This window comes from Helicoverpa armigera, chromosome 16, assembly GCF_030705265.1.
Source record: "Helicoverpa armigera isolate CAAS_96S chromosome 16, ASM3070526v1, whole genome shotgun sequence".
Taxonomy (NCBI): domain Eukaryota; kingdom Metazoa; phylum Arthropoda; class Insecta; order Lepidoptera; family Noctuidae; genus Helicoverpa; species Helicoverpa armigera.
Window position 1 is genome coordinate 1,580,729 of NC_087135.1, and position 137,386 is coordinate 1,718,114.

The 137,386-nt window shown below is 34.8% G+C and overlaps 3 protein-coding genes across 3 annotated transcripts; 2 read left to right on the forward strand and 1 right to left on the reverse strand.

The window, feature by feature from the left end:
- Positions 1-2,921: 2,921 nt before the first annotated feature.
- Positions 2,922-81,944, forward strand: LOC110369836 (connectin). The gene is made up of 4 exons (XM_021325404.3): positions 2,922-2,963; positions 51,192-51,225; positions 78,977-80,039; positions 80,392-81,944. Exons 3-4 carry the CDS (start codon positions 78,977-78,979, stop codon positions 80,913-80,915), a joined length of 1,587 nt encoding a protein of 528 aa, XP_021181079.3. The 5' UTR covers positions 2,922-2,963; positions 51,192-51,225; the 3' UTR covers positions 80,916-81,944.
- On the forward strand, positions 74,814-75,943 carry LOC135117964 (uncharacterized). The gene has a single exon (XM_064038643.1). It carries the CDS (start codon positions 75,044-75,046, stop codon positions 75,941-75,943), a length of 900 nt encoding a protein of 299 aa, XP_063894713.1. The 5' UTR covers positions 74,814-75,043.
- Positions 81,945-103,073: 21,129 nt separating the features above from the next.
- On the reverse strand, positions 103,074-105,429 carry LOC110369870 (ecdysone oxidase). The gene is made up of 3 exons (XM_064038583.1): positions 105,280-105,429; positions 104,820-104,953; positions 103,074-104,686 (listed from the first exon to the last, which is right to left on the reverse strand). The coding sequence occupies exons 1-3, from the start codon at positions 105,410-105,412 to the stop codon at positions 103,202-103,204; spliced, it is 1,752 nt and encodes a 583-aa protein (XP_063894653.1). The 5' UTR covers positions 105,413-105,429; the 3' UTR covers positions 103,074-103,201.
- Positions 105,430-137,386: the final 31,957 nt, after the last annotated feature.

Consider the following 137,386-nt stretch of genomic DNA (forward strand, 5'->3'; position numbering starts at 1 on the left):
TGAGATTTTTTTGTAAAAAAAATTCTTATGACTGTCTATATTTTGATTTCAATAATGAAGGGGAAATGTGGCAGACTACCTAAATCGGTAAATAAATAATGATGAGTTATGCAAAATAGATCAGATATGAAAAAACTGCTTTTTGACACATAACATAAAACGCATTTAAAAAGCGCACATAACATAGTTTTTGGAGATGGATAATCTTAGACTACGATTAACTGACGAGCGTTCACCCATGGTTACTCTCTACTTCTCATACTCAGGTAAAAAGTAACTTATAATGATGATGATCTATAAATTACCGTGAAGTTTTTGGCAATACCCGTTTATTACCTTTTTCGTTTACTTCTTACCAAAGAGTAACAAATATTGTGTGATTTTTGTTATTTGTGGAATAGTGACGATTAAGTTTATAAAGTTACGTAGGAAAATATTATTTCTACGTAAATATTAGTGTTACCAGCCCTAGCTTCGCGATATGCGATCATCGTAGTAAACCGCGGTATGTATAAAACGATGGCTGACATTTGGCGTAGTGCGTGAACGCCTCGCGATGAATACCAATATCCAGCAGCTGGTTATCTGTCATATTGTTACACTATTTGCTGGGTTTTTTTGGTTGGGAACTGAGTGTTATATGGTAGGTAAAGTTTTTATAGGCTTTTATAACTGTAGGAGTTCTAGGAGCTTTTCATTGTTAAACTTTGGAAATAAGTAGAACACACAGTAATTGAGATGCATAGTTTTGTTCAACATACACGCTTAGAAAATAGATATACCTACTGGTATAAATTTTATTAAATAAAATAATGGTGAATTTAGCTTTATAGACACTTAAACAAAGCCTCTTTCTATAGAAACTCAAAATAAAAATGATTATTTTTAACAATCTATGCAGAAGTTAAATATGATGCTGTCTTTTTTTGTTTTAATTATGATCGTACGTAATTGAGCTACACGTCAGAAAAGATGGTTCACATTTCGTTAATATATAGCCATATATTGTGCAACGTATCATACAATCGTTTTCAGAATTTAATGTATAAAAAATATTAATATCTAAAAAATTAGACCGGTCATATGCAGCAATCAGTGATTTTGCCCTTACAAATAATAATGGTATATTAAAAATGTACAAATACAATATGAAACCTAAAATTATTTGACTGTAAAACCTAAAACCGACCTTTACGTTGTTCAGCAAACAGAAAATTTCGAGAGCTCTTCAATACTCTGCGTTGTACGAAGAAAAAACAAATACGTTTGTCCGTGTGTTTGTTCGTTTGTTTTTAGAGATACCGTTGTTTGTAATAAAGTGTAGGTTGTGTAAATATGACTTTGTTCCCCATGGACGTAGTTAGAGGTAGTCGTGTGTTAAAAAAATTTTTTTTCTACCATTTACCTTTGGTAGGAAAATACTGAAATAGACAAACAGTTTCTGTGAAAAAATATATTGAAGCTGGAACAGTTTAGAAAAACTGACCTAACTTATTTTTTATTTTGGATTGTCATACTACCACCACACACATATGGGGCACCAACAAGGTGGACAGACGATCTTATAAAGGTCGCCGGACGACGCTGGATGCAGGTCGCCTCCAACAGGTATCTGTGGAGATCTAAGGGGGAGGCCTATGTTCAGAAGTGGACGTACTATGACTGAGATGATGATGATGATTAGATAATTCATTAATACCAAGTACACCATCATCATCTGAACAGGCAAAACAACGTTAAAACTAATACAACTTAAAGTCAAAAATCGAAACCATATAGGCACGGACTCACTTTGAGCTCAAGTGTACAACGTCGCATTTAACACGTAGGTACAGTCACACACAGTAGGTATAACGCGAATGTGGTAAATAAATACAGGTGACCACTCTGGTAATCCTTTAGTCGCCTTAGTAGAGGCTTTTGCCAACCACGTCGGATAGCGAGAAAACGAAAAATTCATACTAATATTATAAAATGCGAAAGTTGGTCTGTATTTTACGCTTTGACACTATCACTGCTCAACTGATTGAGATCTAGTTTCGAATACAGACAGATTTAGGGGGGCATTTTAGTTATGGTATTAGTTTCTGTCCGGTTACGAAAAGAATTCCTCTCAAAACTCGATTAAAATCGTGTGAAATATCTAGTAGAACATTAAGTTTCACCCAAAACCCATTTTATAAAATACACTATTATGTAGTTACTTACTTTTTTCTCATTCGCAATTACACATACCTAAGTAAGAAACTTTTAAATGTATTTTTTTACTTTGAACATGTTTATCACGCGAGAACACCACTTAATCTGCCATTACGACAGATGATGAGGGTAAAGTGTGCAGGGTCGGACTCTGGGCTTTGATTGAAAGGATTAAATGTATCGATGTGACTTTTTAACTAAATGCTTTGTGAGGTTCGTCGAGGATTAAGTTATTTAAGGAAGAATGTTTTGATGACATGATTTTAATTATCATTGAATTGATAACTGAAGATTATCATCATCATTATTGAATATCAGAAAATGATAGACAGTTAGCAACGTTTTTTTTTTTTTAATAATCAATTGTTCATAATGAATCATAGTTTGTTAATTAAGAGCAAAATTTTAAGTCTTTCAAAAAGGAGATTCTCGATTCGAAAATCGATTTTAAATAAATTGAACATAATCATGTACCTTAAGATTCGGTAACTAAGTTAAAATATATGCATGAATCTGACTAGATTCTGTTTCTAATGATAAAAAGAAAAGACAAAATAACTACAAAAGTTTATGCCAAGTCTGTGTACTCAAAGTAACACAGTAAAAATGTATAATGAGCACAAAAATAATCCTTAGTTTGTGTCTCAAAGGAAATGCACGATGTTTTATTCCGTTCGATTCCGAATATAATTTTAATAATTAAAGCTATTTCTTTTCTTACAGGGGCCGCTACACTCGAAGCTCAAAGGCAGCACCAATTAGCAGTAAGTCTTGAATCCTATTCAATAGAAGTAGCAATATTCAGTTATTTGCTTGTATTCAAAACCGCATTATAAACAATACAGGTCTCATTGTTGTTGTTTTTGATATCATATTTCTAAATACATTGAGGTGTATTATTCCACACTAATATTCATGTAGAATCCCACCACCTATTGTATGTGTACCACAGTAAAAGCGATGCAATTCCAGTAAAACACGTCAAAAACCACCTTTTACCATTTTTTTAATGTCTTATTGCTCTGACTAGAAAGAAAAAACGTTGTGGAACAACCTACCCAAGAATACCGCTGTTATTTAGTACAACAATGTTTATATATGCAGTCACAATCATGGTTCCTCCTAATATGAAATGCACTTTAATATGACAACGCTAATCAAATTCCAATTTCAAACACACAAAAAAACAAACGAACGCACAAAACAAAACACAACACAACACATTCTAAAACGGGATTAACACAAGCAGAAAACAAGCAACCATTTCATTGCAGCATCTTGGCAAGCTCGATAACTACAAGATTAACAGCTTATCTCGTTCACGAAGGTGTAGGTATTGTGCCCGACAGAGGTAAGGATAAGCCAATTATTGCAGTGCACAGTCCAATTTCCTGGAAGCACGGTACACTATCTTACGAGACGTATAAATGCAGATGGTTCTGGTGTTATGTGAAAGAAATACTGTTTGGATTGTGTTTTGTTTGGCAGATTCTAATTAGATGTGAACACATTTTGTGTGTGTTTGTTTTTAAAGAGAAATAATATTTTTTTTTAAACTGCATTTTTTTTTCATATCTTTCTGTGATGGGGATAGTAACAGTTGTGATTACATCGCCATTTGATATATTCTTGGAATTTTCAAAAATTTAATTTCAGCATTTATTACACAGGCTTTGGATTATTTTACCAATTTTACCCCTTTCATTTTTCACTATCTTTCACAGAAATCATTCGCACTATCCAAGTCCGTCCCTGCCCAGTTGTGCATTTAGTTCGCAAGTGTATAAAAGCAAACATACATCACGCGGCTAACTGAGCCTGACAAGCTCGAGGTGACTTGCTACAACTTGTTTATTTTCCTTCCATTTACGTTTGGACATGTCGGTACATGTCCAGTGAGAGTCTTTTTTTTAGGGTTCAGTGCCTGGAGGGACTCAAGGAGTCAAAGGTCTCCAGTCTCTGTTGAGGTGATTGCCTGTCAGTAGGTTGTTCGTAAACACTTGTAACTAAACTAACTTTAGGACCAATCTTTTTTGGGTGAGTGTGCAATTGTGCATCTTCTACAATTCCATTATGACACTCTTTATAATTAAAAAAAAAAAAAAAACAATTCAAATTCAATGTTGATTGTGATTACGCTGTGTCATTGTGCTATACACCAACGTACTGTACAGAATAGATACACAGATGAGTCATCATCAAAATGACTTTTTCTATCCCGAATGTTATGTAACCTACTTAGAGTTTCTCTTACATCTTTCAATAACCCCTTATACTTACTACAAGAGCCAACTTTGATAAGATAGCACAGAACCACCCCATAACATTTTGGATCACACTTCACCAGTATTTTTGGAAGCAAATGTCATTCGTACTATCCGAATACACACGTTCACAAAAGATATGGTGTTTGTGAAGGCCTATGCATAGTTATGGGGTACATTTGAATGGGAAACGTTTGCGTGTCCAAGAGATGGTAAAAGCTTCGTTTTGAATGAGGAGGAAAAAGTAACTTGACCTTTGTGATTATTGTTTATATGAATAAGAAGACTAGAATGGCCAAACAGCTTCTATAAATAGTCCTTATTAATAACGGTTGATAAACAAAAAAAAACTATAGGTAGCAATCATAATGTTTTCCAAATTGACACCATAATATGCACCTTAGATGCAGTAGATAGAAAACTGTTTTAAAATTATTGTCTGACTTAATAAACTTCTAATTGTACAGTACAAAGCAAGCTTGTTATTTTCATATTATATGTATCGGAAATGCAATGATAACTTATTAAAATCTAGAATTAGATTAAAACATAGCAATTTCATCTACACATTAGCTACCCCAAAATTCAAAATTTCCCCCATACTTAGAAGCCAACCCCATATTTCCTATCCGCCCCCTAGCTAGCAATTTTAAGGTATGGCAGTTTTAGCACTGCGTTAATCTTTAAATCTAATCTAAAGTTATTAATATAGCCCGAAGCTCATTTCCTTAATGGGTTATTATGGCACTGGTTAAGATTATATCTGGTGAAGTTAATTACAACTGCATTGTACTGTGTTTTCATAGTACCAGTTTTTGTTTAAGGGTGTGATCTATTTTGTGATAGATGTATGTTAGGTCTTTGAAGGTTAACAAGGGTATATTTTATCCTGCAATCAAATTGATCATGATATTAATCAGCTTGGTCCCTTTTGGATTTCAATAACCTAACAATCTGTTGATTGACTTACCAGTGGGGCCAATATCGAATATTGAAATGACCGTTTGTTCACATGCCCGCAATATGCGCGGACTTTCTCAAAAAATATAAGATACTGTATTCATAGGAACGACAATCATCAGTCCATATTTAAAGCAGTTGCCATGAATTCGAAAACTCGTAGTGTCTATGCACTTGATGGATTCTGACGGTTTTCTATCAAAATTAGTAGTTGCAGTAAAACGCGTTAATCTCTAAATACTGCACGGATTTCTATGTAGGATTCACCATTAGATAGAGTGATTCATGGAAGGGTTAGTTGCCTCGGAACCAACTTAGTAATAATGTTATTTGAAAACTACAAAATAATCTTGCCGTACCTATGTATACGCTCTTACTCAAGGACTATTCAAAGCTACGCAGCGTTATACCTATTGGCATTTCTTCCTTCACGTATTTCCTAGTATCAATTTCAGTTTATATTAGTGGTATTGGCAGGTATATGTTTCCTTGGAAATCCTTGAGGATAAGCCATGTTTTACATAGAATGCACTATAATGGTTAGGCTGTGCTTTCGAGTTGAATTGATTGAAATTAATCTTTGAATGAACATAAGTGGTATTGACTTTTATTCAAGTTGATGATGTAGTTATCTTGTATAAACTGGCAGCACATAGTTGCGTTATGCCCAGACAGACAGGTGAAAATGTAAACATCCGAATTCAGAACCTACTCTTTTTGGGAATGAAAAGAGGTCATATCATTTTTCATTTACCGAGAAAGAGAGACCCTTCTTTTTTTGGGAAGTCGGTGGGAGGTCATATTAATTTTCACTTACAAAGAGAGAGACCCTTTCCCTGAAACTTCGATATCGATGTAAGGTACCACAAACTGATCCTATATCATCGTGGGTTTTCTGCGAAGTTCAAACCAGGTCGAAAGTTGATTGGATATCCCCCGGTTTGCAACAACTGATGGACTGCCGTCCATCAGGCAAATAGTCTCGTCAGCGGTAGATAGCTCTGACTTGTAGATTGACAGGATCCTAACTGAATATTGTATGCCAAATACTTTCCTAGAATTCTCGTGTGGTATTCAATATTCTAGGTAGTTCCATTAGATTTTTGGAGCAAGTGAAAGAAAAAGTATTGTTTTCAGCAGTTGCAACAAGTATAATGCTTCCTAGTTATGGTTAAACATGTCAGTAATGATATATTGATGGGACGATGATGAGAGACGATTTTCCACGTCTTCAATCATTCCTAAAAGTTCCACAGTTGAGATGAATTCTCCACTATTATCTCAAGCTTTTCTATCATGAGAGTATCGGAAAAAAAATAGATTAAATGGCAAAAGCACTTTCAATTCCTGTTAGTTAAAACTAAGTTGTATGTACCAAAGCTATTTTACAAGATTGAAATCAGCATCTTATAAATTCTTTAAACTAAGTTTAGCATAGTAAAACCAGCCCAACGAAGCAAGGAAGAGTTTAAATATCTTCCAGTGCTATTACAAACTGGGTCAGTTAAGTTGTTAATTACCAAGCGTAGACGAATGTATTAGTTTAAAATTAACATGAATAACTAGGTGGACGTTTGGTATTAAAATTACAAGGTTTTTTGTATGTCTTCGTTAGGTATTTTAATAAGTTTAACACGATTTGATGCTTGATGTTGATGTTAATTTAACATCAGCAATATTATTTCTAATGAAGTTACCAGTCCTTAAAATATAATATTTTTGTTCTATGATCCTGACATAATATGACCTACTAAGTTTTTTTTTTGCAAAAACTTCGCCTATGGTATAAAAATCGTATATCAAAAATAATAAATGATAGAGGTATTCACTATCCACAAGACAACTCATGCACTCGAAATAAAAACATCATTTAAGGCGCCAATATTTAAAAACCTTATAAAAAGTTCATTATTAAGCACTACTATAAATGTTAACGCTACCCAGTTAATTTTTCATTAAAATCTTTGACAGTAATCAGATTAAAAACTGAATAAACTGCAGTAACAACAGCTTATTAACGTTAAACCGTAGTACAAAATGTGTATATAATATGAAATTATTTTGTGAAGCCCGATCAAGCTGAATTATTTATACTTTGAGTGTTACCTGCGGTAGTGGTACGCTTTTTGTGAGGAAACTAGTTACTGCACGTGGTTTTCGCCAAAATTATAATGGATCGCACCCGTATATACCCAATAGTTGCCGCGCAGCTATGGAAACGTTGATACCTGAAAATAGTTTCTGCGCAGTCCCACGCACAGCATTCAAACGTCTACATATTTGGTAATTTTTCCACACCCGAATGAAAAGTAGTCTAAGTCCTTTCTCATCACTCGACTATCTGTATACTTACTTCGATTTAAATAAGCTCAATAGGTTTCTACACAATAATAATATTAGTTGGAATATACATATCAGTCCCAATTCCAGAGAATTTGTAAATCGACAATATTTCAGCAGATAGGTACCTACATCACATATACACTATACATATATCTTACTTTACATGATCAAGATGTTTACCAAACAAATAAAGATAAGCAATGAATCAGGCGCAGTAATTACGACGAACATATAAAAACAGGATAAATACGAGGGAAAGCGCGCGTCACTACCTGAGTATTTGTTTTAGGTGATAGGCACAGTGAGAGAAGACATTTATTTGTAGTAAGCTGCTGTTTTACGCAAATAAAGTAACAATTAGAAACATTTAATGTTACTTGTGAGATGGCGGTAAATCGAAGAGGATGGTTGAAAAAAATAGGCTGAGCAGATCTCAAACAAAATTGGGATAACAACAGGAGGACGATGATTTATTTATTTAAAAACACCTTAAACTATCTTTACAGGATCTCTTATCCTAATACGACAGCTAAGAACTAAAAACTAAGTATTTAAAAACTAAATTATTTACAATCACAGTAATCCACTAAAGTTAAAATTATATTATACTAGGTATTGTGTTTCTAACAAAAATTAAATTATAAATTTAAAAAAACCCCCGACCCAAAAAAAGTACGCTATCATTATGACAAAAGTTTAAAAACGCTAAACCCTATAAAAAGCAAAAAATAACTTTTAACACTACGTAAACTAAATTTTGTCGTGTCGGGGGACCGCTCTAATTCATTACTTTAGATAAGTGTTTTTTTTTTTAAACGAATGTTGTAATTAGGTAGGTATCATTTGATTTATGTAAGTATTTATGAAGGTAAAAAGCGGTCCCCCGACACGTCAAAATTTAGTTTACGTAGTGTTAAAAGTTATTTTTTGCTTTTTATAGGGTTTAGCGTTTTTAAACTTTTGTCATAATGATAGCGTACTTTTTTTGGGTCGGGGGTTTTTTTAAATTTATAATTTAATTTTATTTCATGCTTTTTAAAGGAGCTCCTTAATTTTTCCTTCTTTCATTTAATTTATTTTATCTTAAGATGGGGTCGCTATTTGCGATCTCGGTCAAAGGAAGCTGTTTAACAATCCTCATGACAAACTGGCTCTGGGAGAATTGCACAGATTGAGAAACAATAAAGATTCACCTTTGGACATTCTAGATTTTCAGCAAAAATATAAATCGGTTTATCCGTTTAATTCCGGCATTCCAGGGTTTCATCCGCCACATCCCATTTCCAGCATCAGGTTCTCGTCAATCAGAAACATGAAGAGAACTCGTCAAGACAAATTCAACGAGCCCAAACTCGCTGGGTTTACTAAAAGGCAGTTCAGGGTTACGTCTCCTACCTTCGTGCCCTAACAGAAGACCAGCTCAGTGGTTCCAAAAGACATTAGTATTTCAAATTTCAGATCCCACATATACGTGCAAGTAAACTGAGCGTGTAACATTCCTATCACATCTAGCAAACGAGCTGATGACCTTGAAGACCTGAACCGATTTCCACCAAACATAGCTAAGAACACTCCCGACTGACATACCTTTTAAACAAAAAAAACCGCATTACAATCGGATCATCCGTTTGGGAGCTACGATGCCACATACACACACACACACACACACACACACACATACACACACACACAGACACGTCAAACTTATAACACCCCGTCGTTTTTGCGTCGGGGGTTAATAAAATAAATAATAATTCCTTGCGAATTCACCAAAACAACATGTAAAAAAAAACCCCCGACCCAAAAAAGTACGCAATTATTATGACAAAAGGTTAAAAACGCTAAACCCTATAAAAAGCAAAAAATAACTTTTAACACTACGTAAGTACCAACTAAAGCATGTCAGACTAAATTAAATTTTGTCGTGTCGGGGGACCGCTCTAATTATCTAAGATTCGTGTTTTTTTATATACGAATGTTGTAATTAGGTAGGTACTTACCTATCATTTGATTTATGTAAGTATTTTTGAAGGTAAAAAGCGGTCCCCCGACCCGTCAAAATTTAATTTAGTCTGACATGCTTTAGTTGGTACTTACGTAGTGTTAAAAGTTATTTTTTGCTTTTTATAGGGTTTAGCGTTTTTAACCTTTTGTCATAATAATTGCGTACTTTTTTGGGTCGGGGGTTTTTTTAAATTTATAATTTAATTTTATTTCATGCTTTTTGAAGGAGCTACTTAATTTTTCCTTCATTTAATTTATTTTATTTTAAGATGGGGTAGCTATATGCGATCTCGGCCAAAGGATGCTGTTTAACAATCCTCATGACAAACTGGCTCTGGGAGAATTGCACAGATTGAGAAACAATAAAGATTAACCTTTAGTGATCCAGGGTTATATACCATTGAAGGGTTTCATCCGCCACATCCCATTTCCAGCATCAGGTTCTCGTCAATTAGAAACATGAAGAGAACCAGTCAAGACAAATTCAACGAGCCCAAACTCGATGGGTTTACTAAAAGGCAGTTCAGGGTTACGTCTCCTATCTTCGTGTCCTAACAGCAGACCAGCTCAGTGGTTTCAGAAGACATTAGTATTTCAAATTTCAGATCCCACATATGCTTGCAAGTAAACTGAGCGTGTAACATTCCTATCACACCTAACAAACGAGCTGATGACCTTGAAGACCTGAACCGATTTCCACCAAACATAGCTAAGAACACTCCCGAATGACATTCCTTTCAAACAAAAAAAACCGCATTACAATCGGATCATCCGTTTGGGAGCTACGATGCCACATACACACACACACACACACACACACACACATACACACACACACAGACACGTCAAACTTATAACACCCCGTCGTTTTTGCGTCGGGGGTTAAAAACATCAATGCTGCTATGTAGATCGTTTGATGAGTAACAAGTAACACGGGATGTTAGTTGAGTTGCCTATGACCTACCGTTCACGTTGTAATATACCATGCAGATTTTGTATGTGTGCTTGATAGTGCCTCTGTCATTTTATATAGGTAGGTACCTACTGCTCCGATTTGTATTTCTTTTTCAGTACATGATAGCCCATTAACTAAAGAAGGCTGTACGCTAGTGTACGGATTAGTTCTCACAAAACGCTTGACAGTTTAGACTCTAAGCAGACTCGATGCAATACCTGTGACCAATTTCACCTCCAAACAATTCGTGAACTAAATAACGCTTCAGAAACTGAACTATTTGATATTACAAGCGTCACGATAAACGAACACCGCCATCGTCCTACAAAGGAGATATTCCATTAAATAAACGTTTGGTATTGACAAAGTTCAGTGACCCGAATGTAATCATATTTCTTCGAAACCCCACTTAGAGGTGCGTCATTCTTTGTGTTCATTGTATTTAGATTAGGCGTTATCTAAAGAAGAATATAGATACTTTATGTAGTGAGAAGAAATACATATAAATGTAGAAATAACAAAATATTTTGTTCCAAATAAATTAAACATTACACCTAAAGTACATTCAGTTGATAGTGGCCCACTTGACCAAATAAAACAAAAAGAAATTTCTAAATTTGATATTCCAATTTTTTACGTAAAATCAATTATTGTGAACCACATTAGATACTAGTTTAACGACGAATACTAACATACAAAATCGCGCAAGAAAGTCAATACAAAACAAATGAAAGCTTAACACTGAACTCTTCAATACAATCGTCTTCATTTTCTTTACGCTACAGAAAAAAGGGGTCATCCTTTAAATTACTAAGTTGGCAAAGTTTAGTTTATCGGAAGAAGTTTTTCAACTTTTAAATAAAAAGAAAGGAAGTCTTTCTAGTTAATATTGTTGCTTGCACTATCGAGGGCATAAGTTTGTTACTGAAGAGGCAGCTAAAGGAGAAACAAAGTCCATGTACTTGCTTGCTTTGGTTCAATTGACTGCGTTGGTAATGCATAGTATTTGTTTGTAACATAATGATTTTGATAAAGATTTTTTTAAATTAAAAAACATATACCTACTCTTTTGGTTAATTTATGGCTTTTAAAATGCGAAATATACTGTAATAATGTACTTACAAATTCTATTAAGGATTTTCATAAAAAAATTGTACTTCAATATGTACCGTATTCACAAAAATAATATATTAATCCCTGTCTCGCAAAAACTTTTATATTACAGCACATATTTATTTCCCGTCTATACAACCCGTCACGCGTAAACACGGAGTAATCCCACCATTTTGTCATCCCTGACCAAAAAAAAAAGGCATTATTCAACGAATTCACCATCCTTTGTTTTCACAACTAACAAATGCAAAGCCACATGTAAATTTCACTCGTGCATCTAAAGCAAGGAATTCTCTCAGTGTGAACCAGCCCGAATCTGCGTTTGTGCAAACTCATCGTGGGAACAAATGGGACCTTTAGACCCGACCGAGAGAGACACTCGTTGCAAATGAGACTTCTTTCATACCTTTGTTGGGAAGCTTATTTACTTAACGTGTCTTGGTGTTGTGGAGTCATTTTGTGGATTAACTACCTAGGACTCCTTGGGAGTTGTTTGGTTTGCTTGCTCTTAAGAAATGTTTAGGTTTTGGCAAGTGAGGTGGGAATGTTTTCATGTTTTGAGTTGCTGTGCATTTTTTTTTGTTTTAACAGTGAAAATGTGATTATACGTTTATTATTATTTAGATAAAAAATATTTTGACAACTTAATCATGGGCAGCAAGCAGAAGCTAAAAATATCCTACACCAAAACGCATGCCCAGAGCGGCGAGTATGGGCCAATCCCCCCAAATCGGGAAGGCAGCACAGCACATTTTTAAGCTGCGACAATGATTACGATGACATCGACTGACTCGTATAAATATAATCGAACATACAATTACTTAATCTACTCTATTGAATTTCACATCAAACCTTGTAATAGAATTTCAAATATTAATTATCTATTTCTAAAGGTAGTTTGCTAAAACTATTATTTAATCACCAATTAAGTTTGCCTAGTCTAATGATTACGGCCTTTTGGGTTCATTTATTAGTATTTGTCAGTGTAGGATAACGCAGACCCAACGCTATTGGAAAAATACGTCACGCTAGATATTTTAAGGGTTGTGAAGCTGTTCTTTATTCCACTAGCTGTTTTCATTGGCTTTGACTGCATTTTTGGAAAGGATTTTCGTGCGTGGATAGAATGACTAAACATTTACTTTCATCGTCACCAGTTTGGAATAGAACCCACACTCTCGTACTTGAAAGGTTTAAACAACTAGGCCATAATCACTTTTCGTGATTTCTTTTTTTCTTTCATTGGTTTTAATTAGCTTTATACGCTTTATATGCAAATCGGTTAAGCTGATATAGTATTCCGGAATGAAGTTTCTTGTTCAAAATATTTGTATTTTCCATATAACTACTGAAAATTTAAAATATCCGATTTTTTTATTTTTTTTGTTGTAAATTTCATAAAAGCGATCTTCAAAAAAAAAAATTATAAAGGCGTTCGGATATGATACAAAAATAAAATTTTAAAGTAAATCCAAAAAATATATACACGTTACTTTTTCATTTGCTTTTCATCACAAAGAGAATAATAAAGTACAATTAGTGTCTGAAAGTGTATTTCTTTTTGCAATTAATTTGATTATTTGTTTATTTTATCGACTGTTTCTGCGAAAGTAACACGTTTCATTTCTTTGTTACTCTGATTGAGTTTCAAAAGCCTTAGTGCTTAATGTGTTAACCAGTAAATGTACATTGTAAAAAGTAAAGTCACGAGCATTAAAATAAACACGCTTTAAATCCGAATTCATCTATTTTCGTTCATTATGTATATCATAGCATTATTTTCTTTACATTATAAATTAACTTTGTGTCCTATACCAAAAGGCACAGTTTTATAGAAATAAAATTTCTCACATAATGTACTAGGTACTACATCTATAGTATACCTATACTGAAATGTATGTTTGTACACATACTCACGTGACTGTACACAATAGTAATTACCAAAGTTATTGAAATGTACGGCTTCGAAAAGTACATTTAATGTATGGCAGACGTAAAGTGCGTGCTCATTATAAAATGAATACACTGCCGACCAGCGGTGCTTCACTTCAATTAATGGTTTTCTGCGAAATTGCTATTTATTTAGTTTGGTATACACTGGTATTTCGCGTATTATCAGTCAAAATTTCCCGGGAATGGACTGAAGAATTTTGATTGCACATAATGTTATTTTTTAGGTATTTTGAGTTACTAAAATTCAGTGCATAGATTTAAGTGCCTGGGGAGTTTATTTATTTGCTTAATCTTAGAAACTTATGGTCCAATTTGACAAAATGTCGGTGGTAGATACCCCCATTTATCAAGAAAGAGACTCTTACTGTCAAGGTTAAACACTTACTATGGCTAGTATGAAAATGTTACTAAATTCAGACCCCAACAATGACAAAGAAATTACAAAAACAATTGTCCATCCTCATCTTCCGTTCACCATATCTCGAAATAACAAATGTTCTCGACCCTAATTTCTTCTAATAGTATGTGCGAGAAACTTGTGGCCATCAGTCCGCGAATAGAACGCGACATTAATCCTCTACTTCGCCATAAAAACGGGGAAAACAGGGGGAAATAATATGTTACTTTATATGAAGAGTGAGGGCTGTTTTTTGTGTCAAATGTTTGGTGGTATATGAGTTGTTAGACTGTTGAAGATAAATTAGAGTAATCTGTAGGCAAAATTAATAAAATACTGAGTTATTTATTTGTCAAAAAAAATCCGATGAATTGAGAACTTTCTCCATTTTGGCTCGGTTAAAAATGGATGTCCATACTATGTTCATATCCTAAAGTTATGTTTGATTCTACTAGAAATATATCCCGTAACGCAATCCCTTTCTTTTTACTTAGTTTCGATTCATTGCAGAATTGCCACTATCCATTTTTCTCCAATAAAACGAACATAACTCAAACCTCACACCAGCACACAGCAGTTTCCTAGATCATCACAACACGACCATTCTAAACATGACGTTTGAACGTAAATTTATTCGCTAGCAATTTCCGCGCCGTCACCAACTGAAACTGAACGCGAACACTGAGTTGTGCGTCTCGTTACCGTATCGAATATCGATACATGGAGAACAAAATGACTAGCAGAGGTGACATAACGGAAAATAACACTTGACACATACAATGCTTACCTAGTGGCATTCACCGATGTCATTTGACTCACGCCCCGAATAAGTTTAATTAGGAATAGAAATTCCGTACACAAAACCCTGTAGTATCGATACATTGAGAACAAAATAACTAGCAGAGGTGCCATTATGGAAAATCTTCTAAGAAACTAGCTCGCCAAAATACGGGTGAGCAGAGGACGAAGAGCGTTAATGTTTTCGCCCTTATACGCCTTCTTTGGAACCGATAATTTTTTGTAATACCATATCTTAAAGAACCCGAACGCTTCGTCAGTTCAATTGTGATTGATCGTTTTGGTTATGCCCGCTGTATGAATTTGACCCAGAAGGGGCCTGACCTACCTGCAATATAACTCCTCTGCTCATCTTTCCTTACTCCGTGAATCGGTACCATTCGATTCTAGGAATCGAATTGAAACGATGAATCGTTTTGAGTGAGCAGTAAATGTGGCTATTTGGGAAGTGTTAAATGATTTACGGTATTCGGTATGGAGATTGAGATGTCCTTGTTTTGATATAGGAATTCGTAATATTCTGCGGGGTCGTTTTGCGGTTAATTGGGCTGTGGTTTCTACGTATACGGATCGTTTGTGGTTAGTAAATAGCTGTTGTCTTAAAATATCAACGAATGCTGTCTAAGTCTTGTGTTGAAAGTGTAGGTGCAAAATTCAAAAGAATACCATCGAAAAAAATACTCAAATTGTTAAAACAGTGTTTTGTCTCTTGACGATGTTTAAAAATAATTGAAAACATTCCTAGTTATTTACAGTGACAAGCTTACCAAACCCCAAACTCATAATAAACACAAAACTTAAAGTTTCTTTTTTAATTTGTTGCTGTTTCCTGCCAGTGGACGACAACAATTCATTTTACATAAAATGACTTTACCCGACCCAAGCAAATAGCTTGTTAGAAAAAATAAACACAAAATACCCTCGGCTTTTATTCCGGATCAGTAGTAATTAAGAGAAGGGAACCTCAAAACAAGCATACTGTCAAAACAAAAACATAAAATAAGCTTAAGGCCAATTCAAGGTCAATGTTTTATATAATAAAAATTGTGACAAACTGTCCGTCTGTGACCACGTAACTTTTTTTACAACTAGCTCGTACCAACAGATGTTGGACTCAACTTTGTTTCAAACCAAAAAACATTTTTTTCCATTTTTCATATCGTTTTTGGGTAGTTTTCCATTTGTTACGTTTTCTAGAAAAATTGTTGGAAATATCGAAAATAAAATTGATAATTTTGAATGTTTGCTCTGAAGTAACAGGTGCACCAAAACATTACATTCCATATTCTACTACGAAAATTTACAATATTTTAAAGATCCAATATTGAGGATTTGATCCTGTTAGTCGCTTTTAAATCTTCCGGAAATATTGAATTGGTAAATCTGAAATTCAAAAAAAGTAAAACACCTTTATTATCGAGTCAATTGACAACTATAATCATATTCCAGTCTCAACAACGTTGACATGTACGTAACATTTTACATCGAATCGCATCATATGCAACAAACGCTCAGTTTCAACTGCACTTGTACTTGAAACCATTAGCGTTGCAATGCAAACATCGGCGCCCCACAAACCCGCTGCAGCAAATTGAGGACAAAGTCGCGGCGAAACACTAGTATTGTTCATAAACTCGAACAACAGTAGACCAGTACTTATATACCATGGAGAATAAAATGACTAGAGGAGGTGCCATAACGGAAAATCTCCTAAGAAAGTAGCGAGCCAAAATACGGGTGAGCGGAGGACGAGGAACGTTACTGTCTTCGCCATTATACGCTGTCTTAGGACCCGATCTTTTTCTGTAATACCAAAAATCGTTGACAGATGCTTCAAAGTACCCGAACACCTCGTTAGTTCAGTCCTAATTGATCGTTTTGGTCATGCTCACCGTACAAATTTGACCTAGGAGAAGGCGACTGACCTACCTGCATTATGGCATCTCCACTCATTGTTCCCTATTCCGTGACCACTGCCTACATACGTTTACCAATGGTGACCTTTTTACCACCTTTTTATGGCATATTACGAATCTACTTGGGATGAAACGAAATGGATATTACTTTGAGTTTTAGTACGGTTAGATACTGGAAATACTTTTTTCTTTTTATTAATATTTTCTTTCGGTTTTTAGGTTTATGAAGCTTTTGATTATTTGGGACCATGTGCTGTTGAGTGATATGAGTTATTGACGGGACAGTATTCAGAAAGAGGTCAGTAAGAGCCGTGAAAGGGCATAGATTGACTGGTATTATTATCAAAGCTTTTTCACAAATATGATGGGGTCGGCTTGCAGTTTAGGATATGAGTATCAGAATTTTACCATGGAGCGACTACCTATCTAACCACTACAAATACGAGACATCCGATAGCTTGCTAAGATTGGTTGTCAGACTTTCCGGTTTCTGACTACCCGTAGCGGCTACCAAAGATGTACAAACGGCAGTCGTTACCCACAAATTTAACATGCCTTTCAAAACACGAACCGACCGCTCCAAGCGTTGCTTAACCTTATGATGGATATCCCAGGGTGGCTGTAACTTATTTATTTATTTTCTTAATACTTTATGCACATTTTGTGCATTGGCGGACTTGACGCCTCAGGCGTTATAACCCAGTCTACCAGTATAAACAAGCTCCTTCTTTATTTTCCACAAAAACAAAGTTCCCTAAATAGACATACAACCAGAGGTGTTATCAAGCAATAAATCTTCAATAAACCGATTAACATATTTGTCCATTCAATGCTATTCTCAGCTCAAAGTTAACATAGGCAGGGTGCCCGACAAGATCTCGCAAGCGTCACTGGTTACAAATTACGTGATAGTTACTTGGCTCTCCAATCAGGTCTATTGCCTGCCTTTGTGGGGTGTAGGGGGGATATGCGGTGAAGTTTGTGAGGGATTTCCTGTTGCTACTTTGAAGTAGTGCTGGTTTTTTATTGATGTATATTTTTAAAACGTTAATGATTACGATATGTTTGCAAAAAGCTTTCCTTTGCTTTCCTGTTTGCAAAAAGCTATTGTGTTATTAATACTTTTGTGTAATTTTCGTTGAAAATTACCTACAGTTTACGTCGGGAAAATAGTAGTATTTTAAGTTGTGAAAACCCATTTTTAATCGAACAATTATTGATAAATAGATTTACCTTTCCCTAATCATGTTAATAGCTACTAAAGACAACTGGAACAATTTTTTCCAGTGACATCAAAGTGCAGGAAAAGCTGTCCTCAAGTACCTAAAACCTGGTCACACTTCTCACAACACGCCGTTTAGGAACTAGGAAGCCGTTTAAACCCAATATCCAGATTGAGGCCCAACCTTTCAATAGCGATAGTCTGGAATTAGAGGCTTTGTTCACACGTTAATATAGACACCAATAGGCTCTTAACTGTGACATAGACTGTTGACCACATATGCGGTACGTTTGAGTAAGCAATTTTATGACTTGTTTCATACTAGCTGATTTTTTGTACGGTTTGTTTTTAAGTACGGGCAGACCGTAAATAATAGACAATTCCCGGGGAAAAACTGACGTTTAAAGAGCGACAGAGTTTTGCCGCCCGTAATGGAAAAAAATAGCCAGTGTGAAAGTGCTGTTAATGTCTTTACATACTTATTAATTTTTGCAGTATCTACTGATAAACAATTGAACAGTTTCACTTTTAAAGCTTTAATAAAAAATGACAAGATCCAACCAAAAACAATCAAAGTATTCGCTGAAATTGCATTTTGTCACATCCATACCAAGCAAAAGTTTGGCTTTGCCCTCTAATCATATTTTTTTCTCAGAATTTTTAAAATGAGGAATAGTAAGTGCGTAACAATCTTCTTATTAAAATCTAGCTTGCTTCAGTAATAACCTGCTTACTACATTTGCCTCAATACCTTCATAATACAGCCTTCCTCATAGCTAGACGCTAACCGATTCAAGCAAACAAGACATAGCCATAACAAGGAAGACTCCACAATGTCCGTGTAATGTGTTGAGCGTGTCAGTGACGTGTTAATCAGTTGTTAGATAGTTAGGGCGTGTTTACAGCGAGGTACATGTGTACTTTGTCATATGTGATGATTGGTCACGTAGGTGTGTAATAGAGTTACTTGGATTACTCGTAAGTATTTCGAATGGTGTAAGTGTCCTACGAATTATATTATGGCAAGTGGAATCTAAAATAGAAACAAATGTCGAATTATGAATCTCCGCCGTTTTGGGAAGTTGGTTGACTAAAATCAAAATAAAAAAAAACATTTATTCAAACTTGGCTGCAAGACAGCACTTTTTGAACGCCAGGAAACGACCTAGTGAATGTCCACATTTTTATAGCTAAAGAATGGAATGGAACAATAACATCAAACAGGGTCAGGATCAGACAGGGTCAGATACAAAGCGCGTATAAAATTGATAGTATATATGCTCCTAACTGTGTCTCCATAATAGAAAATACAGGCATTTTATTAATATAGCTAAATTCATACTTACCTGCAATACTCATTCTAATACAACATTACAGCGTGAACTCCCAACAATTTTATTCCCACCTAAATTCAGCTCCCCTAACTAGAATCAATTCACTTGTTTAGGTCATCACTTGCTCGGCCATCAAATTCCCGGGTATACCCGACCGCACGACGAATTATCTAGCCGGGTAGAAAGCGAGCGGTGACGTCACAGCCCGGTTCTATTGGCATTTTAGCTTTTGTTGGTACGGTACAATGTCTCGAGGTGTTTTTGTATAGACAGGTTTTTGACCTGTTACAGGGAAAAAATATTGTAAGTTTCCGCATAAAAAACCTATCAATATTCTTTTATGTAGTGTTATCGTAATTTTGATTCAATTCAATAGTCGTTTAGAATTCCGAAGTCCACTTTAATAAAATCTAAAATTAAAGTTTACAATAGATAAGCCAAAATAAAAGTATTTTATATATATCTTTCACCAGTTATTATTATACTTTGGTTTTATATTATATTTGTGTCTAAATGATTTCAGTCGCGCCAATAATTTACATCAAACATCAAACAAAATTCCGATAATGTCGACAGATCCAAGTATCACAGAAAAACGACACTTCTGCACAATGGACATTCATGCTACATTATTCTGAATCACAAGGCAGGAGTGCTCAACCAAAGCCTTTCTGAATACAAAAGCGTAATTCAATCAAAACCAATATACCAGAGGGTATGAATAGGATCAGCCTAAAAGCATACCCCTGAAAATCAGCGCTCAGTGGCGACGAACCAATATAGTTCGCTTTGTACTCAAAGGTAATCCTATCCAGTATCGGAAGAGACAATTAGATAATTTGTACCTCAATGTACAATGTTACAATTTGGCAGATGTGTTTTTGTGATGTCAACTTTATTTCTGCTCGAATAAGATGTTTTTTTAATCGTCAAAAAACAATTTAATTGTGTCTTCAATTGATAACTATGGCATCAAATGTTGCTAAGAACAATGACCGCTCATTTTCAATGAACAATTTCAAACTCTTTGTTTTCATCAACATTTGAAACGATAGATTTAAGTAATAGACAGTAATTTAGCAATAAGTAGAGTATAAGCCCTCACATTTTGCAACGCCTGCAAAAGGCCGCTAAGCTGAACCTAAACCTGTATAAGTACTGTACAACCTTGACATGCAAATAAATATTTTGAGTTTGAGTTTGATATCGACTAAATTCTGTGTATAAGAAAAGTTTCAATATGACACAAATATTAATTTCCACATTTTCTAATGGATATACTATTTACCCGATACTGTCAAAATTCCCAACAGTAAGTGACGTAAGCGCCACAGGCCGTCACATAAAGCATACCGATTCAAGTGGCACTAGCACTTCCGACATTTCAATTTAGTCGCAGGTTGACGGCACATCAGCATAATAGAGCCCTTTCATGCAACATTTTACGGCATAACCTGTGGTTACCGCATCCATTAAGGTTTCGGGAGTTGTGTATCAGGTAAAATTGTTGACGCTCATAAGGGAACGTAGATCGGGTAGAATTTGATCTGATTTGTTCTAGATTATTAAACTGTCTTAAATTGATAAAATTGTGCTGGTTTTATGGATTTTTAGGAACTAATCCCATTACGATTAAGCTTGTACATACTTTTGACACTTTTTGCAAATCTCACCTTTATAAAAGTTGATTAGTTGCAATAATTCTGAATAATAGTCTTTTCAGAAGTATTTTCTTTGTTATAAAGAAAAATTATGTTATGTTCCAGTTCTAAAGTTAAGTGCGTTATAGGGTCCTGGAAACACACGAGATAACATTTCAATCTTTGTGAATATTCCACTTTTGTTCACGTTTGGCTAGTATTATTAAGTTTATATTGCACTATAACATCAAGTGAAGCTGATATTTATATTTTTTTCCAGGAAATAAAAAACACAGCACACATTTAAAATATGTACGTATAAAGTGCACGTTGAGTGATCTCCATTCAAGATGCAAAATAACAAACAATATTATGCTTTGTCGAGAGTTTCAATAAAGTTACAATGCACCCAGTGAAGGTCTATGTTGTATGGGCACACAGAATGGCGCTTAAGCCCTTTTCATATATACGGGATGGCAGATGATATATTGTGAGATGAGGTGAAAGGAAGTGGTTGGACAGGGTAATTTTGCTTCGCAGGAAAGTGTATGGTTTGTAAATTATTTTTCAATGTTTTTTATTTTATTTAAATACTTAGTGTTAGTTCATCACTTACTTCTTCTTTAGCCTAATTAATCTTGATGGTTGTTTCGTGAGAACCTCAATATGTTTTTTCTAAGAAGATTTGTAAAGAAATAAGAATGTAACGTTGAGTGAATCAATTTCATTCAGCGGTTACGCTTTACATTCATTCAACAGTCAACACGTACAAAAACACAAATGAGAAGAGAGAATAGCATCTAACAAGTTGCAGCACCCTTACACCAGCGGTTCCCGAATTCTTTTGGCTTCGGAACCCTTTTTGTATCACCATTTTTCGGCGGAACCCTAGCTTAAGTATGAAGTAAACTAAAGACGTAAATACGTAATACACACACCAAATGGTATATGGTTAGTAGAGACATACTCAGTATAGGTACTCAGGAGTAGCATGGCTATCTGCCGCACGGGCCAGAAAACAATTTAACCGCCCTTGACTTTGTATTATGTAAATAGTTTTCGGTTTGAAAACTGACAAAGTAAATGCAAAAAGAAATAGTTTGGGAATTGTACAGGTGCGAGGCGAGCGAGCGCGATTTTTTTTTAGCTAAAAAAAGAAGTTCCAAGCACCCGCTAGTATTGAAAGACCTACAGCGGTAGCCGGTATCGCGAGCGAAGCGAGCGCGAATTTTTTTTTATTTTAAGTACCTACACGAAATAAATAAAACCACTGTAAATTAATAAGGTCTCAAAAAGTACAACATTCACTCAAAAAAGCAAATGCAAATGAATAAGAAGCAGCTAGCGAAGAAAGCGCTCTTGCTTTTTCTGAACCAGAGGAATAAAAAATAAACATATCAAAGGAAAAATTAATAAGAAACCTCGAAGGAAGAGCAATTAAACGAACATAAAAGCACCACGGAACATGGAGTCGCGAGCGAAGCGAGCGCGAAAATTTTCTTCGTTTGGAGGTGCAAAAATTGGAAATAATGTCACACATTGATTCATGGTCAAAATAGCCACTAGATATACTCGTATGCCGTGTTATGTCACGTCCTATCAAATGTATGAAAACGTATAATCGTGGCGATGAAATAAGCCTAAAAAATGCGGTAATTTTTGGCCGACTGGCTACCTTCTTTTACCCATTGCCGAAGACCTGGAGGTATTGAGTTAATCTACAATTTGCAAAAAGCGGAATTAAATTATCTGCTGCCGTGGCCTTCCCCAGCCACTTGTCGCAAACTTGTACTTACCTTCGCGAGTGGTACCCACCTACATGGTGCCTAAATGGAATTTTTGAATGCAATATTTTAAAACAATTTAATTGAAAATTTATAATAATTTAAAATTGTCCAAAGTGAAATGATTTTCTTATGGAAATCTTGAATTTTCCGCGGAACCCCTGAGGGCCTGTCACGGAACCTCAGGGTTCCGCGGAACACCATTTGGGAACGGCTGCCTTACACATTAATCTCGAAATCGATTTAACAAACATTAATTAAATCGCCAATGCAATCCCTTTTCTTTCAATGAAAGAACCGGTACAATGGATGCAAAAAAAACAATTTAGCAACGTCCAACAAACAGCAATGAATATTGCCGCGATAATTCAAAGTACCGTAATTTCCGTGCCGTCAGTTTCATGCGACTAGATCTAGGTCCGAACGTATACCAGTCACTAACCGAACGGATTGGAAACGAGGGAGACAGCTGGTTGTGGAAAACAGTACGGAAGAGCGAGACAGACGTATTTTTGTTGTTGCGTTTCAGCGGTAGTGGGATGACATCGAGCCATTGAGCCCCGGACAAGACTGAATTTGACGGTTTGTGGTTTCAATCGAACGGGACGGGATGTTTTAATGAGTAGAGGTGCGTTGCTTTTTTTAATGCGGGAAAGTGCCTGTTTACTTTCAGGATTAAAGCTTACCTTAGCTTAGCTTAGCAGGGAAATACTGGTGAAAAACATTTAATGATATGAAATTCATTATCTTGCACGACAAATGAAAAAAAAAAAACTTTTTATTTGTTTAAAAAAGTAAAGATTTTTAAGTGGCTCATTTAGTGGAAGTATCTAAAATTGTTCGGACCTTCTTTGTTCATAATATAAAATACACAAAAAGTTTCTGACAAAAATAATAAAACCACGAAAAATAAAATTCTAAATTAACACGAAAGCAATAATAATCGCAAGAAAAAATAAAAGCAAGAAATATTTTCTAAAACAGTTATACCTCACCTTCATTAAGCTATATTCCGAATTTTCCCTCGGGTTCATAATGACATAAAAATAAAAAAGAAAAAGTAGGGTTCCGCTAGGTTTATTAGGGCCCGAGATTTAAAGGCCAGTTAGGGCCCTTGTTACGCGGGACCTCTTTCATAGTTCAGATTTGACCGGCTCCTTGACAGTGATGTGTTTGGGGAACAATTTGCCCTAAAGGAAGGTAAAGGTTCGTAATTGGGACATTCACGTTTTGTACTTTTTTATTTTTGAACAACCTTGAAAATAAGTTTGAGGTCATAAAAATAAATAGACCATTTTCAACTTGCTATTTCAAGCACAGTCATCAATCAAGGATTTTCGCATAATTTTAAACAGTAAATCGAATATTCATAACCTCAACAATTTATTATCAGGACTGAATAAACATCACGTTATTATTCATGCCTAAATAAGATAATTTTAGAATGATTTGATGTTCCAAATAAAATTGACCAAATTGAATCTTAATTCTTAATGCAAACTTAAGATTCTGAACTGGCCACAAAAAGCGACTTATAGAGATTCAAAGAAAGCTATGGGAGAGGGCTTTGCTCACTAAATAAAAGATTCTGGATGCTAATAACATAAATCTATTGCGTCGCTTTGCTGGGTCCATTGACGCATTCCAAGGCTTTACAAAACAAAGACAAATTGGGCGATATTTTTAAACGTAAGATCATAATTTACTAAACAAAAAAACTTTAACAAATAGCAACTAAAAAGTTTTAAATGTCAATAAACTTCACAAATCTCAATTTGGGAACGATATTCTCAAACAGTACACAGTACCATTTTGAGAGTACTTCTAGTAGTTACTGAATAGATAAATTGGGTTCTAGAAAGTTCTACAGCTAACTTTTCAATGTATAGGAGTTTGTTGAAAGCTATTTGTTAGGTAGTGAACATTTCTGAAAGCTATTGTTTACTGAAATCGAGTAAGTCAAGGTTCAGTTAATTATTCTTGTTGTTGCTTGCTGTGGGCGGTTGGTAGGGTCTAGGTAGGGCTTATTGTACATGTTGTTATAATGCTATAAAATTATTGATATCATAAAAGTGAAAGTAATTTTGTGTCGTTGTTGTTGGATCTGGCAGTCTTTGCCGCCAAAACTACTCAACCTATTTTAATGCAACTCAGTTAGTGGTAGGAACACAAATAGCCTAAAGGCCGAGAAAAAACTTACACTACTTTCTATCCGAGTGCGGAAAATGGTTCTTCTGTGACGTGGGTGAAAATGAGTGAAGCAACTCGTAATTGATAGCGTATCTTACCATCCAGGTCAATGAACCCTACGTTATCATGAAGATCACCTCCTATTAGCCAAACGAAAAACTTTCAACGATACTACACTCTACATCATAGTTAAGCGCGTCATAAAATATAGTCTATTCAGCTATATTAGCACTTTTAGAAGGAATTTTCAACCAAGGATTTCCCGAAACTAGGAAAACGAGGGTCTTGTGTTTACGACTATTTCTTTTAAGAGGTTTTGTTAGTGTTATCTCTAAGTATTGTGGCGTTTGAGGTCTTAGTTAGTGGTGTGGTTTAGATAAATATAAGCATCCGCATTAAGTTTAATGTCTTAAAACACAGAGAGGAAAAATACAGCAAAGTGAAACGGATCGCAGTAGTGCACTTTTTATTAGTGATAACTTTTTAATATTCGTTTGTTTAATTAACACGTCAATTTAGTTCACAGGTCCTCTAAACATAGATTTATAACAATAGACAAAACATAGAGAACTTTAGAAAGCATTCTTTACAGACATAATAAACAAGAAAATCTGAATACAAAGATGTTCAGATGTACTATTTATCAAACAGAATAACTTAGCTATTCTAGAACAATAACTTACTCATAGGTCAGTGTTACACCAGTTTGAATATCCCACATAGATATGAAAACCTGTATCTATAATACTAAATCCATTAACCTCCTTTATTTCTCTCCAACAAAAAAACCAGATCATTGTCCGTCTTTCATCTGGCCATTCGCTTTTGTTTTATATTTGTGAGTGAACCGCTCTTCATACGAAAACAACCAATAAACTGGCTCGCAGAATTTTCCTTGAAGGGCGTTATGTCAAAAGTTTTTGCCTATGTTTTTGTCGAAACCACCGAACCACGAGAGATATATACCACTTTTATCATTCCCCTACCTGAAGATGACCAAGAAAGTAAAAAGACCTTATTTTGGTCGGAATTAAGTTCCCAAACTTAGACGGTGAAGTTCGCCGTACCTTATTAGGAGACCAGAACGTATGACGCACATATTTATTCAATGTTATTTAATAACTTTGGAAACTTTCTAACATAACATATTCTTGGAAAGAATATTATTATCTTTTTCTTTGGAAAATAATATTTTTCGTCTCCTCGAGTCGTTTAATATGTTCTAGAGTTAGATTACGTTATGAGGGATCAGTAAGTGCTTTCGTGAAATTCTTTGACGAATTTAATTTTGTTTAGATCTTTTGATGGAAATTCTTTTAAAATATACTGTGCGTACTAAACTAAATAGTTATTATTAAACGTTAGTGTAGCAATTTTAGATATTTTAATAGCTCTTTTAGTTATTTAAACGTAGGCTTAAGTAAATTATGTTTTAACAAAAAATAATTATTAGTTAGAAGATTGAGTCAATTGTAGGCCTTAATATTTTAATATTCTTAATATAAGAACGATATTTGCCAGAGAAATTAGTTAAATGTGCCACATCTTCTTTTAAAACAACAATAAAGAAAAGCAAAAAATAGCTACCTATTATAGGAGCAATTCTCAAGACTTTTCCTCATTTGTCTGGTATAAAAGTTTTATTAATGCAACTGATTTTAAGTATACCTTTTTCCGAGCCAAAATCATTGCTATAAAACAGTACCGCATAGCATTATCCTTGAAGTGTACAACAATCCAAAAAGAGTTTTGCTTTGGTAATATATTGAAAAACTTTTCGATTATTTTTATTGAAGTTTGTGATTCTAGTGAGTAGATTCCACCTTGAGAGGCGGATTTTATTGTCCTTTTAATGAATTGGTTCACCTTACGACAACCAACAAACATCTATAGATACCCATTGATTTTATTTGACTATCTAAGATAGAAATAAATAACTTTGGGAAATTGAAACCATAAATGACACACCAAATTAAAGAAACCTGACCAAAAATCCTCCAGTAAGTAAATTACTTTAACAACTGTGAAGCTGTATTTACCCGACTGTACCAGAAGGTGGCTTAGTGTTTTTAATTACTACATAACTTTTTTATACCATTCCTTTTTTATTATCTTTAATTACACGCATATATAATAATACTAAATGAAAGAACAACGTAACAAAATAATCACCCTAGCAACCAATTACTCGAATTCCAACCAACCCTAAGTTACTTATATATACTATATAATCACTCTTCCCTACTTTCGTGTCTTTAGAATTCTCTTCTGATACCTATATAGCGGTTCTAATTCGGACTGCCTTTATCTAGACATAAATATATCTGCCCAAAATTTTCTATGAAAGGCGCTTATGGTTTTTAAGTTGTACATCACTTTTTTATTTTTTTTTCTTAGTCATCGTTAATTACATTCCATTATAACACAAGAAAACAAACTTATAAAATAATCACCCTAGCAACCAATTACTCGAATACCAATCAACCCTAAGTTACTTATAATCACTCTTCCCTACTTTCGTGTCTTTAGAATTCTCTTCTGATATATAGCGGTTCTAATTCGGACTGCCTTTATCTTAACATAAATAAATCTGCCCAAAATTGTCTAAAACAGCCACTTATGGTATTTGAGTTCTACACCGCTTTTTATATTATTTTTTTCTTAGTCATCTTTAATTACAATCTATTCACGCATACCTACTAATACAACACAAGAAAACAAACTTATAAAATAATCACCCAATTACTCGAATACCAACCAACCCTAAGTTACTTATAATCACTCTTCCCTACTTTCGTGTCTTTAGAATTCTCTTCTGATATATAGCGGTTCTAATTCGGACTGTTGGCAAGACTCCAGCCAGTATACCTACGTTTAACGTACCACCGCAAACTTTAATATTTGTCACTGGAAGATATATTGAAGTTTATGGCCGGATATATTAAGCTGGAGTTTGAATGGTTCTTGTTTTTGTATTGTTTTGCTTCATTTTGGAGTAAACTGGGCCTTGAGATAAGGGTGGATTGCGGTTGAAAGATTGTGAGAAAGTGGTAAAGATTGCACAAACATAAGACCCGTCGCGGGATTTAAGGAAATGCGTCTTGGACTCCAATATCAATAAAAATCAACCTTAATTCGACAACCTCTGTGGCGCAATGGTCACCAAGCCGGACTGCCGAATCTGAGGTCCCGGGTTCGATTCCCGGTTCGGTCAACATTTGTGTGATGAGCATGCTTGTTGGTCCTGGTCTGGGTGTTACAATACGTATTTATAAATATGTATATGTGTAGCTATATGTAGTTTATCAGTTATGTTAGCACCCATAACACAAGTTAATTAATAACTTAATTACCATGGGGCTAACCAACCGTGTGTGAAAAGGTGTCCCGACATAATTTTTTTAATATTAAGAAATTCTATTCCGAGTTACATTTCCTCTCTTGCTGTGGAAGTCTGACTTTTACTGACTAAAATACGCTTTGTTTCTAATGGATACCTTGATGGTTTCCAGAGCCCTTATGCTTAGCCTCATCACACCAACTATTTAACTAGCAATCCTATTCAAAATTGGACCTTATCGATATTGTCAAGATCTAATAATAGAAAACCTAACCATTTCCAAGGTCACCTCATCCAAGATATTGTTTGACTTTCCGAACATTCTGAAAAATGTCCCACCATCACACTAAATTCTTCAGTTATTTCCCATACAATAAAAGCGAAGGTTTCTCCTGATGTCATTTGGAGTAAACTGGGCCTTGAGATAAGGGTGGATGTTAAGATTGCGGTTATAAGATTGTGAGAAAGTGGTAAAGATTGCACAAACATAATACCCGTTGCAAGATTTAACGCAATGCCTCTTGGACTCTATTGTCAGTCAAACAAAATTGAGCTATAAAAATAAAAGAGTAGTTAACACTTCCATAAACAAACATTTAACTTTTTTGAGATAGAAATCATTTGATGACCCTTCCCGCTGTGTCCTTTACTGAATAAAACCAATCTTTTTCTGACTCTGTCGAACCATTTAGCACTAATCCTATTAAGACTTAAAAAAGATATTACTTGCGAACAAGAACTAACAACAGAAAACTAAAGCTTCCAAGGTCACTTTATCCAAGATATTGTTTGACTTTCCAAACTTTCTCAAAAACCATGAGAAATTACCCCCATCAAACGAAATTCTTCAGTTATTTCCCATACAATAAAAGCGAAGGTTTCTCCTGATGTCCTACTGGCACGAAGCTATAGATCTTCGCAGCTAAGCTCGTCTTGGCAACTATCCGAGTGATCATGCCCATAACGAAGATAAAGGGAACACTGTGTACAGTATGCGACCTTTATTTATTAGGGCTATTGGTGATCTGTAGTTTTTGAGTGCTGTAATATTTTTGAAGCCAAGTATTTATATACCTTTGGTCGACTTTCAATGACAAAGTTTTAAATAAAGTTTCATTGCAATGTAGCATCAAAAGGTATTTTTAAAGAGTGTAACGCCGGCCATACACGCTACGGTACCGAAGTATTAGGTCCACTTGCGCAGGTATGACTGACCTCTCCAGTAGACCGTAGCGTGAATGGCCTGCATTAAAGGTTGGAACAATAATATTTATGTTCTCCATACATAGGAAAACTATGTAATATGCTCTACAACTTAAATCTTCTCTAATTCATTACTATTTCTTGAAGCATCTAAAACGTGATAAAATAAAAACTTCAACATTCACTTCAATTTAAGTCTGCCAAAAAAAACTCACTAAATACAATTACGTTTTTTCTCGTACCGCACAATAAAGTTAAGACAAAAAACAGCCTATATTCAGTTAGAAATATTTTATTCGCCAAGTATGTCCCCCGAGAGTGGCCATTGTTGAATCTGTGACAAATCGTACGTGTTATTTCGTCCGCACCGATGTCTGGGCAAAAAACGTGAGAAATATTCGACACTATTCATAATAGTGAGAAACTATTATACTTATGCTTTGAAGTAATAATCTTGAACTTAATACCCGTAAATTTAAGTAAAATATATTGAAGGATAATTAAAAAAAAAAGCTTTTTTAGTTTTCATTGGTGTCAAGTGAACCGCTTATTTCATAAATATAAGATTTGTAGTAATTCGATTTCTAAAAATATATGAATCTATCACGATAGTGTCCCAGGCGATAATTTAAGAAGATTTTTTTACTTTTCAAAAAGAGAAAGTAAAACACAGATTTATAACTCAGTCCTAATCCTTCTCCTAGTAGGTACATTAGTGTAAAAATATGTCTGTAATTTTTTTCTGTTATTTATTAATGCGCACTTAGCACTTTCATACCCAGCCAGAGCTACAAAAAAATGTAGCAAAGGATTTAGATTAACAATCTCACTAAAAGGAACTCTTAAATCCATTAAATGCAACCTTTTAATCATCAAGACGTATTACACGTAAAAAGATTTTAATCCAAAAGCCATTAGGGTGAGGCCAGACAAGCGTAACTCGGAACAATTTGTGGCGCAATATGTGTGGAGGAATTTTCGTTTAAACTTTGTATTATTATTACTTCGGTTGGCGTCACTGGGGAGGCAAATAGCTATTATAGTATGCAAGCTGGGTCGTGAGCCTGGATAGCTTGTTGATTGAAAGTCGGTAAGCTCGTAACGGTTCTTCCTGGTGAACATACTTTGTATAGCAAGAATTATAATACCGTTTTAAAACATAGATGATACAATACAGGATTTAATAGAATGTGAATACCTTGTAAACAGCTTTGGTTAAAGTTATGTTTTACTCGAAAGTTAATCCAGGTAAGAAATAATGTCACTTTGAATTATATAACCTTAAAAACAGCCAGTCGTGCTTATCTTGAAATTACTAATATTATCCGTTTCTCTCATACAAAGGTGTAATAAAATTTACTTAAGTAGATATCCAGCCACACTCTAATTAGATTGGTAACCAACCCACTTTACTACTTAGCTACTTTACCTAAGTACAGGTATAAACCCGACTGTAACATTAATTACGTAACGTCAACTACTCGGAAAGTAACAAAATTTCGCTTGTCCGCCCTCCGCCTTACCCGTATTTTAAGAGCGACACAGATCCCCTAAGAAGATTTTATGCCTCAACGGTCAAGTTAGGGGAATAAGAGCATTAGATAGAAATATTCTATGTGTGATTCGTTTGGTAAGACGGCTTAGAATCTTACGTTCACTAATGTATTATTGGTGAGTAGGTATACCTACTGTTTTTATTTTTTATGTTGCGTAAGGTCTGTAGAAGTTAAGGCCCTTACAAACTATGATTGTACCAATACATGAATATTTGTCAATTTTTGTAACTTACAAAGTAAAGTTTTTTTTAAATAAATTCTATTAATAGAGAAATCCAACATATAATTTTAATTATATTTTGTTAGGTACCTACATCCCATGTGACTTTTTGATTTCATCGCCGTTATTTATTGCTCATTTCTATCCATTCTCATCTACTACAAACCTTACACACGATCCTACTTTTATCCGTTCACGTGAAGATATTTTATAATTTACACACAAAAAAACCTAATCTAACCGAGAATATCAAACACAAACATTCTTCCCTGAAAAGCTTACATGACAACCAAAACGTTGCTACAAACTTGAGTCAACTTGTCACTGTCATGTCTCAAGCGCCCTCACAAAGGGTAAGTGAGCGAGCTTCTTCTCTCACTCGTGTGGGAAAAATTCTCCCACTTATGCGGGAGAAATTCTCCCACTTGTTAATTTGTCGGCTTTTGTTTTGCGCGGTCTTTAATTGTTGGTGTTATTGTTTTTGTGGATATTTACTGCATGTTGCAGTTTGTGTAATATTTATTTTTATGAATTTTCGAACAAATTCAAAACGCCTGATTCTCATCATCTCTCATTCTTTTACTCAGATTTTTTGGGTTGTAAAACACATGCAACATAAAAACATGATACACATAAAAACATAATACACATGCATTTTTACCATCCAGAAATGAGTATTTTGAGCATCTTAAAACCGTTTTCAAGAATTTTATACTGCAGACCACTTTGAGTCACATTTCGAGATTATTTTATTCTGCCGAGTAACATGTCTTCTAACCAAAGGTTACTTTATCTTTTCTGCATGTCAATTTTATTTTCATTGAAATACTTTATCCACTATTCAAAATAGCTTCTCTATGTTACTTTACTTTACCTATCTACATGTAGACGTTACGTTTCTATTGCTATCAAAGGAAATCAACTACTTACATCTTGTCGTCCACTCTCTTTACTTAGTCTTGGATCTGTTTACATTTATAATATGCATATATCTCTTCACTTAGTTTAATATCTAAGTAGATGTCGTATCTCTCAACTTATATACATACCTGTGTACTTCAAGCTTAGAGACTTTAACCAACGGGAAACGCCATTGTCGTTTCGTCCCCTTTAACAAAATTTCATAATTGTAAGTTTATACTTGTGTTTGTCAATTTTGTCGTGTGTGTGCGTAACGATATGATCGAAAGTGCATGAGTAATCTATCACTGTTTGATGCGTTACCTCGTTCTAGACGCTCTAATTGGCAGACTTTTTAACATATAGATGTGTTCATGGTGATTCCAGTTTTATTTTTTTAAATGGTTTAAATTGTCTAAGATTTTAAGTCTTATAGCAAAATACCGGCCCGATGTAGAATTAGAAACGGTAGTATGGTCAACATGTAAGGACGCGTGTAACAAATCTCTTGAAGGGTAAGATATGACCTATATCTTGTTACAGCGGTACTCGGAAACTATATATATAGTATTATGTACAAGCTAAATACTGTAAAGGAACATTTGGTTTGAGACAGGACATAATTACAAAGTTTGTTAGGAACAAAAAATTGTGTAGATCTTAGAAAAGTAAATATAGAAATTTGTATCAGCCAAATGGGTACTGAACCTTTTTAAGGCTGAATATACCCGCATGAATTCAATTCAAAATCAGGCCAGGATTTTATTCAAGTACTAATGTAACTTTTTGGAAGTCCTTAAAAGTTTATCTCGATACGTTTAGATTCAGTTACTGAATACGTGTAGCCTTGAGCTAGAGTGAAGAACAACACCTACTTTTACTTTGTGTTTATCAATGGACTTCGTAAAGAAATAGAAAATAATAACAATGATTATTATTTGCAACGTGATAAAGTGAAAGAGGTCATATAGGCAGGCGCTTCTTGTAAAGCACTGGTACTCAGCTGAATCCGGTTAGACTGGAAGCCGACCCCAACATGATTGGGAAAAAGGCTTGGAATGTGATGATGATTTACAACGTGATAACTTGAAAAAAATAAGAGAGTCTAAAATGGTCAATCCGCCTTGAGCAAGCGTGGTGATTAACACTAAATCCTACTCTGTTTGAGAAGAAACCTGTGCCCTGCAGTGTGACAGCGAGTGATTAGGTAATGAAACATGTTTAATATAAATTATCTGCTACCTGTTACTATAATTTAGCTCATTAGAGGTAATTCAACATTATTAGTGTAAGGACATCTGATAGTGTCAACGTCGACGATATTAATTACATACTGATAGTTAGTCAGCATTATTATGAAGTTGCATTTAGGTACAAATTCTGTTTAGTACCTATGCCTTACAGATATATGAATTGACTGATTTAGACAAATACATAGATGAAAAAGGGGTGGAAAACTTAAGATGGTCTTTCACAGCATAAAAAACTTCATCTACGCTAATATAGTGAAGAGGAAACATTTTTTGTTTATTCGTTTGTACCATAAAGGCTCCGAAAATAGTGAACCGATTTGAAAAATTCTTTCACTGTTACAAATCTACACCCTCCCCAGCAATACAGCTAGGCTATTTTATATCCCGGTACGGGCGGTAGTTCTCACAGGACGCCGGTGAAACCGTGTTAAAATGGCTAGTGCTATACGATATACAAAAACCATCATATTGCGAATATAAAGCTCAGCAAACTAATAAAGTACAAAGTCATGAAGTTTTACGTTCACAAGTTTATTGATATATTAATTTCTTTATGGCGTTGTAAAAAATATATGTCAAGTAAATAGCCTGGATAGTCCTGGCTTTATGTAGGAACAACAAAATTATGCAAAGTATGTTGTTACTAGGACATCGAACAATTTCATCTGTGTCGCTCTTAAAAACATTGAGCTATATGTACCGTTTATAACTATAAAAGTTTGATGAAGCTATATAATTTTCTTTATAGTAATTTTTTGATGTGGATTCGAGTCTTAAAAGAGGTTTTCCGATTAGTTATAATGAAAGGTGCAGAAAACATAAGTTTCAGAATGCAGTTGTTTCCAAAAATATTTTTAGAAAATCTGTACAATTTCAGAAAATAAATAAAGACCAAGAAATTGTGCCAATTGTGTCGCCTTCTAATTTGGAACTCACTGCTTATAAATGAGTGTCCCACTTATAAGCCCACGACAACAAATAACAGTACTGAAATACCAAAAAGTCTAGACAACTTATTCTTCACCAAATTTGCCCAAAAACCAAATGTGCCATTATTTTAAGCCTAGACACCTATCTGCTATAATTTCACTTCAGTCTTAGAACAATAAATGAGAAAATGTTATCTTTCAAGTTAAGGTGCGTTTAACCTAAAATGCTCATTCTGCCTCGGACCTATCAAATTATTTTTGAGACACAAATACCTATACACATTCTTTTGTCTTTCTCTGTCTTCTTAAAAATTTATCTTTAAAAAATTTATATTTTAAATATTCTAGAAAATTCGCTTGCTTGATCCCTAGAACATGATTGCTCCAGTACCTAGAACGTGTGAGCAGTTGCTAAGAGAATTCTTTTGTGTTTACTGCCAACGACAAAATTGAATGGACAATGATAGGTAGCTAGGTGTATTAATATGTATTTATAACTATGTTTATGTAAGTATATTGAATATAATAACAAGTGTTAGCACTCATAACACAAGCTAAAAATCAAACAAGATATACTAAGACCTAGGTTCTAATATTTGACCTGCTTACCAAAGCAATTTTTGCCTCATCCCCTTCAATATAGGTTTAGGTCAAAGCATATTGTATTCGGCACGCAGCTTGCTTACCCAACGTTGTATAAAGTGGCTGTCAAGTGGGTGTTGGACATTTAAGTGAAGGTTCTGTTGTCAGGATTTTTTTTTTCAAGGTTTTGTAGACTTTTGTTTTTTTTTAGGTTTTATTTTTTTGCCTTTAGCTGCTAAGAATGAAGTGCTAACAAACGGGAATAAAATTATTTTAAGTCATCGTATCGTCTGGTATTACAGGGTCACTAGTTGAAATCAGCTAGCATGAACTCCTTCAACTTTTGGATTTTTGGAAGGTACGTTAAATTGGTGGGTCCCAGCTCATTATAACTCATTTAAACATTTTTGGAAATCTTTACGGGTATTCAGTAACCAGAAATTTGACAGTCTACCTGAATATCGGGTTGCCCAGGCAACTATATCGAAGAGTACTTAGTTGAGAGAGAAAGATGACTCAAATATAGTTTGGAAAAGCACTGGGCAGACAGGTGAGGTTCTACCGAGATTATCTTAAAATATTATTGAAAGGACAAAACACCTATTTTTCAACACCCAAAAAAATCATAAAATAATCCTAACCTGCAAGCATTTAAAAGACATTCAGCACAACAAAACTGAAAGGTCCAAATCCGAGGGAACGCAAAAAACAGGGGTAAATATGACATGAGGGGATGATAAACTGCCTTGTATCATTTGCGCCCCGATGATTTCTGTATAAAACTGGCTTGAGCCCTCGACAGCGTTAAAAGAACGTGACACGATGCTTTTGAATAAAAAAATAGATGTCCCTGTAGAATATTTTATAATAATACTAGCTGGTGCCCGCGACTTCGTCTGCGCAGGTTTAGCATTTCGAACAATATGTTTACAAATTGTAGCCTATGTGTTATTCTGATGTATAAGCTATTGTTATTGTAAAGTTTCATTAAAATCCATTCAGTAGTTTTTGCGTGAAAGAGTAACAAACATCCATACATACAAACTTTCGCGTTTATAATATTAGTAGGATTATATTGTAATATTATGTGACAGTGATATTTTTTGTCATTTTTATTTATGTTACAAATTATAGACATTAAAACCTACATTTGCTTTTGATAAATAAAATAAGCACTATTTCAACTTTTCCTTACTAACAGATACCAGATAACAGTTACCCTATTGCACTCGCCCGTTAAGGAAATCTTTCTACTTAGTACTCTCTAGCTCACAATTTATATTTATTCCAAACAATGAACAAGAAAATATACCTACATACATATAACTATAAAGATTTTTGTATTTGCTCATCTTTAAAATAGTAGTAGTAGTAAAGAAGAATCATTAAAAAAAATCCTTCTTCATTGTACCCCAAAATCTATTCAAATGACTTAAAAAATTGATCACCGTTAGAAAGCTACACTATTCTCAGTTGACAAAGACTGTATTTTATCTCAGTCCGCCTAAAACCGCGTGAAACAGCTAGTAATAAATAAGAGCTTTGCAAACTATGACCATCAAAGCGCTTTCCAAAATACAAAACGTTTTCAATCCGTGAAGCGAGCCCAGGTGTTGTTTAGCTCATATGAATATGAAAATACTTTTATTTCTAAGAAAATATATCCGAAAGGTCTTAAAGGTTGAATGTACTTGACATGTGACAAGACGGTTCGTCGCGTTCTAGTTATATTCCGAATTCTGCTTCAGTCAACTTGGCGTAGTGAAATGTTTACTAAAAAAGCAAGGCGAATTTGCCGTCTTTTGTTTTCTTTTATTTCTAAACCAACATTTCTCTGGAATAGAATTTGAATCGGGTTACTGTTAATTCCGAAAATTATGGATAAACTTAAGATATACATCATTTTCAGCCTTTCTATTGTGTTAAGCTTTCCTCAAAATATTTTCTTCACCTTAAAAATCAGTCATTGGGTGTCTAATTCTGCTCAGAAAATTTTGGTGATTTTGGTGAAATTTTGGTGACACGTGAATTTATATGTTTATTGCAGCAAGCGCCGATGTCGCGCGCGCTGCGCACGCTCAACGCGATCGCTGAGCATGTTGATTTGTTTTCCTGTTCGTTGAACGACTTCACAAGGATTGCATATAGGGTAGTATGTTACGAACTAGAACTTTAATTGTTAATTATATATATTTTTAGGGTTACGTTTCAATTTAGTTGATATGTTTAGAATTTTTATTTACTTCTCTATCGCATTAGGTTAAGATCCTGTAAAGATAGATGTAAGTGTGGAAATATATAAATAAATAAAAAAAAAAAAAAAAAATAAGACGTGAAATAATATGTCTTACCACTTAAAACTGTTAAAATATGTTGTGTTTGTTTTTTTTGTTCAGGATCATTTAATCCTAATCTAACGTATACTTAGTTTTTGCAGCTGTTCAAGATTTGGTAATCATACTTTTTGGTAGTTATATATTCTGAAACATACCAAATCTACATTATCAACAATCTTTAACAGCTCCAAAGGCCAAAAAACACACCATAATCTGTAGCCACTCTTGACCATGACCACTATCTGTGGTACAATTTTTCCCTAAGCCTGAGAGCCGGAGTGGGCAAAAAATATCGCTAGCAAGGTATGAGATAGCAAGGTCCGGGTTCTTGCTTGCCAGCTAGCGTTTACTATCTTGTTTTTATACCGTGGTTTGTGCAATGCAAGTGGAAATATTTTGCTTTGCTTGGAAGGAAACAAAAAATGGGTACCAACAATGAGAGAGGGTTTTTTGTGAGTCCTTTTGCAGTAAAAAATAATTCCTCTCTCAATTTTTTAAAGAATAATTCCTCTTATTCATATACAAAATAAACGTAAAGTAAAAATATAATTCATAGAAATCAATATTTTATGATTTTGAGACATTTAGAAACCAGATATACTTACTTATATATTTGAATACTAAAAAGGATTTGAAGAAAAAAAAAAAACAAAAAGCAATAACGCTCACCAAGACCTTTTTTTCGCGAACAGGGAGCTCTTTAAATACTGATACAAAATCACTGAAGCCTCGTTCAAACAGCTTCCTACTAGCACAAACTGCAACAACGTCCACATAATTATATGCCCCTCGTCAAGCATTTAATTGTTGATGGAGTGCGTCCCAATCAGCAAGAGAGCAGTTGATTGGGGCTTTAAGCCTGAACAAATTACTCGGTAAAACATTACTCGATAGTTAAACTTGATTCGAATTAAAACCGGTTAAAGATATGGGACGTTGACTTTAATTGAATTGAACTGTGAGTTTTTGTCAGTAAGGAAAATTCACGGAAAATTACTAATTATCTGATTTATTCTTTAATGTAATCTGTTTGGTGAATATTTATCAAGCCAATTATCAAAAGCCAAGATTATTGAATTGTTTCTTCTAACTTGTAAAATAATGTTGGAAAAAAATATTATTAGGAAGAATTCTTGTACTATAGGTAACGTACCACTGAACCGATCGGGTTAAGGGTTAAGGTGTCCCGTCTACATGCCTTATAAACATTGTGACTAAACTATCATACTCGCTATTAATATCCCAAAACCATGCCAAGCAAATAAAGATTAACCCAGCTCATAATCATAAAAGGAAATTATCCCAATTTAACGTCCAGCTGAACGCTTCCAAATCAATTTTCTATTACCCGATGGCCGATCAACATCAAACAATGCGAAACTCACACATCCCGTTTTGCCGATGCTCAGATAAACCGATTTCACGCATTCGAGTTCCTCACTATTCGGCTGAAAATATCGATAGTAAAGGTAGTGTTATAGTGAGAGGAAATATTACCCAGATAGGTTTGAAATGTATCTTTTACTTTGTGATTAAAATAATAATTCTTCGTGAATCACACTATGCATAACATGCATGAAGCGTAATAATCTGTATAGTATTATTAATTTTGACACATGCAGCATAGGATTTTGTCAGCTGCATTGTTGAAATGGTTATATGACCATATTTTAAACCTTGTCCTCCGAGCCCTTTTCCCAACTATGTTGGGGTCGGCTTCCAGTATAACCGCATGTAGCTGAGTACCATATTTTTAAACGCCAGCTAAAAACAAAAACACTAGTATGAAAATTCCATTAAAAAAACGTATATTTTGAATATAAGACCTCGTACCCAGATAAATGTTAATAGATTACCCCACATAACCTCCCCTAAAATCCCCAACACTGAATTATAAAGCCGCCCAAATCATCCCTCACATTATACCGTATAATGCTAAGTAGATAATAGTTTACGACAATCTGGAGGCACCCTAAGGCCTTTGAGGATAATCCTATGGAGCTAAGATTTCTTTGAAGTTGAAGAGTCCCCCTTGCGTAGTGCCAATGATGTTGGAAAGATATGTGGTGTGGAGTCTTAAGACGTAGGGTGAGTACTTGCGCCTATAGTAATTTTGGGAATAAGGTTTGAATTAATCTTCTCTTATTTTGTATGGGTTGTAATATTTTTTTTAAAAAGAATTAGGGAACTAAATGGCTAGCAAACTGATATGTTGTGAATTTGCTTTTAATTTTTTTTATTGTAATTCAAAATCATTTATTTTTACATTTATTCATGTAAGTACATTCAAAGTATAGCATAAAACCTGTTCCTACAATAATAAAGTATACCTACATCTGAATAATATCTATACCGCTTTCACAGCTGAAAAGATCGTGCTAGGAATACGAACTAAATTATCTAACTTTCCGATTTGTCAAGATTATTCAGGACTATCCTTCCTTGGTTTTCATATCTTGTATATCCCATTTTTTAGGAATGTATAGATTTTTTAGTCCATGTAGACAAAGTCAGAAACTAGAACATATACGTAAATTATGTACATACAGATATAATAATCCACAAAGACCAACTTCAAATGGACGATACTGTCTCCTACTTATTTCTACTCTCTTCACACGTATAGCGTTGTCACTGTTTAACTGTGACATTAGATTAATGATCACACCGATTCGCATTAACAAGACTATTCTAGACAATGTCTTTTGGCGAATATAGTTGGTCAAGGATAAGGAAGATATAATAATACTGTCTTTACTCGTTTTTGTGTGCCAGTAAAGAAACTATAAAAGTTAATGTTAGGTAATTGATAATTATTTATTAGCCAAGATTGATAATTGATTAGTTACCAAAATTCATTATGAAAACATTTTTATATGCAGTGAGATTTAAACACAGGTTGACCTTAAAAGTAAATTCAAGAAAAAAAAGGATCCAATTATTTGATCCAAGAAAGTCAGCACGACTCTATTTCAGCAAATATTTACAGTTCATACAAAAAAAAATGTGCTTTGCCTTGACCAACTTTTTCAGTATAGAACATAGACCGTTTAAACTTAATCTCCGAAAATATAACCAAAACTATTAACTATACCACATCTACAGCTTAATAACTCTACACAGATTCATCTCACAAGTCGCCCTAATACATTGCGGGTTCCGTACAACTAACTATCTACGACTATAAATATAGCTATATTACCATTGCGTAACATGTTCCCAGTGGTTTTTACACATGGCTTGCCGATATACCTTTGAAAGTTCGTAATTAAGTGAGTTCCTATGTATTTAGTCACATGTCCCTTGAAAGATTTGTTTTAGAGACTTGTTTGATTATATAGATGCTAATTTCTACCCGCATCCCAAAGGAAGTACTTCGCCACACATGGATAAAAATATTGTTTTGATATAAAGCTATGTTACTGTTAAGTTTTACCAAAATCCGTTTCGTCGTTTTTGCCTGAAAGATGGACAAATATCCAAACATAAAACTTACTATATAAGTTGGATTATAGAACTTTAAACCTGCGATTTGTGGTTACGCCGCAAAAATTTTAATCTTCCTCAGTAAATCTAGTAGTACAATATCCCTGGTGGATCAAAAATCCATTAATACACAGGAACTAGCCGTACATTAAGACTTATGTAATAAATAATTATGATATAGCTACATTTATATGGAAGATTTATCACCCTCTTTTCCTTAAGGGTAAGTAACTTAGAATGTAAGAACATGGACTCGGGCAGAACTTTTAAAGAAAGGGTAGGTGTCATGGAGAACAAAATGACTAGTGGAGATGCCATAACGGACAATCTCCTAAGAAAGTAGCACGCCAAAATGCGTATGCTCAGGGTATGAAGCACGTTACTGTCTTCGACCTGCCGCGCCCTCTTTGGAACCTTTTTTTTTTGTAATACTAAAATCGTTGACAGGTGTATCAAGGAACCCAAACGCTTCGGTAGTTCTCTCGTAACTGATCGGTTTGGTCATGCCAACCTTACGTATTTGACCTAGAAGAAGGCGCCTGACCTACCTACATTATATCATCTTTGCTCATCGTTCCTTACTCCGTGGGTAGGTGTATAGAGAATAGTGTTAATAAGGGCGATATTTCCTTAGTTCTGAAATGTAAGACAGTTTCAGAGACCCATTTTCGGATTATAGTTATGTAGGTATCATTATGGTTTGTGGTTTCTATAGATGTCAGAATTTATATAATACTAATATTATAAAAAGGTAAAGTTTGTCAGTATGTAGGGTTGTATTTTTTAGGGAGTAATTTCTGGACCTGCTGAGCAAATTTTCGAAATATTAAGGGTGAGCTACGTTATTTACGGTGACTTATGAAGTCGTGTAAATCAAACAAATAAATAAATTATATGATACTCCATGATACTACAATATAATAATACTCTGTAGCATTTTACTTTCTACGTAACTGCGTGTATCTCGGTATTACAATAATTCTCTTCCCGGTACCATTGGACCGCGATATTTTTCCGAATTTCTATTGAATACGCGTATCACTCCCATGCAGTATATTCCTTTTGTAAACCTTTCCGTCCGCTACAGTTCTACCAATTTCCATGCAATAAAAATCCCATTCTTATCCTAAAGAGAAAATATATATTTTTACGAATAAAACGTTGTTACACTAAAAAAGAAATTTCGCTATCATAAACCAAACAGTGGGGGTTGGTAACCGATCTAGTTACTCGACCATTATCTGAAGACACATAACACATGTTAGAATTAAGTTTGCAATAAAGGAATGTGGAGGTCAAGGTATGTTGGTTGTTCCTTTTTTTGGTAGCTTGGATACCACATATTTTACTACGGTAATTACTCCGTTATTTACTGATAAAGGCCAAAAGGCTATTGAGAGGTAGGTAAGAAAGGTAGTTTTACGTAAAATTATTGGCCATACAGGTATAATGAAGGCCGGGTAAGAATAGGCATGGTTTTAGGATTCAGTGGTCAACAAGACCGGTATTCTTAAACGGGTTCCTCCTAACTAACGGCCAGTTTCTTCATCAAAAGTAAAAGTCAAAGTAATATCTAAAGTAAAAGTAACGGTCAAATTCGTTTTTTCAAGGCTAAAGTGATAGCAAAACTAATAGAAAAAATGAATTTGACCGTTACTTTTACTTTAGACATTACTTTGACTTTTACTTTGGCTTTTACTTTTGATGAAGAAACTGGCTGTAAACATAAATTTTCATTTCAATCGACTTTCTAAATACCTAATGATTTATGAAAAAAAACACGCAATAATGTGCAGTAACAAATGGGGTACGAACTTTTTTTTAAAGTCCAGAAAATGACAAAGTCAAAGTTTGTGTGCGACTGCTAGCAATATAATAGACTAGCGCTGACGCGTACACATTTTTTTTCTCGATCAATTTCGATGAAATTTCGCCGATATGATCATGCTAATACTTAAAATACAATGTAACACTTCAAATCACGTCTATCTAGATCTTCTATTAGACAACCAAAACCATTATTCACAGTTCAAGTCACTCAAATTGTAACCGATCCATATATAAACCTACCTGTCAGTACATTTTACGACGACCGTATCAAAATTTAATTCGCCAAATTGCCACTCCATGAGACAATGTAAGGTAAGTATGTGTGTTTACATTTACTTGAGTAACTAGGGAGAACAGACATTGTTGGTTCGGATGAAGGTACTATGTTGGAGTTGGTAGGATAGAGGTAATTCTAAGGAAGAGGTTTTTTGAAATATTTTGGTTGGTTGCTGAAAAATGAGTAGTGTATCTTGTGTTGATTGTTAAAAACTTCATTATCATCATCATCTCAGCCATAGGACGTCCACTGCTGAACATAGGCCTCCCCCTTTGATCTCCACTTACATAAACATAAATTTTCAAGGTTGAAAATATTGTTACAAGGATTTTATTCTTACTTTATTGACTCTGACTGTGCTTTAAATTGTGCATTGATACGTTTCACGTTAAATTAGTGTGTTCCAATGGGTCTAGGTCGTCAACCCTGAAAAAACGCAGGGTAATCAATTAATTAAAATAACAATAAAACACAGAATAACTCATGAGTAAACGGTTTAAAAAAAATAACTGAAATAAGATTTTTTTAACTCCTACATAACAAAATCTTGCGAGGAAAATTCGTTCCAAAAATTATCAACAAGCTTCAAGCTATCCTCTTCAAGAGTCTTTACACTACAATTCCCGACATGACAAAAGAGTATCGAGATCGTATCGCTTTTGTATGCAAAAATCGTGGTCACGTTCGACAGACCGACACACAACATTGTATTTACGTTTTAACCATGGAGAACGAAATGACTAGCGGAGGTACCATAACGGAGGGCTTCGGGGTTACCGCAGTGCTGGTACATAAAAGGCCTACGAAGGAACACGATGGATTTTTAGTCAGTAAAAGTCTGACACTCCCTCACCGCTGCTAACCCACCGCGGGAGGACATTTGATGATTTTTGCCATGGCTAAAAAAAGGTGACATAATGGAAAATCGCCTAAGAAAATATCGCGCTAAAATGCGGGTGTGCGGGGGTCGAGGAACGTTACTGTTCTGGCCCTTATGTGCCTTCTTTGGACCCAACCATTTTTTGTAGTATCAAAAAATCGTTGACAGATGTCTCAAAGATCCTGAACGCCTACGAGGCGTTCACTCATTACTGATTAATTTGACCTAGAAAAAGGCGCCTGACCTACCTTCATTATGGCATATCCGCTCATCATTCGTTATTCCGTAATTTTAACTAAACTGCTGGCATCAGCAACGAAACTTGGCGAGTAACACCTCAACAAAATCTCTTGGCACGCCAACTCGGACGAATACCCCAAAAAAACGTTTTTATTCTACTTTTAAATGTAGTGAAACTAATAGAAAGTAAACTTATACAGGTTTATAAGAACATTTGTATGCTGATTAGGTACTTTGACTAAAAGTAGGGTATCAGCTGCCTGCGATACAAAATGGCACTTTTTAGTACCATTGTGTTGTACTTAACTGTCTTTTGTACTATTATGGAGCTCATTTGGTTGTACTGTGTTCGTTTGAGCTCTTTTAAAAAGAATTTAGCAGTCGATTTTAAGGACTGACATTTCTTTAGGTATCTTTGTTGAATTTATTTTTTTTAATCCCTTTAGTAGCATGTACTTGATTTTTATAATATAATGTTTCTTCTATTATTAGTAAACAAAACAATATATTCAGATAATATTGAATTGAATATAATGGGATTCAAATTGGTAACAGCTTTTAGTGTGAGGTAAATCCAAAAACGGCGACGGATCCAACCTATAATCGGCTACGAACTCGTAGCAAGCGTAGCAGCTACGCCTACATCGTAGCCACAGCGTAGTCCGATTTCATACAATACATTAATTTCTATTTCAATATCGGATCTGAATTCATATGACCATAGGATGGATAAAGGATTGTTTTGAGTAATATTCAAGCACAGCTGTTTTAATGTATTGATTTCTAAATAGAGATTTTGTTAATATCTAAAGTTATAATGCAGAGCAAATTATATTTTTTTTATAAAAAGCTTAGTTCATTTGCGTAAACAAAACTGGAATAAAAGTGTTAATGTGATATCCTCAATTAGAAAGAAAGAATTAAATGCGTCAATGTTCAGCTCAAAATAAATTAGGTATTATTTACAAAATTAAATAATTATTTCAGTATTTTACAAATTAATAATAATAATAGCACAACTCAAATAGAAATGTCACTTAGCAACCAACTCAACCAAAATCGAACCGGCTAATTACATTGAATATTTCAATCATCAATTAATGTTAATTGGTAGCTAATCACGAACACCATTATTGCATTATATCAACCAAACTTAACATTCACAGGTTTCAAAACATCGAAAATCCAATTTTAGCAACATAATATTGTGGTTACCCTAGCTAAGCTTACATACCACGCATCAAAACGACCAAACAAGCAAAAGTAGGATTTATTCCCGTGTAAATAGAGTCTTAAATTGTTTGCACCAGTGTTATGGTCGAAAATATTTCTAATAGACAGAAAGGCTTTGAAACGACCGAAGCGTTTTGGTCTAAATATGTGCTTAATAAATCATATTTATGAGGAAATTTTGCGTATAAATGGTTCAGATTAATAATGAACTGTATATGTGTTTTAGTAATTAGGCAAGTTTGTACTAGTGTGAGATTAGATGAGTTAGTGATTGATGGAGTTCTAGGTTTAACTTGTGGATGCGGGATGGTAAATAGTTTAGTGGAAGTAATATACTAGTACTAGGAGATTGCGCAGTATGGGTAAATGCGTTTACTCTTCTTCGTTAGCGGATATGAAGTAGGTATTAGCTACTAATATCTAATGGTTTTGTAAGACTCGATTAGGTCAAATGATAATGACTACTTTTTGTAGGTGGAAAATCTGAGTCTTGGTCATAAAAGTGCTCCTACTGGGTCAAAAACAACTTTAAATAACTATTCTCGTATATTAAAAACAATCGTATGTAAAAGTTTTCCTATAGAGTTGAATTAATTGAATTCAATAACAAAATATGCTTACTTGACACTAAACTTACTTAAAACAATTGAATGTGACTCCGTACTTCCATTGTTTAAAATATCATTTAGCCCATAAAACAAAGACCCCAAAAAAATAAATCAGACTACCGTCCTATAAAATAATAATCGGCCTAAAACATCAAGCTACCCTCAGTAATTTTCAATATGGGGATGCAACATTTACGAAGTACATAAAGACATTGCCCTCTATCATCCCCTGTTGGAAATCTTACGGCGGGTGTAAAACATGTTATTATTCGTGATGTCCTACAAAGATGGAGAGGAAAAATGGAAAGGGTAATTTTTAAGGGTCAAGATCGCGTCAAAGCTAAAAAATACGTATGCTGTAAAAAGTACGTAAGACGTTAAGAAAACACTGTTTCATTTAAAATATAAATATTCGATGTACTAATAATTAATGCCTCTTTTATATCACGATTAACTTTTTCCTTCATCCGAGTTTGAGAAAATGTGGCAAAAAATTTATTCACATTTTTTTTATTAATAACACGACTTTTGGATAATTGTTGCACGAAAATACGTGCCCTGTCATTACATACATACAACCTATTTACTATTTTGACACAATCTCAACATTAATATTTTCCACCAGAACAACAAAATCCAATAATCAATTTTGTTCGTAAAAAAATATAAATACTCCGATTAGGCCTACAAAACTGAACCTAGCCACATCTAGAAACTACCACATCCTCGTACAATATTTTATACCTCAGTCAAAACAACATGTTCACTCCTCCCGAGGGATATTTAGGCGTTCCTCATATAACAGAGATGGGTTATTGTGAATCACAATGAGCCATAGCCGACTGAAAAATTTATAAGCGCTTTTAGCAATCTTTTGGGTTCCGTACCCAAAGAGTAAAACGGGACCCTATTGTTTTCGCTCCTCTGTCCGTCCGTTCGTCTGTCATCAGGTTTTTTTCTCATGAACCATGATAGTTAGAGAGTTGAAATTTTCACAGATGATGTATTTCTGTTGCCGTTAATACAACAAATACTGAAAACAAGAATATAATAAATATTTCGGAGGGCTTCCATACAAGAAACGTGATTTTTTTGCTCATTTTTGCTCGATATCGATAAATATATATAGAATATTAGTATGGATGGTACGGAACCCTTCGTGTGCGATTCCGACTCGCACTTGGCCGGTTTTTTTTTTAAACCTACCCTTCAAGTAAGTTCTTTGGTGAATTGTGAAAGGTATTTTATGACGGTTTGTCTGTAGATGTGGTTTTTACACTAAATTTGGAGTTTGTGGCTTGAGTGATTACTTATTCATTGATTGGCGGTTTTTTCGTGGTTCCGCATAAATTGGTTTGGATTGTCTAACGTTGAGGCAGTTGGCTCGTTTTTATCTGTGATGTTTATAAATTAGGGAGGACAAAGGATGGTTTATTCCTAAAATGAATGTTGTTGTACTAGCCGCTGCCTGTATATAAACTAAGCTTACAAATGTAACAGTAATTCATTCGCATACTCTGTATCGTGAACAACCTTAGAAGATATCAAAAATCATATTCAAATATGTATGTGTGTGTAATTAGGGCCGTTCTTACATGTCAATTTCCGAGTAGAAACTTTATTTGTATTACTAGCTGTTGCCCGCGACTTCGTCTGCGTGGGCAATTTGGAATTGTCAAAATACTACTTATGCCGTAGCGTAGGTGTATTCTTTTACATAACAGTATAATTAGGATTACCACTTAGCAGCAGCACGGGTTGATCAATCAAGGTGGTGTCGACGATTTGTGACTATTTATCTAAACAACGTTTGTGACGTTGTGGAAATCTCTGGATCTAGTCAACCGATTTGGAAAATTATTACGTAATTCTCACAGAAAACAAAGGTCTGACAAAGTTGTCATTTGTACATTTTCTGCAGCAGTTGCGACAACTCAGGAGCCAGAAAGTCTGTCAAACAGTTTTACTTAACATGGATAACGCGGTGTCTAGTTCACTGGGTTGAAGAGATCAGATAGGCACTCCAAGTAAACATTGGTACTCAAAAAGATTCGGTTTGACTGGAAGCCAACACCCACATTAATTTTTTGAGGAATAGCTGGGTGGATGATGACTGAGTCATCAGGCAAGCGCATAGTTTCACTACTTGTATTTCGGGGATTTTCTGTGCACTCACTCATTATGTTATGTTGGAATTCCACCGAAATGTTTGCATTAGTTCACGATCAGGTAAAGTATACGTCCGAGAGAGTAAGTCCAATTCGTGTGTTGGCACTTGAAACCTGCAGTTCTTCCAAGATTTTCAAAATGTACGCTCGCAATTTGTCATTTCTTGGTGGAGCCAGCAGATCAGAAGAAACATAAGTGCTGTGTATACTGTGCGTCACTACTGCACAACGGTAAAATTTCGTCTATATAAATAGCACAAACGTTCGCTCTCTTGCGGAGGACGTTTAAATACCATATTATGTGTCACACGTAGGTAAACAGGACAACAGTATATTATCATCGAACCGCTTTCAAAGATCTGATGAGCAAACAGACCAGAACTGACTTGATCGCCTCGAGAAAATCAGAGCTCTATGAAGCGATCATTCGCTTTGGTTCCTACTGTTATTGTGGTTTCTGAAAATGTATTCAATTAACCAACGATGAATATAATTCTTAGCAGGCCGACTCTTTTGACTTCTCGAAAATCATAACGTTGGTTTTTGTGCAATGCACAAACTGAAATTCGATATATTACACATTCGATATTCACACTTCTACAGAATTGATATTAAAAGGTTTGACAACGGGCTATAGTAGCGTAGTTAAACTAACTGAAACAATTTTAGTGATCCTTCAATAAAGTAAGAGAAGCGGGTGTGCATGATGAACATTAAGAGTTGGTAAATACGTGATGAAGATGACCTAATTCATTACTATTCTAATTTGTTCATGTACCACAAAACTCAAGTTAAGGTGGAGAAAAGGATTACCAAGCTCCCAAAGGCCTGGGCATTTGCAACACGTTGCATGGCATCCTGGAAAGTCACGTAATTCTCAGCCATCAGTTTGAGCAGCATGAGGGAGTGTCAGGCTTTGGCCCAACCAGGGGTTTGCTGAATCTCCTTGAGGGGCGTATGAAATGACGGGTTTCCCAGAAGCCGGAAGGTCGATGACCCACTCAAAACTAATCGCTCATGCCTACGGTGGCCGGGAGTCGTCTCTCGACATCCGGCTTTCGTGGTGTCTAACCGCAGTGGCTGTAATGAGAGTTGGGAATTTTCAGTCGCTCCGCCGCCTCATTCTTTGTCATCCCATTTCTTCTTGCTCCAGATCATGGTTTAAACCGGGGCCGGGTGCGATAGGTCGCATAGTCCGCACAGTGGTGACACCCGGGCGCCACCTCCATGAGATCAGAGTTGGGAATGTATGTTTGCAAAAACTAATAGAACATTTAGCGAAAACACGTTTGATAGTAATTCTGTCTTTGTAACTGAATAATATAAATGATATAAACGTGTGACTGTGACTGTTCGTAATTGTGAATGGTGTATTTGTGATATAATTCTTAGCTCGATGATTTGTGATCAGAAGTTGAAAGCAAGTATGTCTCTGGCCTGCGACGCGTAATTTGTACGTTTTCAGAACGAACGAACTCTTGTCTTCTGTTGACATCTTGTTGACGTATTGTGACAGGTAGTTATAACCATTGATGTTAATTTTAGAAGTGACACAGTGTTTTCGGTCGTATTTTGCCTACATTCTTCATTACTCAAAAAGTGTATTAAAACCAGGAACTTATTTTTAAGGATGTTTGAATATTAATTACAATGTTTTTTTTTATAATAATTATAATAAAGTGTGATGCATGTTTGTTATTGGATGAAATGAATGGATATTCATGTTTATGAGAGGTATAGCTTATATTATGTCAGAACAACATATGTAGAGTTTTTAAGAATGTGGGGAAGTTCATAATTTCTTCGGGATGTGGGTGCCGCTTCCCATGGGAACTGCTGCCCGCACCGGGATAAAATATACCCTATGTTACTCGCAGATAATGTAGCTTTCTAATGGTGAAAGAATTATAAAAATGTCCCTGATGATGCGCTGATATTTCTTGTAGTGTTTTTATAGTAGCAAAATACACACGTTGTCATATATTTTTTTCTTGAAAGTAAGAACATACCATGACAAAGTGAAGTCTGTTTTCATTGATATTTTACCTACTACCAGTTTTATGGCACATCTGTTTCTGCATGATTTTCTTCATCTATAATTTTTGGATATCATTTCTTTAAATTCAGTTTTTTGCTCAAGTTACTTATAAAAGCGTTATTTTCTATGTAAAGATTGATAATAGGCCGATAAACTTACAAAGTTCAACATTCAAATATGTGTCATTATTGCACCCGCTGTTGCAGAAACGTTAACAGAAATTATCGTTCATTGCTCATCCCCCGTAGGTGATAGCGTGATAATATATATCCTATATGTTGAACCGGCCCCCAGGTAATATTCATGCAAAATTTGATTTAAATCTATGCAGTACTTTTCGAGTTCAGTGAGACCAAACATACAGACAAACAGACAAACAGACATACAGACAAACAGACAAACAGACAAACAGACAAAAATTCTAAAAACTATATATTTGGGTTCAGAATCGATAATAGATCACCCCCCAAGTATTCTTTTAAAAAAATATTCAATGTACAGTTTTGACTTTCCTATCATTTTATTATATGTATAGATGATTGAGAATATCAAGTCATAACATCATAACAATTCTTTTGTTTAAGCTTAAACAATTCCCTTATACATTGTTAAAGTAAGAATGAATACCTCTCCGAAGTTTCTTGGAATTCAATCATATTATAATCAACATTGTATTATCATAAATAATTTTACTTTACGTATTTAATGTATTTAAATACATGATTATTACGTTTCGTACCAGGAAATGTTTCAGGTTAAAAACAATTCCTTTTGTCCAGGATTTTATTTTGCAACTGCCAGTTCACCTGCCGGCCTGACAGCCTTTGATGTTAAACTCGGTTTAAATCCTGAGAAAAATCCAGAATTCTGAGAAAATATAATATACACAGTTTAAACGATGCACAGCTGCCTGTAATAAAATGTCAGTTATGTTAAATAAAAAGTAAAATACTTTTTGTATGCTGCAAACTGTTTTAAATTAAAAGCAATAATTTAGTTTTTATGGAAGTATTAAAGTTTATTTTGTTTTTTGTTTGCAGGTTTTGTACCTTGAGCGGACGGAATATTAAATAGGTAAGAGTTTTAAATCAATGTTTATTTAATTTTTTTTGGCGCGATGTGCTTTCCGCTGCTGCGGCTGCAGAGGACCTCAAACGGCGCAAATATAGTACCCTGGTGGGTAACTATACCTTTGAGCCGTTTGGGGTTGAAACCCTCGGGCCGTGGGGTCCAAGTGCTCATCTCCTATATAAGGATATCGCTAAGCGACTTGCTGACACTTCAGGTGACCCAAGGGCTGGTTTTCATTTTGGCCAAAAAGTAAGCATTGCCATCCAACGTGGCAATGCTGCCAGCCTCTTGGGTACACTCCCGGTGGGCACCGATGAGGAGTTTTTTGATGCAGTTTTTTTAATATTTTTATTTATAGTAAGTGTATATATTAGGTAATAAGTTAGTTGTATGTTGTATATATATTTATTATTAAGTTATTGTAAAAAGTTATTTATTTAAATTAAAATAATTCTAGTAATTATTATATAGGTACACACCACAAACTAGACGAGTTCTGAGAATTTGTACATTACAAAAAATAGGTAATTTTCTGCTTCAATTTTCAACAAAAACCTTTCCATCAAAATATTATTTCGTAGCTGCAATTACCTATACCATCATACATGCAATCCACTGCCCGATTACCCAAAAATCAGCTTCATAAAAATTTCCAACCTCAGGCACCCTAAAATACCCAGCTCACATCCTCAAATCAAACAATTACATTGACTCAGTATTACTCAGTAACATCTACCACGTACAACATATTATCTGCCACAGTAATAGCAGTTTCTAATATAAAATTGATTTCGGCTGAACGGGCAACGTTCAAACCTTCTGATTTTGGAAGCCATCCAACACCAATACTGCTCGACTCGACTTTTTTCGTTCGTGACACACATTTTTATGACGACTCCTGATGTCGAAGAATTTTCTCGAATAAATTTGGTTATCGTGTCTGAGTTGTGGCTTGATAAAGGGTCATGGTGCTCATTGAATTTTAATGTTTTAAGGTAAAGATTTGGGTCAATTAATTATCGAAATTTTCGTAATGTTACTCGGCTCGTTTAAGATCAAAATCACAACGAAGCTCACAGCCTTACTTATAAAAATCAACAAATCATCTTCTAAGCATTGTTTTAAGTAATTACTACTTAAAGCGTTAAGTAGTGATTAAATTATTTTGACCTATAAACGTTGCTTAAGCATGTCTTAAGTAATGAACAGATAATGACATAAAAACATACTAATTTCTCAACACTACCGGAATGTTGGTAGCTTAAAAAAATATTTGTCATCAAAACGTTGTGTAATGGCAACAATGGCATCCGTAAAATATAAAATTAAAAAGTTGAGCTGTCAATAAACCGGAAATGAAAAATCAGCTGGTAAGAATCCAGCCATTTTGATAATTAGCGGGTTAAACAAGGGTGTGAGGCTACTTAATTTGACAGCTCATTTAAGACATTGCTAAGAAAATGATTTTTTTCAGCCACGTTTATAAGTAAGATTTTTTCTTAAACATCTCTTAAGTATAACTTATTATTTTATAAGTAAGGCTGTATGTGTATAAATCGACTGTCATTTTATTTATTTTTTCAGTTTTGTCATAAAGTTCAGTATTTTTAGGCCATATTGTAATTATAATATGGGCATTACCAGTTAAACCCACCAAAACCAATGCTACTAAGAAATCTACAAAATATAATATATCAAGACTTAGTTACAGTACCTAGAATGTTCCAAACGCCTACTAACTAAACCAAAGAATCCTAGCTCCATATTTCATCGCCTGCCTCCCTATACACAACCATACAACCTTCATGTTTATTTATTAGGGTTTAGCCCACAAACTACTTACATATTATTTGTACGTAAGTACATATCGATTTTGATAGGTTGACATAAATTTATTTTATGGTTTGTTTGGTGTTTCCATTCGAATGTTGGTCTGTAAACAGTCGTCTGTTATACGATTGGAATTCAATTACACTTTTATGGGCGGTTCATGTTAATTTTGTTCAAACAACCAAGGGTATAAATGGTTAAAGCGGATGTTACCGGTTTTCTTGATAGGAATCTTTTAGTGGAAATAAGGTTATTGGGCCTTGCGTTATTGGGGCTATTATTTGGGTTGTACTCATTGTTTGCTATTCATAATTGGTCGATGACATGATACTCTTCCTGACATATTGAATTCTCAAATTAACTTGCTGCATTTTGCAGTTACCGATCTATCCATTGTTTTGCTAATAAATTGCACTGGAAATTGTATTTCTAGTGTAGATTGTCTATTGAAATCCGTCGTAAAAAAAAGATATTATGTTCAATAAAGTTGTGTTTTGACACCTTTTACATATCGAATCACTTTGAATTCACTAATACCAACAAAAGGTCAAAACAAAAGCGTACCAGCTAAATGCTAAAAGAATAAGGTTTCGGTAAAGCAAGTCGTGTTAGGGATGTTAGCCGGAGCGAATATCCTGAGGCAAAATGTGGACCGCTTCCTCTCCGGATCTCACCGCGGTTGTTCACTATCTCACCAAGGACATACACAATCTTTTGTTATATATACGTGCTTGATATATATGTTAGATTAAGCGTATGAGTGTGCGTGTGTGTGATTTAGGTCTAGGAATTAATATAATGGATGTAGTGGTGTGGAAATAAAATTGTCAATAATAAATATATTCTTAGAATAATTACATACGAAAAAAACTAAAAATCTCTTGTTTTCAATTCGTATGTTTTTGTTAAGTCGGTAAATTAAAAATGGAAGAGGGTTAAATTCTTCAAAGCCATGAAAATACGAATCCTCAAAGCATCAGTTTTGTTATTCGAGTACAAAATAATCACAAAACCACACAATCACGTTTATTTCTTTTAAAGGACCAATTACTTAGCCAATAAAAAACTGAATCACTACTAATAAACGTCTCACAAAAAATAGAACCAACACACAAAAACCCTACAAAATACAACGTTCTAAAGTCTAAAGTTCTAAAGCACAAAGTCTACAGTACGTAAACATTGTAAAGTTACAATGGATATCATTTCCCGGGGCAAACATGGCCTTTATTGCTTTGATCTTCACTTGTCTGGGAGCCACGATTACTGGCTGAGGAGATACGGTAATGTTTAGACAAGAATGGGCTAGAAAATGTATGAGAGAACAAGTTTTTAGTGGTGGTAGGGACTTTAATTTCGGTATTTAATGTCTTTATTCCCTAATGTTAAATCTTAAGTTCAACTGTATTCAGTTTTGCCTACACCTACAGTTCTGTCATCTCCCGAACCGTTTCCCAACTATGTAGGGAACAGATGCAGCTGAGTACCGATGTTTTACAAAGAGCGACTGCCTATCTGACCTCCTCAACCCAGTTACCCGGGTAACCCAATACCTCTTGATAAGACTGGTTGTCAGACTGACTGTTACAGGTATATACATAGCTGGCATAAAATCGGTACGATTTTTTATTTTAATCGTTTTCAAATACCAAACCTATTCCCACAGCATAAAATATTCAATATACATTATTATTTCGTAGCATATTCACCCAAACGAATACTTCAACGTCATACACCACAGTAAATAGTTACAAAGGCAACCAGGAAGTTTTGTAACAGGCTGTAAATTTCTCCACTCAAACTGAGAAGTAACTAGTATAAATCAGCTTGCTAACGCGCTGTGGTTGACGGTCGTGCGATCCTTACCACATTAGTAGACCCTTAATAGTTTGTTCATTTACTAGCTTTTACTCGCAGTTTTACTTGTGTCAGGAGAGAAGTATTTTCATATAAAAGTAGGTTGTAATTATATTACTCTGATTTGTTTGTTATATTACTGGCGATTTTCATCAAAATCCATCCAAAAGTTTAAGAGTGAAAGATGAAGAAACATCCATACATCAGTACCTACACTACCCCTTTTTAAAATATATCTGAGTAAATATAAGTGGAATATCGCAATATTAGCCATGTACAGAATAATTAAGTGATTTATATAATCTACTAATGTTTTAAGGTCACGAAATTACTGAAAGAAAAGAAGAATGTAATTACAACATAACATAACGTAGTTGTTGTTTCCACACTGCTTCACCTTCACCCCAGATATCTATCAATTTACTGAAGTCAATTTTATAATATGTTCTCACCCTTTAAACCAAAACAATATAAAGACAAAAAGCCAAACCAGCACACAAAAAATAATCCCCAACACACACTCACAAAACCACGTGAGATCTTCTTATTCACGAACGAGATGAGTCGGGAAATTGAAAACTAATACCAGACCAAAGTTTTCATCGCATTTGGTGTGTAAAGCGAGGCAAACAATACTCAATGAATACAAATTGATCCGCAGGTTATTTTAGCGGCAGATGGACTATTTCTGCAGTATAAACATTGGAATTCGCGTGCCCTCAATAAAATAGAGTAACAATTGCTTATTTAATGCTTGTTGCAAATGCATAGTTGTTGCTGTTTATTTTTTGTTGTTTATCGGTAGTTTTGTGTTTTTGCTTTTGTGATGTTTCATCATCATCATCATCATCATCAGCCTATCGCAGTCCACTGCTGGACATAGGCCTCTCCAATTGCACGCCACTGAGATCGATTTTCGGCTACTCGCATCCAGCTCCTGCCAGCCGTCTTGCGCAAGTCATCACTCCACCGTGCCTGAGGACGTCCTACACTACACTTGTGATGTTTATGTTGAGTTAAAAGATGGCTAGTTTTAACGGTTACCAATAAAGTCTCTGGAAGTGTATCAGGGACTTATCTGACAGATAAACTATAGTTTTAGTTTCACAGGTCTCGGGTAGCAATATCTGACAGAACTTATAAGCGGCCTTTCGGATAACTAACTGACACTTTATCGGAAACCTTGTTTTAGGTAAATCTTTATTGGCTATATCAACGGTCAATATTTTCTATATCTGAATAAATAAAATAAAAAATAATGTTCAAGTTGATTGGCAATTCGATATATAAAAGTTTTTCAACTGATCCTAAAAAATAATGTTGATTTACTTTTTTATATTTTACACACTGTTGTATCTATGTTTTTACTAGTTTATCTTGCAGTGTTCTTAGTTAAACAAATGTAATTTCTAAACAAAGTATTTTAGTTTCTTGTTCTACAGTAACTACAACATTGTATGTATGTAGTAAAGCAGGTTGAATTTCAAGCTTCAAACTAGAGGGTAGGATTACTCTGTAGAACAATTACTTGGCCAATATCTGTTGGGCAAGTTACGAGTTTATTACAAGGTTCAGGTGTTCACGTGAGATGTGAAATGTATACCTGTAGGTAACTTCGAGTTGCGTAGAAATTCATATCAATTACTTTGTTGTTATAGTTATGAAACTTCAGGTATTGTTGGGTAGTAAACTATTAGGTACTCGTCATTTTACTAGGCAGTTGTAAATTTTAGAGATCAATTTTATAGTTGAAAAATTATGATTTCACTATCAAACTGACCTCTAAACCATGGATAAAGTACTGAATAAAATATTAATAAAAATAATCCAGCCAAAGTCTATAATTTCGTCAAACTAGTTATTTTTCGTTTACGACTAAAACGCTGACCCAAAAGTTTTTAATGAACTAAAGTACGTTCGTATAAAATTGATTTATTAATTAATGTTTGAAACTGTTCCCAAGCGCCATATTGAGAACGATTTATAAATACGGCTCTCGCTATGGTAAAGGTCTTTAAAATAAGATATTTACAATAATAATGTACTTTATATTCCAAAGCTCGTGACACGGTGTAATTTAAACTCCAGTTTTAGCGTAAAATTATTAATACACGTTTGAACATAATTGCCTCTTTACAAGTGATTTTCAACACAAAGCCGGGAGTTTTTCTTAAACAAAATGTACCTAGCAATTACTAGAACTGAAATAAACAACGTTTTTGCATGTCGATAGTTTTTCAACAAAGAATTTTATAATTCTTATGCTTTTTACCTTTCGTGCGCTTGACGTTTTCACTTACCTAATTGCGCTTTTAAACGGTAATATTCTTTGATAAGAAATGCAGTGTTGCGAAAACACGGGTTTTCACGCTACGTTAGGTGAACAAATTGTAATGTTTTGCATATGTATCATGTCATAAACATAGAAAATTACAAAACATTTTAATATATGAAGCGAAAATTTACCAAACTCAATTATTTCAAAAATATCAAAGTATGAAAATCGATGATTACCTAAGTATTTATCAGCTTAAATACAGCGAGTTTTATAACCTCGCTAGTGGTATTTTGAGAAATTCGTTTAACCTAGGTATTTTTTTAACTTAGTACTCGTATTTTGGAATTATGCGTACCATTTTGTAGGTGTTACTCTAAAACTTAGTTCTTTTATTTTTATAATTTTTAACTAACCAAATAAATAGTGTTAAACCTTTATTTACCTCAAAGACCCGAACTTAAGTGAAATGGTGAATACCACAAATGTGCAACGAATGGATTCTCAATAATCCTTCGAAAAGCACTTCCAAGGTATCGGAAGCCCAAAGCACTTATCTGTATGTAGTATGTACGTACGTTTGATTGATATAATCCCTAAGTGCATTTCGAGTACCGAGATTTGTTAGAGGGTTGGTAGAATTTGTAGAAACGATAAGCTTAATAAATAAAACAAAACGTTCAAAAAAATAATAGAAACTTCTAAAGTATGAAAAAATCGTATTGAGAATTATCAAGTCAATTATTTAAAGTGACTTCTTTCTTTCTATCTCCATTTTTATTTTTCATTATTATAAAATAAATAACAAGAAAAAACATCTTGTAATTTAATGACAGCTTTTAATCTATTCCTAGTTTTAGCCGTAATTAATCTGAAAGCCATTTTCATAATATTTATTTTAACAAAACTAATAAGGGCCAGTGAAACTCTAAGTACTTTGAAAACTTAATTAATTACTAGAGAGGTGCTATCGTCTCCTCAAAGTTTAATCTTCTAGTTTTTTTACAAAGATTTTTATAAAAAATATAGTAACGAGATAAAACTGTATTGAAACGAGACGGTAACAAGGTTTGAAAGACTGAGATTTTTTTCCAAAAAATACAATTATATTTTCGTGTTTTCATTGTAAAAATGTTTAAGATGTAATTAACGACAATATTAATAGGGATATAATAAAGTATTTACTATTTGCTACTTTATTTCATACATAATAGATGCTATTTGGAAAGATGACGTCTTTCGTCTCGTTACATGCGTCAGTAAGTTACTAATATTTAATTAAATTCCAAACCCCACCAAACAATTTTATACCCACCATAAAACCCAAAACTAAACGTATCTAAACCCCATATTTTGCCAGCCCACTCAATTATTCACCTGCAACATCGTTCAAAAAGTACCAGGGCAACATAAAACTAAGGAGAGCGACGTGAAACCACTGAGGACCCAGTAACCTGACCGAGCTAAACGAAACTATTTCCCTGTGTTACTTAAAGAGCCTCGTAAAGCCGAACTATGGGCCCCACGGGATGTTCTGGCGGTCCCCTCGAATTTGGGACTGTTTCCTAGGCCTTGCAATGTATGTGGAGACGTAGTTTAGAATATTTTTTGTGTGTTTTTCAATCATCGGAACTAATATATCGGAATCAATAGAATTTATTGTCTGTCTGTAATCTAATCGCGATAAATTCACAAACCACTGCACGGATTTCGATATGAATAAGAGGTACGAATTCCTTTCTAGTAATAATATATCGTAGTTTTAGGGTTACATCTCAATGCTAATTTGATATTCATAATTCCTTTGTGGTTTAACGAATTTATGGAATGGACTTTTGTGAATTTATATCTAACTCAGACATCGTCTCGGTGGCTGAAAACATGTTAAATATAGATAACCTTTTATATTATTCTCCATATCTCTTTATGCTACATGTTATACCAGATAATAATTTTTGTTCGAGTACACGATAAAAGTCTTTGTTTCACTCTTTTCAGTTTTATTAAATTGACAGCCTATTTGACATGGGTCACGTCTCAACCCACGTTATTACAAATTATTTTCTTGCTCAAATAAATTTTGCATAATTGAACTCTTTCAAAAATTCATATTAGATATTACAAAGAGAACAATATCAGTTTTTGTAAAAGATAGACCTGCAAAAAGTATACTTTTTAGGGTTCCGTAGCCAAAATGGCAAAAACGGAACCCTTATAGTTTCGTCATGTCCGTCTGTCCGTCTGTCCGTCTGTCCGTCTGTCACAGCCGATTTACTCGGAAACTATAAGTACTACAGTGATGAAATTTGATGGGAATATGTGTTGTATGAACCGCTACAAAAATATGACACTAAATAGTAAAAAAAAGAATTGGGGGTGGGGCCCCTCATACATGTAACTGAGGGATGAAATTTTTTTTTTCGATGTACATACCCGTGTGGGGTATCAATGGAAAGGTCTTTTAAAATGATATAAAGTTTTCTAAAAAACATTTTTCTTAAAGTGAACGGTTTTTGAGATATCAGCTCTCAAAGTCGTAAAAAGTATGTCCCCCCCCCTCTATTTTTATAACTACGGGGTATAAAATTCTAAAAAAAATAGAGGTGATGCATGCTAATTAACTCTTTCAACGATTTTTGGTTTGATCAAAGTATCTCTTATAGTTTTTGAGATAGGTTGATTTAACTGTAATTTACGGAACCCTTCGTGCACGAGTCCGACTCGCACTTGGCCGGTTTTTCTCAACTATGTTGGGGTTGGCTTTAAGTCATGCATGTGGTTGAATACCAGTGTTTTACATGGACTAACTGGCTATTTGACCTCCTCAACCCAGTTACCTAGGCAACCCGATGTCCCACGGTAAGGCTTGTTGAAAAACCCGTAACGACTGCCATAAATGTCCGAATGACAGCCGTACCTTTCACACAGGGAGGAATTCGTCATGACAAGACCTATATATATGATAAGACCTAAGAGAGTCACCTATCGACGGACCGACCACAAGAAGTGTTAACCTTATGATCGATTGACCCATGCAGCTGTACAATCAAATATAAATTAAAAACAATTGAAAACTACTCAAGTGCTGTTAATTGGAACTAAAATAACATTTTCATTTATAATGTAATCACCAATTACTAAGAATAACTCAAGTAAGCGCAATTTCGTTAAAATCAATCGCGAAACTCAAATTGATCTGAATAGACTAACATTAAAGACTTCAATTATAGATACCTACTTGTAACAATATATTTTTCAAAATTCAAGTATTTTCTTTGAGAAATTGTGTTTGCAATTTAAATGAGATTGTTATTTCTTTATGTAATTTGACATGGCATTTAAATGTTACAAGACCTTTAGGAAAAAATTAAATTTTAGTGCTATGTTAAAACAAACAATTGGTACGTGGTTCGTAAATCCTTCTTATCTTGACTGAGTTACTGAATCTTGACCAACCCACTAGATCTGATGGGAAAAAATAACACGAAAATCTGGAATCCAAAAGGAACGACGAAGGTGTCCTTTTTTAAGGAAAAGTTACCGAATCAATGACACCATTACACTTCACACTAACAACGATGAACTTTAATGTGTAGGCTATTTGCTACAATGTCACACAAAAACGACTGAATAGATTTTGACGAAACTTGGCAGTAGTTCTCTTATAAAAATGAGAATAAAAATATGTATATCTATAGGCTACTTTTCATCAACATGCGGAAAGAAGTTCCCCCAGTACCCAAGCGAAACCGCGGAAGCTACTAATATACAAAAGTATCGAAAACATCCAGATCCCATAAGGTAAACCGAAGGCAGAAATATAGGTAAGCTGATACATTGTGCGTAACAGAAATTCTATTAGGCACCCGAGGTGTGGATCGTAAAAGGTTATTTAATATCCCTTGTATATTATATATCCTTTTTCGGTTTAGTCAGACTTGGGTAAAGTAGGACAAAGAACTTGTATAGCGAAGGATTCAGATCAGCTATAATCTGTTTGAATGAATTGATGTCAAAAGAAACTCTTTGGTTAACTGATAACTGAGACAAGAAGTAGATAATAGGAACTTTTGAAGACAAAAAAAATTGATAACTTTAAGTTTGAGCTAGCTGTTATCTAAAGTATTGCTGCTAATCTTCCACACGGTGGGTAGCGCTTCATTCTTTTGAGCGCTTAAATATTATTTTAATTCAAATATCTACTTACTGCTATATAAGCCAAAAATTCTACTTAAAATTAATATCACAATACCTTAGAAAAATCCGATGCCAAATTCCTACCAAAACCTAAACAATGGAATACCTACAAAATATCAGTCTCCTGATATTTCAACATTAATCGTCTCAGCCCTTCCATCATTCAACAGAACAATTCAGCTACAGTTGATTTTAAAGCGAGGATCGAATTATCCTCTAAGAGGAGCTGTCAAGATTCTTTAATGAATAAATGATGCAGAAACTTTAGCTATTCAATGTTTTGATTTTATCGAATTTCTCAAAGCATTGTGTCTGCTCCTAATGGCCGGATTGCGAACAAGAGCAAGCTTCGAGAGAATAAATTTATTTGCGGATTTGAATACAGATTGTTACCGAGTTGTTTTGTGTTATTTTGTAAGGTTTTCAGCCAATTGCTGTTTATTTTCTTTTAATATTTTTAGTAGCTGGGTTTGTTTGGATGTCATATACGTATTAGTATAATGATAAATTTACTCAATAACTAATCAAGTAAGTCACCCTTTTTATCATTAGCTCATGGGACACAATGTACTCGTAGGTACTTAACTGTCAAAACACAAAACTGTGTATATCCCTACACGGAAGCTGATTTAAATGACACCTAACGTTGCTAATTTGACCTCAAGAAACTTTAAAAATACTTCCACAGCCACAAAACCAAGCCACACAAGAAACAGGGAAAAACAACAACAAAAAGGGCTTGTACTCGTACACCGAGACCTCGAAACAGCAGCAACATAAGAGCCTGATATTAAATAACCGCGATCCTCACTTCGGGCGCCTGATTGAATTTCTGTTCCGCATGATTTATTGGACATAAATACGGTTCTACTCATGGCTGATCATGCAGTTTTAGGCGCCATTTTGTTTATTGAATATCGTGAATATTTTCGTGTTTGGTGGGTTGTGATATTTTTTTGATGAGTGTTTATGGTAAGGAGTGTGTGAAAGTGTAATGTTAATGAGTTACTTTTTCAGGATGCAAAATGTGTATTAGTATAATGGCCTGTAAGTTTACATATATCGTATCTCATAGTATTTTTTAAACAAAAAGTTACTACATATTTGATCTTATTTGAACAGTATAGTAAATTCCATGCAAATTGCACATAGCAACACCGTGGAAGTCACTTTATCCTTGTTTTGTCTCTCATTGAGCGCTAACGTATTTTACGCTTTTTCTTAGAATACAATTTTAACTCCCAAAACACCAAAGTTAACATAGATTTCCAACAGCAGAAAATAACGTTATTAAATCTTACCAGGGCTAGTCACTTATACATAGGCGACAAAACCCCAACTCCGCAATCTGGCACACATTCGAACACTCGACGATCAACCAACAAGTAAGTGCAGTAAAAAATGCGTCTCAAGTACTGAACTCAGTAATAACTTTTTGATGGACATCCAAGTATGATCGCGTACCCCAACTGTCCCCTTTGGCAGCGACCAGAATATGCGTTGCCAAAAAGGTTTTTAGTAGTATAATCCAGCTATGACTTATATGCTGTAAAAAGCGGCCAGATAAAGTGGATCTGTGTGTTTTTCGGGCTGTCTTGGGAGTTATTTTGTTTGAAGTTTGTCTGGTTTTGGGCTGGTTTTGTTCTTTGTATCTATTGCCTTAAGTAAAGAGTGTGGTTAAGTTTATACGCTTGTTTGCTTTTTTAGTGTTATCTTTGGGTTTTCTTCATGTGTATCTCGAATTTCATCATCTAGTTTTAACTTTATACGTTTATCATCATCTAGCCTTTTCCCAACTACGTTAGGGTCGGCTTCCAGTCTAACCAGATACAGATGAGTACTAGTGCTTTACAAGGTGCGACTGCCTATCTGGCCTCCTCAACCCAGTAAACAGGGCAACCATTACCCCTAGGTGAGTTTGTATGTGTTCATAGCACACAATAATAATTCAGCTTCTCATCGCTAAATCGTCTATTTTCAGCTTTCACCACATTTGCTCACATATCCCATTTCCAACAATCAATAAATTACTACTCGATTTACTTTTCCGACTCAACTACCCCATATTAACCTTTATCAATAAAATTCCCATCAGCACCCAATAATCCCCAATAATCCCCAATAAAATGTGTTGCCATGGTTTGGTATTGCGAACACGTGACAATAGTGCGACTACATGATGTTGGCAACACTGGTCACGTTGTCTGCCAAACACTAGTTAGAAATTGCGATGATGGTGCACAATCAATTGGGTAAACGATGATGGGACTTTTATGTGATTTCGGGGGTTTCTTTGGTTGTTTGTTTTTTGACACGTATTCTTCCTATATGTAGTTCAATTAGTCTATTTAGCTACTTGACCTTGTAAATAAAAAACTTCTATTACTTGCAAACCCTAGTATTTTAGCTGTCTGAAACAACACGTCATCCATCCTCATCCTCCGAGCCTTTTTCCCAAACTACGTTGGGGTCGGCTTCCAGTCTAACCGGATGTAGCTGAGTACCAGTGCTTTACAAGGAGCGACTGCCCTATCTGACCCCCTCAACCCAGTTACCTGGGCAACCCAATACCCTTTGGTTAGACTGGTGTCAGACTTACTGGCTTCTGACTACCCGTAACGACTGCCAAGGATGTTCAATGACAGCCGGGACCTACAGTTTAACGTGCCATCCGAAACACAGTCATTGGCGTCTAAGATATACTTAGAAAGTACATACACACTTAGAAAAGTTGCATTGGTACTTGCCTGACCTGGAATCGAACCCGCGCCCTCATACTCGAGAGGTTGGTTCTTTGCCCACTAGGCCACCACGACTTTTTTTTTTTATCTTATAAAAAGACATCAACTACTCTACAAACTACCTGTACCTTTTTTCTTTTAATTTGGTATTTTGTAGTCATGTCAGCCGAAAGTCACTGCCGAACAAAGGTTTGCAATTCTTCGAACTACGGCGGTGGCTCTTTTAGGAATCTCGCGTATATCAAAACCAATAAACGAACCATCCCATCGCTATCATTACAATTCCATACAATTCTACAATAACAATCCCCAACCATTAAAACCGTAACATCTAATCCCAATACCGTTCGCATTCTAAAATTGGACACAACGAATGTGTAATTAAACATTGATCACTGCCCACATTGACTGCCATATTCTAACCGTACCGTTGTATATTTCATTCTGAATCACTATGTCCATACATCGCCAGAATACTATAAGTAGTAAACTGCAGACTAAATAGTCGGCCGACGATTGGCTCGATAGTTGACCAACATATTTACTTCAGAAAAAATCTTATTTTTTTTTCTATATTTTTTTATTTACACAACAAGCACAATTACAATAAATTCAAAACTATCCTACTAAAAATAGTTATGACTAAAAAGTGTTAAAAAATTGGTTGCCATGCCATCACTGCCGACTGGGAGCTTGTCCAAGTGGCTAGCAACATTACCTTGTTGGATTGCTATGCTAATCCCTTGTCTTGATTCCAATCAAAATGTTCGGTCGGTGTAAATGTAAAACCGGCTAAATACCTGATCTTTATGATGTGCGTACTACCATCTTCATACTAATTTCTAAGCCTAAACTAACCATCGGCCGACTAAAAGTTTGCAGTGTGCGGCTCCTACTGAGCTAATAATTCGCACTAATTAATTTCCATGGTATGAATTTCAACTATTTCGTAGTACATATGTTTCAATTTTAGTGTTTGCTGGTTTATCTGGCAATGTTATCCGGGATATGATTCGATGTAATGCTGCGAAATTCTGTTGTATGCGTAATAAGTCAGGCTGTAATGATTTGGTGGGTTATTTGAAGCTGAATGGGTTATTCATATTCGTAATCCTTTATTGTGTTCCACAATGTACAGGGTAAGGTGGAAATATAAAATAGTAGTTACATTTATGGACTCTGATGGGCCCTGCGAGTGAAACTTAGAAGAGAAGAGGATGATAGAATATGTACCTAGGTATTTTGTTAATTTCAATGTTGTTTATGACAGACGAGTGTGTAATTAAAACGTTTAATTCTCGTCACAACAATTTGAGTTTCCGAAGTCATCAAGAACTTTTTTTTGTGTACTTTGGCTCTCGTGAAATAACAGACTGTATTCGCTGTAGCATGTTTGTATGCACTATATAGTTAGCTAAGTTTACTGCGTATGCATCAAAAGATTGCAATTTGGACTCTTGTCGTAGGTAGCATAATAATGGCATATGTGAGGAATGACATGCCAGTAATATTTAGGGAGGAATCCAATACTTTCTCTCCATAACCATAACATAAAAACCTCACACTCTTGACAGGCCACCACAAAATGTAACAAGTTTGAACCACTTATATTAAAATGGTGTAAGATTTAACGAGGTGGTTGCTATTGGCGGGCGCTGGTGCTCAGCCAAATAACTTTTGGAACAGAACCTATTATGTGATTACACTGTTATTGTAATTACTCAATTTTCCTCAGGTTTTTTTTTATTGGAGAATACTTTTCAGTCGGAATTTCCATCAAAATTGTATCTACTGAAATGTGAATATCATATGTGAATGTAATAGGCATAGCCTTGTAAAAGGAATACAATACAAAGACTGTCAGGAATGTTGTAAAACCTTTTTAAATAAATTGTAGTACATAACGACGTGTAAATCCATTGGATCCATCATAAAATATTTTCTGAAATTAAGATTTTTTTTCACAAAGCCCGTGAAATCAGAATTGTTAACCAATAAATATCTGCACAAATATTTCCACCTTTAAACCTTTGTAAATACCATCGGATCCTTTTTAATCGAATTTGATCGAAACAAGATAGCCAGCAAAACTTCATTATTCCCAAACTATGAACGCAATCAATCAACACTTTTGCCATTAACGTCAATTTAATCATCGGACTATAATCCCCCGGGAAAACTGGACCGGGAATAGATTATATCATAATAGATATAAAAGGTATTATGATGTTGGACCCGGATATTTTTTTGATTAAACCCGGGATAACGGGATTCTTTGCCCTTTTATGTATGTATGAGTTATTATTATTTTAATTAACTTCTGTTAGGGACATTGTTGAGATTCCGGGGTAAAGAGTTTCAGCATTGAAATCGACGTACATATAACGTTAAAACTGAGCATGAACATTGACTTCTCATGTTAAATGCCAGAATTTTGAGATGGGGTACTCGTGATAGCAGTTCCAAACTCGAACAAATGATATGCGCCTATAACAAGACAGTCGCTGATTTCCAAATTGTACATAAAGAACATCTTTGCCTACAACTTTAACCCCTTCAAGCTTCCCAACCAATACAGCATATTGTTAAAACAAAAGACAAACAGAAACAAAAACCAAATGAGTCACGCCCACCATCCAAAAATCCCCGTACGTCCATAATTTCTATAGCATCCCCCTGTAATATTGGCAAAAGTAATTAGGCCACATTTAGGGGCTTACCTTTGAAACCCATCTTGGGTCACCTGATGAGATTGGCGACAACCTTCGCGAATTAAACGGGTAATTAGGGGATGGCTTCTTTTGATGATAACCTTGACTGATATGGGTGGGGGAATTAGATTGGCTATGTTATGGGCTTGGTAGTATGGTTTTTAGACGTGATGTTTGGTTCAAAAGTGTTTTGTAGAATGATGTAAGTGTTGTCTAACATGATAATCTAAAGTTCTCTGTTGCTGTTCTCCGCAGTTTCACTGAACCCCGAGAGAACTAGGTTCATGCACACGATAAAGCCTATGTCTTTTCCCATTTCAAATCTAGGAAAAAGATTTTCGGAATGTATAGAAACCTATAGAATTTTAATATAATAATAAAATTGAATGTTTGATAAAAGACAACAAAAAATCGCTGAATAATCTCCTGTCAGAAACTGTCCGGTAAATACAGAAAAAAATGACGATAGCGTTTATTATATTTATAACTAGCTGATCCCGCGAACTTCGTATCGTTTAAACCTTCCCTGGACTTCTACAAACATTTTAAAATTAAAAAAAGCCAAATCGGTCCAGCCATTCTCGAGTTTTAGTAAGACTAACGAACAGCAATCCATTTTTATATATAAGAAGATATATGCGTATTTAGAATGAGACAACATTCTGACACTAGGGGTAGGTAAGGGGGCTTGCAGACCACTTAATAGTGTGCTTAATAAAAACAAGTAGATAAACCCCTTTTGCAAGAAAAACTAACATATTCTTACACATAAGTAATTTACTAAGAATCCTCAACCTCATCAAGACATAACCCACCTTAAGACACACCACATAAAAGCATAAGCGACGAATCGGGATTATGTTCGACTGATCCTTAATCTATCACGGAAACGTTGCCTGTTTCCCTGAGATAACTCTCGCTACAATGAATAGCGATTCTTCTGATGAGTTTCATTATGCTTTTAGACTTATTTTCATGGTTTGTTTTGGGTATTTTTTTCCTTAAGATATTTTTGTCACGGTCATTTATGTAAGCACGTTGTATCTAAAATAAGAACTGATCAATAAAATAAAAGAGCTTGAGTGATGTGGGAAATAGTGGAAACTTAGAAATGTACATTTATCTTGTATACGAAGGTCAACGATGTAAAATACATAATCTATTATTTAGATCAATTTTTATCTGCCTTTAGTCTGTTACTTTATAAAATACTGCCTTAAATATTATAATACCTTATAATATACAGGCTTAAAAATAAATCTTTATAAGCACCCGCAACTACTAACTTATTTAAACTCCGAAAACACCCACATTCTGATAGCAACTAAAACATAGCGCCGAAAATTCTAGAACACTTAATTTGAAATCCCTAAATAGTTTACAGGGACTAAAACCTACGAATGAGAATACATTATTATGAAAGTTCCATAAATTCTACCTGAAAGCTATGAGTATCCACAGACTGTCGACTAAATAGTTTGCCGACAGTTGTCCCGAAGGTTGACAATTTTTATTTAACGAAAATCTTGGTTCTAATTAAAGTTTTCAGTCGGTCCGATATCGGCTAAATACCTGATCTTTGAAATGTGCGCACTACCATTCAACTTCATACTGAAATATGAGCCCAAACTATCGGCCAACTAAAAGGTTGCAGTGTGCAGTTACTCTAGACACATGAGATATTGTGAAAATAACTAGGATTCTGTAATAAATTGACTTCAACCTGTAATGGATGGTATTACAAATGATTGTGTAGTAATAATACCATTGGTCTATGATATTTATGTTGTCACATAGTGTTCCATTTAATTGATATTTATTGTTTTGTGTTAGTTATTAGTTATTGGTGTTATTCATATAACTTAGTATCCAAATCAGTAACCAATATGTTCATTTGACATCTTAACCATCATCATAACAGTCAGCTTATTTATTATACTTTTAAAAGCCTAACTTGAAATATTTTTATAACCTGTTCTTAAAATATGAAAGTCAAAAATTGAAAACCAAAATTGATGGTGACTAAACAAAATATTAAGTAAAATTTTATAAAGTTAACGTTTGGGTATTTTTGGATCTAACAAAAATCTAATCAAAACTTTGCTTAATAAAATAATCTTCTCAAACCTATAATATCGATTTCGGTACCACGACCAAAGTCGAGTTTTTAAGAAGACCAGGCCAAACTCAAATAATCAAACGATCTTAGCCATTTAAAAAATCTGAATTTAAAATCATACCACGTATGCACTAAAAGATTGAAACATGCCACGAATAACCTTGCCTATTCATTCACAATACAATTCCACAAGTGGTCCATTTCGTCTCATTTCACCCCATAAAAGTTGCAGAATCAACGTGTAATCGTTACACCCTAAATGCACCCTCGAGGCGAGTTGGAACAAAAGAACCACCCGTTTCTCCCCTTTAACAGTATCTAGATAAAAAACAAACGCCAAGGTCCCACTTGATAGAAGAGATTTATTACTGAAAATCTCTCGAGACGAACAGATATATTCTTTTGAGCATACAAATTTAAGTCTGGGTTTTTACACCGAAGCGTCCCGAAGTATGCGTAGTGAATTCTTTATGGCTTAAATTGCCTTCTAGAGACGATTATGGCATTAATGTTATCGTAATGTAAGAAGAAAATAAGCCGTGGTAGCCTAGTGGTAAAGAACCAACTTTTCAAGTATGAAGGCGTGGGTTCGATTCCAGGTCAGACAAATACCAAACCACTTTTCTAAGTTTGTATGTACTTTCGAAGTAAATTTTGGACACCAATGACTGTGTTTCGAAGGACACGATAAACTCAAGGTGCCGGGTGTCATTTGAACATCTTTGGCAGTTGTTACGGGTAGTCAAATGTCAGTGAGTCTGACAACCAGTCTTACCTAGGGGTATTGGGTTGCTCGGGTAACTGGGCTGAAGAGGTCAGATAGGCAGTCGCACCTTGTGAAGTACTGGTACTCAGCTGCATTCGGTGAGACTGGACGCTGACCCCAACATAGTTGGGAAAAGGCTTGGCAGATGAAGATGATCTAAGAAAAATATCCTAATGCTAAGCCAATAAACCATGGTCTACATCAATTTAATCAATTATGAAGTTCACTAACGTCTAGTCCCGTAACTAATTCCATTTGTAAGGGGCACAAATATTTACTTATGGAGGAATCAATCTAGTTGAGCAAAAGCTAGTTCTAGGAATCGGTTAATTGAGCTAGTGAATCTATAAAAGGTTATTAAAGTGAATAAAGCTTAGTTAACTAAGATTATGTTTGTATGAAAAGTACTCTAATTTCAAAATACGCACACGTCACTTAACTTTAACTTTACTGTAGCAGGTTGTGTGGCAGAAATCGAGTACTATTTTCGCAGTCTTTAAAATTAGAAGGCATTTCAGTAGTCGGCCGTAAGATACTGTAACTTATGTTTAGTGATATTTTTGTCTTGTTCTGAAAATATTACTATATACAAGCTTGTATCTATTATTATTTTCCTTATACCGAGCCTACACAAAGCATAATTCAGCATTGATTTGTATCCTCTAAGCGTATTGGACCGTAAACCACACTTAGTATCTCACACAATGTTCCTATTTCCTTCTATTTCCGACCTAGCTTTTATCTGTCTGCAGCATTTGTGAGTCAACTAGGGAAATTGATAGCCACCTAGGTCCCTCGGGGTAAAACGGGCCAAGCGATAAAGTAGCCACTAAGTATTTACGTCCTTTTAGCAATAGGAGATAAGGAGAAACATGAAGGAAGATGGCTTGTTTCTGCACGTTGTTAATACTAGAAATATTATTTTTGAGGTACGGCAGAGTGAACATACCAAAGATGTATGAATAATCATGTTTAATTTTGAAAGTCAACAGTTGTTTTACGAATAACAGACGTTTATGATCTCGGTGATCTTGGACTAAAAGTGTTGGTGACACTTCATCTATTAGGAGAAATCCAAATGAATCTCCTTTTTTGAAGTTGATTAAAAAAGTACCTAAAAATGGGCGTTGTCTTACTACTACTACGATTTTTCTATACCTCTAAATAATAATTAGCAACAACGAACAATACAGTTCGGTGTAACAAAATCCACGATATAAAAAGAAAGAGTTGCCTCGAACTGCCGTTTGTACAACGTCGACTTTCGCTTTGAAATTCAAATTTTCAAACGCATGTTTCATAAAGCGTGCTTATCTGTATTCTCTTTGCATAACTTGTAGGTCCCAACTAGGAATATTCCGCTTTTAACAATATTACTTTATGTTTAAGCAATTGCCGTTGTGAACTTTATTCGGTGCATTTTCGGTGTGAATCGATTAATTTTAGTAACAATTTTGTAATTTCGGTTAACTCAATGTTTTTATTATTTAAGACACAATGTAAATAATAATTGAGCCAATCAATGCACTTTGTTTTGAATTTCTGTCAAACGAACTGAACAGGCTTGCCTATCCTAAAATAATTTTTAATGAGTTGGTATGTTGGTATTTTTGATGATTTAAATTAAATTCCGCCATGTAGTATTTTTTATTAAATTACATTCATACGAATTTTAATAGATTTTCAATCATATCTATTTACATGATAGTCTTTCATAGCCAGATAATTTGTCTGCCTTGTCCTTCAGACACTATCAATTAATAATGAATACCCATTATTCCATTTTCAAGTTCATCTAAGTTCGTTATCAATATCAATACAAATCGATACAAATTCAGTTTCATTGTTTAAGCAACCGATTCAGTACAAAGTGGAATACCCAAAAATGATATATCGGCATTACTAGCTACGTGATAAAAATACCTAAGTTTTATTAACAGAAAAGAAAGTAGAAGTTAATATTTTGTTATTTATTAGCAGTTAAGTGAGAATTTTATGGAATTATTAAATTTACACAGTTACCTCCTGTCACGGCAGAGGTCGGACGTTTGTCGTGTTTCTAACGCACGTAACGAGTTTAAAAATGTCGAAAGCAGTGAAATGTATTTCCTGCAATATTGTTATTGACGAAATGTTATCGTACATTCAAAACAAGTTATCAGTGATTGATGAAGATACACTAGTGAGGATATGTTCCTCTGCGTTCACCAGTGAAGAGATTGAGAAGTCGAAAGAGTTATTGTTTGGAACGGTTCCTGTAGAAAAGGCTAAAATAAAGCGTAAAAATAAGGGAAAGGAGCGAAGAGATCTTGTGGACATAGTGAGTGTGTTTAAAACTGTGGAACCAGATTTATTTCCTATTTTCGTTGCGAAAAATCTGGAACGGTTACCGCCTATTCTATTTGATCACCTCGACTGCACGAAGCTACTTAGAGACATCCTTCGAGTGCAGACTGAACTTAAAGAAGTAAGAGAAACGTATGTCACGCAGGCACAGTTGGACGAAGTTAAGACGGAGATTATAAGAACGCAGTATGACTCGCTAATACCGGCGTCTGCATGTAAAGTTAATAATATGAAGCGAGGTGGATGGTTAATGGATAGCGGCCCAATTGGATTATCACATGTTCAAAATTCGTATTTGGATGAATGCATAAACACAGACCATGAATCATCGCTATGTGGACCTGACAATAATATACCGCAATTTCGAAGCATAACGACGGTAGACGGAGAAATTTCTGACGAAAATATAACGGCTAAGACGAAGCAACAAGTGCGAGGCGCGAGCAAGAGCCCCCCGCACCTCGTCCCGGCCGACGCAAGCCGCAGCGAAACCGGTCCGCCGGCCGCCGTGACGTCACCGCAGCGAGTCACAGCGCTCGCGCAGCCGCCGATACTACTAAAAACATCAGCTGTTACGAATAATATTGACGGCGAAAACAAACAGGGAACTATGGAGTGCTCGAAGAAAATTATGACAGCATACCAGCCTGAGTCGGCGTGCAGGGATGAGAGTGAAGAATGGCAAAGAGTTTCTTATCGTAGGAGACACATGAATTACCGTTATCAGGGATCGTCTGGCATTGCCAGAGATAATGCAGGAAAGTTTAAGGCAGCCGTGAAAAAAGTGCCTATATTTATTACGAAGGTGGCCAAAGAGACGACAGAGAAAGATATAGCCGATTACGTCTATGGAAAAACGGAACAGGTTATAACTCTGGAACCAATAGTGTTCAAATATCCGAAACCCTATAACGCATTTAAATTCCTTGTCGCAGAATCTAAATTATCTTTATTCCTGAACAGCGGATTATGGCCTGAAGGAATTATTTTCAGACGATTCGTGAACTACAAATTAAGGAATCCGAATGCGAACGGTGTAAACATAGGCAGCGCAACCGGCTCATTGTAACGAGTTAAATGGATATAAAGTCTAATTACAAACTTATTAGTTACAACTGCAAGAGCGTAAAGCGTTCCGTTTAGAGTGTAAGGCAGTTATGTCGCACATCTGACATAATAGCCTTGCAGGAGACATGGTTGCTGCCTGGCGATATTCCGTTCCTGAGCGAGATCGACGTGGAGTACGGCTGCACCGGGACATCGGCGGTGGATAGCAGTGCCGGTATGCTGCGCGGGCGCCCCTATGGCGGCGTCGCGCTACTGTGGCGAAAAAGTGTGTTTACCAACGTATCGGTTGTGCAGTGCGATAACCCGCGAGTGTGTGCCGTGAAGGTAAACGTTGATCAAAGGGCATTCTTAGTGTTCAGTGTGTACATGCCGACGGATAAAGATGTGAATCTGACAGAGTTTACGGATTGTCTCAGTCTGGTGAGTGCTATCATAAACAATAGTTGTATAGAATCGGTATACATACTCGGGGACTTTAACTCTCATCCGCATGAACGATTTTACATTGAGTTACAGAGTTTTTGTGTAGAATCACAGTGGTTATGTGCGGACATCGAACTATTAGGGTTGGATTCCGGAACTTGTACATTTATAAGCGACGCGAACGGATCGAAGCGATGGCTTGATCATTGTATAGTCACTAAATCAGCTCGGGAAACTATCATAAGTGTACAAGTTAAGGAAGACGTACTGTGGTCCGATCATTTTCCTCTAGAGGTTGACATTTTGTTAGATGACATCAAACCTAAATCTCATAATAATTGTATACAATATAATGGAGTGCGCTGGGGTGACAGAAGCTCTGAACAATGTGACATGTACAGTAATTTATGTAATAATAATTTAAAATTAATTGACTTTCCTATTGAAATGACCGAATGTTGTGACTATGTATGTAATAATATGGACCACAGACTTGTTATTGACAGTATGTATGATAAAATAATTCAAATATTATGTCAGGCAGCGAATGATAGTCGATCGTCAAATGTGCCCAGACGCAGGAAGCCGGTTCTCGGTTGGAACAGGCACGTAAGTGATGCTCACAGGGCGGCCAGGGAAAAGTTTCAGTTGTGGGTATTGTACGGCAAGCCAGCGGAAGGTCGCGTGTGGAAAGACATGCAGACGACTCGTAAAATTTTTAAATCACGTTTACGTTGGTGTCAGAACCATACGGACCAAATTAAAATGGATATACTTGCATCGCATCATTCCAGAAGCGACTTCCGTAGTTTCTGGAAGTCTACAAACAAACTTAATAGCAGGCCGGGTCTCCCTGTGAGTGTCAATGGTACCTCTGACCTGCTGGGAATAGCGGACTTGTTTAGGGACCATTTTACCGTTAAGTCACCATTGGCACCAACACAGTCGTCGAGCGCTGATGACTGTAGTGGTCGGAAAGTCAGCGTCCGGTTTACGGCCAAGGAAGTCCGATGGGCGATTAAATCAATGTCACGAGGTAAGTCTCCGGGCCATGACAACCTAAGCATTGAACACCTAAGGTACGCGGGAAGTCATATGCCTAGAGTGCTAGCGATTTTCTACTCTTTGTGCGTGGGGCATTCATACTTACCTGCGCAGATGATGAAGACTGTGGTGGTGCCAATTGTCAAAAACAAAACCGGTGACATTAGTGACAAGAGAAATTATCGTCCGATTTCTTTGGCTACGATTGTCGCAAAGGTGTTTGACAGTTTGCTGAACACTCAGCTTGATAAAGTACACATACACGACAACCAATTTGGTTTCAAGTCAGGTCTTTCAACTGAGACGGCTATATTGTGTCTAAAGCAAACTGTCAAATACTACACAGATAAAAATACGCCCATTTTTGGTTGTTTTCTTGACTTGTCGAAAGCATTTGATCTGGTTTCCTACGATATTCTATGGCAAAAACTACATCGGACACCTATGCCAGAGGAACTAATCCGTACTCTAAAATATTGGTATGGGAACCAGATCAACGTTGTTCGGTGGTCGGGGGCGTATTCGACACCATACAGGTTGGAGAGCGGCGTGAGGCAGGGGGGGCTGACTTCGCCGAAACTTTTTAACCTGTATGTAAACGCACTGGTGGAGGAGCTCAGCAGCACACATGTCGGCTGCCATATTGATGGAATATGCCTTAATAATATTAGCTACGCGGACGACATGGTGCTGCTGAGTGCTTCAGCAGGTGGATTGTCGCAGCTGCTTGACATTTGCGAAAAATATGCCAGCCAACACGGGTTGCAGTACAACGCAAAGAAAAGTGAGTGGATGGTCTTTCAGGCTCGGGGAAGCTCCTTAAGTCAAACACCTCAAATTAAATTGAACGGGTATCCCCTAAATAGGGTAGAACAATTTAAATACCTTGGGCATATTCTTACTCCGGACTTGAAAGACGACACTGACATCGAAAGGGAGCGTAGAGCGTTGTCTGTTCGAGCAAATATGATAGCACGCAGATTTGCTCGTTGTTCAAGAGACGTCAAAATCACCCTGTTCAGGGCATTTTGCACGTCCTTCTACACGAGCAGTCTGTGGGTGAATTATACGCAAAAGCAGTACAGCGCTCTACGCGTCCAGTACAATAATGCATTCAGGATGCTGTTGGGGCTGCCTCGCTTCTGTAGCGCTTCGGGGATGTTCGCCGACGCGCGCGTGGATTGTTTTTATACAACCATGCGCAAGCGGTGCACATCCCTGGTGCGCAGGGTGCGGGTCAGCCCAAATAGTATCCTGAGAGCATTTGCAGAGCGCTTTGACTGCCTGTACGTGTATCACTGTGACATGGTACATGTACGGGCTAACGTGGAAATATTATTTTAAATGTATTTGTGTAATTTTTTAATTTTATGTATATTTATGATTATGTTATGCTACTAATTTGTAATTGGTCCATGTTGGCTTTTATTTCAATAAATTAAATAAATTAAATTAGTTAAAAAAAAACTGCCATATTTTTCATTAAATTATCAGATACAAATCTACTTAAATGATAAGTCAATTTTTTTTAACCCGTACACCCAACTAATGGACCTAGTGGCTTTACGCGTCCAGACTTTACCTAAATATAATAAGACCTTGTCCAAATAATATACTTTCTAATCGTCTGAATCAATAATTAACCGTGCATTACTTATTTATTATACACATATATCTATTTCGACCTTACTCAAAAAATTTAACTTCGAAAAAAGTCACCTATGCAACAAATACATACATATTATGAACATATTGAACATACACCGATTTCATCATAATTCTCTAACAACAAAAAACACCTACCATACAAGAACCTTTCCAAAAATGCTGCACACACAGTTACTTACCCCAAGGACCCTTTACCTTCCCCGTTGGGATTCAGTGAACGAAACGGCTGTAAATTTCATACTTATTAGAATTATATCGGTCCCCAATAAAGGATTATTAAGTGTCGTTTCGGCTTTTCGGGTAATAGAAAAACGGGGTACTGATTAGGCAATTTTGTTTTGTATTCCGTAGGTGTTCGGAAAGTTTCTTTTGTTTTTTTTCTTTATGAGGAAATTTTGTTGTAGGATTTTTACTGTATTATCTAAAGACATACACCTTTCTATAGAGTGTGCAACTTCGCTTTAAGCGGGTCCAATCGCGACTAACCAAATGTCAATCAATTTTCATATGTGTAGTAATGCATTATAGTTATCGGCACGAATCTTGAGCTCTGACCTTCACCTTCGCAGAAGTAATTTATTGGGCCCCATTTGTGGTATGAAGAGAGGCGCGAGGGCGGGCTAAAGCGGTGATTGGCCCGCAGTGCATCGCGTCATAGCCGTCACTCGGGATTGGTTCTTTGCTAATATATCACCTGCGCAGATGTAGGTCAGAGCTCAAGATTCGTGCCGATAACTATAGGTATCACCTTTTCAACCAAATCATTATAATACTCTCACATCCATTTCCCAGCTGCTTTTGGTATTGCCAGCACTATTCCCAGAAATTCAAAGTTAAACCGATAACTTGTGTATTTCAATTCGCAGCATAGTGTTGGATAGTCAAAGGCATAATTAAATTGGCATCAGGTAATACACAGCCGATGGTAGAAACGATGTTTATGAAACGTGCAAACTTGTTAGGATGATTTGATATTCATGAATCCTATAAAATAAATGAAAAGCTGTACTAAACTGCCCGGGTAACTGGGTTGAGGAGGACAGATAGGCAGTAGCTCCTTGTAAAGCACTGGTACTCAGCTGAATCCGGTTAGAATGGAAGCCGACCTTCCATCATAGTTGGGAAAAGGCTCTGGAGATGATGATGATGCGATGTACTAAACTAATAAACGAGCTGTCACTTGCAGTTTTACTGTAGAAAACAATAGCTTAAACCTTTAATCTGTTGTACGTCACACGCTTATTTTGGCATCAGTTCTGTCTATGACCCTGAAATCACGTACCTATACACTTTATCGGAATAAAATTAAGTACTGATTGTCTTGGGCTCGCTCTGTTATAGAAGGACTCTAAGATCAATCCAGCAATCAAATGATAGGTTTAACTGATGCCTGAATGACCATATAACCTTTTTCTAATAATCAAAATGTTCGATATCGATAATGATTAGCAAAATACATAACATATAAATTAGATACTTAAAATTCAATGCAAACAGCCGTTAGCAAGTTCTGCCTATGATGGTTAAAACCATAATAATATTCAATGTGGTTGACCAAACAAATAATTATGAAATTAACTTTGTTCCGCGGTTTTAATTATGTGGTGGAGTGCGTAGAAACCATTTGAAAAATTATGGAAATCAAATTTAGTTTGAGCTGACATTTTATGAGGTAAATTAACTGTTGATGTCCCGCTAATAATATAATCTATAATATAAAAATGAATCGCAAAATGTGTTGGTAAGCGCATAACTCAACAACGCTTGGACCAATTTGGCTAATTCTTTTTTTGTTGTGTTTGTTATTGTCAGAAAAAATAGAGTAAAGTAGAGAAGTCAGCTGACGGGAGCGAAGCCGCGGGCAAAAGCTAGTATGTCATATAATAAGAGGTACATGTAATGTAAATTGGCATAATTATGAAAAAGAACCAACATCGTTCTATAACTGTTTTTTATTCAGTAAACCAGAAACCAGCTAGACTCGATTTGTTTTCGGATAGTATTTTTTTAGATTTTTTGTAGAAAAACTAGTACGTAAGCAAAATTTTACCTACATATTGATAGATATATCCGCAAAAAAAATATTCTGCATCATCAATCACTTAATAAAGACACCTACTATTTATAGTTAAAATCCAGACAGAAGACAGACAAATCTGCTTGTTTAGTTATCAAAGTTTCGAAGGACCTCAATCAAATCACGCTTACCGAATCATATTAACCGTTTGGATCAGAATTCCAGTAACGTCACACTATCACCCATTAATAATTTGAAACTCATTTGGATTATGTACGTTTGGTGAATTAAATTACATTTTGAAAGCGCCTGTAAGCCCTCTGAGGGATTACAGTAGCTTGTGTTTCGCTTCAGCGTCGAAAGGAAGACTTGATTGAAGTTTGTTTCAAAGAGATAGTTTTATTTTTTCTTGTTTTCTTTGTGAAGGTAATTAGGTAGTATCGAACTATGGGTTCTTTGAAATAATGGCAGTAAAGAATCCGTTGTTGTTTAGGTTGTATTTTTAATCTCTTTGATCAGATTTCCATTGCTAGATTACTTAAACTATGAAATCTTGAAGTCAATTAATACCACACCAAACACACTTCATGCAAATTAAGCAGTGCCACAGTTACTATTTATAAACAAAACACAAATTAAACGTAATCTGGACAAACACGGTGTTCTAACGTAATCACTCTCGCTTGTTACAGATGACAATGGAGCGGCGAATCGCTGGCGTAATCTACATATTGATCACTTTCGCCCTTGTTAATGAAATGTCAATAAACGTATACGCCAGGGACAACAACAACAAAAGGCGCACCAAAGAGAAGAGCGGGGGCTTCCAAAAGAATATTTGCGATATCACAGACAGAGACTCAAAAGTTCACTGCTACTGCGAAAATACTAGAGAGCCCAGGAATGCGACTAAAGCGGAATGTTGGGTGTTCAACGGCGGAATACCGCGCGACGACCTCATCTGGCAGAGTTTTGCGTCCCAACCAATTTTGCAAACTTTGTCTTTTAACGTCCGAGTCGATGGCGCTCTAGGCTATATACCTACAAAGGCACTGTTCTATTTACAACGCTTGAAGTCAATCAATATAAAGTACGGCAACATCGTCGATGTTACACCGTTCTCTTTCGCAAACTTAACTAATCTTAAAGAAGTAATCTTGTCTCAAAACCAAATCGAAAATTTACACCAATACTCTTTCGCTCATCTGCCAAACATTACAACTCTCAATTTAGAAGAAAACATGATCATAGATATCGACGCCGAAGCTTTTTATGATTTGCCAAAACTTCAGAAGCTGGTGTTTACCAAGAATAATATATCGACGATCAGAAACGGCACTTTCCAGCACACGTTCAATTTACTGGAATTGGATTTGAATAAAAACAACATTTACTATTTGAACCGCCGGACATTCGATGGATTGGCGAATCTGAGGAAATTGGATCTGAGAAAGAACCGAATACAGAATTTGACAGAATTCACGTTTGCAGAGTTGTGGAATCTACAAGAATTGTTATTGGGCAAGAATGATTTGCGGTACATATCGGAGAGAGCGTTCGACGGATTGTCTCAACTTCGGAAGTTGTCCCTGGATGACAATAAACTGGCGTCGCTGCCGTCGGGGCTGTTCGAGGGGGTGAGGGGGCTCAGCTCCCTGGACTTGCGCTCCAACGAGCTGCACGCGTTAACTTTCGACAATATCAAGCCTATATTGGACAACTTGAAACCACAGAACAGCAATCTACTACTCGAAGGTAATAAGAATACATAATACTTCCTCATGTCGAGTTTCGTGAACTTAAAACACTCGATGAATATTAAACGTGTAGAAACTGAGACGTTATTATTAACTTTAACACACTTTGAAAGTTTGCTCTTTTATGGTGCCTACGGGTGTTCTTAGTTGGCTTAGAATGGGCAAGACAAAAGTGGTAAATGTTGTATAATCCGTTTTATTCCAAAATTAATTGTAAATTAGTTTAAAGTTTGCGACTCAAGGCTGTTTGTAAAAGTTTTTGTTATAATGTCCACTGCCCAACTTATTTTCCTCAAATTAGAAGCGTTAAACTATAACATGTACTCAACGCTAATTATTTCTTTTTGCAGAGAACAACTTCGTATGCGACTGCAGATTAAAATGGATGCATTCTCTGCGAAACGAGACAAAAAGTCAAAACACAAAGGAGTCCCTCGACGGCGTAACGTGCAAAATGGATCCTCCCATAGTGAGCTCCGCTTACAACAAAATGCCTGACGCCATGGACAACAAACTGGATTACAATCAAGACATACTGCACGCCGGTCTCACCATCGAAACGTTGAACGATAAAATGAATGTAACGGAAAAGAAAACGCTACCAGGCGACCTATCTAAAGACGACGGTAATGAAATATCCAAAAAGGGTGTTAAAAGGACTGTTTTGAAAATCCCAGCAGAAACCCTTCCGTGCCCTAGGGAAGTAATAAAAACAACAGAGATACCACCTTACATTGTAGATCCTGTGATACCAATTCAGAATGAAATGAAAACATACAGATTCCACGAAATGAATTCCGGTTTTAACAATTTGAGGTCTAGTTTTAGCTTTGTAGTATTATGGAGCATTTGTTTTAGATTTTTCTTTACTTAAGTAAGTGAAGTATTTAGTCGTTAAAGTAAGTGAGATACAGACTATTAAGCCGGCGATTGATGGCTGCGCACGGGTATAATGACTAACACTTTACTAAGACCTGTATGAAATAAACAAGGGAGATTTACGACGAATAGAAACGTAATCTATTATGATGTTGAACAACATTGGAGTAGGAAAAACAAAGGTGAGTGAGTGACGTTGTTTGAAAAACAGGGTCAATTTATTTGGGATACGTAGGTGTAATGAAATTATAAAATCGACTATTGAAGTAAATTGCTGTGTAAATAAAATTAAACAAGTAATTTTATGTACTGGAAGTTTTTCATCATCTTCATAAGAATTAATAAATTGCACATGATTAACAGAAACATTTTGATACAGCAAAAAAATACACTAAATAGGTTCTAGAGTAGCATAAAATACATGACAGAGTTAATGTTATATCTTAAACAATAGACGATCGCATATATATTATATTCAAAGTAGCTAACCCTTAAATGAATAGCCTTTTTACTGCCGAATGTAAGTGAAAGAAAAAACTAAAAAGAGGAAAAAAACGCTTGAGATCAGACTATTCTAAAAACAGAACAAAAGAATAAAGTATTTGAAATAGTCTATCCGTCTGCAGCAATCAAAAGCCACAAGTACTAAATAGGCCACGATTTCATTGCAGATTTAATTTCTATGAGCACACAGTATTTACGCAAAAAACGTGATTATCCATATGAATGTTGTAAATTATAATAATAATGTTAAGTAGATGTAATGTATAAAGCTCTGTTTTAACGCACTCGAATTTTCACTCATTAAAAGTTGTTTTAAGGATAAGAGGTGCGAACATGTTTGAATTTCTAATCTTCGAGTTAATGTGTTTCCAGAAAATATTTTCGAGGTAATATTTAAATGATGAGCGAATTCATACTTCAATATTTATCGTTTGATGTTTAAATTCAGTCATGTATAATAATTAACACAATTATCATGTTTTATCTCCATACATCTATGTTTTGCGTTGAAAATTATAAAAAAAATACTATTTGACCTCCCCGACCCAGATTGTATGTAGTACTTACCTCTAGAAAAAGGTTCTCTAACACGTGGTTATTTTGAAGGTAACAAATATTGTCAATTTATTATCATCATATATATAATCATTAAAGCGTTTGTAATTTATAATGACACATTTTACATCAAAAGAATAAAAAAAATCAGTAAAATAATTTGCTCAAGTTTTCAATTTGAATCCTACAGCATATTAAATACGAAATCCATCTCACTTAATTTAAACAAATTCAATGTAATTGTTCTTTATCTAAATTAATATGCCTCAAAAGAGATTTCAAACTAAAGTTATTACTTTGAGATCTCAAGGGACTAGCACTAATAAACCGAGGGCTTGTCCCAGACGTTTGCAATAAATCTTTAAGCTGAAATATTTATTACCTATTTGTCAAAATTAGGTTCTTACATCTGAACGTTTTAAATTACTACGTATTATCCAATATCTATATTTTATAGTGCTCAAGTTAGTTGAACGAAGTGCTCAAAAATGTCTTGTATTAAAATAGGTGTCAGAATTTCAAAATTAGGATTAAATTAATACTTTTCATTACTTTACGAGAATAAAGAAAAATATATAGAGGTACAAACATAATTACTTACCTACTATTCGATGTCGTAGGTCGTCGGGCGGATTTGAAGAAAATCTGACTCTAGGGCTTGTCAGGTGATTAAAGATGCAGCTAACTCTGTAAGAAGAAGATTTACGTATTGTTAATCTTTCTATCAAAATATTTAGCTAATACATTCCTGTTTATATTCGTTGCATAATGTCGTTGACTTAGTAACTAAAGGTATTTGATAATGTGACTGCAGCCTAACTTAGTATTAATTCTATTATCGCAGTCTAAGCTCCGCTTCAACTAACATAATAGTATTATGGAATTACCTAAGTTCTGTGTGCGGAACACCGAAACGGAACATACAGATCGATATTCGATTTTGATCCTTATTGTTATAGGTACAGGAATGCAATTGCAAGTCAGTTATTGAATTGTCATTTTCAAATGTCATGCTGGATCGAAGGCCAGGGAGCTTACTTTTACGCAAACAAGTGTGTAAAATTTCGAATTAGAAAGACTTTTGAAGTCACATATTTTTTTACAGTGTTAATAATCTTGAATAAAACTTCTATGCATGCTAAAACTAAACCAAAACTAGTGAAAAATGCCTGAAGCTTATTAAAAATAATTTTGAAACTCCACTGTCCAAGTCGGTTAAAAGTTACAAACGTCCAAATGAAGATCCTTTTTGGAAGATAGAACAAAGATCTCTAATAAATATGTATTTATACAAACTATTATCCTGTAAGGAAACGGCTATTGACACAATTGCACCAACAATAAATTCTTTGCGGTCATTCACAAACCATTATACGACTAGAAGCGGCTACGTTTCGCATTTTGCATACATCTGTATTATCCTTGGTACATTTAACGCATCGCGTGGTAGAACTGCTATATTGGTTTGGTCGCTTCCAGTGCAAGTTGGTTTATGTTAAAACTAATTCTGTGTAACAGAACTCTAAAATGATATAATGTAGTTGGAATTATAATAGCAGAGCTCACGACAAATGAAGGACATTGGACAGGACATCTTATAATGACATACCATAAAAGAAAATGCAGAAAAAAATACATTTCATAAAAATATACGATAAAAGTCATTCCGAAACCAAAATGGCTGAGTAAGATAATGAAGGGAAACATTATGGCTTTATAATCCCATATCTAAATTAAGGTTTTAATTTACTGTTATTTTACTATCATGGACTATTGCAGAGTGTCTTAAGGGTAGCGAGGGCGAGAGGAAGAAAGACAACTCTATACAAAAATGTACGTGAGGAAAAGAGGGGTAGATCCCAATGCAAAAGGCAAATTGGTTTTATGCCCCAAATAAAACAAAAGTCCCCTTACTAGTGATTAAATTTTAGTACTGGCTTTAGGTTCTTTTATATCGGATTAGTGTAGAGGAAAAAATAAGAAACGAACAAATAGTAATTAGGGTATCTGCTGTAAAAGGGAGTTGGAGTGATTTTCTTATTTTCTTTTATGGGTTTTCGTAATATTACGATTTTCTTTATGGATATGTGAGCAGCTGTTTTGTTTTGTACCGATGTTCAAATATTTTTAGAATGTTTTCAGAATTGTAATTTTGGTCACAATGTAATTATTATCTGTAATTGTGTTTATCCATATTGTCTACAATATATTTCGACGCAGTTAGGAATATAAAACAATGCATAGACATCGCAACAACGACTTTTCTTGCAGATATTTTTTTCATTGTGCATTACTTAATCGTAAAGGTAACTATGTCGAATTATATACCTAACTAGATACCTATATACCTAGCAGTTTATTAAAATACAAAGTACCTTTTTAAAAACTGATGTTTACGTATTAACTTATATCTCCAAAGCAGCAGTTTTAGACCTCTAATTTGAGTTATAGCGTGGGTTTTGAACTCAAACCGACTTTGCTCTTAAACCGACACACATATGGGTTAAAACGTAAACATTCATAAATATTTATAACATGTTCGCACCCCTAATATCCTAAAATCTCATGTACGTTCATCTATTGTGTATAACGTTGTATAAAGTATTTTGACAAGGCATTTTTTGTATGAATAAATAATAATGGTGTAAATTTTTTTTAAAGGTTGTTCGTTTTATTTTTCTCCTTTTCCTATGATATTTTTAGAGAGCAGTGCTTTTCATGCTTCTTCAGAAACTTACTAGTTATTACTTGATAAATTAAATACCTAAATTCAATTCTTAGTTCTACTTAAAGATATAACAATAGCTAAGCAAATTGTATTTTTTTTACACAAATCTTGATAAAGAAGCATCCTTTATTTTTAGGATAGCTAGTAAGTGACTCCAATTCACGTAGGTAGGTAGGTACTTTTACCACTAATGGCAATGTAAATCTATTCAGGAAAAATAAAGGTGAATGACCTTCATTCAGGAAAAGAAGTAAGTATAGGTAAGTACTACATTTTATCTGTCTAGTTACAATGAACCAACATATGAAAAAAAAACATTATCCGTCTTACCACAAAAAAATTTAAACGTCAGTTTATGCCTTGTCTAAAAAAATGACAAATTATGACGTTAACATATGGTTCATTTTGCAGCCAAAATTTTATTAGACAAGTGTAAAACAGGGTTTAAAGTTTTTGTAGTAAGGCCCTTTAAGTACACATTTTAAACATGGCGAGTAAGTTTAAACAATGCTTGGTGCATTTGGGCTATAGAATATAGATGGGTGACCATCTACATCATGACGAGTTGGTCCGTGTTTCGGAAGGCAAGTTAATGTATGATTATCTAGATACTCATCATTTTGTCAAGGCTATTTGCAATTTTGTAGATATTTGTGAGACCTAAACTAGTCACTATGGCCTATCTACAGCATGGACTACCTACATAATAATATTTTACGTAAATAGAGCTGTTATCTGACCTCAATAACTAACCTTCTGGGTATTACTGATATTCTAAACAACTGCCGTAGATACGGTCATGGCACCTGGGACCAACTGTTAAACGCTTGTTGAAGGACATACAATAATGTTTGGTCACCTATTTATGAATTTATAGAGTAATCTGCCTCGGTGGTCTATTTGTCGCATAGTGTGACTATTGTGCACGAGGTCTCGGGTTTGATTCCCGGGTCTTGTCCAAATCACCTTGTAGGTTTCACAAAGTAGCTTTGATTCTAGGAAAAAAATGATTGATATACCCGTGCATCAGAGAGCACTTAAACTTACTTACTCTCTCTAGTAGTGTCGAAATGCCGTGCCATCGGGCTATGAGAGTGAAGGAATAGAGAGTGCACCTGTGTCCTAGTAAATGCATGTGCACTATAATTCAAATGCCTGCGCAGCTGGCTGATCTCCTTATATGAGAACAGCTGCCGTGGATAACAATTGGCTAGGTTGCCATTACCTACTATTTATTGACCTGACAGTCTGTTGTTTATTCTGAACGATAACACGTGTCGCTATGTTAGCTATCTAATAATTACCGTTCAGTTGTATAGTTTTACCCTGTAGTTAAGTTTAGTTTGGGAAATTATGTTTGTTTTACCAAGGATATAAGAATCACAGGATATGAAAAGCAGTCTACGGGACGAGATAGAATGAGGTATAACTATATCATCGTAAGTATTTTTTTAGTATGTCATTGTTTATTAGGCCTCTTGTCATACCAGAGTAGGACGTAATCATAGCATAATTCAACTCTAGATTTAGTCATGTCATGATGGTTTCATTCACTATTCGACATCACTTGAGACATTTAAAAAGTTCACTAAGCCTGTTTTATTGTTACTTGTGATTCCAAGTTTTATTTTTACATGTCTAACCTAGAATTGAACCCGCTCGCTCGTAATGGCGAGGCAGATGCTCCAACCACTAAGCCACCACACCTTACACAGCTAGTCGGATTAAATGGATTTTTCAGTTCTTTTTCATATCCAGAACTTCACAAATCTTTGCCTGTTTTAACCATATGCTGTGCATGAAGGACGAACTCTTATGTTAAAGTTCAGTAAGTCTGAAAGCTAGTTATTAATAAACTTGTGAAGCGCTAAGTAAACTATAAGTGTTTGTGTTAGTAGTCGGTTCACCGCGACAGTTCGAACTAACTGTGATTCCAAGTTTCGATACACAAACTAGTAGGGCGAAGGGAGTTCGATATTTTTTAAGGTACTTTATAAGATTTTTAAAGTGTAGGCATTGGGAGTACTTGGGAGTCCTCACTAAGCTTATTATTATAAATAGTTAAAAATATTGTTCTTCAAAATATTTTATTTCCACCTCAGAAACTTTCAAAGAGTAATTTAAGAGTAATTTTACCGAATAAAAGTGCATTAAGTATGTTCTGTAAAAAATCTACAAATTCATTCAAATTACTCATGTTCACAAATGGGCAAAGTCAGTAGCTGTTGGAGATCTTTGTCCAGCAGTGGATGTTTTACGTCTGTGACGACGAAGACAGAGTAGACCAACTTTACAAAAGAAAACCATATTTAGATAATCATTTATCTCAACCAAATACATATAAATTACAAAATTATCAACTACATAAACTAAAATGACTATAAACTCCACACGACCCTTATATCATTTCAACAACCCCGACCATATCAGGCACAAGCAAATCACGTTTAAAAGCACAAAACTAAGCCGGTCGCATAAATTCTATTCGAGACCCGACAAGATTCAAGGGATTTGTGAATTAACTCCGTAAGGGTCCAGATAGTAACTATTCGGAATAAATGAGGTGTAAATGTACGCGTCGGTAAATGCAGCTCGAATGTACGGGTGATGGGTGATTGTGTTCGGGCAATGCTGGACTGGTATTGATGGAAATTGGCTAAATTTAGGTTTTATATATTAAATGATAGATATTCTACATGTGGTAAAAGATTGACGGTAGAATTGAAAATAAAATGACGATATAAATATGCTTAAAAGATGGTTAAGTTGGAAAGAATGGTACTTATGTGGGCCTGTTAGGCAGATAAGTATGGAAGAAGATGTGCTGCACTGCGTGCAAATACGAACTGAGGATGAAGGAAAGACGATGATAATGAATGAATGAAATGAATGCTGTTATCTAATCAACGTTGTAATCATGTCACTTAGCTGGATAATATCCTATATTGCATACTATACTATAATAGGTACATACAAAATTACCATTCCGAAAAATCTAAAATACAATTATACTTGTTAAAATACGTTTATATGTAGGCGTGCCTTTATATTTTAAGTATATGATACAAATTTTAAACTTATAAAGGCGAAATTTATCCTAATACTATATTGGTTTATTAAACTCCTATTATAAGAAAACCGATTTAACATTATTCGCTCAGTTTATTATGGCAACCCCTGACCGGTAAACGGAAATCCTTTTGATGTGTTTATTCCATTAATAAACACAAGTACAAACACGTTGGAAGTTAATCATTCGCTTGATTTGAACTGAGTTTTCGTACGTTATTTGATCAAGTTTTATTAATTTTGTTCGATCACATTATATGGGGTATTTATTCTATTTATAATTACGATTTAAATCTAATTCTAAGACAAAAAATTATAACTTGCATTCTTGCTTTTTGGAAACGTTGAAATCAGAACTTAAATAATAATTGGTAAAGAATTTCATCTGTTAGCATCTGCAGAATATCGTTTTCGACCATATTGTAACATAATGGCAAATGATTTAACTCCATTGCATAATTTAAATGCCTAAAAAAAGGCCTACGAAATTGCATCTATCGTCATTTAAAATCTTCCTGCCAACACTACTCAAAACGCCAAACCGATGCAAAAACACAGCTAACCCATTTATCAAGCTCAAACAAAAGATATAGAGTTGCACACTGCAGACTAAACAGTTGGCGGTCACTTGAAACGATGAATAACCAAAAATTGATTTTAAGAAAATATGGATTCCGATAAACATTTTCAGTCGGTCTGATGCTGGCTCAGTACCTGATCTTTGCAATGTACATACTACTCCATCTTCATACTGATTTATGAGCCCAAACAAACTATCGGCCGACTAAAAGTTTGCAGTCTGCGGGTCTTACTATGCCCGAGAGCTGCGGTAACAACGAGCAAAGTTGCAAACTGCGCTCAAACCGCAGTGCCAAGAGGACGTGTTTATGGGACCGCAAATTTGGTGGCACCTTGGACTTGTAATGTAATTCCAATATTCGTGGAGTTCCTTTAGCTTTGTAGGAACAAATGTATATGGGTGTCGTTATGTAATTACTGCATTGCATCATAGTTACGGCCTATTTAGGGTTAATGCAGGCAGATTTTGGTCGCCATCAGTCGTTTTACCAGTATAACTAACTCAAATCGAAAGTCTCTTTCCACGTTTAACATAAACGAAATAAATTTTGAATCACGTATAGTTCTAATCAAATAACTTTGCTTTTCTAAAGTTGAGTCGCAGTATAAAAAACACACTTTTATGCATACGCGAGGCATCAAAAATTGGTTTTAGGGTAGACTTTATTTATCGAGAACTGTATTACTAACAAAAGCCACACTTCTTGCTGCGAAAGGCTCTTGTCAAATCTCTCACTTTCTTCTAAATCTTGACTTTATTAGAATCCTCATCATAGTCCTTAACTTATAAACCTCTTACTCCCAAGTCATTGCATAATGAGAGGGTCTAGATTTCGTGGTGTTCAGTTAACGGTCGAGGTTTCCAGAGAACTCTGTGGTTTGGGGACTAAGTACGGGGTAAGACTCAAAGTACCGGTAGCACTGATCTTAACTAACAAGTTGCAGACATCTTAACACAGTACGGAACAATTTCGCTACTACGATTTGGACGTTAGAATTTTCAACAATACGGCATGGTGCACCAGTGTAAGACACTCTTTATCATGTCAACTTAAACTTTATATACTACCATACCATAGCGTGACAAAAATTCCTTGTTCCTATATAACACTGAAGAAACAGAGTAGATGCAGTAAGATTTTGTTTCTAAAAGTTAACGATGAATTGATAACTGATCCTCAGCAGGTCGCTGATATTTTTGTTGATAGTTTCGTGACATGACAAATGACAAACATCTTGCGGCTTTGACGATTTACCAATATCTATTCTAAAGGAGAATATAGAGTTTTTAGCTTTGCCTTTATCAGATTTTTTTAATAAATGTTTTGAAGAATCAGTCTTTCCAGACCAATTCAAACTGGCTAAAGTAGTTCCAATATTCAAAAAAGGTACAAAGACTGAACCGAAAAACTATCGACCAATATCTTTATTACCCACTTTATCTAAAGTGTTTGAAAAATTAATTAAACATAGACTAATGGCACATTTAAACGTAAACAAAATAATTAATCTAAGACAATTCGGTTACCAAAAAGGCGTCGGTTGCTCTGATGCCATAGACACTCTTATAAATGACATAATTCATAAATTAAATGACAAAATGAAAGTTGCTGGGTTATTCATCGACCTCAGCTCTGCTTTTGATACAGTGGATTACGATCTTTTACTTAATAAACTAGAGCACTACGGTGTCAGAGGAAAGTTTTTACTACTTTTAAAATCTTACCTACAAAATAGACGAATGTATGTAGAAATAAAAAGTGTTGATGATACTAATCATGAAGTAGTGAATACGTCTAAAATTGCAAATATAAAACGCGGAGTACCCCAAGGCTCAATCCTTGGACCTATACTTTTCATTATATTCACAAATGACTTAATAAATTATATGCATAATGTTCAGCCAGATGTTAGACTTGTTGTTTTTGCAGATGACACAAATATAATAACTGCTGCAAATGACTTAAAAAATTTGACAGTAACTGTTAATAAGTGCCTCCAAAATCTCAGTGACTGGTTTTCAGCCAATATGTTAATATTAAACACTAGTAAGACTAAGATAATTTTATTTAAGACTACAACTCGCAATAGAGATAATTTAGATGTACAGATCCAAGGAGATAAGATCGAATTAGTAGACAAAGCCAAATTTTTAGGAGTTATCATAGATGCGAATTTAAATTGGAAACATGAACTCGCTGCTGTTGACTCTTCTGTTTCATCAGCGTGCTATGCACTCAGGAGCCTTAGAGATTTTTTGGATCTTAAGCAGCTTAAGGCTATTTACTATGCACTAGTAGAATCTCGTTTGAGATACAGCATCATGCTTTGGGGAAACAGCTACAATTATAACAGCCAGAGAGCGTTTGTCTTGCAAAAACGTGCCATAAGGACTATTGTTAGGATCGCACAGACAGAGTCATGCAAAGAACACTTTAAAGTATTAAAAATACTAACAGTTCCAAGTTTATATATATTAACTACCTTAAGTCACTTTGCTAAGTATATTCATCAGTTTGAATCACAAGAGGAAAGAAAGATACGAGAAAGTACAAGAAGGAAAACCTTCAAGCACAAGATAGCTCCAAATTTTAATATAGCTAAGCATTGCTCCGGGTACCAAGCAGTGAAATTGTTTAATAGGCTACCAACTAATCTCAAACTATTAATTTATAGCCCTAATTCATTTAAGAAGGAATTAAAGGCATTTTTGTTAGAAAAATGTTTGTACTCTGTGTCAGATTTCTTACAATTATAACTGTGTCAGGGAATTAAATTGTAACATCATTTTAACTATTAGTTGTAAGTTGTATGTTCTACACAATGTAATCCCACCAAAAACATTAAATGTAAAAAAAGCCAATCCTCTACGCAATTCCTCCACCGTAAAAAGTTTTGAGATCGCATAGAAGCCAAGTCCTGTTCAACTTTATTTGTAATAATAAATCAATATTTTGTGACTATATCAATAGTTTCGTTCACTTTACAATAATATTGACCTGGCCATGAGCACAATAAACTACAAATATACAGCATATCTTGGAGAGGTGAAAGTCAATCATGAAGTTTAATATCACAGAATTAAATACTTTTAGTTTTTTCAATTGTTACTAAATGACCAACAGTCAATATCATCCAAAATCATGAACTGCACATTTACTATGGCGCATGTTTGGTCCATGGTGATCTCAAATTCCAATCAGTCCAATCGTAAAATCATGTCCATATAGAATGTATCAATTCAATGGTATTTACACATTATTTCAGGGAGCGACTATTAACTTGTGCTCATGGCCAAGACAATATCGACAGGTGCAGCACTAATCAGAGAATCTACGCCAAACGCCTCTGTGCGGACCTACAAGCTTAACCTTGCATATCACACCAACTCTAACGCTGTAGACATAAGGGTGATTTTCGATAATTTCGTGATATATTAACATTGTAAAATCAGTCGTATAGAGGAGACAAGTGAAGTAGATTTGGATTGGCGAACGTTTGGTGACTTTGGATCTATATACATATATTCTTGGGATTATCGTGGCTTTTCGAATAGGCACCCAATTTATATTTGCCTTTATCTTCGAACTGCTTTTCAGAAGCTTCTGTTAGATTTTTTCAAAATCCAAAATTGTAGTACCTATAGATTTATTGGTCTTCTTCTTCACATCAAATGAGCAATCAACAAACCTTAATGTCAAAGTGTTCAGTCTGTCTGAGGGATTCCATATGGAATTTTAACGACGGCTGCTTCTGGGTCGTAGGGGATACCCACCAGCTTAATTTACCCTGGCGTACATACTTTCAGAAAACAGACTGTTCATGATTTAACCCGTTGTATACGCGCCTAGATATATGCGAGAAAAAATTGATTTTCTTTTGTTTTATAAAATGCGTCCTGAGCAACCTATTAATTAGACCCGTATTTTCCACAGTAGTCACATCCTCACCTACTGGTTAGTTGGTAATAAGGACCAGTGGAGACGCCAATTCCCCTACCATTACTCCAGCCATAAATTTTATTCAAACCACCACATTTTCCTTCCCAACAATTATTATTCGAAAAACCCCACAATCCTTCCCTGAACACTAATTTACTAACAAAAACATAACATTCAGTGAATTTCGGTAATAGCGTCAATTTGTGCGATGCTCCCGCGTTTATTGCGTGCCTTTATTTTGATAAGCCTCTAAGGGAAGTTGATACTTATTACTCTGTACATACGATGCGTATGTATGAGTGTGTGGGGTTGGTTTACCATTTTTTATTCATTTTGTTTGTTGGTTACTAAATGGGTGCTAATGGGGTTTGCTAATTGGTTTTCTGTTTTTTTATCAAGTAAGCTTTTTCACTATTTGTAAAACTAAGAATGTTTGTTCTAAATCTTCAAATAATTTGGTTCAACCAATTATTACTCGTCTTAAGATCAGGAGTGATAGTGCGCAAAATAAGCACCATGCCTACTTTTTGCGTATGTCTGTATACCTAATGATGCACTGAAATATTATTAGAATTTGCCCTTATTTACTAAAATATTGAGTACAGAACATGGCTTCGCAACAAACATTTCTGAGACATCTCTGCCTACGCGGCCGCGTAGACAGTTGCTACGTCAGCTACGTCCGTCGTAGCAATGTAGCAGTTCACTGTTCAATGAATCTGATATTTTGCTTAATCGCAGTAAATTGATAGCTATTTCTTCGTATCTAAGATAAAATAGTTTCAGATATTGAAATTAATTTGTGTGACCTTGAGGCAGTATAAACATAAATAGAAAATGTTTGACAAGAGGGCGACTGGGACCAAATGTATTTTTTTGACAAAAAAATATTTTTTTAAACTTACTATGTTTTAAAACTCAGAAAAGATAAGTTAGTTTCTCATTTAAATTGTAACAATTGAATACCCTAAAAAGTTAACTACACCCAAAAGCTCATAAAATAAAACTATTATAAAATGACCATTATACGTTATAACATTTTGTACCCACATTATGAAAACATAATAGACTGTACTAACAGGTTGATAGGCTATTACGAGGCCATCGCGACCCTTTTCTCCCACCAACTTATATGGTAACATAAAAACATATAAATGCAATATTATATTCTGTAAAATAAGCCACGGTTCAACACGTTTCTGAGTATAATATTACCTTTAGACTTGGGTCAAATTGGAAGTATTTTTGACCCGTTAAGTTAAATTTTCATACCTTCGAAGTCAAAAATGACATTTAAAATGTTGTGCGGGTGAAAACGAACATTGCCAAATTATGAGGGAATTATTTTGCAAATAAAATAATCGACTTTCTTTAAATACTTTGGTACATTAATTTTAACTTAATACTGAACTAAAATAGGATAGGTCGTAAGATGGAGATAGAATCTTATTTTATATACTTACAAGTCTGTACTTTCAAATGTTCACCTAAACATTATTACACTAATAATGTGAAAAATATATTTATGTATGTAAAGTATAAGGGGGCGACCGGCCTACACCTATTCAACACATGTTTTGGCTAGAAGAACACACAAAAAAGACCAATAAAGAGATATTAATTCTATCAATAGTTCAAGGTCCGTCTGGTGTGTACACGTGTAAAGGAATCAATTTTAAACTCTATTCTATTGTTACTAGGGCACCATTTACTTCAACAATATTCTTACTGAAAGTATTCTTTTCAATTATAACATTCTTACACGCCTCCATTTATTTCCTTATTGATTGACAAGGAATTTATATTGATTTATCTATATCTATATTGGCCAACTAGAGACAGAAGTTTGACATGAAGTTGAGAGTAGTAATTTCTATCTCTAGTAAGCAATCTACTATATTTTCAACTTATTATTCAAACAATTATTTGAAAAGACACTCGTCATCATCATCCTCCGAGCCTTTTCCCAATCATGTTGGGGTCGGCTTCCAGTCTAACCGGATTCAGCTGAGTACCAGTGCTTTACAAGAAGCGACTGCCTATCTGACCTCCTCAACCCAGTAACCCGGGCAACCCGATACCCCTTGAAAAGACACTCGTATTGGCATTAAAAACTTCCCATTCACACCTTATCCCCTAACGTTATATTCAGTATAACATTATCACAAAATTATATTCAGTTTACCCCAAGCGTACCCAGGCGCAGAAACTAAACGCCATAACCACTTATTCGCATCCCGTCCCCACACACCAATACCACTGAATACAGAACGAGCTATTATATGGCTATCCTCACAATCGCATGTATATTTAGACAATTTTAAACTCTATTTCATTGTTACTAAGGCACTATTTACTTCAACAATTGTTTACTATATATTTTTTATTCAAACCATTTTTTACCAATTTTTTTCAACCAATTATTCGGAGGACCCTGGATGCAGGTCGCCTCCAACAGGTATCTGTGGAGATCTAAGGGGAGGCCTATTTTCAGCAGTGAACGTACTATGGCTGAGATGATGATGATGATGACTTATTCGGTCCTAAAAATATTAAAAACTTATTGATTTTAACCTTCCATATGTTTATCCTACTTTCTAGACAATACATTTTACAAGACCGACCAATGTTAGGCCACTGAATACAAAACGACCTATATGGCTATCCTCGCAAAACGCTTGAATGTTTAGACAATTTGCCTGTTTACTTTTATGTCTCGATTCTGGCCTCATATTGTTTAATCTGTTTGTAGAACGGGATGTGTGACTGGGTCAGCAGTGTGAATTTTGTATGAAGTGTAGTTCAGGAGATGGTGGACGTTTGCCGGTGAAGAAGATATTTGAGGTAGGCAAAAACTGGTGCCTTGTGTCAGTATTCACTAACCAAGGGAATAGAGTATTTATTTATACCTACCTACTTAATATTATCTATCACATCTTGAGAGTCTAAAGTATTTGAAATCTTGGATTGGCAGATTTGAGGGCACTATTAGTTGTATTATAATATAGCTAGACCTGAACAGTAGGCAAAAAACATACAGCATTGACATACACTTGACCATTTTTTGCCGAAATGTACCTCCCAGAATAAAACAATGACCTTTATATTACATTACTTGATAATAATATAATCCCAATATTACTTAATTTACGGTACGGGTCGTACCATGAAGCAAATTTCGCCCTGTATTCGTAAGCGAAAAACTTTATTTTTCTGTATAGCATCGTAAATTACAAGAGGCCAATAATCTCTATTTATTAAAGCTTCCCCGGGGAGAGTTGACCATAAGTTTGTAGATAACTGACTAACGAGATAACTTTCTTACGATGTGATGTCTGATATACACTAATCTGTAACGCGAGGGAGATGTGGGAAGATTGGACGAGAAATATGAATATGCAATATTTTGGCTATAGCAATAATAGAATATGTAATATTCAGTCTCTTGGTATCGTATGGAAAATATCCCGTCTGTCAACATGTTTGGTTACGGGCAGTCAGAAGCTGGAAAGTCTAACAACCAGTCTTATTTACCAAGGCGTATCGGATTGTCCGGAACTGCGACCAGTAGGAATGGAGGCCGACCTCAAAGTAGCTGGGAAAATGCTAGGCAGATGGTGTATGGAGCAGAAAATTCTACAACCTCTATTTCATTCGATTCTGCTTACGTCTGATTCGGCTCAAAAACTGATAGACAAACATAGCCTATTTTTTGCACATGTAGATATTGCATAATTATTGAAGTAGATCTACATGGCTGCTTTGTGAAATTATTGTTCAGTGCGTTCACTAGTAATACTCAAAATCATGTCAATCCACACTCAAAAACTGCCTTATCCATACTCCTCTCACGCCACGACATCGAATCAAACAAGTTGTACGATACATGTTGAGCAAATTCATCCATCGCTCGGATACCGGGTTAATTAGGAAATAAATGGAATACGTGAGACTTTTCGAATATGTTAGTTTCTGGCCAGTTCGTGGAGTTTGCAAGTTTCTGTCCTTCGTGGAATGGGGTGAGATGGTGTTGTGGTTATGTAAGATGGTATGAGAAATATGATTTTGATATGAAATAAAATATGACCCATTATTTAAAGAAAAATTGTCTTTGGCAGACTATCTTACGGCTTTATTGGAAAGATCATACTTAACAGTAAAATATCATACTTGAGCTAGCCTAGTTGCCTAGGTTTTTTTATTTCGAAGTAGTCTCGTATACAGATTTCAGGTTTTACTTTAGTTATTTATGTCAGTGTCGGTTTTTTGCAACTTTTTTAGTATATAAACAGACTGTGTTAAGATTAATTGAAAAAATGATTTAAAAAATGGCCAATAAAGTGAATCAAAAATTCAAAAAATGTGGTCACAAGTATTCGGAAGCAATAATGTAGTGTAGTTATTCAAGAACTTAATTTGCACAGCTGTTACTGTTAAGAAACTTGTCGAATTTACACAGCACGATACGACAACGACTACGATCGTACGACTATTTTTGCTTTGTTTTATTAATGTCGAGCATTTAATATGACAATGATATTTCAAAGTGACTTTTGCTATAGCTTCTGCCAGAATCATATTGCCAAAAATAGCTTAGCCTTTTGCCGGAGATATTGTCAAATCAATCAGAAAAAACTAAGTACTAAATCTGTCTCCAGTGCCTTTGGACTCAATTCGTCTAATCATTTCACTGTGATTAACATGCAATTAGAGTTACTTTTCCATTTACTAAAGATTGTATCTTCCGGTGTTATTAAGAGAACCCAAAACAAAAATGTGAAAGACTGCCAAGTTCGATGATATGGGAATGCTTCGCCTATAAAAGAAAATGAGATCTGAATAAGTACCAAGTTCCATACACATACCTCAGTTAAAAATAGTTACTTTTTAATGATGGTACTTGGCAAGTTTTCATACATCTTGTTATAAACCTACTAAACGCAATGAATCAAGTATTTAATTTTCTATTAAAACTTGCCAAGTAACATCATTAAAAAATTACTATTTTTAACTGAGGTATGTGTATGGAACTTGGTACTTATTCAGATCTCACTTTCTTTTATAGGCGAAGCATTCCCATATCATCGAACTTGGCAGTCTTTCACATTTTTGTTTTGGGTGGGATTTCATTTATTTTTATAAGGTTGTTTATTTTATTTTGTTCTTTATGATGAAGTTAGTTAATGAAGAAATGAACTAGATTAACTAAATGGACTAGATTTACCAACTGACTGACATGACATGTTATGATATATTATGTTCGTGGATCAAAGTTACACATTCGTTATTTTCGAAAGTGATTCACACTTGGCCGTTTTCAGATTTTTACTTTACTTTGACTAAATACAAACCTTTGTACCATTCGAAAATATATTATATAAATATAGATAAATTTAGTTCGTTTTAGTTCCTTAGGGTTATTTTACACCGGGTATAAAACACCTTCATTATTTTGAAACCGACTCACACTTGGCCATTTTCAGATTTTTCCCTTTACCTTGACATAAAGACCTACATCCATGCCAAATTTCAAGTCAATACGACCATTGGAAGTGGTCTAGGTTTTTGATGAGTGAGTCAGTGAATCAGTCAGTCAGTGAGTGTATAGTAAAAACAGCGATTTTCTGACGTCAATATCTCGAGACCTACAATAGGTATATTAATGAAATTTTGTATTTTAGATAAGTGAGGGGGTCTCAACAGATACTAGAAATTTGATATGCGTAAATAAAATAGATTTTGAGTTACAGGGGGGTCGAATTTGGCCCGAAATGGTTCGTGTAATATAACCCACGGCCGGTGTGTCGCTTTTTTTGCTCGAACTTGGCGGACACACTGCCGTGTGTCTAGATTTAGAGAATGCTTCATAATATAAAAAAATACCTCTAAAAGTACATAAACCAGTCGTAAGATATAAAACAATCGCGAAGGCACAGCTGCGGTTAGGACGTGTAATAGTGCAAGCGAGGCTGCACGCCGCCAACAAAATGGAAACACTAGAACTGCACGCAATACAATAACTGCGTTTGTTCTAGAGAAATACTTATTTTATTTTAAAGTAAATCTTTTAAAATCTAATATTAGGTAATTGATAATTTGTGTTATATGAAGGGTTTTATAAGCGGCGTTAAAACGACTTAATAAATAAGACTTATGACCAGTTTCTACGGTCATTGACAAAGTCTGTAATAGGCCATCAGTTTATTTGAAAGACAAACTATAACTTTGGGTTTGTCAGGTTTTTTACAGCAATATTTGGTAGTAAGCAGCCTTTATCTGACAGATACATTAGCTATCGGATAACCAACGTTGTAATAAAATTTTCACTTATAATACCACAAGAGCTTCAAAATTATCGGGTATTTTCCGATAGGTTCGTTTATTTGTTTGCAGGGAACCTTGAGGGAAATGCCAGAGAATTTTGAAGCTCGTGTGGTATTCGGGGGATTATTTTTCCGTCCCAAATGTCGGCCACAACCTGTCAGTTTGACATAGCAACGACCAGAGAAAATATTCAAAAAAAATTATCAGTATAATACCATGTAGGTTGTACCACGTGACGTCGAATGGTGCAATTCTATTGGTCGATATTTGGGTCGGAAAAATAATCATAAATATCCAAGGGTTTTGAAAAAGCTATGGAATTACATTCTAGTATGTTACGTACACATTTTAGAGCATTTCAATATTTAATCGCTTTCGAGTCTAAATAAATAAAAAACAAAAGAGCTTTTATATAAACTCACAAATTACAAAACTGTGTACTAAAACTAACAAAACAAACATGAACGTAACTAGGTGTTAGCTATTGATACAACATGGATGGCAACTTTTTCAAATAAAAATAAAATATTACTGACTACCGTCCACCTGAAATGGAATACCTAGCACTCGTTAAAACACAAAAATATCGAAAATACCCAACTTTTATCCCGAACGTTGAGAAAAAAGTTCTGTATTTTGAAATAGATAGGGTTTAAAGGTTTTATGTGGATTCTGTATTCATATTAATTTAACAATTTTATAGTAACGAGCGTTTACCAATGTAACAAAAAATAAAAAAAGTGTGTTCAATATAAAATGTTGTTGTTTTTATATGTATTTTGTTATGTTGTTGGGTACGCTAGGATTCTATAACGATTTTTACATAAAAAATTATGTGCCGTATACAGCAATTAACATAAACGGCCGTCAATGATGTAATAGTCTGTATTGTACTTATTACTATAAAAATAAAAATACGAGAACGTTCCTGTAATAATTATAAAGATGTTTCGATAGTTCAAATCATTCATACCTCAAACGTCACAAAATACCATCTATATGTTAGTAACAATATCATATGTATATCGGTCATTAACCTTCTTCCAAGAAAAACGTAAATTTTCAACAACAGACTGCATCAAGTTTTTAATAAACAGTCTAGGTTAATTTCATAGTTCCTAGCCAGTTAGTTAAAGACGCGTAAGATTTAATCAGCGCTTATTAACTTTTCTTCGTGTTAATTACAAATCCAAAGGGCGACGGCTGCAGTCGTAGTTAAACTGTATAGCCAAGTTAACTGGAAGTTATACCGATAGTTCAGTTCAAGGTGGAAGAGACAGCGGGTTAAATATTAAGAAAAAACATAAGAAGTCCACATACTTACCTACCAGATAGAAAAGAAAATGTCAGCTGGTTTACAAAAAAAGATTTTAAATAAACTTTTAATACTCCCTTAGGTAATAGGTAGGTACTAAGTCAAATTTGTATTATTATATTCGCTTCCAGGTCAGGCAAGTTACTTATGCGAATTTTCTCAATTTGTGTGTATTTTCTAAGTTTATCTTGGACACTATAATGACTGAGTTTCGAAGTTTGCTATGAATCTATGGATAATATGAATACATTACACTAACACTTCACTATGTTAACTCAAAAGGTTTTCCCTTTTCCCATCTCACTATATGCGTGTTGTCGAGGAGCTGGATAGCCTCGATGTTCGCATGGTGGTAAAGCCTTCGTTCATGATGACATGATTAAGATGAAATAAAAAAGTATCCCAAGCTTTTCTCCCATACCTTGGACCACACTGAGCACCGTTGGTTGAGAGCAACCATTAACTCTGTTATGGGATGGGTAAACGAATTTTTTTCTTGTTCCCACACTAGCCACTAAGCGAGTGCAGTGGTCGTTTTTTCAAAACAGTTAATAGCCTTCTGGATAGTAAGGTTTTTTTCTAAAGCTATTACATTGAATTTTCTAGCGGGAAATATAACGTGTAGAAACGGTTAAGGAGGTTTTGTTTATTTTGTTTTTAGAGCTTGGCTTATCTTGGTGGGTAATTAAATGGTAATTATGATAAGAGATAGGGCGTTACAGGGAGTTCGGAGATTTGCCCATTTTTTTTTACCAGGACAGAACAGAAGAATGGTCTTCTTCATGGAAATGAAATAGGCTAGGATATTATGAGTAGGATATATTTAGGCTAGTAGGATATATTCATAGGAATTAAATTTGTTCCTACATCATAATAAGATGTGATTTGCTGTACCACACAGCAAATCACATCTTAGTATTGGTCTTAGTATTTGTCACCTACATTCATTTAGTAGGTATTTCGTTCACATATTATTAAAAGGTTAGAATCAGCTGAATCCGGTTAGACTGGAAGCCGACCCTAACATGATTGGGAAAAGGCTCGGAGGATGATGATTATTAAAAGGTACTTGTAAAAGAATGTTGTATACTTGTCTGCATTGAGGTTGGTTCCAGTAATAAAAAAAATACTTAAGAACAGAATAAAAGTACACAAAAATAAGCGTTACTATGTATTTTGTAATAGATTTTCCTCTCCCATTTTCTTACACACTTTTCAACGGTATAGTTTCTTGTAACTAACAACGTTGACGAGGTTATCAACGAACAAGTTGCGAAGTGTTGCGTACATCGAGAACATTCGTTGCGAGATTGTTAAAAGTTTCGCTCGAATATAATGCGACCTGTAGGTATATGATTTTACTTTTGAATTTTGGTAGGTAAAATGTAAGTTAGTTTTGTAGGTGTATCTTTTTTTGGTGTGTAGAGTGTTGCTATCCCAAAATGATATATTTTTTTTTTTATTTACGTACTTATATTTTTTTGTGAAGTATAAAGAATGCATATTTCTAAGGTCATTCTTGTCGATGATTCCCATATTAATTAATAATAGTGAGTAATTTATAATAGAATTTTATGTTTTTTTTTAATTGTTTGTCAACAGGAAGAATGTCTATGCAGATATTGGTAAAGTATGACATACATAAACCTTAACATTATTGTGTTTTAACGAGAACACTTCCTTGGAATGCAGTATCGAGTTACTAGTTGAGAAGACAGAAGTGTGACTCATTAAACGACAATTGATTTGTAGTATTGCAAAAATGAAGCAATTAATTACCTACCCAACGCTAGATTCATGACAGTATTTCCTGAAAACAATAAGGGGAAATCATTAAATATTTCAAAGATAATACTGGCGATTAAACGCGACGTTGTAGGAATAAAAATCTGGATACAAAAGTAAGGGCTTCACGGATCCTGGGACCGAGAGAATACTAATGAAAAGGTCTTTATTGATACACACGGTTGTGAAGCATGGCGAACTACTTTGTTCAAAAATGAATTATTTTTTTGTGAACTACAAATAAAAATAGTTCAAGTTTTGACATATTTTAATTAGAGAAAAAAAAATGAAGATGTATTTTTCGGTACATTAAAATTTTTTGGAGACAAAGCTAAAATATGTAGGCAAAACAAAGGACAGGAAAAGGAGAGACTCTAGAAAGAAATGAGATGAATTTTAGTGAGTAAAGTCCCAGACATCCTCTCGCTGCATGTAGCAATAGCGGGAGTGGCCATAATGATGATTCCCCATCTTAAAAAGGTTTTGTGGGTCAAGATTCAAATATATTGGCATTATTAAAGGTGAACATATCTAATAGTGAGACATTGGATTACTAAGTATTATGTATAAAACGTGAAATTTTTCCTCGACAATCTTAATGTCCCTGTATCACCCACCTAAAGAATTGAGATAAAATCTCAACGTTACGGTCAACCGGAAATACGTAAATCCTGACTGTTCTTTAAACTGAAACGGGGTGGACTTAAAACTGTCTCCTTTCCAGCTAATGACGGTATTTCCGGCTTGACAGATTTTGCGCTTGAATTAATATTAAAACAACAATCAGTTGTTGCTAGAAGTTTGTTTTTGGAATGTTCAATTAGGATGTTTGGTGTTAGAAATGTATCTTCGTCTTTGATTTTTACGTCACGTTACAAATTGCTGCTTACCCTTTCAGACTTAATACGCCTAACAGATCACCAAAAGCCTATGTCGCAAATTAATCAGAAGAGATTTTTACAGATATCATATTGCAATTAAAAGAAATTTGATAAAAGCTAATAAGTGAAGCAAGCTTGCAAATGTGTTTCAATTAATAGCTTTAGGATTACAAGAAAGAACCTCTAGAATTGCTTCTAAATGAAAGTGTTATACAATTTGTAGAATGGACACTCAAAGGCCTTATAAAGTGTGAAACTTTAGTGTATATAAAATGGACAATTTAAAGTCTTTTTATAACTTATATCTGGGGACTGCAACAGCTTTTACGGCTAAAAATAGACCCTATTTGGTCCCACAAGTGTCATATAAACGTGAACTAGATAGATATTGTAATGTTAATATTTTTTAATACAGTTTTTGATAAAACAAGAGAATATGAATATTGCCTTAAATAAAATAAAAATAAAGTAGTATGCAATAATAATCTTTATTAATTTTTAAAACAATCATTTTAACAAAATCTATTAACCAAACAATGCGTAAATATATTAAAAACAATTGGTCGTTAAATCTTCTTCGGTCGTAATAATTATCATGATCTAGTTATCAGCAAGGATCAATGCGGCACCACGCTCACCAATCATAGTGACAGCTGCATTAATATTGCCACTCACTTCAGTAGGCATTACACTGGCATCAACAACACGCAGATTATCAATACCTTTTACTTTCAAAGTACTGTCTACTACTGATCCCATAGCGCATGTACCAGAATAATGCCACATAGTAGCCGACATGCCCAAAGCATAACACTCCCAGTACTCGGTACCAGTCAAACCTGAGCACAAACCAGTATCTACAAAAGTAGCATTTGATTGAGTGAAATATGTCGAGTCCATCACCTTCATAAAGTCTGCCAATGAAGCAGCCATCAGTGACAAATCGTCCGCATTAGTGTAAGTACCAGTGTACACGATCGGTTCGACTGTGGGATCAGTGCTAGCAAGCGTTACATTGCCGTAAGATTTTGGCATCATCAAATTGTGTACTACATAAAGCACTGTTCTGCCTACATTAGCTGCAGCGAATATATTACAAATGGCGTTGTTGTACTTGAAAGAATTGGCACAAAGCTGCATCATTGCTCCAGAGTCATGTGGGAATACGAGGGAGATAGCCTGGTAGTCAGGGTAAGTCTGTGACGAGTTAACAGTTGCGTAGAGAGTAGTAGTTGGTACAGGGAACTTGTAGGGGCTGACGGCAGGAGTGGTAGTAGTGTCCTCTTCCATTTGGATCAAAATTACAGCTGATGGATGGTCCATTAGATTTTGACCAACAGGCAAGTCAGCAACTACCGGAATACTCAGCGCCTCGAGTTGATCTTGAGGTCCGATGCCAGACAGCATCAGTAACTTGGGGGTGTGAATTGCTCCGGCAGAAACGATCACTTCTTTATTTGCGTAAAGAACAAGAGTATCACCGGATGACGAGGTTACTTGAACACCAACAGCTGCTCCATCTTCGACCAAAACCTTAGTTGCTGTAGTACTCAGAGCCATGCACAAGTTTGTGCGAGACTTGGCAGGAGCTAAATAGGCAATTGAGCTACTCTGGCGTAAGTTATCACCAATTGTGAACAAGGGATTAGTGGCACCAAGAGATGAAGTAGCTGAAGTTGTATCATTTACGATAGTATGTCCAGCTTCTGCGAAAGCATTTAAGTAATATTGACTGATTGATGCTATTTCTCGTTCAATCTTGATCATGCCATCGGTACCGTGCAGATCAGCGAAAGAGGTCGCAAGGAGATCTACATCAGTTAATTGTTCGAGTTTTTTGAAGAATGGAAGTAAGTTTTCGTAAGTCCAAGTATCATCATTTAATAAAGAAGCCCACTGGTTATAATCGTGTGGGTCTCCTTGTACGTGTATCATGTGGCCGATGTTACTGCTGCCGCCAATCATTTTGCCCTGTGTCAAACTGACGACGGAATCCTGCAGGTTCTGTGCTGAGTATCCATCGTTGACTGATGATGTGTCCCAGTCAAAGTCTGTCTTAGGCATTGGCGTGAACAGTTCGGGCAACTGAAAAAAATGAACGAACATTAAACATGTGTGCTTTACAGTAGTTGATACAGCAACAAACTAGCAGATAATTACTAGAAACATTTAAGTTACTCCTGATATTCACGTTTGTCTAAACTAAATGGATACGTACCTCTGACTCCCATGGTGGGTATGAGCCAGCTTCAATTAATAGAACCGAGTTGCTGCTATTGGCCGAGAGCCTGTTAGCGACAACAGACCCTGCAGAGCCGGCTCCAACAACTATATAGTCATAAGTAGTAGCATCTGCGAAAAAAAAAAAAAATGAGTTTGAAGAAGATCAGGCCGACAAGCTGATGGCACTACTGCCATCAGCATAGCAGTGTTCTGTCGTAAGCCTTTTATGTACAGGGAGGGGTCATTTGATGATTTTTGACGTCGTTAAAATAAAAATGGTACTATTGCATGGGACAGTAGCAGCCTTTTGGGTACACTACCGGGTGAGAGCGATGAGCACCAATTTTTTGACGGCCTTTATTCGTGTTAGGTTTTTTTTTTAATGTGAATGTAGATGAAGTTCGTTGTAAATATATAATAAAGTTTAGAAAAAAAATACTTATAAATATACTTACTTGTAAGGGAGCAGTCTGATGGGTAGCGAAATTCGGTAAGCTGCAGCGTGTACAAAACAGCTAATGCTGATTGTACTGCTGATATAGCAGTTAACGTAGTGTTTGTAGCGTCAGCCATTACTGAAATAAACATTGTAATAGTACAGTAAACTGCACATTAGTGGTAACTGTCACGCACCTTAACTCAATAGTAATAAGAACGATTTTCCTATAAAACTATTACCACTGAGCTGAAGTTGACTGTAGAACACACATTTTTATGAAAACGGACATGTTAATAATTTATCTTATATGATAGCCAAGATGAAACTAAAAGTCTAGTCTAAAGGCAAGGACTTTGTGAGGGGAATGCAAAAAATATTTTGGGAAGAGTTGCTTAGTTGCGCTTCAAAACAACATTAATTTATGGACTGCTCATTTAAGTTGTATGGAAGCATTTATTTATGACACATTTCAGTATATTGATAGCAGATTGTATTTTGGAGTTAAATAAACTCATTGCAAAGATAAGTTCAAGGTAAGAAGGAACGTCTAAAATTACAATAGAAATGTTATCAACCAACATACGACTCATTCACATTTTCAATGTGAGAATACTGTAATTCAGTTTAACTAGCAATTTAATAAAACTAGCTTTCACCAGCGGTTTCACCTGCATAATGTGAGAACTACTAACTCTAAGCACCCAGATAAAAAGTATGTTATAACCATGCCCAATAATTGGGACATCTATCATTGGAATGTTTTTTTGAACTGAGAAAATGGTTTTTGAGGGCGCTTCCAAACAAACGAACTCTTAAGCATTATACCTAGTTTGAACAAAAAATTTAAAGGTTCATAATTAATTATTTTAATATTAGCAACATTCTTCATTTATATCTACAAGAAATCAAACAGAAGCTTACCTGTACTACTTGGTCTGGCAGCTGCAGTGAAGATGTCTTCCAACAATGATCCCACAGTTTTTATACCAAAATGATTGAAAGACAAGTCTGAACAAATACTTGTACAGGTGGGTTTTAATTAACCATTTTTATCTCTTTTCAATGAAAGACAAATTAAGAATTCATTAATTTTGTCACATGACGTTCAAGGTCAAGCATGTGATAAGTGAATATTTTCAGCTTAACATAAATCTACTTTTTCCTTAATGTAGGGAAGTTGTATTTTCTTAATATATACCTACTCGTAAGTTTTATACTCTACACAATCATTGGGAATTAAAGGAAGGAAAACGATTTCCAAAAATAACTGTTTAATTAGTTGTAATTACAATTAAAACTAGTTTTTAGTAACTTTATAGTCAACTATTCTAGAAAAACATAAGTATCAAACAAAATTATGATTTTAAAAATATTTTTTTTTTATATTATACGTGATCAATTTTTTTTTAAATTATACGATTATGTGAGTCATTATTAAGCTCATATTCATATTCTTAAACTCATAGCCATATTTTTTTTATGTCGGGACACCTTTTCACACAGGGTTGGTTAGTCCCATGGTAAGTTATTAATTAACTTGTGTTATGGGTGCTAACACAACTGATAAACTACATATAGGTACACATATACATATTTATAAATACATATTGTAACACCCAGACCACGGCCAACAAGCATGCTCATCACACAAATGTCGACCGAACCGGGAATCGAACCCGGGACCTCAGATTCGGCAGTCCGGCATGGTGACCATTGCGCCATAGAGGTAGTCACTACTATTGTCACGTTAATTTGAATATGATTACAGGGTTTTAATTATATTTCAAAATAAAACACTATTTTTTTTTCTTAATACACTAGTCTTTATTTACATAGATATTAACAATATATAAAAAGCATCAAAAAATTAATCCCCATCGCTGTCGACCGGGAGCGTACCCAAGAGCTTGGCAGCATTACCTCGTTGGATGGCCATGCTGATACCTTGTCCGAGGTAATAGCCAGCCTTTTGGTCACGAGAAGCGTCAACCAGAAGCCTAGAAGGATCTTTAAATTGAGCATTAATTACAATTCAGAATAAAAAGTGCGAACTGTCACGAAATTTTAATTCTTCTAGCTAATCCTAGCTAAGAAAAGATTCCTTAATACATTGTCCAGTTGTTCGTATGTTATCACACAACAGTACGACCCTTAACTTTCCTATATTCACCCCAAGCGTACTCTAAGTAAGTTTGTGGCCAGCCAACCGTGGCCCACAAATGGACCGACTAATTTATTTATTTATAGCCCCGATATGGGCCAAGCTCTTTGTTTAGCAAAGATATGGTCTGTTTAATTATAGTGTTAATATAGTTTATGCTTCGTTGATTTTTAGTGTAGTAAGGTTGATGATGGTGCAATTAATATTACTTAAATATCCTAACTCTTATCACGTCCAGACTCACCTAGGGGAATAGGGTTGCCCAGATAACTGGGTTGAGGAGATAAGAAAGGCAGTCGCTCCTTGTAAAACACTGGTACTCAGCTGCATCCAGTGAGAATCGAAGCTGACCCCAAAATAGTTGGGAAAAGGGCCAGGCAGATGATGATGATGATCCTAACTCTTATCGTTTCCAGTTTTTAAGAGATTTATGCCACAAAACTGCAACTTACATCAAGTAACAAGAAAGACATCTAACACATTTTATTCTGCAGCCATTTTTTACCACAATTTATTTCCCCACTTTACGCAATATGGAAGCCAGCAAAGAACCTCTTTTCTACAAAACAGTTGAACATCTACATTCTACAATTCATAATTCAAAAATGGGACTCTAAATTCTAAATTCAAAAATCCTAAGCGTTTGGCAACTGACACTATTCCCTTCTACAGATAATTGTTTTTGTGCTTTAGCTCTAAAACTCTGAGTGGTCCCTGATTTATATGTCGGTTTTCCAATTAGACTTAGTTAGTAGTTTTATTTATCGGAGCTCTTTCCATTTTCCGCACTTTTGGCTTTGTCGTGTGTTGCTTTTACACGATGCGGGACGACTTATGATGAAATGAAATGACGTATGATGGAAGTGAAAATGTATGTCCGATATTCATTTTACTTAAAGATGTCGATTCTAATATATTTAAAAAGTCCTATTAGGTAATATTTAAGTTGTTATTGTAACATGAACATAATTTCTGTACATTTTAAAGTAGCCTGGTAGGAATGTAATGCTTGTGAACACATTACCAGGCTACTTTAAATCAATTGACAGTCTTTGATAGATAATTCAAATTCTACAGGACTCAAAAAGTCGTTGAGTCTAAAACACCTTATTTTCGGATCTCGAAATGTGGTCACACGTTTTACTCTCTCAGTAACGTATGTGAGTTTTGATTCACAACGAAATGCACTGAACTTTTCTGTTTTTCCGAACCTTCCAAGTAAACATTGGGGCTTTGTGAAAAATGGGTAATGAAAAGTTATATTATTGGTAATGCAGTAATGTATGAAGCTTATTTTATTTTAAACTTGAGGTATAGGGTGGCTTCATACTGTTTAAGAAAATAGCAATGACTGCGATCAGCAAGTAAAAATGTAACGAAGTTCTATTGCACCCCAAGATATGGATGGAAATGGTATGAACTTTCATAGAGGTGAAAGTCTGATAGATAGGTCTATGTGGAAGACAATTATTTGCATACTTCCAATTACAGTTGAACTGGAGGTGAAATTAAAATATAATTGGTCGCAAAGCAGAAGAATAATAACATGTTAAAAATAATCAAACACTTAATGCATTACACATTTGCCTGTGGTTTTAATGCGCAAAATATGTTTTTAAATTCTAATGTTAATTTCAAAAGTGGCATACGTGACTGCTTTATAATCTGCATTTCACAGTATAAACTTACAAAGATGTACATACATTGTACATTTTGCAAAAATATATAAGTACGGTTATCAAGGTCTGGTAGCGAAGTTAGTGAAATTCCTTTGAACGTGCATATCATTTTATCTCGACGTTTAACACAAAAGTTAGAAGTCGGTTTCTACATAGTCGGAGTAACGTTTCTATTGTACTATCGAGATATTTTCTGCCTAGGGTGAAGCTCGTACAAGTTGACGTGTAGTGATGTACTGTAAATTTATCGATATATATGTCGATAATTTATTTTTTAAATATTTTTTTTCGATTATTTATCTTATGTCGATTAAAATCCATTTCACTAATTAAATTACGCTGATTGACTTTGCAACCATGGCCGATTTTTAAGAAAATAAGCCTTAATATTTATATCTCAATAAACAAAAGAAAGTATAAATACATAAGTAGGCACTCAAGTAATTTCAATTTTAAATGAACATTATTGGTACCCAAAAAGACATTGTTGGACTGAACAACAAAACGATCTATTGAAGCACAAAGACTCCCCGCGAAGAAAATAAAACAATAAAGGGCTTCTTGGTTTAATAACGAGCCGAATTTAATTGGCTACCTGCTGTTTCTCTTTAGATATTTATTTACTGTCTTTTTTTAATCAAATGATACGAAAAAGTTACCTACATAATTTTTTGAACAAACGAAAATTGCTGTCGGCTATCATTTTTGTAAATTAAGGAAAAAATATTGGAATAAATGTGTTTTACTGGAAAATTTTCCGTGTTTTATGCTCAAAATGAAGTTAACATTATTTCACACTGGTTGGTTAATGGTTAATTTTGCAAACTTGTTGACGCGCTCATTCGTGAGAACGCACCTGCGTCTCAGTCCCTAACAGATGTTCTTAAATGGTTTTATGTCTTGCGCAAAATCTTATTTGGAATATTTCCCTTGTTTTACTCGCATATTGTTAGGATTTAACGCTGTTTTTGAATAGAATTCGCGTTCTTATTATTCTAGTACTAGCATTAACAGTGTGATTTATAGTGACGAATCACACATACAAGCATTGACTTAATTTCAGAATTGTGTTGCTATTTTTGCACTTAAAAATAACTTTTATCTTGAATCAGTCAAAATTTGCTACGGAATTTATCGACAAACAAATAAGCACAAAAATATCGATAGTATATTTATTAGCATTAAAAAATAATAAAGGTACATCACTACTCGGCTTAAGCCTCCCATGAGCTTATACTCAGATAGAAGTTGGACACAAAATAACAGGTCTCCGTAGAGTTACTTTGATTTATGTAAGACCTCGCATAATTAAGAGTATAATGTATCACTATGTACCAGTCCTTTGAGATCGCTTGAAATAGCTGATTAAGCATTACAAACTGTAGTAAATAATAATATCAAATATGCTAATATAACTGGACAGAATGATGCTAGCTACTGAATACCAATAAAAAAATGATTGTTACAATGTGCATTACGCCTGTACCTAAGTTATTTTTTTATTACAAAGTAAGCTAGCTGTAAGAAAATAACAATTCTGTCACTCAAAACCAATATTCGATTTAATTGAAAACTCATAATCGTAGTCCAAGCCCACGAAACCAACTTTCCCAAATACAGCTAGTTTCGAAAATCACTTCAAACTAATTCTAACACTACACAAACCGAAAAATCTCTAATGACATCACTTAATTGCTGCAAAACCGGTTCTTAATAAGTGTGAACGTGACACAAACGGGCTTTCGTTACTATCCGCGCTTCCGATCATTAGGAAAATGTCACTGGCGATGGCAATGTGGAAATAAATGGAAAAAAAACTCCTTGCACTAAAGTAGGATGGGAGTGTATTAATTGTTGTATTTTATGTGGGTTTGAAACGTGGTTTGTTAGAATATATAGTGTGGTAAGAGAAGTGATTTAATTTCATAATTAAGCCTACCCGCACACTCCTGACCAAACAGTCACCGTGGCCCGATGGTTGATTTTTTTTTATTATTTATAAGAAAATCGTGAATTTAATAGAAGTTTTAATCGACATGTAAAATACCATATGTGAATTGTTATCTTATTGCCTATTACCTTTTCATACGTATCAAGCTTCCAATCAAACTATCATAAAAAGTCTGCAGTGTGCGGTTACTCTAAGATTTGTATTATAAAACTGGATGTCTCACTCATGATGTTTTCTATAAAATATGAATAAAATACAAGCTGGGGCTCAGATTTTATAATTCTAGAATAATCTGTCAGCTTTAAAATAAGTCATTCTTAAAATATCTCTCGCATAATTATGACAGTCCTTTGAATATTCAGTCTTTGATGAAAACTACCCCGAAAAAGCAAGGTCAGCAACCTTTGAATTATGCTGTTTGTTTCAAATTAGAGGTATATCTTAGTTAAACTGATATTTTTGGAACCATATCAATATTCATTACCACTACTCAAATATTACTTTGTAAATCTGAAATATTATAGTCGTTGTTACAAAAGACCAAAGCTGAGGTTTTCAGCCTGAAATTCATCTACTAATGAATCCTATCTGAAGGGATATTCATCAAGGATATTTGCATATTCAGAGACGTTTAATGTAACGCCTTTCTAGAATTCAAAGTTCAGAACATTAGTAATTAATTTTAGAAATTAATATTCCTTATCAAGGTGGTCAAGGGAAATTGGGGTTTATTTATGAATGGGAGGAAGAATTTCGTTCAGGGAATTATAAATTTGTCGAATAACTTTATGTACAGTTTATGTATCTATACATTTGTATTCATATAATACCGACTACTAAAACCTAGTTCTGCGGCAGAGGCTACCTTCTCGACACAATTTTGTTTACCTATGTATTCTCTAATTGTCATATATAAGGAATTGCGTAAACATGTTATTATCTTTTGGTCTCAATAAATAAATTTATTACTTATTTAGGAAAATAAACTATGAAAACGTTAAAACACAATACACTACAAATTGAGAAATTATCTAAAAGCTAAAAAACAAAATCATACAACTAAACCACTTCCCTAAATAAGTCGACGAAAAAAAAACCCCAACAAAAAAAAATACAAGCCAATTTTTTACCCACTTCTCCCCAGAGGCAATTAACCGCAAAACCATGGCAAAAATTTTTGGAAAATCCAAAACCCCATTGTTATCTACGAAAAATAACGTAGATTAGTCCCTGGGTAAATTAATTAATAAAGGCAAAACAATGAATGGTATCGTTCGCATTCTGTAAGTCCGTATATTAAAACGGTCTATTGTGAACCTCGTGGTATGAAATACCGACCACACACTACCTTTGTTCGGCCGTTTTATTTTTTTTCTGCTCCATTTTAGTTCGCTGAATGCATCGGAAATTGATGTCTTGGGTAATGACAATTGCATTGTTGGGGAAAGAATTATGTTTTAAGAAAATTGTGGGTTCAGGTAAACGGTTATGGTTCGTGTATTTTGTTTTTGTTGGTTGTGTAAATATTTTTGGAGAATGTAGAGGAGGGAGTGGCGACCTCGTATTTTTGAAAGCTTTAATGGTCAATTGTAGGAAAATAAGTCGTTGTGGATAGCATTGTTTCACATATTTTATGTCTCAAAACGTTTGTTTTGTCTTTAGTCAGAGTTAAAGTGGGAAATTGAGAAGTTAACAGAATGTTTTAATTTGATAGTATGGAAGTAATCTACTTATAAAAAAAAATTAGATAGAGGAATTAGTTGCTGTAATGATTTTTCATCTGTCCCTTTTGTCCATGTCAGTCAAAAATATCATCCAACATTAATTAACTCGGCAAATTTTATCAAAACCTTTTGACACCCACGCAATCTTTTTCCAGATTATTAGGCGGAATATTTCGTCATTAGCTGGCCTATTCTAACCCGAACAGGGGCAGAAATAATTCCGGTCCGCCCCACCTATAAAACAAAATTAGAAAGAGCTCGCTTCTAGGGACAACTTTACAAAGTCACTTAATTTTCTTTGACTTACTAATTCTACTTTTTGTTTCCGAATTTTCATTTCATTGATGAATTTGAAGGATTTCGTGGAAGGATCCTTTTTATTGGAGCAATTATTTTATTGTTTGATTGGATTAGCTGAATAAATTAGTTTTGCATTGCAGTGTGATCAAGTTTACACCAGCGTTCATCCAGTTTTCACCAGTTGTAATATTACAGTAGTTCTTAATTACTTCGTCAAAAGTTTGACTAATAACGGGAGTCTGTAGAAGTCATGCTAAATTGTGATACCTATTATTAATATTGATCCACCAAAACCTTTAAATCTTTAACAGCCTAACCCCAAATTATTCACGATTATTTTGTCCCAAACAATACATTCTCTAGGGACTCAAACTGGCCCGCAACAATTGTCCCCAAACGAGTACTTAGCTTAAAAACGAGTTAAAAAGATTTATAATTCTCAGTAGACAGCTTACGTAATTTCCAATTTTATTATACATCCATCAATGTACTTATTGACATAATAATACAAAAATACATAATTTGTTTGGTTCGCAAGCAATCATACATATTCAGCCAACGTACGACTCTGCCAAGCCCCAAATGTTAACGTAACTGATATTTTATTCAAGACTATACGTGTTTAACATGATATACGTATATATTTACGTGCGTACTTTGTATTTACATATAGGGAACATTTCGGGAACAAAGACATATACAACAATTTGGGTACAAATCGAGGGAAAACGGCGATACAATGATATATGGTTGTTTGTGGTTGACGTCGAAGGCATAAAGTGTCTAGACGAAGGTTTTATTGCGTTCACTCTGATTCTTTGGTTTTTGTGGCACTTTTCATTATGGCTTTGTATATCTTTCCGTCTTACTGCTTCTGTGTTTCCTACCCTTGGAAAAAAACTGAAGGTCCCGACTGTCATTGAACATCTTTGGCAGTCGTTACGAATAGTCAGAAGCCAGTAAGTCTGTCAACAACCAGTCTTACGTAGGGATATTGGGTTGACTGGGTACCTGGGTTTAGGAAGTCAGATAAGTAGTCGCTCCTTTCGCTAAAATACTAAGTTAGGAAAAGGATAGGTGTATGATGATATCTTTCAATCTTACCCGATTATAGCCTATAGGTAAGGTTTTTATAATCAGTGTCGATAAGGTGAAAAATATAGTCGAATATAATATATTTACAAATTCTTAACTTCCTCTTTCTTATGCTTTTGTAACCGACTGTTTATTTACTAAGGGTAGCAGTTCCTACCTGACGGTCCCAACATGAAATTAGAACAACAACTTACCTACTGCAATCATGGTAGCAGCTTGTGATGACGGCTTAATGTGGCATAGAACCAACTACTCGTATTTTACGTTGCTCTGAAAAGTTGTGAAATCTTGGTAGTGAATTTGGTTCAACCGGGAATTGAACCAAAGACGACTTTTCTTATGAAATGTTTATGTCCTATTGCAAAGAGATTTTTTATCTATAGTTATGTCTAGATTTTTTAATGAGTACTTTCCAAATGGCTAAAGATTTCTCTTGGCAGAGATGCAAAGCCTTTTTCTCATACTTGTGACGTCATAACTATCCTCGATTTCTTCACTCCATATGCATAATACATACCTATCGTGTCATCTATAAAAAGTCGCCAACCCCATTAGGAGGAGATAGGAAAAAATAAAATACATTAGTTCTATACATACCCGATAGATTTCACTACGCGTATTTAGTTGGTAACGCCGTAACATAGATGGCGTTACTAGTTACAATATTTCATGTTCCGTTTACCAAGTTTTGCTTCGATATGCGTGAGGTGAAAATAGGTCACATATGTAGTTAATACCTACTAATATATTATTATTTTTGTTTGTTTTTTTATAACGTTTTATTTTGCGTAGTAAGGTCTTGGTATCAAATGAATAAAATAGGAAGTAGTAAAACAAAAGTGATTAGTTTTTATTTTTGCTAATAATGTAGATTAGTTACTAAAGTAATTGTATGTGCGAATGTTATGTTAATTGTAATTAGAATAATTATTTGTGATAAATATAAAAATATTGTTTGAATCAATTAATAATTAAAAGTGATTAAGTATAGTAAATTGCAGTAAAAAAAATATATGTGCGTAAAAATATGTATAAATATAATATGACGTATTTTATTTATGTACAAAAATATTGACAATCGGATTGACAGTCTTTCAGCAACTTAAGCAACAAATTCTCAGAAAAACTTTTAAAGGTATGTAACAAACTTATACTTAGAAGCACCACTAAAACAGTCACAAACTCCCAACATTGTAAGTACATGCAACACAACATGGTACAATATCTGTAATAAAATTATTGCCCGCCATAAACTTTGCTATTAAGATGCAATGGTTTAACTCTCGTTAAGCCGTAGCTGAACGACCATTCTATAACTTCCAATTTTGCTTATAAACCGTTTGTTTGTTAGTGCTGGGTAGACGGTCATTTTGTAGTGTGGCTTGTTTTAAAATGGACAGGATTTTCATGTGGTGGTTGGTGGAGATCGTGGCTAAGTAACAAATGCATCGGCCTATTGATTATTAAGGTTAAGCAACGCTCGGTGCGCTCGATCTGTGGATGGGTCACCAATGATCGTCTTTTCTTGAAATGATCCTGGGTGTTTCATAAGGGTCGTTGAATTGGTGGGTTCTCTGCTGTCTTTTGAACATATTTGTCAAAGTTTACGGGTTGTCAGAAGCCAAAGTTTTATTGCATAGGTCTTATACATGAACTTGGATCGATAGAGAAGTAAAAGGATGACCGAAAACAATAAAAAATAATAGTTTAAAAAAACTAAAAACACGCTTTTTATAGAAAAACGAACGAAAAAATAGAAAATAAATTTTAATGAATTTAAATTAAGAAAACAGTGTTAAAAATTTCAATGAATATAAATTAATAATAGTGTGAATACAAAAAAATATATTTAAAAAAAAGCGTGGGGTGCATGGTGTCAATAGTTATAAATATTTTATTGACAGATAATGAGTACAGTGATTTTCATTTCGATAATATCTTAAAAAGCACCCCACGCTTTTTTAAATATTTTTTTTTTTGTATTCACACTATTATTAATTTATATTCATTGAAATTTTTAACACTGTTTTCTTAATTTAAATTCATTAAAATTTATTTTCTATTTTTTCGTTCGTTTTTCTATAAAAAGCGTGTTTTTAGTTTTTTTAAACTATTATTTATTTTCTAATTTTTAGTTTGTTTTAAAACTATTATTTGTTTTGTAGAATTAAAATTCTCTTTAGTATACAAAAATTTGTCAATATTAGAGAAAACGGCTAAAGATAATTATTGGAAATAAAAATTAACACCTGCCTTATCGACTGTAGAGAAAAATTCTAGAAAATTCTAATTAATTTTCTTACCTTATCGACTATAGATGAAAATTATATAAATTAACAAAAATCATATTTTGCAAATTGAAAAGCCTAGAAGTCGGTGTCTAATGGATGTTACTAAGTTAATTTTGCCACCGACTTCTAGGCCGATGCACCTAAAATTATTTTTTTTTTTGCTTTTTAGTGTTTGGGGAAGTCGGTTTAATTTTTTTGTAAAAAGGTTATTTATTTAAAGCTTTTCAGTGATACGAATAGTTGTCACTATCCATACAAGTGAGAAGTTCTCATCAATACAAAGAATATAAGTCCAAACGAGGTATTTTACATATTCAGGTGTCGAGTTCCCTCGACTTTCTCTGGTCTCCATCATCAGGTCAGCTCCAAACCTTCACTGTTGCATAGGTCTTGTCAATACGAATAATTTAAGCCCAAACACGAGGTAGTTTACATATTCAGTTGTCGAGTTCCCTCGACTTTCTCTGGTCTCCATCATCAGGTCAGCTCCAAACCTTCACTGTTGCAAAGGTCTTGTCAATACAAATACTTTAAGCCCAAACACGAGGTAGTTTACATATTCAGTTGTCGAGTTCCCTCGACCCTCTCTGGTCTCCATCATCAGGTCAGCTCCAAATCTTCACAGTTGAATAGTGCTTTTAGGCGTACACCTGAGTGTCAAGTTTTTACCCTATGTATGACTACAACTTTCGACGGTTGCCCTCGATTTCTCAAGGTTTCCATCATCAGATCCTGACCTGATGACTATGGGACCAACTGGCAGCTATTCCGAGTCGAACAAAAAAAGAATCACGTAAATCGGTCTATAAACCTCGGAGTAATCGATGTGTATGTGTAACCTCCTCCTTTTTGGGAAGTCGGTTAAAAATGGAATAATTTTATTAAATTAGTGTATTGTCATCGGTCCTCAATAAATCTACAAAGTTTGAACGAAATCAGGCCGTTTAAAGTGGGTCAAAATCGCGCCCAAAGAAGTCGGTTACAAACCTACAAACATACAAACATACAAACATACAGGTGAAGCTAATAAAAAGCGTGTAATAAAAAGCGTGTAATGAATTTGATTGATGGACTAAGTGTAGGTTGGAAAGAATTTCATTTATGCAGGATGAGAGGTATGGCAAAAGAAGAGATGTTGCAAGAATCTCAAATTTTGGACAAGCTAATTTTTTTTTTTACTGCGCTAGAACCGTGGACCGTCACACTAACCGCGAACATACTAGGTATTAATCGAACGTACAACATTGTACAACGGTAAATACCAGTTGCGATCGTTTATTGCGACTGCGACTAATTGTGCGACTGTCGCCGTCAAAATATACCGACCGTGGCTTTACGACTATTGTTGCAGTTTTAAAATTGAGTTCGAATGTGGTGGTGTTTTTAGAGTAGCTGTTTAAATTTTAGTGGGCTGTTGTTCAGTCTTTTTATATTATGAAGCATGAAATAAAGCTAGTACTTCAATTTTTGCAACTTAGAATAACAGTAGTAGTTAGTAACTATTGCCTGTTTATAGCAAAAAACATGTCATTGTATTTTGTATAGAAACTAATCACACAATAATACCTTATGATAGTCATGTAACCAATATAGAAGGACCGCAAGTTACCTAAACAACGGTTTCTCGTAAGAACACTCTTTACTAAATATCATCATCCTCCGAGCCTTTTTCCCAACTATGTTGGGGTCGGCTTCCAGTCTAACCGGATTCAGCTGAGTACCAGTGCTTTACAAGAAGCGACTGCCTATCTGACCTTCTCAACCCAGTTATCCGGGCAACCCAATACCCCTTGGTTAGACTGGTGTCAGACTTACTGACTTCTAACTACCCGTAACGACTGTCAAGGACACTCTTTATTATGAATGCAAAAAAAAATACTTTCATTGCACTCACCCCGTACTGCAAAAACCCACGTCTCACCATGACCATTAACAACAACAGAACTAAAACCAAGCCCCACAACAAAACCCAACATTAACAAACATTTTAAACTTAACAACGACATCGAAGTTAATCCAGCAAACTTAACCGCACACGTTACAACAAATCACAGTACTACAGTTGTTATTATCGTACATATTTGTAGGAACAAGCATTCCGTCTAATCCTGAAGTGCAGGGCAACTTAAAAGTAATAAATTGCTCTTCATTGTACCGCGAGTCTGCACTCCGGTGGTTTCTGAACGGGGATGTGAGAGTGTGTTTTGATGTGGTAGTTTTAGGTGTAGTGAGTACGATTACATGTTTACTAAAACTGTATTGCATATTATGACAATAACACAAGTTTGTTAGACCAATCGGGACATGAAATTGGGGCACAAAGTTACTTTTTTTGGGCTGGTAATAAATAAAACGAAATTCTAAACTTTATATTGTTTGAGCGAGATGAGACCATGTAATTCATTAAATTTTGACAAAGTTGTTTCTTGCATCGTTTGAGTCTCATTCATGTTATCATGTGTGTCCTGATAGTATTGACAAATTCCAGATCTCACTTGGTAACATGGGTACTCATACCACTTTATTCGGTACTCATTCTTCCATTTGTATCATTACCATATCCACTGCAATGTACATAACAAATTCCTTGACACTACAATGAGTTCCAACAAAGTTCCCAACCAGCCCACTATCCAGTACCAACCAGTTTAGACCGCTTAATTGTTTTCAACTAACAACGAATTTTTGCTACCAGTAAATTGGCGGCGGGAATACTTTTCATAACTTATACTAGTGTTGGTTGGTTGGGCCTGGATTTATTGTAGTTCGCAGTAACAACTTTGCTGTTTGCTCTTTAGCAGTGAATAATTGAGTTTCGCAATTGCCCCAGTGGTTACATTTTTATTATCCCGCAGAAATAAAGTACGTAGCATATTTTTTGCTGTCTTGGGATCTTAAGTTATGATACTCGGGAGTATTGTGGATACTATTTTATTATTTTAGCTAAGACATTGTGGTTGTAAGGTAAAATAAGTACATTTTTAAACCGATTAGGTACGAATGTAGGTGTGATAATGGAGCTCGAAATAAGATTTCAGATATTATAGAATTATTTTTGCACTGTTATGCATTTTGACATGTTGATATGAATGAGAAGCAGTCATTAATCATAGGTATAATATCAACTTTCCAGAAACTACGAGGCTAATACTCGAAATAACTTCTGTTAAAAAGGAGCCTATGAACTATGTCCAAACAATTTGTCACAAATCAGTTTAAAAATTTTACATTCACAGTGAAAGGACAATTATAATAACTCACTTTGCACTTATAAGTAAAACTAAAAAATCACGAAAAACATACACAGCAATAAGAACGAAAATATTCTCATAATTTCAATGACTACACACAGCTTTAATCGCTACACTTCGCTGCAGCCGCTACAAACGCTAATTGTTTTCATTTCGCAACTAACTAAAACTTTTTGTTTTCGACTGCACCCCTATACTGGAGACTAAACAGTCGGCCGACAGTTGACCAGTAGCATTTGACAGTTGGCTTACAAATATATATATTTTTTTAAGATAATCTTGATTACAACCAAGGTGTTCACTCAGTCTGATACTGCTAAAATACCTGGTCTTTGTTATAAGCGAATATCATTCATCTTCATAGTGATTAATGTGACAGTCAAAGGTTTTTATTTCATAGAGTTACTTAAGAAACGTCAACGGCTAGGTGCACAGTTCCAAAGAGTGGATCTTATGGGGAAGAACCGGCAAGAAACTCGATAGACACCAATTTAAAAAAAGGAAGTGTTTACAATATTTTATAGGTATATGAGCTCAAACAAACTATCGGCCGACTAAAAGTTACTACTGTGTTTGTACTTGCAAAAGCAGAATATTTTAGCCGGGCGTCAAATTAGGACAATATGGATGGTATGTTTGTATGTACAACTGTTGAGAGTAGAATAAAATTTATAGCGCTGAAGTTTACTTGTTTTATGTCTTCTAATAAAGGTGTAAAATGAAAACTGGGTGAATTGCACTGTTACACAACTTTACACCTATTGTTTTGTTTATGAACACCTATGAATGTGAAACAGAGATGAATTAAAGCAAAACAGTGAAAAATATATTGCATCGGCTCCAAAATAATTTGAGAACAGTGTAGAAACAAGATGTGATTTCAACGTCTTTGGTAGTCGTTAAGGGTAATCAGAAACCAGTAAGTCTGACAGCCAGTTAGTTCTCAGGTTGAATAGGTCAGATAGGCAGTCGCACACACAGTGGTGTGACAGGGAGCGACTACGTAGCTGCATCCGGTAAGACTGGAAGCCGACCCCAACATAGTTGAGAAAAGGCTCGGCAGATGATGAAGTACAAGAAGAAGACTATAAATTAAAGATAGTAAATAATTATATCGTCTAATTCTACTCGGACATACCTAGGACCGAAACTCTTTCAAATAAAAACCTGCATAGTTAACCCACACAACTAGTACCCTTAACCAAAAAAAAAGCCAAACGCTGTAACGAATCAATGTAATCAGACCGGTATCAGTCTCTAACTAACACGGGTGTTGATCGCACAAAGCGCTGCGGTCGCTAACCGCGAGCGCTGCAGCGCTGCAGGTTCAACCTGATTACTGGATGATAAGACTTGCTTGATTGAGGCCTGTTAAGGGGAATAAGCTGTTTTGGTATCATTATATTTTTGTTGCACTTTGTTGCACCTTCAGGTTTATACGATCGTTGAAATCGTTTTTTTTTTTCAGTGATAATTTGAAAGGAAATGAAGAGTTATTTACTATGGCAGAGCAATTTTTTCCGATTTTTTGTAAATGGAAAATGAACAGAAAAGCTTTTGTATATATTTTTCGTTTATTATTGTTTCTCATATGATTGATTTTAGAGCGTGTTTTTTACAAAAAATACAGTAGACAATGATTTTTTAAAATATTTTTTGTACTTCCGTGTCTTTCTAAAATTCTACTTATTATTTCCCTCGAATGTTTCAATACCAACCACAAATCACAACAACATTAAACGTACACGCATACCCACAAATTACTGTACCTAATCCGGTATCGCATAAATTGACTTATCAGTGTGTCAAAGATAAAAACGTCCGCCAATTTAACATAATAATAGCAGGTGTCATCCGATATAATGCATTATATAGGTAGCAGTCTTAGACTATTAAACCAGCTGGACAGGTCATGGCCGTGCATTAACCTCTGATGACATCGGTCAATACTCGTATGTTAACGCCAGCAGGTCAATATACCCAAAATTGTAAAATTTTACCAATCGAACATTTTTCCACCGTTTTGATAAGGTTGAAAATCTATTGCAGTAGTTTGACAGATTGAGGCAGGTTGATGTGCTTTCGCGTGTACAATGTGAGGTGCATCAAGCTTATGTTTGTGTTCATCAATCTTGAGCAAAAATACATGAGTGACCCTGGACCCATCAATACCATGTGCGCTGCCTCACCTCGCTTCGTGTAGGTAGGTAATGTTTCAGACTATTTCGCATAGATATTGGTACTCATAGCGGCTCCGGTTGTTAATATGCTCTAAGATAGCCAGTTACAAAAGGTTATAAATCTCTAACCCTTTTCATGGGAGATGGAAGTTGGGGGCGATACGTGCACGACATAACTACAGGAGTCTTAGAGTATGAATTAGAGTAAGATAACATCGAGTTACTGATCAATAACATTCATTGCAAATTATCTTTAATGATGCTTCAATTCCCAGTATTTATTACATCATTCATATAATAATAATTAAACTGGGTGAAATATATACCGAGGATATTTTCTAAAAATAGAGAGTGGACCATTCATTGCCTATAATATAGCTAGAAATCTATACAAAAGCGATGATTTATTTCCATAGAATTTAATGTTATTGAGATAATCTAATATACCTCGTCTGATTTGTACTGAAAAGTATAGATAGAAGATAAGCAACGAACGGATATTTCTGTTAAAGATGATATCATGTTATTTGACGCCGGTTCTACGATTTTTAGGAAAGGGCGTAAATTTCACGATACTGGGGCCTATATATTTTGCAATTTTAGATGATTAATGGCAACACTTCATGATAAATTGCGTATCGAATTGTCATTTTACAATTTAGTAAGGAGTCGAGCCTATAAATTGTAAGGTCTCGTATTTTCAGGTTATGATTATAAAGCAAAAGTACTATTAGTTTAAGAGCCCGCTTTCTGCAAACTTTTAATCAGCCAATAGCTAGTTCGGACTCATAAATCAGTATGAAGATGAATATTATCGCGCATATTACAACAATCACGTATTCGGACAGTATCAGACCGCCTAAAACAACCAACATCGGGCCAACAATTTAGTATGCGGGGGCTTTCTATACATGGTCTCCTTAACCCATTATCTCCCGAGCCTTTTCCCAACCCAAAAAATATAATAACTATATTCATTTTTAATATCCTTCCTAAAATTGACACCCAAAAATTTCTAGCCAAGTCTGTTAGACACTAAAAACTGTTTTACCTAACTAAGCAAATAATTCGAGGTGCTCCTATTGGCTGCGAAGTCTTCTTTGTGGAAACCTATTAGGTGGATGATATACCGCGCTCCGCTGGGGGACAAAATAAATTTCCCGGAGGCCTCAACTACTTTCAAATCGAGATCCCCTTAACTGTAGTGACGGTAAGATTTCAGTTTGAGACCTACTGTGGTTTTTGGCTGTTTATTCAATAAGAATTATAGTTTTGGTTTGATCGGCCTCATTATCTATTTCATTAGAATCATACTCGAAAGTTTGATGGCTTTCTGACCTGGATTATAAAAATAAATTAAAACCACATTTCTACTTTTAATTATAATGAAATTACAATTTGTTACAAAATATTTTAATATCGTTATAATTTACATCGAACACGATTTGAAGTGTTTTCTGCTCCAATAATTATAACTCTGATTTTAATGATGTCACAGTATGTCAGTAGGTACGTCAAATATGTCGATATTGGGTTTGTCAATGATCTCACAGAGCTGGAACGTTGGATCGCTGTAAAGCTTTATTTAGATGGATCATCGCGGTTGAATGACACTGCAATTGGAAGCTACATGAACATTATTTAGACACATGAGTAAAATACGTTCAGGAGTAAATTAGATACTAAACACACATGAAGTTTAACTAAAAGTACATTTTTTTCTGTTTTTTTTTTCAGAAGAAATGCTATGAAAGATGACCTAGCTTTGTAATGTTTGTTTGAACCTCTGCTGAACCTTTTTAATGTAATTCACGACAGGGATACATGGTGCTTGGAGAACTGAGTATATATTATAACTGAGTATAGCAATACTTCTCTTGTAACGCGGATATTTATAGTAAGTTACGTTCTAGTATCCGTATAGAAATAAGAATATCGATTACACATTCAAGAATGGAAATATGTATCCAGCAATTTGAAAGTAAAATTATATTTTCAGCTTCCCAAAATTTACACGAAAAACAACAATGCTTTCGAGGGTTCTTTCATTAAATTTGCATCTGCAGCTCATGCTAAGTGTATTGTAGTGTTGGGATAATGATACGATTTGTAGATAATTTCAAGTATAAGTCGATAGTAAGAAAACTTTTTATTGCTTTGCGAAAACTTTATAAGTATTTTTATATTTCATAACTGATGATTGTTAAAAGAAGATGATGGAAAAAGAAGAGTCGCCAACTAAACAAAAAATTGGGATTCAGACTGGGGCAATCATAATTTATGACGATAGTTTATCCACTTGATAATTTAAATACTGCAGTCATCAAGTTACCTAATATTTTTTTATTAGTCATGTTCAAGAATAACAAGAATTTAAATAAAAATATAAAAATAAATAAATTCCATAAAATTAAAAAAAAATCCTATCTCCCAAAACGACATCACTAAAGTACAGTCACCAAAAAACTCCTTACACGATAAAACTTGACTTGTACAATAGAAAGCAGACTTTGTGTCGTGTTTCGGATTAACATGGAAATTGAATCAGGTTGCACGGCGAACTTGGCCGGGACAAAGCTTTGTGACTTCAGACTTATACACATTTTTTTTTGTTTTGTGCACCGCTGTGCGCGCTTGTACTGAGTTCGTGACGTATAATTTTGTGATTGTTGCGTGGGGAACGCGAGTTGCTTTTGGAGTTGGTGAAAAGGGTTTATGGTAACAAATAAAAGGTGAAGAGTACTTAGTAGTGTTGATTGGTTTTATTATTATTTAAGTATCACTAATATATAGATCGTATTTTAAATGTAATTTTATAAAGGTACCTACTAAGGTTATCAGATAAATTAATTTACTGATGAGAATTTTACTTGCTTACACCTATGTATGTATAAAACCTTGGATACGATTACGTTAAAATATATTTTTCAGATCTTTTGACAATTCCAAAAATTTAAATTCATTCTAGAAGGACTTAAAAAATATACTTCTTACATCATAGCAATTAAGAGCTTAGAGCTTATTTTAAAATTAAAACTAAGCAAGTTCAGGACTATACTAATAAGTGTAAGTAGTAACTTTAATAGTTTTTCTAGAAGACCACTGAAGTCGGGGAGTATAAACTTAGTGATTTCATAAAGAAAGTGCTTGCCGGGAAATGAGTTTTGAAAATATATTGTGGCCTTTTATATTGCATTTTTCATTGTAATAATAATGGAGTAAGATGAATCCTTGTAATAGAGGAAAAGGCGGAAGTTTGCATAATTTGAGACAGATTGTTAAATAGATTTTATAGTATGACATTGAAAGTTATATTTTTCAACTGTGCTTATAGAACTATACTGATACGTATTTTTAAGTACTTGATCATTTTATGTTTTATCGTAACACGCAGAAAAATAAATAGATAGGTTGGCAAAGATAGTACATAGTATTTTGACTACAAACCATTCCTTGTAAAGTATATATTTTTACTACAAGTTAACATAACAACAGAATTTCAAAAATCTTGTCTCAAAAACCACAATACAAAACAAAGCCCGAAATACAGCCAACTCAAACAATTTTCAATTTACATTTCTACGCGAAAGCAGAGTACAATCGGACACAAAAGAAAAGAAGTATCGTCGAGAGATTAGAAAAATTTACGTGATCGTTCTTTAGATAATTGTTTCAAACTGGGATAGGAACTTCGGTCAGTTATCTCTGACAAGGGTGAACCGGGATTTATTTCACCGACTGTACCTACTAAAAATGTTTGCACAATTCAATTTTTGAGACAGCTACTATCTTCTTTTGTAAACTGTCTGTGCTCTTGTTTTGTGAAATGTACTTTATAAGATCAAAAATCTTTGCTTTATTTTTGTGACTTTATAAATTTTAAAAGCTACGATCCATTTTGGATAATGAAGTTTTTGGTTGCTCTGAAAAAAGAGGTACGTATTTGGGATACAATTTTCTTTGAATTCATATTTTTTAAAGCTATGTCAGAAACTTTAATAACATTTTATTATTTAAGATAGCTATATAAGGTTTTTTTGGTAGTTTATCTAGAGACGTATTAAGAAGTACACGACATGACATAATGAATGAACAAAATATCAAAAGTCTCAAATATACCAAAAGCCTTACTCCCCAAAAATAAGGTCACATCATAAATGAATCACGCTCAATAACGAACTGATACAAGTATAAATAATAAAATTGAAATCCATTGAAATTCGCGCAGGTAGCGGCTACACTTGATGCATAATTAAAATTTCTGCAATCACCTGTGGGCTGAAATAGCTGGAAATTTTGGTATATACTTCATTGTATGACCCCAAAGATATTGGTACTTTTAATGGATTGAAAATGTAAGTAATTGAAAACTTTGCCTTAGGTAAAAATTTTTGCCAAAATACCTCAAATATTTTCAAAGCAAACTAATATTATAATGTCTATAGACAGTTTGGCGACACATCAGACTAATTAATCCATCATAGAAACCCTCTATAACAAAGTTAACTGATACAATATCCCGTATGACCCGCCCCAGGCTACCTGATACAAATCGAAGCTGAAAAATTGCAATGCACTCCGTTTTGTTTGCCTAATCCAGGTATTTTCTAGAAAAATGTTCGGTGGATCGAAAAAACGGAAAGGTTTAAAGTGCTCGGACATGATAGTGTATGGAACTAAAATCCGAAAAGTTGTTTGTGGCGAAATATGTGAATTGAAAAGTTTGGGTCTGACTTATTTTGTGTGTAGCTGAGTGGTCTAAAATGTTGTTTGCTTGAAATATTTTTCAAAGGCCATTGCATATTTTGGATGGTATGAATTGATTGAAAAAACTCATTTATATGAACAAATTATTTACTGTATTTACAAATAGGGGTAGTATGAAGGAAAGTAACTCTTTATTTAGGTACAACTTATGATGTTTCGTAATCGTCATTCTCCTGCCCTTACCCCAATTTTACGTCAATGATTTATACAGAAATATATTTCCTGAAATATATCCTGCGCAACACATTTTTCCAATAATCATACTAATTCCACCAAATTATCCAGACGGACCAATAAAATCTCCGAAAATCACATAACCTTCAATCAATACGTGACTCTTACCCACCGAATTTCGTGCAGAACTTAGCGCATTAATCTAACAAATAAGTGAGAAAACTTCCACCGGGGTCTCCCCCTAACAATGTTAATTACTTACTATTTGAGTACCGGCCGTATTACGGACGAAATACGACTATTACTATTTCTATTCTCGTGTCTAACTATGAAAGTTTGTTTGAGAAGATGGATCTTGCCTATACTTATGACTCTTTCGTCAGCCTTTGTAAAAATAAGTATAGTTTATTTAGGTATTTAAAGATCTGATCATTCTTAAAGAAGACAATTTGTGTGAAGATATTAAATCTTTAGATTTATTTTGTAGGTGTTTCAGGTAGGTAAATAACTCAATCATGCTAACAGTGGACTCGCGCCGACGTGGTACCTACACAGTTTTTGTTTGCGAACAATAATGTGCGTCAAAATTGGTGGAGTCTCTCCATTAGACAATCCTATTTTGAACACAGCTCAGCCACAATGTCACTTTAGAACGAATTTTAAATACACAAAAATTCTAAATGAACCTTAGACATTAATAAGACAGGTAAAAACTGAATTGTGCCCGCTTTTATTCCGAATTCCATACAACGTTGGTTATTATAAAACGGCGGACTTTTGATTGGCGTTTATTAATTTTAGCTACCCACCTCGCTGTTGGCGGAATGTTTTAAATTAAAAGCGTTATACCTTTTTTATAGTTGGTGTATTTTAGGGTTAGATATCCACGTGCCACGTGTAAGTTAAAAAGATTAGTACAAAAATATCAGGATTTTATTTCTATTTATATTACCGCCGAAAGTCTTCTCACACCTTGATAAAATATAGTTATGTGTAAGGTATAGTGTGCCGTCCTTACGGTGAAATATTTTTTCAAACCATTTCAGCAGTTTCCTAGCTTTTAGGGTTCATAATAAACAAAGAAAATCTTTTTTGTACTATGGGTATAGATTAATTTTAATAGATACTAATAAAAACAAGTTAATATTAATAGACAATAAAATAAGCTAAAAAGTCTTACTAAAGTATTAGCAGATGAACGATTAATATCTATTTACAAAAATCATTTACTACAAAGATTATTACAAACATATAATTCATTTAATGAATCGTACAATTGTTTGTCATCAAACATGATAATATTGATTATAAAAAGACAAGCGAAAGTAATTGTTGAAAAGAAAGTTCATTCACTTGTTTGAACAGATTGTATCTACTTATTACTCTGTCAATATTGTTGTAATGAGCATTTATTTATTTTGAAACAATCACTATTTTTACACAATATTTATTTCAGGTGCTATTTTTTGTGAAAAACTCATGCACTATGTATAATGCTCTGCTATGCGGTTTTTGCTAAAATGTTAATTAGGGTCAGTTCACACCGAGACGCGACGCGACGCGACGATACTCAAAGAGGCCAATGATTTCGCGTTGCGCCGCTGCGCCGCGCTGCGCCGCACAATGTAATGTGTATCTTTTCGTGTAGTGAATAAAGTATATTCTGAGTCGCTCTGTGAAAAATGTGCGCGCAGCGTCGCGCCGCGTCGCGTCTCGGTGTGAACTGACCCTTAGCCAGCGTTTTCGACCCGTACAAGTACTTGTAGAGCATTATTTTTCTCGTCACGATTAGTAGGTAGCCTTTAAAAGTTAGGGAATCAAAAATTTGAAAAAAAATTGTTTTATTGATTCCTGTACATAGAAACTGAATCATTACTCATTTATATTTTCATGTTAATTTAACAAATCGAATAATTGCAATGTCATGGAAATAATACCTAGGTACTGGAATGGCCCACATTTTTTAATTTTCATTATATTGATTCAACTGGTTCAATAAAATGGTGATGCACGTGTAAAATGTTAATACAAAGCAAACGATATTTTAATTATACTTTATCATTAAAATAAATTCTTTTATTAGCCATGCACATCTTTTTATTATTTAATATCTATATACATCAGTTGTACAAACAGACAAACATTTGCACATTAGCATTTATTTTCTCAAGTGGAAGCTGCAAATGACAGTCGAAGTGTTAAAATACCACTATTCATTTCAGTTTTTATCCTGTTTTAAATGCAAACAAATGAATGGTATTCATCTTTATTTTGCTTGGAATAGCTCAATATCTCACTACTCCATGCTGGATACAATGACCCACGACCAGGACCACGCCATTTGAAATAATTAATCATTCTTTCAGTTTCATCATCATCATCATCAGCCTATCGCAAGCCACTGCTGGACATAGGCCTCTCCAAGTGCACGCCACTGAGATCGATTTTCGGCATTTTCTTTCAGTTTAAGTACTCCATATGAACCACAAAATGGAAATAAGCTTGGCCAATATTCAGCATTACGGTCTAAGCCTAAATTATATTTGGTTAAAAGAAAACAAGACTCACTAAGGTTAGGTTTGAACACTGAACCTTGTTCCAGGTTCATTGTTCTGCTATGTAGGCAATTTCTGGAATAGATCAAGCTGTCTTTGTATGGAATGCATGACAAATGAACGGTACAACAAAGTACCTAATGCATTTTAATTTCTAATTTAAATAACAGCATTAAATTAGTGCTCATTTATCAGCCTAATTTTGAACCAAATTTGGACAAACCCCGGGGCAATGACATTCCCATTGTAATGAAAACAATGAAGAAAGAAATAATGAACGTTGCTCATTCCTCCATTAACTGTATATACGGCTAAATTAAGGACACATTCGAGATAATGATGAATGCAATTATTGCTTACTCAGCCATTATGCTTCGCTCAATGGCCTGCTTGTTTGAGTGTGTGATTATAATTTGAGCATAAATATTTTTCAAATCAAACGGATTTATTGAGCATATGACATAGAGTGAATACTTTCTCTGTATAAAAAGGTAATTTTCTGAGACATGAGAAAATAAACAGGTTAGGGTGAGGTGGATAATTTATCATAAATAAAAAAAAACATTAAATCAAATTCTAACATATTTTTATATAGGACCAACTACATAAATAATGCTAATGACTTTTAACACCAGGAAGCTATGTATCACAAGATCCACTTTCTAATAACCTAACAATACAACTGGACCTAAAACAATCAACGAGGTCGTCTAAAGACCTAAGTAATAAATTATAAAGCATTCTATTTCCAAAACAAACGAAACTTACCTAAACATTCACATTTCTAATACCGTGAAGTGAATTCAAATATTCTTGAGCACAAATTGTACAAACACACAAACAACCGTGCACGCAAATTCATTTGTTTGAGTTCAACTCTAGTTTGCGGGTAGTAAATTAATTAATACGCAAGTACTATGTTTCTGGATCTCATATCTAAAGTTGAGTGTACACGGACGAATGAATGCGAACACGAATGCTGTGTGCGAATATTGAAATAGACGTATTTGTAGCATGATGATGCTGTGCTAGTCACAGTTACCCAATGAAGAATATGATGATACGTACATCATCGTGTTTCGGAAAACATAATAAACTTAATGTTCTGGTTATCATTTGAACATCTTTGGACAGACTTAACGGGTAGTCAGAAATCAGCAACGGGTAGTCAGAAGCCAGAAAGTCCGAAAACCAGTCTTACTAAGGGTGCTGGGGCGCCATGGTAACTGGGTTGAGATGCTCATATAGGCATTCGCTCTTTGTTGTAAAGATTACGCAAATGATGATGGAATGTTTAATCTCCCTTTATTGCATCCCAACTGCCCAAAATGGAGTCTAACTCTCATTTTAATGCTAACAAACAGAGCTAATTTTCGGTCTCACAATTCGCATTCGCTAATTCATGTGTTCCCGACTTTACACGTTCGTAGAACGGTGGTGTTTGTTCTAAGTACACACCGGCTAGATACCGGTAATTGCTCGACTATTGTCCTTGCTAGATCTTGTGCGAGTGGCTTGCTGTTAAACTACGTGGAACGATAGTGTCCTAGTATTATCAGGTGACATCTGTTGGAATAAGATACTGTAATTGAGCTCATAGAAAATAATATAAATCACAAAAATAATATAATATCCTACTTACATGAAGTTGAAATCCCTGCCTAAGCAATATTTGAGCCACTACTTATTTTTACTATATAATACCTGGTTAAACAGTAGATACACGGCATCCTAGGCTGGACTGAAAAATTAAGTACTGTTATTTTGGTCTCATAATATGAGAGCAATATTTCGGTATAGACTGAACTTCATACAATAGCAAAAATACCATATAAACTTAACACATATGATCAAGATAAAATTAGCTTAAAATTTTAATAAGTTTCGTTAACCTTAGTCATCTTTGTCAAAAGTGTCACATTTATCATTCACCCCATTCATAACAAACAAGTGACCACTCTATTAACATGCTAATTAATAGTTTCCAAGTACACTTACAAACAGCCATTGTTGCAAGAGCAATAAATAATATATTTACATAACAATAACGTTGACTAATCTCAACCTGTAGCCACCTACTTACGGTGAAATTACTGCTCAAAGCTAGCCTCTAGGGATTTCAGATGAGGCCATAGAAGTTAGTAATATTTCGATGCTACTATTTTGCCTATAAGTAGTTTGACGCTCAGAGAAAGGTTCAATTAAAATATTATTTGATGGTCGAAAATTAATTGTATAATAAGCAAGAATTGGGCATCAACAAAATTGAAAATAATATATTTTTTGTAATTGTATTTTCATTGAAAAGTCCTGAAATCATTAAATCATCTAGTTAAGGGTCAAAAATTCAAAGAAAAAAATTGTAAAAAAAATGTTTTAGATCAGTTTCTCATTCCGAGATAAATGCAATGCAACTTTTTTTTATTACAGTTACTTTATTTACTAGAACATCATTATTTTTGGCACCATTAAGACCGACGTGACAACCGCCGGATCTGCCACCAACATCTACTCTTTGACAATATTATGTGACCACTTGCAGCCCCCGGATCTACCTAATTAAGTGCCTGCAGTTAATGTCTCCGGGATTTATAGAGCCGCTAGGAGGCTGGGCAAGTGAGCAACGGCCTTTATCGCGGGTCTGTTTGTATTTATGTAGGTATGTAATGAATTGAGAATTTTGTTGACCTAAATAGAAGCGGCCATGAGAAAGTTGGAGTTGCGGACAAAAGGTGCATATATTATGATCCGTAGCCAATAAAACGAGCAAAAAGTCAAGATTTTTGTACAGGTACACTTAAAGATACATCATCTTCCGAGCCTTTTCCCAACTATGTTGGGGTCGGCTTACAGTCTCACCAGTAAGTAATTACTAGTGTTTTACAAGAAGCGACTGCCCTATTTCACCTCCTCAAACCATTTACCCGGGCGGCGTCAAACTTACTGGCTTCTGATACCCGTATCGACTGCCAAGGATGTTCAAAGACAGTCGGGACCTACTGTTTCACGCTTAAATATTTATTTTATTCTGCATAGTTTTTAATGTAATTGTGCAACGGTAACAAAAATAACTGTGAAAACAACCGTCTATGTATCATACATCGCAGACACAGTCTGATGGCAAACGGAGTCTTGATAAGTTCTCGTCTTACGTAATTAATTGGCACTTAACCACAAAAATTAATAGTTACAATAACTAAAAAACACGCTTACCATATTATGTACTGTCATCAGAACTCAAAGCGTGTGCAAAATTTCATCTTAATCGAAGACCGGTAAGTGGGTCAAATTAAGATTCCAAGATTTTTTTACATACAAGTGAAGCTAATATAAACGTGTTAAAATGGGAAAATTAATACCTGGATGAGACAGAACTAGTATCATGGTAAGTTATAAATATATTATAATAAGTAGTACCTATGTTTTTAATTTAGATATGACGTTCAGTTGATATTATAGGCATCGCCGTCATATGTATCATTTCAAATGCAAATTAAGCACAAAAACCATAAATTCTCAAATTAAAAGATCAGTACGATAATCGTGTTCAGTCTTGAAAGTGCACTGAAGAAATAAATAAAAATACTACAAATGAGTACACATTAGAAGCTAGAGCGCATTTTTAAGCTAATATTACCTACAGGAAACTCCAACAAGGCTCTGTCTTATTCAAACAAATTAATAAAATCATGATTAGTATGTTTTACACTTACTTAAAATCTATCTTATTTTTTAACAGAAACTACTTTAGAAAGACTTAAGCCAGTTCCTTGCTAAGCTGTCAAACTTCGTCTAAAAATATGCCAGCAGTTTTACAACGAAAATGTTTATTGTGTGTATTTATTTGTTTATTGTGTATATTACCTCGGTAATTAATTATTATCTTCCTATTATCCATATATGGTGATCACGAGCGCTATGGTTAACCCAGCTGTTCTTATTAATAGTCACGGATTGTGAGTATAGTAGTCACGTGAAGGTGCGGCCGTAAAACGACGGTAAAAGAGCATTGGAGTGGACTCCAGTCTCTTTGGGAGATATTCGATCTCCTTTTGCAATATTGCTAGTTGTGTCTCAGTACTCTCAGGGGTTTATAACCACTCAAGCGTCCAAGCCGCGCGGTGATTCTCGGCCCACCTGTCCGCGCATGAAATGTCAATTCCTTTTTTACGACCAAGCGAGACTCTCTCAACAAAATCGATTACTACTGAAAAACTACAATAGCTAGATTCGAATAAAAAATACTCACGGAAAGCTAAAAGAACGTCAAATTTAATTTGATTAAAAGTAAATTACTTTAATTAATATTATAGGATGATAATAAAGTATAAAGTTGAGGATATCAAAAAAATATCGTATTTTTTTTTTATTCCGAGTTTTATAAGAAAAATATAGTGATTACTGGTAACAATGTTTTTTTATTATATTAGAACAGGATATACTCTTTAAAATGATACCAATATCTTAATATAAATAATTAGTTTTCTGTCATGAAAAAATAAACAAAGTTAAGTGTTTCTCAAGCGGTCACTGGGCCTCGGGCGACGTAAAAATGTGACAAGATGGCCGCCCGGCTAATAGCGTGTTCACACGACGAGGTTGTTTTAATGCAACACGCATATTACTGTTCGGTATGTTTATTGAGCAAACATGTTTACTTTTATATAATTTTATTACATATAATTTTTTATTATGTTAAATAGAAAAAAAGAAAGCGGTTATTGATATTACAGTAAAATAAATACACTGTAAAACTGTAATTTTAGGTATTTTTCATTCTTTGATAATGAAAAACGAAAACGAAATAAACATGCCATCACCTATAAGTAGATACATAAACAAAGCCAAAAACCACAAAACATTCCCAAATTGATCATAAAACGCTCCGTGTGAACAAACCATTATTTACGTTGTAAGTAGATCAGTCCAAGGGGAGTCGGCTCACCAACACTAAAATCATGAATAACGTCTTAACATTTTAATCATTTTAGACCCCATCTCAATGTATTTCGTTTGTAAATGGCCATTAACGTGCTAATGGTGAACGATTCTCGTATATTTTGCATTTATTTAACAAAAATAACCATTTAGAATACACTGTAAACAATAGAAAAGTATCAAACGATGATCGTGTAGTGATCGTATAACTTTTCCAACTAAATTATACTATGTAAACGTTTTGAAATTGTCGTAAAAATACATATTTCGTAAAGGAAATTTCTTCACGTTTATTTTGATATAAAATAACAATCTAAATAAGGTATAAAACAAGAAACTTACCATATTTTTGTCAAGAGCTCCACACACAAAAAAGTCACTTGTCAAAAACGACGAACTGTCAGTTCAATATATTTTTTTATAAATTTATTGTTGCCATTGCACAGAAAAAAACACAACTCACGGATGACAAATTTAATAACGCGCCATCTAGTATCAATCAACTATATTAATACCACCTAGCTATAGCGCTGTACACGTTTAAACTGAACGATGTCGTTCGGATACTGTAGTCACCATGAACGCTTAAGGCAAGAATTTTTTTGGTGACTGGTATCACCTCGGACGCTTGAGTGGATAATAGCTACATAGAAGTATGAATTTCGAATTTTGTTTAAGAGTTGTCAGAATACAATCATTTATTTAAAAGGAAAAGAGGTCGAATTAGGTAATGTTGAATAAGTATCATTAATTCGTTTAATAAATTAAATCATCTTTCACTTCAATATTTAACTAATCTGAATTTATTCAATCAAGATAACGCCAAAAACCTACACATCCCCTAACCTTTTGAGAACAGCGCCATCTATCCAAATTCAAGCGAACTACTGATGTGAGTCATAGAAAACAAAGTTATATTATGGAAACTAGCATCGCGTTGTGTCGGGAGGGCGTGACTGACTAGATTTGATGAGGACTGATTTTGTGTCTGCAGGTTTCCGTCGGCTTTCACTGCATGTCCTGTTGAGGATGCACGGTATGAGGTGCGTTAGGCGTCATATTTATGTAGGAATACCATAGTTCCTTCGTGAATAATGTTGCTATGATAACTCGAGTATGATTCTTTGTGATTTTTGCTTTTCAACTCCCTAAATTATGACTATGACGTACCCTTGAGAAACATGAAATTACCACAAACCTGTTGTTTCTAAAACCTACGGCGGCTTCGTTCTAAATACTTGCTTTTCATAGATACTAACCTAGCAACCAGGACCACATTTATAAAAATAAATATTAGATATTTATAGTAGGTACACATAAGTATCTATATAGTACACATTATATAAATATTCCAAGAGCTGCTGTCGCTTCTGAATATCTATTCATGTATTTTTTTCGATATTTAGATGAAGCCGCTAGCCGAACTTTCGTAGCAAATTGGCAAATCTCCCTTAGGACTTACAAAATCTCTCAACCTAAACACAAGGAAACCTTGAAGAAATTGGTTTACACGCACAAAAAATACTTATTTACTGAGGAATAGAACTCGTACTGAATAATGCTGAGAAATTACTCAAAAGAGATTTTTATATTTTCTGATTGTTTCCAATGCTTAATCTATACTGATATTATTAAGAGGAAAACTTTGTTTGTAATGGATAAACTCAAAAACTACTGGACCGACTTTCACCATTAGAAAGCGAAGGTTAAAGTAAGGTAAGTTAATATACCTAGGTTATATTTTATCCCGGTGCTGGCTTCTAACTATCCGTAACGATTGCTAAAGTTGTTCAAACGACAGCAGATGAATGATGATCCATATAGTTAAGTAAAAAACGGACCTCGTACTTCATTTGATAGATTTAAGATGAACAATCATAACAGGACTTACAAAAATACACCATTACAATAAAAATAATTAAGTACTGCTTAAAATAGATTCAATAATTGACTAATTAATTAATTGTTATCATTGTATTCAAATTGCATTTTGGTCGCATTTTATTTTTGAAAAGTAATGTTACAGTTATAGGTGATTGCTCGTCAATGTGGACGCAAACAATGCATCTATTTTAATCAATTATGTAGATTTCTAGACTTCAGGGATTGACGTCAATAACGATCATACGTGGCCCTGAGACACAGACACATTTTACAGGCACCAAATTGACATTGCAATTAGTTCGCATGAATATCGTTACAGCGAAACCATGCCGAGACAGTCAATAGGAAGCTCTTTGGTCTAGCTGTCGGCTGCTATGCATGAGGTGTCGGGTTCGGTGCCCGTCTAGGGATTCTCGATTGGGCGAACGTCGCCTTGTGGGTTTTAGAAATTTTCATATAAGAGCCCGGAACCTGGAAGTTGGTGATTGATACACCCGTGCATCGGAGAGTACGGAATGAAAGTTAATGCGAGTTATATTATGACCTGCACAGTTGACTAATCTCCTTAATGAGAACAGCCGCTTGGGCCGTTAATCGGCTAGGAGGAACAATAATGAAAAAAATGATGTCGTGGATTTAAACCACCTTTTAAAAATATCAGCCATTTTTGAGTCATAGATGCCAGAAGTACTAAGAACCTGCTCAGATTTTTTGTTTGTTTATTTTCTTCCGTAGTCATAATAGCTACTTATGGTAGATTTCAGTATCAAGGTGTTTTGTAACTTTAAGAGCGTTCAATAAACTTTTTTGCTCAGTCAGAAGCCAGTAAGTCTGACGACCAGTCTTACTTGGGAGTGTTGGGTTGAGGACATCAAATAGGCAGTCGCTCCTTGTAAAATACTAATACTCAGCTACATCCATTTAGACTGGATGGACCCCAACATAGTTGGGAAAAGCCTAGGCAGATGATGAATTGACTTTTGTTGCTGAAAGAATTCTTTAATTGTTTACTTTTCGGTTCAGTTCAATAGGTCGGCCGATAGCATGACTAAAACGCATCATATGAATAGTCAACAGCATTTAATTATACCTGAACTTTTAATAGATACTAGTTATTGTCTGGTTTCTTCTTTAGGGTCCCTTAACGTTTACTTTAATATTATTCCTAGTGAT

Excerpts from the sequence above, each read along its gene's own strand:
- LOC135117964 (XM_064038643.1), top strand. The coding sequence starts at position 75,044 with ATGCCAGAGGAACTAATCCGTACTCTAAAATATTGGTATGGGAACCAG.
- LOC110369836 (XM_021325404.3), top strand. The coding sequence starts at position 78,977 with ATGACAATGGAGCGGCGAATCGCTGGCGTAATCTACATATTGATCACT. Across the intron at positions 80,040-80,391 it reads CAGCAATCTACTACTCGAAG|AGAACAACTTCGTATGCGAC; the intron begins GTAATAAGAATA and ends TTCTTTTTGCAG.
- LOC110369870 (XM_064038583.1), bottom strand. The coding sequence starts at position 105,412 with ATGTTTATTTCAGTAATGGCTGACGCTACAAACACTACGTTAACTGCT. Across the intron at positions 104,954-105,279 it reads ATCAGACTGCTCCCTTACAA|ATGCTACTACTTATGACTAT; the intron begins GTAAGTATATTT and ends TTTTTTTCGCAG. Across the intron at positions 104,687-104,819 it reads ACCCACCATGGGAGTCAGAG|TTGCCCGAACTGTTCACGCC; the intron begins GTACGTATCCAT and ends CATTTTTTTCAG.